Genomic DNA, 144,179 nt, shown 5'->3' with positions numbered 1-144,179 from the left:
AAGCATCAAAGGGAACTGTGTATACGAAGGCTGGAGAAGCTGTGGCTTACCATGACCGCATGCAAGCTGAATTGTGATGCCCAGACCTGCGTCTGTGAGAACTGTAACACCAGAGCTGCAGGCACTCAATATTAAAGGTTTCCAAATGCGACCTTGTAGTGAAATCACATGTGCTATCTAAGGCGAATAGTGTTGTTCACTGTGAAAGAGTATAACCATTGTTCTGTAAAATGTATCTTTTAAAATCCTTCTCTCCCTATTTTCTCTCCCTCGTGCAGCTGCACATTTTTCAAGCCTCCCTACTCCATCCCGAAGGCTAGCTCAGATAAGGCGGAGGAAGAAGAGGACGCGAGATGAAATGTTCTCTGAAATCGTGGAAGTAACCCGCAATGAAAGAGCTCATCTGAAGGAGTGGAAGGACATGGTAGCAAAGTACAGGAAAGATACCAGTGAACGTGAGCACAGGAGAGACGTTCGAGATGAGAGGTGGCTGCAGGAAGATCAGAAGTGTAGGCCGGAAGATCAGTGGTGGAAGGATGCAACGCTGGAGCTGCTGCATGATCAAACTGATATCCTCCGACGTCTGGTGGATCTTCAGGAAGAGCAGCGGGGTCACAGAGTGCCGCTGCAGCCCATGTTTAATCACCCTCAGTACTCACCATGTTCCATATCTTCCACACCCAGACTTATAAGAACACATGGGGGAAGGCTTTCTGCACCCACCCACTCCACCCCCGTGCACAGTCCAACCAAAAGGCTGTCATTACATTGAAATGTCCTTAATGGCCTTTTCCTTCCCTCCTATCCTCCTCCCCAACCACACCCGGGATACCTTGTTAATTCTCTTCCTCTTTTTATAATTACATGCTTTTTAAACAATAGTGACTTTATTTCCTTAAGTAAGCTGCAATCGAAGGGGGAGGGCGGGTTGCTTAAAGGGAAGGAGTCAAATAACGGGGGGAGGTTCATGAAGGGGAAACAAACAAGGCAGTCACACCGTACCCTGGCCCGTGATGAAACTCGTTTTCAAGGCTTCTTTGATGCGCACTGCTTCCTGGTGAGCTCTTCTAATCGCCCTGGTGTCTGGCTGCGCGAAATCAGCGGCCAGGTGATTTGCCTCAGCCTCCCACCCCGCCATAAAATTCTCCCCTTTACTTTCACAGAGATTGTGGAGCACACAGCAAGCAGCAATAACAAAGGGGACATTGGTTTGGCTGAGGTCTGAGCGAGTCCGTAATGTGCGCCAGCGAGCCTTTAAATGGCCAAATGCACATTCTACCACCATCCTGCACTTGCTCAGCCTGTAGTTGAACAGCTCCTGACCACTGTCCAGGCGGCCTGTGTATGGCTTCATTAGCCATGGCATCAAGGGGTAGGCTGGGTCACCCAGGATAACGACAGGCATTTCAACATCCCCAACTGTTATTTTCTGGTCCGGGAAGTAAGTCCCTTGCTGCAGCCGTTTAAACAGAACAGTGGTTCTGAAGACGCGAGCGTCATGAACCCTTCCTGGCCATCCCACGTGGATGTTGGTGAAACGTCCCTTGTGATCCACCAGTGCTTGCAGCACCATTGAAAAGTACCCCTTGCGGTTTATGTACTGGGTGCCCTGGTGCTCTGGTGCCAAGGTAGGGATATGGGTTCCATCTATCGCCTCCCGCCCCCACAGTTAGGGAATCCCATTGCAGCAAAGCCATCCCTATGACCTGCAGGTTTCCCAGAGTCAGAACCTTTTGTAGCAGCAGCTTAATGATTGCTTTGGCTACTTGCAGCACAGCAGCCCCCACAATAGATTTTCCCACTCCAAATTGATTCCTGACTGACCGGTAGCTGTCTGGCATAGCAAGCTTCCAGAGGGCTATTGCCACTCGCTTCTCCACTGTGAGAACTGCTCTCCTCTTGGTATTATGGCGTTTCAGGGCAGGGGAAAGCAAGTCACAAAGTTCAAAGAAAGTGCTCTTACACATGCGAAAGTTTTGCAGCCACTGCGAATCGTCCCACACCTGCAAAACTATGCGGACCCACCTGTCTGTGCTTGTTTCCCGGGCCCAAAATCGGCGTTCAATGGGTAGAACCTCCCCCATTACCAGCAGGAGCTCCAAAGCGCAGGGGCCCGCGGTTAGGGGGAATTCAGTGTCCATGTCCTCATCACTCTCGTCACTGCGCTGCCGTAGCTGCCTCCTCCTCGCCTGCCTTTGCAGTTCATGGTTCACCATAGAGAGCACGAGAATGTGCGAGGTGTTTACAACGTCCACAATTGCGCTATTGATCTGATCAGGGTCCATGCTTGCTGTGCTATGGCGTTTGCTCAATTCACCCAGGAAAAAAGGGGCGAAATGGTTTTCTGCTGCTTTCAGGAAGGGAGGGATGAGGCTGTACCCAGAACCACACGCGACAATGATTTTTGACTCATCAGGCACTGGGATCTCAACCCAGAATTCCAAGGGGCAGGGGAGACTGCGGGAACTATGGGATAACTATGGAATAGCTACCCACAGTGCAACACTCCGGAAATCGACGCTAGCCTCGGACCATGGACGCACACCGCCGAATTAATGTGCCTGGTGTGGACGCATGCAATCGACTTTATAATATCTGTTTTATAAAACTGGTTTAAGATAATTCGAAATTATCCTGTAGTGTAGACGTACCCTCAGGGATTTCCATCAAGCTGCTCCGTTGCAAATGTAGCCACCCAAAGAAGTGAAGAATGGAAGTGAAAGAGCAAAGCTGGACCATCCACTGAGCTGCTGCAATCAAGTGAGCAGAGCCTGGGATAGAAGAGGGAAAGCTCGAAGGTGGCTGGTGGCTGTAGGGAGCCAGGGGAGGAGAAATAAATTGTTAATGAGGAATCCTACGGGCTTTGTCTTGTGTGGTGAAGGGTTTAAAATTGGTCTATTTACTAGCACATTACACTTTAAAATAGCTGGGTATGGCTGAAGGGCAGGTCTATAAAGGTAAGAGGTCACTCTAGGAGTGTCAAGTCTCAGATTCTGTCCCTACTGCCTGCTTCGACCAGCTGATCTCGACCCAACACATCCCTCAGGTGGGAGCAGGGGTGAGCTCTTTTTCTGGAGTAGCCGCCAGACTCGGGACAGGAGACATATGGCCAAGGAAGTAGAGAGGCCTGGGGGTCACTTGCAAAGTTATCTGTTAATGCAGCTCTTATGGCGAAGCACGGTAGGGTACAGTGCACTCAGGCACACCATTTCAAATGGTAGTGGTGGCGGGGAGGATAATTTAACCATGCTTCCAGGGGCTACTTTGGCACCTGAAAACTCTAGTGTTTTGGCAGGTAAGTTAGAAATTAGCTGGCAGGAGCCTGTATCTAATTCCTTTATTAAAGAAAGAAAATTCAATCAATATTGACCCACAGAGCTCTAATACTAACATGGTCTGACATCTTGTTGAAAAGCACTTGAGGGATACAGGTTACAATGTGAATGTATATTCTTACTTTGTTACTAACTCTGTAGGGAGACCCCTGGCCAGGACTCCTGGGTTCTATCCCAGCTCTAGGAGGGCACTGGGGTCTAGTGGGTTACAGTGGGGGGCAGATACAGCTCGGTTAGTTATAAGAACATCAGAATGGCCAGAGTGGTCAGATCAATGGTCCATATAGTCCAGTATCCTGTCTTCAAACAGTACCAATAAGTCCCTGTTTCCTGGCCTGGGAGTTGAGGCTGCATTAGGGGAGGGAGCTTCCCTCTGGGGTTTAAAGCTGGTACCTGCTTCTTCTGATCCCTCCTCACCAAAAGCATCTGGCACCTTCATTGCTGTGTCTCTGCCGCTGGGGATGGAGCCGCCCAAGCAGCAGGGCTGGTGCAAGGATATTTTGCGCACTCGGCAAAACTTCCACCGTGCACCCCTCACCCCGTAACATTGGTTGATTGAAGGGCAAATCCCACCGAGCCTTTATAAACCCCAGGGGCCAGCCTGCCTGGGGCCAGCCGTGCCCAAGGGCTGCTCCCCAGACCAGGTTCCACCCTCCCCACCCCCTGAACTCCCCTGGAGGGTGCACAGCCCCCCCAATGAGTTCTTCCCTCCCCACCCCACCCCGGCAGCCCCCACCCCGAGTCCACTCACTGGCTTTGCCTGGCTTGGGCCACTACAGCAGCTCAACAGGGAGAAGCCGCCTTCTGGAGGCACCGGAGAGCCAGAGCTTCCCGCTTGCTGGGGCAGCGAGACCCAGTCATGGAGGAGGCTGCGCGGCACAGGGGGCAGCAGCCCTGCAAAGCCGGCGGTGGCACCGCTAGCGGGGAGCAGCCGCACCCCTGCCCCTCCTGCCCAGGCTGCACCCCGGCACCATCCCTCCTAGGGTCTCCTGCAGCAGATGCATGCGGGCAGAGGCCCCCGTGCACCCCCCCCAGCTCCCGCCTCACCACACTCGGGCTCTGCTGTGCCTGGGAGTGTGAGCCGCCACCACCGCTGCCCCTCCTGGAGCAGGCTCAGGGCACCGCGCCCCGGTGGTGGCTCACATGTCTGGGAGCCGCAGAGCCCGAGTGCAGCAAGTGGGGAGCTGGAGGGTGCATTGGGGCCGGTGCCCACATGCATCTGCTCCAGCCTGCAGGAGCCCTGGGGGATGCGCCAGGATGCAGCCTGGGCAGGAGGGGCAGGGGGGCGTGGCTGTTCCCCGCTAATGATGCCGCCACCTTTGCAGCGCTCCTGCACCCCTGCTCCGTACCGGCTCCTCCATGGCTGAAGCTCACCGCCCAGCAAGCCGACGCTCTGGCTCTCTGGTGCCTCTGGAAGGCGGCTCCTCCCTGATGAGCCGGGGCACTGTTTTTGGCGCCCCCAGGGCCGTCCTTAGGATTTATGGGGTCCTATGCAATATTATTAAACTGGTGCCCCTATGCCCCACGGCAGCCCGAGCTTGCAGCCTGGCAGGAGGCTGGGGGGTGGAGGGACAAGGCAGAAAGAATAAGCAGACGCCCGGCCTGCCTCACGCTGGCAGAGTCACAGTTCCCCACAGAAACCCCTGTACGATCTCCCTCACGCAGAAGGTACCTAGTTAAAAGCACTACACTTGAGAATAAAAAAGGTCAGTCACAGGTTTTTTTGATATGCCCTGAAGTTTGTCAGACATTTATTTGCAAAAACTTTGTAGTAAGGTTGAGTCAGCTGTCTTGCTGAATACAACATTCAATATTACGGAATACATGATGCAGCTCTTCTCTGGTTTACATTTTCTTAATCATGTGCCAGTTCCTTTAATATTCCTGGGTGAAGATTATCTGGGCCCTCCGATTTTGTCCCATTAAGCTGTTCAAGTTTGGCTTCTACCTCAGATGTGGTAATATCCACCTCCATATCCTCATTCCCATTTGTCATCCTTCCATTCTCCCTAAGCTCCTCATTAGCCTTATTAAAGACTGAGGCAAAGTACTTATTTAGATATTGGGCCATGCCTAGGTTATCCTTAACCTCCTTTCCATCCTCAGTGTGTAGTGGTCCCACTTCTTCTTTCTTTGTTTTCTTCTTATTTATATGGCAATAGAACCTTTTACTATTGGTTTTAATTCCCTTTGCAAAGTCCAACTCTACATGGCTTTTAGCCTTTCTCACTTTATCCTTACATGTTCTGACCTCATGAAGGTAGTTTTCCTTGCTAATCCCACCCATCTTCCACTCCTTGTAGGCGTTCTGCTTTTTCTTAATCACCTCTCTGAGATGCTTGCTCATCCAGCTTGGTCTACAGCTCCTGCCTATGGTTTTTTCCTCTTTCTTGGGATGCAGGCTTCTGATAGTTTCTGCAGCTTTGACTTAAAGTAATTCCAGGCCTCCTCCGCCTTTAGATCCCCAAGTTCTTCAGTCCAATCCAGCTTCCCAACTAATTTCCTTAATTCTTTAAAGTTAGCCCTTGAGAAGTCAAAAACCCTAATCCCAGATCTATTTTTGTTTATCCTTCCATCTAGTTTGAACTGAATTAGCTCATGATCACTCGAACCAAGGTTGGTCATTTATTTCCTAGGATGAAGACATCTGTCTATTTCTGAACCACTTCAGTGTTTTAAGCATGTCAGTAACTTGGATAGAAAATAACAATGAACAGAAGTAATAGACCAGGAAGCTTTTCAAAGCAATTCTTTTCTTGCAATGTCTTATTGTCATTCACCAAGGATTATACAAAAAGGAAGAGCAATCAGAGCTACTTGGGAATGGTTTTCCTTACTGTTTGTCATCAGAACAATCTGATTTCTCAAAAACCAAAATGTATCATGCAAAAGGGTCAGTTTTGATTAATTTCTTGACTTGACTTTTTTTGAAAATGTTCAGAATGTTACATTTTGGCATTTTTTGAAATGAAAAGTTCTGATTCCTAAACAACTTTTCACTTCAAAATTTCAGCCAGAGATAGTTAAAAAAATTAAGGGTCAAAACTGAAATAAAACACTTTGAAATGATCAAAATGAAACATTTTGATTGACCCAAACTGATTTTTTTTTTCAAATTTTCAGTTCAGGAAATGTTTGAGATTTTGACTTCTCATCCTGAGTCAGGATGGGGACAAAATGTAAATACTGAAATACTTTTATGGAATGGGGAAAACATTTTGTTCTCACTTCCAATAACCGTGACCAGAGCGAGGGCCAGGAGTTCACCCCTTGCTCCTAGAAAGGAAGGCAGAAAAATAAACAGCAGAGGGGGTGGGGGGAAGATGACAGAAGTATTTTATTTATAGGCAAAGCACTTTGTTGGTGCTTCATAAATATTACAGAAGTTGGGTAGGTGAGGTTGTGGGGCCTGCAGTGTGCAGGAGGTCCGATTAGATGATCCTGATGGTTCCTTTTGGCCTTAAAGTCTATGAGTCTACACACATTGGGAATTGACAGTCAGCTTAGGACAGTGTACTGGCTGCGGTTGTTCCCTGACGTCAAGCTTTTCCAGATAGCACATTAGGAGATGGACAGAAGGGGAGAGTTCTGCTATTATCCTTAAGCTCTTGAGATGCCTCTAGCTGTACTCTGGTTGCAGGATCGAGGCCATAGATGACGAGGGCTCAGAGAGTTTTTATGGTCCTTGGTGCCTTCGAAGTATGTAGCTTTTGGTGCAGGGCTTAGTCATCTCCAGGGCAGAGTAATCTCAAAACTCTGGGTCCAGAGCATTTACTCCCACCAACACCCCTGGTGGAAGGAGCAAATGCCATGGATCTCCCGAGGCCCCACTGCCAGAACTTCCAAAGCCAGCAGCTACTCCACGGCTTTAAGGATGTAGAAGTGGTTCATTCTGATAGATTCAAAACACAACGTTTTGAATCTCCTCATTTTGCTTTGTTTAGTTTTGACTTTTATATTAAACCATTAATTTTAAGTTTGTAGTTAAGATTGATGATTTAATAGTGTGTATTGTTTTGACATTAACTAAACAAAACATTTTAATGGTTCCAAATTTTTTTAAAAATCTTGGAATTTTTTGTTTGTGGGAAATTTCAGCTTTTCAGTCCAATTTAGAACAAAACCTCATTTCAAAACGTTGGCATTTCCATTTCCTCCAGTTTCCCAGGAACAGCTGTAATTCCTGTTATTCAGTGGGTGTCTCTCCGGAGAGTGGATTCATTTGCCCACCCCACCCCCACCCAAGATGACCATCTGATTAACTCTCCTGGTGCAGCCTGGCGCAGAGCCACCCCAAATGGCTATGCTGCCTCCTCACCCCCGTTATCTCTGCCCTCCCCCAGATAATTGGCTCCAGGACAGAAGAGCCTAGGAGGTCGGTGACGGTATCAGTGGGTGGCATGGCAGGGTCAGTGTTTAATAGCCTTCTCCTGTCTCACCCGTGGTATCCTATGTTCAGAGCGTGGTTTAGTCACAGGGTAGAGAGTCTCCAAAGCATCCAGGCGTTGAACAGGGTGTAGTGCCGAGGTGCGTATGAAGCCTGTCCGCATGCAGAACAGCTCAAGCCACTCTGCCTCGTCCCTGTACCTCCCCGTGCACACTGACCGCAGCTGGGCGTGGGCCTGGTATGGCAGAAGCGGGGTCCCCTTGCACACACGCACACAACTGTGTAAGGACCTGTCCCAGCCTGACCCCAAACACGTGGGGTTGTTCAAATGCAGCAAAAGTTTTTGAAAAGGCCTCTGGGTTAAGGCTGTCATTGCTGCCATTGTGTGCTCGGGCCTGTGTAGTAGCGCCTCTGCCGGTAAACGTGCAACCTTACGGGTTACTACAAGGCTAGAAGGCTGCAGTGTGAGACGGCTGAGCTTTCTGTCCTTGTATTATCTAGGCTTTGTTCTTGTCCCTCCAGAATCCCCCTCTTGCTCCGCATAGCGTCCCCCTCCTGCCTCTGCATTTTCCCTCTCATCTTCTGCAACCCAGTCCATCCCCCCCATCCAGCCACTCCGCTCTGGCTCAGTCCAGGAGCTGGACTTCAAAACCGTCCTTTAGAGGGACTTCAGACACTCTAAAACAATTCCTTACATCTTTTAACCTTCCTCCCGACCACCCCGAGGACCATTCTCCCCAGCAAGGCCTACAAAGGGCCTGCAGACGGCCTTTCCTGGCCCAGCCGTGTTGCAGGTTCAATGAGCCAGGAAAAGTCTAGAGGAACTTTCCAGACAGCAGAACTTCAAAACTTGCAGTTTTTAATCAGCCTGTCCAGCAAATCTCTTCCTACAAAGTGTGTCACAGCAGCACCCAGTGGCACCCGACGCGATCAGGCCAGCTCTGTGCTAAGCGCCAGGCACACCCCTGGCAGTAACAGCCATTCCTTATACATTCATAGATTCATAGACTTTAGGACTGGAAGGGACCACGAGAGGTCATCGATTCCAGTCCCCTGCCCTCATGGCAGGACCAAATACTGTCTAGACCATCCCTGATAGACATTTATCTAACCTACTCTTAAATATCTCCAGAGATGTAGATTCCACAACCTCCCTAGGCAATTTATTCCAGTGTCTAACCACCCTGACAGTTAGGAACTTTTTCTTAATGTCCAACCTAAATCTCCCTTGCTGCAGTTTAAGCCCATTGCTTCTTGTTCTATCATTACAGGCTAAGGTGAACAAGTTTTCTCCCTCCTTTTGATGATATCTAAATATCTTTTAGATATCTGAATACTGCTATCATGTCCCCTCTCAGTCTTCTCTTTTCCAAACTAAACAAACCCAATTCTTTCAGCCTTCCTTCATAGGTCATCTTCTCAAGACCTTTAATCATTCTTGTTGCTCTTCTCTAGACCCTCTCCAGTTTCTCCACATCTTTCTTGAAAAGCGGTGCCCAGAACTGGACACAATACTCCAGTTGAGACCTAACTAGCGCAGAGTAGAGTGGAAGAATGACTTCCCGTGTCTTGCTCTCAACACACCTGTTAATGCATCCTAGAATCATGTTTGCTTTTTTTGCAACAGCATCACATTGTTGACTCATATTTAGCTTGTGGTCCACTATAACCCCTAGATCCCTTTCTGTCGTACTCCTTCCTAGACAGTCTCTTCCTATTCTGTATGTGTGAAACTGATTGTTTCTTCCTAAGTGGAGCACTTTGCATTTGTCTTTATTAAACTTCATCCGGTTTACCTCAGACCATTTCTCCAATTTGTCCAGATCATTTTGAATTATGACCCTGTCCTCCAAAGCAGTTGCAATCCCTCCCAGTTTGGTATCATCTGCAAACTTAATAAGCGTACTTTCTATGCCAAGATCTAAGTTGTTGATGAAGATATCGAACAGAGCCAGTCCTAAAACAGACCCCTGCGGAACCCCACTTGTTATACCTTTCCAGCAGGATTGGGAACCATTAATAACTACTCTCGGAGTACAGTTATCCAGCCAATTATGCACCCACCTTATAGTAGCCCCATCTAAATTGTATTTGCCTAGTTTATCGATAAGAATATAATGCAAGACTGTATCAAATGCCTTACTAAAGTCTCGGTATACCACAGCCACCCCTTCTCCCTTATCCACAAGACTCATTATCCTGTCAAAGAAAACTATCAGATTGGTTTGACACTATTCGTTCTTTACAAAGCCATGCTGGCTATTCCCTATCACCTTACCATCTTCCAAGTGTTTGCAGATGATTTCCTTAATTACTTGCTCTATTATCTTCCCTAGCACAGAAGTTAAACTAACTGGTCAGTAGTTTCCTGGGTTGTTTTTATTTTCTCTTTTTATAGATGGGCACTATTTTTGCCCTTTTCCAGTCTTCCAGAATCTCTCCTGTTTCCCATGATTTTCCAAAGATAATAGCTAGAGGCTCAGATACCTCCTCTATTAGCTCCTTAAATATTCTAGGATGCATTTCATCATGCCCTGGTGACTTGCAGGCATCTAACTTTTCTAAGTGATTTTTAACTTGTTCTTTTTTTATTTTATCTTCTAAGAAGAAGTTAAGAATTTGCAATATAAACACCCAAGAGACAGGGGTGGTGACTTTCTCGAGGTCACAGGCAGGGTTAGAACCCAGCTCTCCTGACTCCCCAGCCCACCTGAATTAGCTTGGGCCAATGCAATTACCTGGTGCTCTGTGATGGGGCAGCCTATAAACACCTCATGCTGTCAGCATTCTCAGGATGACAGGGCCCCACGTGCTTATGGTCTGTAGTAGCACAAAAGCCCATGTTCTAACTGCTGCGAGGACACACAAGTCGCATGTCACCAAGTGAGTCCCTGCAGAGCAAGAGAAATAAGCACATGGGCCAGATCCTCAGCAGCTGTGAATCAGCGGAGCCCCACTAATATCAAAGGATCTGCTCCAAGCCAAGAATGTGGCCCTTGGTTCCCGTCACCCCAGCAGGGCCCTTTTTGCGCTGCGTGGCTCAGGGTGCCTGCTATTGGTTTTTAGCTGTGGCTGTGAAAGGAACTGGATGGCAGTCCCCGGAGAATGGATTCCTGTGCTTCTCCATAGGCCTGGCACAATGGGAACCAGACAGGGGAAGAGGGTTGCACCCCATTCCCAGTGCCCTGAGTCACCCAATCCCTTCTCTGTATGGCTACCCCCTTCCCTCCTTCATTATTGTGCAAAAGACATTGTCATTTTAAAATAAACAAAGGCCACACCACCTGCTCACCACAGGCAATGACAAGGCAGTGCAACCCACTGGCAAGTGTATGTTACAGGTCGGGGCCTGAGCCACAGAGGATATGAGCGATCACAGCCTATAGCTTGGGAGCTTTAACTCCAGCTGGACCAGTCCATGGGTTTAGCTCTGGAAGTCCCTCCTTCTCCATCCCAAGCAGGTGACACGTGCTCAGGAGAATTAGTCCTCAGCCTCACGTTCTAAATACTTCCTGGCCTTTGCCTTCTAGACCCTGATATCGACCCTTCCTGGTACACGGGGCATGGGATCAGACCCGGGGGACGGTTTGGCCGGAGGAGATCTGTCGTTGAGAGCTCCCGGAAGTCGGGCTATGGACACAGGCAAGCTTGCTTCTCTCTAGAAGAAAGCAGTGAATCCATTCAAGATGAATGAAATGGCTAAGACAAAGAATGAATTTGAATGATGATAAGAAAAGGCCCTTCTCCTCTCTTCCTTCCACATCCCAGCCTCTCTTCTAGGCAAATGAAAATGTTTGGTCTCATTTCAATGTACAGTATCTTTGTGGCTATAAATGACAGAAACCAAAGAGCAGTTGATAACTCCAGTATTTTTGCAGACAATTTCTCTCTTGTCTGTTTTTTCTTTTTCTCTCCCCTGTTCCCCATTTGTCCCCCATCTCTGGCTTTTGCTCTCAATCTACAATGACTTGCACCAGAAAATTGCTGGGGGAAAGAAATACAAATTCCCATGTTAATTATCTTCCTAGAACATGGGCTCTTTTATACAAACCAAAATAATAATAAAAAAATTGAGAAATCGAGCCCAGCACGTGTCTGCTGTGACTTGAAACGAATCAGACTTGTCTCAACTCTCCTGGGCAGTAGGATCTTTAGAACCGAGTGGCATCATTTTCTCCTGAGATTGTCTCTCTTTTCCTGAACAATTTCTCTTCCACACAATAAAGGCTTTTGACATGATCACCGGGCAGAGGAGCCAGCTTTTTAGTCTGGATTCTGAATCCATCTGAAAACAGGTAGAATATAACTGGTCCTACTCCCCTGACTAATGTGTCATGCCAGCAGGAGTAATACACTGGCAAATCAAGAGGACCATTTCAACAGGCCCCACACCGCTGGCTATGCAGCAGTCCAGATGGCAGACATCTTGCCATAGCGCATCTGTGCAGTTCCAACCATATCCTAGGACAACAAACACTTCCTGCTCTGCTGAGACCTCAGCTGGCATCTCTAATTCCCAGCTCTGTTAGTCACTCACTGTGGGCCACCCATGCCACTCTGCATGAAATTTTCCTGTTAGTCAGGTCAGACCAGATGATCTAATGGTCTCTTCTGGCTTAAAAGTCTAGAAGATGCTGAATTAGGCTGACCAGACAGCAAGTGTGAACAATTGGGATGGGAGTGGGGGGTAATAGGAGCCTATATAAGAATAAGACCCCAAAATTGGGACTGTCCCTATAAAATCAGGACAGCTGGTCACCCTGTGCTGAATCCATGTAGGCCTTACTTCTCACTTCCACCAAACTGCCATGTACAATGTTCCTGCTATCCTTTTAAACAATGCGAGCCCGCTGCCGCGCATTGAGCTGGCTGGGCTGAGCTCCCTGCTGCTATCCTGCCATCTGCGGCCCACTGGCAGCCAGCCCTGAGTGCCATGCTGCACTATGTTACTTGAGAAACACTGCAAAGTAGGCCAGATCCGCTGCTGGTGAAAATCATCACAGCACCATTGGCTTCAATGGGGCTACAAGCGCCTCTGGAAGAGGGGGATAAAAGTTGCGCACCACATTGGCAGTGGGAACAGTACACAGCCGCTAGCACAGAATCAGAAATTAGGGTTGCCAGGTGTCCGGTTTATGACCGGAAAGTCCAGTTGAGAAGGAAACCTGGCGTGTTCAGTCAGATGTACCAACCGGACACTAAAAGCCTGGTTACTGCTGGCGGGGGGGGGTAGTGGCAGCCTGTTACCCAGCCCTGAAGTGGCGGGTCCTGTGGCAGCATGCACCAGCTTAGGCCACAGGCAGCCCCTTTGCAGAGCCTGGCTTGCAGGGCTGTGGCAGGAGATAGAGTGCGGGACCCCTGGCGAGAGGGGTAAGGGGCTCTCAGCAGGCACAGAACGTTCCCCGGGCGGGAAGGAACACGAGCTGCCCCGCCAGCCGGCGCTTACCCGGCTGCGCTCTCAGGCAGCTCTGGGGCAGAGAGGGCTCGAGCGGCTGAGGAAGGAGGCTGCTGGGCAGGCAGCACAGGAGGCAGGAGGCTGCTCTGTCCTATGCGTGAGCAACTTGGGTGCTGACAGCTGTGCACAGGCCTCTGCTTCTAATGACCATGGGGGAGAGCCCCACCGCGCAGCCTGCGGGGAAACAGAAGCCTAGGGAGAAAGCATAGCCCTGAGCTCCTGCAGCATGAACAGCCACTGCTGGGGAAACAGCAACTACTACATAATCAGGGCCCTCATTCTCCTTTCTCAACCCAGGGTAACTCAGGAGTCACTCCACTGAAACAGGTGGGGGAAAATCTCCACCTCCAAAAGTGACACACAGCCCTGCACACAGTGAGGCTGTTGGGCAGGAAGCAAATGGAACAACAGTGCAGGATCTGAGAAGGCTTCTGGAGTGTGTCAGTGCTGGGGTGAATGTGTCCCATGATCAATCAGATAGGAAAAGGGTTAATTTTCTGCAAAGGGAGCCAGGCCCCAGAGGCCCCGTTCAGCCTGCCAATTAGAGGCAGCCAGCTTCCAGCTGGGCTTAGCAGGGCAGATATTTAAGCAGGAAGAGGCAGCAGCCTAGGAGTTCCTAAGAGAAAAGCCTCTTAGACAAACCCCTAAATTCTCTGAGTGTCCTAGAGTCCAGCCAGTGATCTGCTCCTACTAGAGGGTGGCCTGTCTCCTGAGGACCCTTTCAGATAAGCCTCTACATTTCCTTTTGGTTTTGAGCTGCCTGGGATGTGGGTGATGGATTCTCTGCCTGACAGATCTATGCTGGAGGCAGGGCTGATTCACTTCCCAGAGCCAGATCACTGCATAGACAAACTATAGACCCAGGCCTAAGGCTTCAGCTCCTGGGGTCCCACTTCTGACCTTCCTGGCCGCAGGTGAGTGGATGGAAAATGTGAACTGAGACTGACCAGCATGGCGATGTCTGCCTGGGGTCCGGGCCGCCCTTGAAAGGCTTTTCCCCCATGGATTATTCCAGACTCTCCCCACCACCGCAGGGGACACAAGCTGTCCCAGTAAAAGTGCAGTTCTGCTGTGTATTGGCTCTCCAGGCTTGGTACAGGCACAGGTGTGCTATACAGGGGTCACACCCCCAAACCAGCCATGCTGGCAGAAGGCCGTAGTGTAGACCTGGCTTGAGCCAGCAGATGGCCAGAAACAACCACCCTGAGAGGTGTGAACTGCCCCATGCCTCTAAATGTGTCTTCACAACAAAACCCACTGCAAGGGGGGCTAATATGCTACCCAAGCAGGAGAGGAAGAGAGAAGTATGCTTTAGCCCACCATCAAAACAGATACACCCTGGCTCCTTGGGAAAATACACCAGGGGGATGGGGGTGCCTGACATGCCTGTGTGACACATCCAGGACCAAGCCTGCACACTGCTAGGAGCTGTTCTGGCATCAGCACAGGTGATGAGAGGTTCTTCTTTCTCCATGTGGTGCGAAGTGCACTTCTCTGTAGTACTGGAGTTCATGTCTGATGCTAATAGCAAGGTGGCCCCCTTTGCTGTATCTCAACAGAGGCCAGTGATGGCCTCTGAATTCCCTATAACCTGACATACAGAAACAAGCTGGGAAGGTTTCTGGACTCTCTGTCTAGATGAGACGCTCATATACAATTGACACCTTTGCAAAGCAAGGAAGCTCAAAACCAGCTACAAGATGCAGCACCTCAGTGTAGGAGTGTGGCCGTTTGTCAGTAGCTAATTGCAGTGCACCCACCACCATGCAAGCAAAGTTATTTGGTTCAGCCCCAGCTGAGTCAATGTGGCAGACTTCAGCCATAGAACTCTGTAACGGTTCCCCCGGGCTGAGTCTGTCTGGGGTGGGATGATGTATATAAGCAACAGCACGAGTTTAGCAGTGAGATCATGTGATGTGCTGTAAGCACATGTGCACAAGAGGATGACTTCACCCTCCTGAAATATCAGAGACTGGCTGGTGGCTGCTACAGCTGCAGTGAAATGAGCCCCTGCACTTCCCAAATGTGGTGTCATTGAACCAATTCACTGGGTCTTGAGCACTGGTTATAGCAAATGCCCTGTAGACCCTCAGCTGTGACCTGTTCCAAGGGTGTTTTCTCACTGCATGTGCAGTTCTCCTATCAACAGTACAGCTCACACTGGCTTTATCTTGCAACGTTGGCTTCAGTTAAAGTCCGTTTTCACAAGCTCATGATCCTGTGCCTTTTCAGATCAAGCTTTCCATGCTTGGTCTCTGCTGGAACTTAGGTAACAAATTCAGTAAACCTGAGCAAAGTCCCTTCAGCTGTTTTGTGCTCCTCAGACATAAGAGAATCCACTCCCCTCTCCCCCATTAAAACTACTGCCTCTCTTCAGAGGGACAATTCACAAGTATCACAGGGGTAGCCATGTTAGTCTGGATCTGTAAAAGTGGCAGACAGTCCTGTTGCACCTTATAGACTAATAGACGTATTGGAGCATCAGCTTTTTTGGGTGAATACACATGCCTCTGACGAAGTGGGTATTCACCCACGAAAGCTCATGCTCCAATATCTGTTAGTCTATAAGCTGCCACAGGAATCTTTGCTGAATTTGCAAGTATATGATCTTTGAATCTTGACATGACCTTTGCATTGAGGCATTTGTGATCAGTTCACAAATAAATGTGCTGAAATTAACAAGGTTAGATATGTTAGTAAACTGTTTACCTGACAAGCACAGGACAAAATTTGATTTTTTGCGTAGTCTACAACATAAAAACTTTGCTGGGCTGGGGTAGTAACCTGGCAAACCCTTCGTGTGTAGATGCAGCACCACTGTGCCAGCTGGAGTTTCTAGTGTGGACCTGGCCTAAGTCAGAAGGTCTGATTCTCCTATTTACACCAATGTAACTCCACTCACTTTAGTGTTGCAACTGTGTAAGGTTGAGGAGAATCAGGCTCTGGTTTATTTCTTGATTAAATCTCTACTACTGCAGTATTGCCAGTCTCAGGTACTCAATTGAGAAATCTGCCCCCATCTCCCTCCAAAAATTCATGAGACTTTTAAATAACATTCAGGGTCTCCTTATTTACAATCTGGTTCCTGGACCTTCAGGGTGTGCTTGTTTCATGTTCTCGGTTTTCTTCACAACCATGAGGGCCAGAAAGTGTTAGTTTTGGAGTTGTTGTTGGTTGTTTAAAGTTTCCCAAGTGATCATTTGACTCCAGCATCTGGGGCTTTAAGAAATGCCCCCAAAATCACAAGACTCGTGACAAAATCGTGAGTTCTTATGGCAATATTAAGCTTGAGCTGCATGTTCTGGCTATTCCATGTCTTGCATTTAATGATTGGGTGACCTTAATGTTAACAGCCTCTGTAAAAGTTTTATAGAATTTGCAAAAGTGAATGGAACTGGGAAGAGAGAGACTACTCCTCCTTTTTGCTGTTCTTATTTGTGAAGCAACTTTGCACTGTATTCTTGTATAACGATATCACTGAACAAACAAGCGAGAGGAGACTTGCAGTGCTTTTCAGGTTCCTGGCATTCGGCAATATCTCCTCTCAGACAGTTCTTCAATCGAACACTGACAATAATGAAAAATAAAAGCAATAATCACAGTCTTACACACCAGCTGCCCCCTAGAACCATGCTGCCTGCACACAATACATAGGGCCAGATTCCCTTCTCCCCTCTCCCCCAAATTAAGAACACACTTGATGTCTTAGGTCAGTCTGCCATTTCCTTTAGTTCATGCAACACTTCTTAGTGTGATTGCTTGGCTCTCGCAGATCCACGCGTGACTTCTTCTAGGGCTGAGGCTAAAGGGCTGGTTCCTTCTGTTGTTCCTGTTTCAAGAACTCGTGAGCTGTGAAGAAACTCAGAATAAGAAATTCTCAGTCCTTCTCTGCTGAGCTATTGTAACATTTTGTGCTACATACTCAGACCCTGCTCTGACTTTGTTAGGGCAACTTTCCATCTGCTAATGGAGCAGCTAGGGGTTCCCCTACTGTGCCCCCTCCCATCAGCAGTGGGCTGGGGTGTGGCCAGAGCACCCCCAATACCCAACCAGCAGAATGGTTCCTGGTAGCGAAACTTAGAGCAGCTCCAGGGCTGTTTCAATTTATGCCAAGGACTGACCCACAACAAGCAAGAGAGAGAGGAAAATAAGCCTTAGGAGCCACTTTCTCCTTCCCTCATGTGCTATTTGGCTAGGCCTGGGGATCCGTCCCTCTAAATTTATTAAGATTTAAAACATCTAAATATGAGCAACAGGGGATGGATCACTTGATGATTACCTGTTCTGTTCATTCCCTCTGGGTTGCCTGGCAGTGGCCACTGTCAGAAGACTGGAGGCTGGACTAGATGGGCCTTTGGTCTGACCCAGTATGTTCTTATTTATAATGTTGATTTAAGTTAAGTTTACATTTTAACTTTATTAACCTTCCAATTTTTTAATCTTGATACCCATATGTTTCTTGGCCTAGGACTCCTGCACTTACTACTTAACAAACTTCCATTCACAATTTTCCTCATGCTCCTTTGTTCTTTCTAGAAAATGGTCCCTCCCTCAGGACTCTCCCATACACCTCTTCATTCCCCGTCCTAGAACATCTACAGATTCCACTGCACCTGTATCATGGACATCCCCCTAAAAACATCTCAGGACAGCATATGCTGTATTGCAGCAAGTTGTCTCCAGGAAATCCCATTATCAAATAGAATGGTGGTGATGACGTGCAAATCACATCTCCATAAGCTTTAGTGAAACTCTTTAAAAAAGGAAGTAGAAGTAGGAGACCCTAACTTGAAACTGGCATAGGTCGGGTGCTAAGTGTCTCATGAATTGCCACTATCAAACTGCTAGCATTATTAAAGACCAAGATCATCTATGGGGTAGTAAATGCTTATTATTTGGTCATGATATGCTGTACGTGGAATCTGTTGCTGCAGTTGTATCCTATTATTCTAGAGCAGGGGTAGGCAACCTATGGCATGCGTGCCAAAGGCAGTATGCGAGCTGATTTTCAGTGGCACTCACACTGCGTGGGTTCTGGCCTGTCCGGGTAGAGCTGCATTTTAATTTAATTTTAAATGAAGCTTCTTAAAACATTTTAAAACCTTATTTACTTTGCATACAGCAATAGTTTAGTGATATATTATAGACTTATAGAAAGAGATCTTCTCTCTCCTCCGTGCAGACAAACCCACCCACCAACGTGCTCAGGCTTCGCTGTGTACCTCGGGTGCTTGCAAATCCAAAAGTGAGAGGCTCGCCCCAGTGAGCACGTTCTAGCAGGTGCACATAGTATTCTTGCTCTGGGCAAGAATTGAGTGGACAGTCCACCTTAACTACACCTTCACTTCACCTATTTAATATTGCATAAACCCTGTAATTCTCTCTGGGAATAACTACTGAGGGGAGGGCCAGGCCTGATAAGAAAAATCAGACAAAAGAACTTGGTTCAAGCATGGAGCTTCCATTCCAAGGACTGTGTCAGCTCCACGTGGGGCAACTAGTGCGGCCACCAACTCGTGTCACTGGTGTCCTGTCTCGAGGACTTGCTACAACACGTCACTGAAATGAGTCCCTGCTGAAATACAAACGCTTCAGGGCTTTCCAGCTGGATCACAAAGTGCTTGACAAGTATTAATGGACTCAGCCTCACAGCACCAGAGCAGCTGTGATGAGGACCCTGCCTCCAAAGCTCCCCCTCATGGCAGGAGGTGGCCCTACAGCACCCTACCCTGACTTGTCTCCTGGCTCTCCCAGTAACTGTCCACAGAATAAACTGTTTAAAACAAGATTCCCCTTCTGGGATCTAATTTGTTGGAGTCTTTATGCAGATTCCAATGTCTCTCCCGGCCTAAACCCTTCCCTCTTGGTCCAGTGACGCCATAGCACTCTTTCTAGGGTGTGTGCTGTGTTTCTCCCTGGTCCCAGCCAGGCCGGAAGCAAAGTCTTTCAAGAAACAGAACTCAAAACAGAACCTGCACAATAACAGCCCTTCCTCCCAGGCATCACTGCTGGGTGCAGTCTTCCAGCCTCCCTCCACAACCTGGTCACACCACTGCAGGCTTTGCTCCACTGGTGTCTCAGGAGCCATCCTACTCCTCTAGCTCAAACCTCTGCATCACCCAAAATCTCCCTTGTTTACCCCAGAAGTCTGATTGGTCATATGACCATCATTTTCCACACCTGGGGAGAGGGGAACTCACTATGCCATTGATGGGGCTGTGATCCATACCCAGAAAGCAACAGCAACCTTCTAGCACAGTGATGCCCAACCTTACAACACCTAAGTACAACCTTTTGTGGGCCAAACAGATTCTACATAGTTTAATAAGATTTAAAGTAGGGCTGTCCATTAATCCCAGGTAACTCATGCGATTAACTAAAAAAAACTGTGATTAAGAAAATTTGATTAAATCACACTGTTACATAATAGAATATCAATTGAAATGTATTAAATATTTTCTACATTTTCAAATGTATTGATTTGTTACAACACAAAATACAAAGTGTATATTGCTCACTTTATATTTTTTATTACAAATACTTATGCTGTTAAACAATAGATACCAATTGAAAATTATTAAATATTTTGGATGTTTTTCTACATTTTCATAAATATTGTATTCTGTGTCGTCATTGAAATCAAAGTGTATATTATTTTTATTACAAATATTTGCACTGTAAATGATAAACAAAAGCAATAGTATTTTTCAATTCACTTCATACAAATACTGTAATGCAATCTCTATTGTGAAAGTGCAACTTGCAAATGTAGATTTTTTTTTTTGTTACATAACTACACTCAAAAACAAAACATGTTTCCATGCTGATGATGCTCATTAAAAAAATAAGCAGTAACTAAATTTGTGACTGAACTCTTTGGGGAGAATTTCTGTTTTATCCGCATTCAGGAGTGAGAGACAGAAGCGAGAGTCAGGAGACCAGGCCCCAGCTCCTCGAAGATGCCGAGTGCCTGCCGCTTTCATTGAAGGGATATCTCTGTTTTAGGTTTGATGCCACAGGCATGAAAAATCCCACAGCGTCTCCTTAGCAATGGACAAAGCTGTTTGCTCATTGTGGCATCTCCAAGTAGAAAAAGGTCCTAGAAAGACCCTTTCCTGGAAAACCACGACCCAGGGATAGGATGGTACAGCAAGATTCACTCCCTCTTCTACTCGAGCCCTGTGTTCTGCTGAGAACTGTTGGGATTTGACACAAAGGACTCGAGTTTCACCCACTTGTCTCAGAAATGATTCACAATGCTGGCATCGTAGGCAAGGGTGCGCTGTATGGGGTGCAGGGTTTGCTCGCTTTTGAGACGCTGAAGTAGACAAGGTGGGCATGGCCTTTGGAAAAAGGTGCGTGTTCAGGGCTGGTCAGTATATTCTCCTTCAGAAAGAGCAAGGTCTTTTTCACTCACATCTTTTCCACCCCAGTCATACAGAGAGACCCGGTAGATGCTGATGCCAGTCCAGGGTCCTTGCTCCTGGGGGAATTTGAAGAATGTGTGAGTTGTGCGGTGCTGCTGTGATATGAGTGTGCTATTAATGTCTCACTGACACTACACGTGTATTGGGATCTGTAAGCACTGGGAAATGGACTTTCATTGTGGGCACCCATTTATGTCTTGCCTGTGAATCGCTTGATGTGCGTTACGCGTACGGAGATGAAACCTGTTGACGCTGCTGTGCTGCTTGAATGCAGCCACACGCTGCGTTTCTAGCAGCACGTGCCCGAGTGAACACTCCACTCCAGAGCCGGCAGGGTGGAACTAACCGTGTGCAAGAAGCACTAGTAAACAGGATTCCGAGTAGCAGCTCTTGAGTACCTCCACACACCCATCACGGGGGCACTTCTCTGAGCCATTTCCGGGATATAATCTCTCCTGAAATTCTGGACCGTAGTCCCATTCCTAACTCCCATTCCCTATTGAGACATGCTTCTGTGGATACCCTTGGCCATGCCTACTCAAGCCCCCAAGAACTGTCAAAGCTGATCTGATTATCAGTCAGAAAACCCATCTGCTGCAGTTGGCTCTTCAGGCACCAGAGTGGAGGGTGATATGAAAGCTTTTAGGTTAACGCTGCCCCTTTCCTATGCAGAATTCCTACTCTCTCTGAAACTGCCCCTACTGGTTGCTAGTGTAACAAATCTTCCTCTCCGCCTCAGTGAGTCCCGCCATTCCATTTAGCAGCAGGCTGGGGTATTCCTCTTTTCCCTCAGGATTTTCCCCACACCCCTGCGTTTATTGTCTACACCCTCTCGGCCTCCCTGGTGGGAGGGTGGGGGGATGAGGAAAGGGGAGGGGAGCCTCTCAGTCTCCGGTAGCCCCTCTGGGTGGCAACAGACCAGACACACAGTTCAGTCTCTCCCCTCTGGCAGGGTCTTTTCCCTCAGACCTCTGGGGCCCAGAAGGGCTGTCCACTCTGTTGAGCAGGGATCTCCCATCCTTCACCTCTAAGTGTGTGGCTTCTCTCCTAATGCTTGCCAGCGTCTGTGCTGCCCAGCTCTCCAGTAGCTCACCTTCCTCCCTCAGCTCCTGTTGCATGCCCCTATCTGGCTGGATAGAGGCGTGCAAATTCAGTCAGGTCCTTGGTTGGCCCCAAGTGTCCTAATTAACCTAGAGTAACCCCTGTTCAGCTACCAAGGGAAAAGGGACCTCCTTATCCTGGGGCTAATATCCCTGCCTTCCAGGGAAGCATCTGTACACACTTGTGCTCCACATCCTTTATTTCCTCACCCTTGTGTCCTGCCCCATTACGAAGTGGCAGGACCTATTACCACCTCTTGAGGGTGAGGCACCCTGGTGGGCCAGCCTACATTCCACCCTAGTCCCACAGCCCGTCGGGGTATTAGTTGGTGGCTCCCCCACAAAGCCGTGAGCACAGGCATGTACTTGGCGCGGTTCAGCCCCATCCCTGACACCTGCACCTTTTGCGGCACACGGGAGATCCTGGCACGTGTACCTGGAGTGTGCCAGATTACAGCCCCTATTCTGGCCCCTCCTGGACATCCTTTCATGTTTCTGGCTGCACTTTTCTTCTCACCTTTTCCTATAGTCGCACCCTATCCGTGGCCCCACACAGTCGTGGGACCTCCTTGTCAACCTCCGCCTGGCGATGACCAAAGGGGCCATCTACAATACCAGTGAGAGAAGTTTGGCTGAGGGGGTTTCCTGCAACTGTGGGCCCTATTTCTGATTCTGCTTTCACTCACGTATCCAGAGTGGCGTCCGCTGGCTCCGCTTGCCACCTTCGAGGAGCAGTGGGCGCAGTCCGGGGTTCTCTGCTCTGTGTCCTCTTCAGGCTCCCTTTGACCTTCACACCTGTCCCTGTTATATTTTTGGTTGTCCCCTGTAATACTCTGAATTCCTGGACCTTGTGGATTCTCCCCACAGGCTGTGGGAGGGTCCTTTAGCAGTGGGCCGGCTTGCATCCGCCTACTTCCCGGGACCCAATATGAGCACTCTCCTGTAGCCATCTGGCCTGACCCTGTCACACTAGTTATGTGGGCAATTCACATGCTTCTGATGGCAGAAGAGGGGATAACTTTCCTGCCTGCAGTAATTTATTGTTGGTCCATCTTTTTCTTTCCAAAATGTTTATTCCAAGGGGCTATCCAGTTCCAGTCAGTCCTTTGCCTCATTACTGAGATGGGCACCAAGAAAGCCAAGTCGTGGCAGTCAGAGTGGCTTCAGGTTTGTGGACTCTGATCCGCTAGAATCATACTGAGAGATTTAATGTAAGGCACCGAAGAGCTGCCATAAGGTGACTTCTAGCAAGCATGAACCTGGCCTGGATGAGAACAACAAACTTGATGAGAACCGCTGGGTATCCCATCTCAGCTTCCTGGCCCATCCCTGCTGGTTATTTGTACGTTAGCTGTTCAAGACAGAATTAGCGAGCGGCAGTGGAGATTCCTGAGCAAACTGAGCTGGGCAGGCCATTTGGTGAACTTCCCCCCTGCACCATCCTGGAAGAGAGTGTGCTGCTCTTGCCTGATCCTGTGGCTGAGCTGTAGACTTTCTACGGAAACCAAGCAGTCAGGGACCTTACTACTCTTATAAGAAGATGGCTCTGCTTTGCCGGGCTCTGCCAGAGGTGCACTGTTTTCTGCCAGCACATCTTGGGAAGACTTGCCTTCTCTCTGAAATTGGCTGCTGGGTTCTTAATCCCTCAGTGATCTCTCAGCACCTGACTTTGGCTGCAGCCCAACTGTTGCAGCTCAGAGCTCTGCAATAGAAATAGTGGTGTAAATAGTCTCTCTGTCCCTTTGGACTGGAAGTTGCCAAGATCTGCTTTCTGCTCTAGGAAACTCTTGCTTGCCACTAGCAGCCAGAGGTCTCTGCTATACAGGACATGGGGATTAAATATGAGTTGCTAAAGAGAATCTCTGTCCTGTTAAGATATTTTTATTTGCATCCCCGACAAATTTCCTTACATGTAGTCAGAAAGGCAGGAAGGTTAAGCATACAGCAAATGCATTCCATGGCCAATAAATCAAAGATTTAAGAGAGCCTTCCTAAGAAACCTGGCAAAATGAAAGCTGACCATGACTTAAGACAGTGAGGAGATGCTATAAAGGTCACACACACTCATGCAATGATTGTTCCTGCAGCAAGATTGACTTGAAAGCATTCTGGAGGAATTCTGTTTATGGTCAGTTAGCTCAGCTGAATGCTCCAGACGTTCAGCAGACGCCCGTAGAAATATGCCCTCCTAGAAGATCACAATGAACTAGAGGTAAGACAAACACCATGAGTAGTGTATCAGATGTTTGGCCTGATGGGTACATGCCAGAATGACAAACGGAGGAGCTAGTTTGTGTCTCTTCCCCCAGTACTCTTTGTGGTTCTTAATTCCCAGCACTCCATACTTGTGTTCTTCTGCATGTGTGTACATGAGGCACGTGATCCTGGCATTTGGCTTCCCTTAGACCCCCTGGCTCCCTAGTCACAGCTGCTCCTGAGTCTGGCAGGGTGCAACACATAACACACCATCACACTGTATCAATGGCTGGAGGAAGGGCAACATGCGCCCACCCTCTCCCTGCCATGTCTCTGCCACCTTCTCCTGCTGCATCCTTGACTCCGAGGGGCCTTCACAGAGTCTTGGAGAGGAGGGTTGGGGGTCAGCAATGACTACGCTGGCACCATCCTCCATGCTGGAGTGAGGAAGTCCATCCTTTGTTCTTCTCATACATAGATATGGGGAGTGAAAGGAGAGGGGACAGTCTTATCTCACTGAAGCTACACAGCACGAAGGCAGCATCGGAGTGTAACATATTCATCACAAGGGATGGGAAGGCTGTAACGTAGCAGGAAAAGCTACCAAGAGAAGACAGCAGCTCTACATATGCCTTTTTGTATCCTCCTCCCTCATTGCAGCCTTGCATCTTCATCACTTCATCCTTTATGGTCCACCAAAGGACGCTCTCGACCTGGCCCCTTCACGCTCAACAAATCTGTTCCTTGTGCATATCCGGAGTCATAGCTGTTGACTGGATTGACATAGCTTAAATCTCTATTGCTTTTTACTCTTGTTAGCATTTGAAAAATGAACACAGCTATAGGAGAGGGGGTTGGATTATTTGGGGCTATGCATGATCAATGGACTTGCCAGCTAAGGGCTTGTCTCCACTTACTGGGGGACCGATGCGTGGCGATCAATCCACAGGGGGTCAATTTAGCGAGTCTAATGAAGACCCACTAAATGGACTGCCGATCGCTCTCCAGTCGACTCTAGTACTCCACCGGAATGAGAAGCATAAGGTAAGTCGATGAGAGAGTTTCTCCCATCAACCCAGCATGGTGTAGACACTGCAAAAAGTTGACCTACTGTATGTCAATTCCAGCTACATTATTAAGGTAGCTGGCGTTAGTCCCGTAGTGTAGACCAGCCCTAAGACTCTAAACCTACACTGAGAAACATGAGGGCAGACCCCCACGGCTTAGTCTATATTGCACAGTTTTGCTGGCATAACTATGCGAGCTAGGAGTGTGGCGGGGGTGGGAAATCACACATCCCAACTGACATAGCTAGGCCAGCAAAAGCATCAATCCACTGACATAGCTTATGTCATTTGAAGAGGGGGTTTAACTGTGCTGGCAAAAGAGCCCCTTGTGTCAGTATAGCCCGTGTCTCTTCTGGGACTTTTCAGGCATAGCTCTACTGGTATACCTACGCCAGCAAAACCTTTGTAGTGTAGACAAGTCCTTAGAGTCAGTGAGGCTCAAGGTGGACAGACACGCCTGACCACACAGAGTTGTTTGCAGGATCTAAGTCGCAATCGGCAAATCTGTATCAAATACGGAGCCCTCAAATGCCAGTTTTGCAGTGTCTCTTTTCAAAGTATAATGGCACTTGAACACGTAATAGATGTGTTTCTATTTCAGTAAATGGTTTCTTGCTAACTGGACTCACTGGATAGTAACAAAACAAGCAGCTCCTTGGAACCGCAGCTCAGTCTCTCTGGCATTTCTCAGTAATGCACCTCTCTTGTGAATGCTTTGAACCAGCAATCAATTAAAAGCAAACTGCATTTTAATGTATAACAAAGTAGGTTAACTTTAAGTACATTTTTTTCTCCAAATTCACAACATACAAGGAAATCATGAAGCGTAAAATAATCAAAGTGTACCCCCAACATTATACATGAATATACATAATATATAGAGATCAAGTCATAAGTAACAGAGCTAGGTGCTTGGATGCACTGAAGTCTCTTCTCTGAATCCTGATCAACAGTACAGTCTCCTTCTGACTGCACATGTGTGCTGCAATAGGATGATGAACAGAGCTTTTGTCTTCATTGCAACTCCTACAGAATTTAGGTTTCTATTCTTCTCTTAGGTTTGCGCCACACAGTTTTTGTAGCAGTATAATTATGTCAGCTAGGGGGCTGATTTTTATACGAATGAATTACACCAGCCCAAGCCCTGCTATTGATGGAGATATACGTGTGCTCAGTAGGGGCACTGGATTACTTTAACTAGACTGGCATAGTTGGTGGTACAACTATTATGTATAGACAAAGCCATGAGGTGTACAAGGAGGGAAGGGTTTTAAAAAGTGCTTAGTATGAAACTATGTTAATGCAAACTAGCACGGCTGGCTCCAGCGTTTTTGCCACCCCAAGCGGAGCAAAAAAAAAACAAAAAAGCCGCGATTGGCACTTCGGTGGCAGCTCTACTTCTTCATTCTTTGGCGGTAATTCAGCGGCAGGTCCTTCCCTCTGAAAGGGAACTGAGGGACTTGTCGCCGAAGAGCCAGATGTGCCGCCCCTTTCCATTGGCCACCCCAAGCACCTGCTTGCTGCGCTGGTGCCTGGAGCCGGCCCTGAAAACTAGGTATCTTTTAGTTGGCACCAGCAGGGTCTACGTGGGGCAGTTAGAGGGCAAGACTTTACAGCACTCTACAAAGCACACCCCTGTAGTCCAGACTGCCCTCACTCCTCTCCTGTTGGCTTCAACAGGAGCAGAGTTGGGCCAACGCTGAGTGCTTTGGCAAAGTCAACGTCATTCCTATTAGTAGTAAAGGGAGGAAGGCACACACCGCGGGGAGGGAGTCAGACCCTGGACACAGCTTTGACCTGCCAAGGGGAGGGTGAATTTAGGAACTATAAGTAAACTCAAAGTTGCTTTTTCAGCTGAAAACTTGCACTTGGTGCTGTCTACTATTCTGATGCAGATTATAGGCACCTTCTTTATTATAACGGAGAACAGCATCGTTTTTTTAAAACTCTGCTTAGTTTTTATGGTTCACAATAGCTTTCATTTTATTTGAAAACCCCTTTGGCCCTGTAGGCCTTTGAAATCAAACTAAATTACTGATGCCTATTTCTTTTTAGTTTTGGCTTTATTAAGGGCTCAAAGTTGTCATTGTGTTGAGTGGGAATTAAGGACACTTGATACCTGAAAGATCAGGCTTTAAATTATTCATCCAAATAACAGACATTCTATACTATTAACCAAGCCTTCTTGATAACTGTTTATAATGAGGGTAGAAACACTTAAAATTATTATACTAAAGAAAGCAGGAGTATTGTGTGGGGCTGATGTAGACTTTGCATTACTAGCACTTTTTTCCCTATGAAACATTTTCAACTTTTTGATGTAAAAATCAGCTCCCCAAATATTTCCATTTAGAAATGCCACAGTGGTGTCTCCTGGGAACTGTAGTTTGGGTACCTTGTGTTCCCATTCTCTACAGGCCTGGCTCCCTGGTTGGACTACATTACCCAGGCAATAAAGTCTGGCTGGGGGGCACGGCCCACAGAGGAGAATGGGGACATGAGTCACCCAAACTGCAACTCCCATAAGGTACTGCTGAATAAAATATTTCAATTTTTGGCCAAAATCAGAACAATTTTCATTTGTTTAGCACCTGGCTAGTTAATGAAAAATCAAAAATGTCCATGGAAAGCAGACACTTTCAATGTAAAACTGCATTTTGTCAAAACCCCAATTTTCCATCAAAAACAGTTTGACAGAAAATTTGGGACCAGCCCCAAAGTACACAAAACTTCCAAATATTTTTTTCCACTTAACTGACAGTAGTTGGGTCATTGTGGCTCCATTTCAATACAGAGGACTTGACTGAGCAAAGCACTTAAGTGCCTTTCTAAAGAGAGATGGAGCTAAGTACATGCTGAAGTTAATTAGGTGCTTCAGTCGTACTGAGGTCAGTCAAACACATGCTTAACTTTAGCATGTGGGTAATTTGTTTGGTGAACTGGGGCCAGAAAAAGGACAACAGATGGGGCACAGATAACTTTGCTTGGGGGCAGAACCCTAGTGGAGGCACTAATGTATTAAGTTTTGTGAAAGTCCAGAAATTTGATATAATGGATAATCAATGACATGACAAAAATATAGATAAACTGTTGAACTAGGATACATCTGGCTTTAAGATCCCATATTTCATAACTAGAAAAGGGTAAGGGGGGAACTAACAAAAAGCTCCCTTGGCGGGTCATTGAAAAAAAGTTTGGATTGGGTAAACTCTTCCTGAGCTGAGTGATCAAAAAGACACGCACTCAATCCCTGATTGTGGATTGCTCTGTATGAGCCTTCTGGGTCACCTGGTTGAGTTCCATTGGAATTCCAGAGGAATAAGTTACAAATGCACACACAGTATTCAATATGGTATTTTCTCTGCATGCCCAAATAGGGGCTAAGGCGATACGCTCAAGTATCCTGTAGGCAGATAGGGAGAGACAAATAAAATGCAGATTAATATACAAACAAGATTGTTGCCAGGCAATGGCACATTCCCACATTGATAATTATCCCTTGCCACATCAAAGCATTACACATTATATATTTATATCAAATGACTAGACAGGGCGTTGAAGCAGCCACATGGAGCAATGGCTCTAAGACAACTATATTCCAATCAGGTTCAGAGATTTGGCATCACCCAGCCACTGTATAGAACATCACACACCAGTAAATACCACACTGGGCCAAATCCTTCTCCCATTTACTTTTCAGTGGGCTTGCGTGGGGGAAACAAGGAGAATCTGGCCCAGTGTCCTTATATATGAGCTGAGCCAAATTCTGGGCTGAACTACATCTTGTGCAACTCAACCAAAGTCATTGCCATTGCATACAATGCAATATAACATAACATGCAGCGTACCCTATCTATTGACTCTCATAGCTTTTGATAAACAAGTCAGCATAGAACATAGAGAAGTTACCATAAGCCTTGGCTACATTTATGTAGGGAAAACAACTGTGTGGCCAATACATGTAAAGCAGCGGTTCTCAAATTGTGGGTCGTGACCCCATTTTAATGGGGTCACCAGGGCTGGCTTAGACTTGCTGGGGCCCAGAGCTGAAGCCTGAGCCCCACTGCCTGGGGTCGAAGAAGCTTGAGGGCTTCGGCCCTGGGCAGCAGGGCTCAGGTTACAGGTCCCCTGCCTGGGGCTGAAGTCCTTGGGCTTTGGCTTTGACCCCCCCCCACACCACTACCTGGAGCATTGGGGCTCGGGCTTTGGCCCCCACACCCAGGGCAGTGGGTGGCCTCAGGCTTTGGTCCCCATTCCTGGGGATCTATAGTAATTTTTGTTGTCAGAAGAGGGTCATGATGCTATGAAGTTTGAGAACCTCTGAAAAGTAAAATAAGTCAGTACAAGGCTTATCATCTTTGTTAGCACTGATAACCTTGGGTTGATTTCAGTCATTTGGTCATGTACAATCATTCGAGGGGTAGATGCTGTTTGGATTTAGAAGTGCCCCCATTCCATATCCAGATCGTATCACACACAGCTTCCCAATGGACAAGAGCACATGCACAAATAATGCTTGCAAAGACGGCAACCATATCTTCGCCCCTTGAATTTGAACTCTTGGCCTTAGTGTTCAGGCAGGAGATCAGACAGCAGCCTTATGGAATTTCTATTGCAGCATCTCAGGCATTTTTCTTACATCTGTGTCCTTTGTCTTGGTAATTACTTGACCTGGAAAACTCATTGGAAACTCCAAGTACTTATTCCCAGTTTTTTAAAGCTTATTGTGGCTCAGTTACTTTAGTGCCTAATCCGGTTATTGGTGCTTAATTCTCCTTGACTCTGCTCAGAAGATCAAGCAGAAGACAACTGGTTGAGAGGGGTATAATTTCTTCAATAGAAAATGCATGAGCGTTTAAGTTCATCTCTGTGGAATCCATAGTAGAGTGTCTCAGGAATGCATGTGTGTTCACTAAGAAAAAGCCACCAGCAGCAACAATTATAATAATACCGAAATAGTCACACATCAGTAGGGGAAAAAAAAGTCTTGCCGATCCAAGGCCATGAAATCAGTCCACAGCTGGGAGCAGGGTCTTTTCCTTCTCTATTGCTACATTCCCTCTCAGTACTTGGGGAAACACACACCGTCTTTAGCAATTGTAGAAGTAAATTCCATGGAGGCATTCTCTTCATCTTGGTGACACTGCTGAGCAGAAAAAGAAGAGATGAGTTAGAATCGCAATCAGGCAAGGAAAAAAGGAGGAAAGTGTCAGCATGTCAGCAAAGCAATGAAAGGGGAGGATTAATATATTCCAAGGCCAGAAGGATCATTATGATCATCTAGTCTGACCTCCTGTATAGCACAGGCCAGAGACCTTCCCCAAAATAATTCCTAGAGCAGAACTTTTAGAAAAACATCCAATCTCAATTTAAAAATGGTCAGCAATGGAGGATCCAACCACGACCTACAGTAAATTGTTCCAGTGGTCAATTACTCTGTTAACAATTTACACCTTATTTCCAGTCTGAATTTGTTTTAGCTTTAACTTCCAGACATTGGACTGTGTTACACCTTTCTCTCCTAGACTGAAGAGCGCATCGTCAAATATTTGTTCCTCATGTAGGTACTTACAGACTGTGATCAAGTCTCCCCTTAACCTTTTCTTTGTTCTGCTAAATAGATTGAGCTCCTTGAGTCTATCACTATAAGGTATGGTTTCTAATCCTCTAAAATCAATCATTCTTGTGCCTCTTCTCTAAACCCTCTCTAATTTACCAACATCTTTCTTGAATTGTGAGTGCCAGAACTGGACACAGTATTCAGCAGCAATTGCACCAGTTCCAAATATAGAGGTAAAATAACCTCTCTACTCCTACTCAAAATTTCCCCTTTTGTTCACCCCAGGATCACATTAGCTCCATTGGCTACAGCATCACACTGAGAGCTCATGTTCAGCTGTTTATCTACCACAGCTCTAAATCTTTTTCAGAGTCACTGGTTCCCAGGATAGGATCCCCCATCCTGCAAGCATGGCCTACATTCTTTGTCTGTAGAAGATAACCCTGAAGCTGGATGTGGAGACTGCTCACAGCTGGCTGCAGAGCTGAGAAACTATATTTATCATCTTCGATTGGAAATACATATTAGAATACTAATCCTCTGGACTTGAAGTTGCGTCTGCCACAATCCAGGTGAATGCTCTAACAACTAGGCTATTCTCTAGTGGGTCTCTCTTAATTGCTCCTGTTGGAGCTGTCCTATTTTGTATAGATCATAAAATATTCCTGGGCCTGCAGAAAGATAGACTCAGCCTTGTGGTGAAGGCACTCAGTGGGACTGTAGGTGACCCAAGTTCAAGTCCCTGATCTAAGACTTGAACCTGGAATTCACACATCACAGGTGAGTCCTTCACTTTGATCAGAAATTTAATCCTGGGCCTGAGAAACCTTCCCATCAAAACTGATGAGTCATTTCCATGACAAATTTCAGTTTTGATGAATCAGCATTTTCTGATGAGGAATGGGGTGGTATTATTGAAAAAATCCCAACCAACTTTATTTCAGGTGTTTAGTTTGAGACACCGGAAATGGCTGTGATTTTTAGGAAGTACTGAGCACCCATCTTGTGAAAGATGCCCCTTAAGGGGTCTCAGGTTAGGTGCCCACAAAAATTAGGCATCTAACATCACTAGCCACTTCTCAAAATTTGGCTTGTAGGTCAGAAATAGTTTGTACTGTTGGTTCAAGGATCATTATTATAACAGACTTTTTAAATAGTGCTTTGAACACTGACTGTATAAGGGGTTGTGAAGAAGAATATGCTGAAATGGCATTGTTAAGATAAAAAGTGGTCTTGTTTAACATTTTAAAGCCATTTTTATAGAACAATGGCCTTCAAGAAATACTGACATCCCAGATATCTTCCTTCCTCAATGGGCTGGAAGCTTTTGGCTCTCAGTTGCAAGTTTCAAAATGAATCTGCACATATTCAAAATCCATCTGCATTGTGTCTGTATAACTACAATAACTACAAAACCAAACCTTATATAATGTTCATATGTCTTAGCTTGTCACTTAACATGCACAGCTTGGTTGTTCTTGTGTCCGTCCAGTTTTCATACCTTAACATATGCCCCCCTCCCTCACCTTGAACTGAATATTGTAAGTGAAGAGCTGCTGCTGACTCTTCATCTGCCTATCTGTTAATGACACGGGAGGAAAATTTGGTTCCAACTGATAGAAAGGTCCTCTCAAACCAGCTTCTGTGGGAGGAGTCACCAAGGAACCCAGAATGGGTTCCTTAGGCCTTTGGTAGTTACACAGTTTTGGATTGCTCTCAGCATGACAGGGCATGGTATTTTGTTGCTGGGGAAAGGATGTCATGTGAGTGGCTTTAGGAAACACAACATCATTTTCAAAGGATAAGCCACTGTTTTCATATTCCCATGAAGCTAATGTAACATCACTAGATAACGTGCTACATGATGAGGACTTCAATGAGCTTTCACGAATATTGTCCATTTGCTGGTTTCCCACCCGGGAGCGAATGTGACACCAGCTACTTGGCTCCAAGGAGCTGGCCAGTGGAAGTCCATTGTGTTGCACTTGAGTTGGCCTGCAATGAGCTTGAGGATATATCCTTGCTTGCATCAGCTGCTGTTGCTGTGTTGACAACTGTTTGTTCTGAAGCATCTGCTGCTGCTCTTTATTGTACAAATGTGGCATTAAGTGAGGTCCATGTGAAGAGGTATGCTGGGGAAAGGAATGGCTTCTAGACAGGTGGCCAGCTTCTAATGTACTAGTTTTTTGCTCAACAGAATCAGATATTTCATTCTGTAGAGCTTGCACTGGAGACACCTGCATTATGCTGAACTCTTGCATGCCCTGATCATTGTTAAAAGCAGGCTGTGAGGAGGAAATCCATGGATTTGTTACTTGTGATCCAAAAAGATTCTGTTGGTTATTTGCCAATAGAGTTGGTGACTCTGTCTCCATTGATTTGATTCCCAGCTGATTTGGAGTGGCAGATTTCCAAACATCTAACAAGCGACCTCCTGGAGAATTATTCTGATTGAAACTGATGACTGGATTCATTGAAACCAATGGGTCTGGCTGCTGACTCTCTTGTGAATTCATTTTTAATGGAGCTGGATGATTTGAGTCAATCAGAGTTGAGCCCTGATGTATCTGATTATTAGGAATAACATTCCCCCAGGAAACTGGAGCAGGAGCCTTTGGCTGAAATACCTGTGCAGGATTTGTTAGATTAATCCCTGTAGTTCGCTGGTTATTGAAACCCAAGGAACTTAGTATATTCCCACTTAGCAAATTTGCTTGATCAAAACATGCTTGCTTTTCTGGTTTAGAAGTGATATCCTGGGACATATTGGTGACTAAAGGACCCTGAAGATCATGGTCTAGTGAATTTTGATGTGAAGTATACATTGGATTTTGGAATCCAGATGGTGCAGAGGCTGCTGAATTAGCCTCCCAGAAATGGTGACAATTCACCAGAGGCTTGCTTTGCTGATTGCATTTCCTATTATTGACCAGCTGGTTTTGAAGTCTGTTTAGCTGAGTGCTTTGTGGAATTTGTTCCAGAGGAATTTGTTGAATAAGGGCCTGAGATGAAGCCATCACATCATACTGTGGAAACCCCAGATTCTTTCCATTATCGTTTTTAAACAATATCTCCTCCACACAGGAAGTCACCTCGTCATTTGGCCTCTCCAGGAAACCCTGGGCCACTGGCTCCTTGGTGTCCATGTTGCACAAGATCTCCTCCCATTGCTTTAATTCCAGGTCATCCATTTCCAGGCTCTGCAGAGTCTTAGAGATGTCACCATCCACATTGCTCTTTTCAAAGAGTGTTTCAAAGATGACTAGGAGTGAGTCACTCTCTTTGACAGCTCTCTTATTTCCATCATCCAGCCATGGCTCTTCCGGTACATCGACAATATCTGCCAGGGAGAACTGTGGCACGTTATCAGCATGGGAGATGTATATGGATTCGTCTTGGTTCATCATGGCCCCTAGGAGCGAGTTGGGATCTACTGAGTCCTGCTTCAGGGGGGTCTCTCTCTTTGCCTTTGAAACCTTCTTGGTGTGCAAGTAGTCCAGGAACCCTGGCAGACTGTTTTCATACAGGACTGCTTCACCCGTGGCAAATTGAAAAGGCAGTTGCAGGCTCCGCTTGCACAAATGCTCCTCTCCTTCTTCATTCCTGCAGGTATATGAATGGGACATTAAGAAGAGGGTGACAGGACAATGAAATACATAGGGCTGGGCAAAAAACAGCTGCTAGAAAGTGAGATGAGAGCAAACAAGTTGGCATCGGTTTGAGTGTTTTATCTACTTTAAACCCTACAATGCGGGGGGGGGGGGGGGGGTGCTTTGTTTTCTGGCTTGCTCTGAAATGGGAAATACTCCTAACTCAGATAAATGGAGCCAGAGGTTGTGCCGAGTGTCAGTGTGGCTTAGGTAGCTCTGTTGAAAGGCTATTTTTCATAGGTTTTATAAATGTTAAGACCAGAAGGGACCATTATGATCATCTAGTCTGACCTGCAGAACACTGGGCAGTGTATCAGCCTATGATCTAGAGACCCGCCCCAGATCTGAACACCCCTAAACTTTGGGGAAGCTTGGATGCCATCTTTGAGGCTTGGGACCAGGTACAATTTCAACACAGTTGCATTTCAGCATGGCAGGTGATTTTGTCCATGCCCTGAGGAAATGAAGGCTGCAAGGTGAAATCCTGACTTGAGCGAACTCAGTAACAGTTTTGTCATTGACTTCAATGGGGCCGGGATTTCACCCTTGCCATCTGGAGGGACACTTACGACAGGGCCCGCAGCCTGGAAATGATGCAGTCCGGTTGGCCTCCTTTATACACCAGTCTCGCATTTGCTTGGACCCAGATCCAGCCTGCTTTCTTCGTCAGCAGCCTGAAAACGGTCATTCCGCTCTCTCCGGTTTTCATAACTAGGGCAAACAGAAGAAGGTAGCAGCCTAAGCTCAGCAAAATGCACCAAGAAATAGCTCTCAGCCTGCTCTTGTCTATTACACCCAGAAAAACGTTACCAACTGAGATCTGCAGAACCATTTCACGGACCAACTCACAAACCATGTAGGCAAACCTTTTACAGTGACACTGCATAGCTACGCCCTGGCCTTACTTGGCAAAGTGTATAATGTTAAAGGAAATCCTTACTGGCCCTGAGTTCATTGCCTGGGATCAGCACTGGGCTATAAAACCTCAGTAGGACATAAAACCTCATGTTTCAGGGTTTAAACCAAACTATAACTACTAGGGAAGAGAACGAGACCTTTCTGGGGCAGATTACCACACACAGCTGCCTATTAGAAGCTCAGAAGCATCTGGTGCCGGCCAAGACACTGGGCTACACGTACTTCGGGGGTGATCCAGTCTGGCTATTCCTATGTTCCAATGAATTTTCTCAGTGGCTTTGGGACGTTTGAGTCTTGGTGGTGTGACATGTTTGTCCATTAGCTTTTCACATCTGGAGGGCTGCAGTCAAATCAAACCTGGATCACAAATGAGTGATTTCAGAAGGTTCGGTCAGATTCCTAGTGGATATCTGTCCACATCACAGAAACACAGCACAGCTTAACAAAATGAGCAATTTCTGGATAGGACAAGGTTAGGACTAAACTAAAATGGGCTGCTGCAAGTCAGAATTCAGAGCTTGTCTACATGTGGAAATTTCCCAGCATAACTCTACCAGTATAATTATACCACTCTAGTTATGCTAGTACAGCTACCTGGCTTAGCTCATACTCAGAGGCATTCTTTGGGAAGTTAAACTTGTACAGGAGGATGTTACTTATTGCAAGGGGAGGTTCTTCGAGATGTGCGGTCCCTATCTGGATTCCACACGTGGGCATGCATTTGTGTTATGTGCCTGGGTCTGGAATTTTTTCTAAGTAGTGTCTGTTGACCTGCACGTGTGCAGTACCTTCCCTTGTGCTTCCAAATGAGGGCATAAGGGGTGGTGCAGGTCGACACCTCTCCAGTTCCTCCTCTTACCACAATGCAAGTGAGTCTGCAGCAGAGGGGAAGGAAGGTGGGTAGTGGTATACAGATAGGGACTACACATCTTGAAGAACCTCAAGTTACAGTAAGTAACCTTTTCTCCATCGTCTTCTTTTTCAAGGGCGGGTCCCTACGTGTATTCTACAGGTGGGTGTCGTGCAAGCAGCAATCAGTGGGTGCGAGGAAGCTGCTAGCAGAGCTGTTTGTAACAGCCATTCCTACTGCTGCATCCCTAGTACCACTTGAATCAGGGCATCGTGAGCCATAAACCTGTGGACCAAGCACTGAATTGTGGCTTTGCAAATGTCCTGCAATGGGACATCTGATAAGAATGCCATGGAGGCTGCTTGTGTTTGCCTGGAGTGAGCTGTAACACCTCTAGGAGGGGAAGGTTTGCTATCGTACAGTATTCAATACTCATCCTGAGACCCACTTGGAAATTCTCTGTGAGGCTACAGCTTGGCCCCTTGACCTTTTCACTATGGCGACAAAGAGCCTCAGATTTTCTGATGGGTTTGGTTCTCTGCAGGTAGAACATTGGGTTGCATCTGACGTCGAGGGAGTGCAGTTTCCTGTCCCCAGGAGAAGCATGAGGTTTTGGAAAAAATACAGGTAAGTGAATTGATTGGTTGATATGGAATTTGGAAACAATTCTGTGGAGGAATTTGGGGTGTAGCTGGAGGGAGACTCTCTCTTTACAGAATACTGTGCAGCAGTGATTTCCCCTACATCCACCCTTGAATTTCCCCAACCCCCCTCCATCCAGTTTTGTGAACTAGTTACATGCCAGGTTAGTGACTATTCGGAAATGTGAATTGGAATTGAAACATTACTACACACTTGAAAAGCATATACAGTGTATGATAAAATACACGTATCTGAAAAAGTATAATAGATTTGAAAAGTATGAACATAGACTAGCTTTCTTATACAACTGTGTTTTTTATGACAATGTCAGTGTATTCATTTGGTGATGTTGGCCAACCTAATAATTTCAAATGATGATTTGTAAACCAAGTCTAAATGAGCTTTCTCACTGACAGCTAGTGATGAGCTGAAGCTGGGGCTGGGGGGAAAGGCTTCAGGACCAGACTGTATTTACATGCACACCTAATCTACCTAGGTATCCAGCAAACAGCTGTGTTGCCCAAGTGATAGATTTTGGCTGGGATTGGGTTACAAATTACTTGAATGCCGGTGGGAGGAGGAATGAAATGTTGTTGTTCTTATTGTATGAGTAAAGGGCAGTAGAACTATACTTAGCCTGTGCTGATTGAGGGCCTCAAGAGAGAGGGTGGGAACCTGTCCCTCTCCACTGTTTAAAGACAGAGCTGATTAGGCTCCATACATAGTCTTTTGTTCTGTTAAGTGACCACTGCAGCTGAACTCACTGATAATCAGGTCTAAGTGCTCAGTCCTGCTGTGGGGACAGTGTTTCTGTGGAAGAGACAGCCCAGACTGCACTAGCAGCGAGGTTCCCCCACTGAGAGCTCAGCTGAAATCACTGAGAGCTGGTGGGACCTCAAGAGACCAACTCGCAGAGGTCACGGTGGCAGGTGGCAGCAGAAGGTGACTGCGCAGGGTATTGTCAACAGAGTGGTGGAGTGAATGGTGCCACAACAAACAGCAGTGGCCAGAGCGAACAGTGAGCAGCTGGAGGAACAAGAAGGTGCCTTCTTGCCCCCCACCTGAGAGGTGTACTCACGTGAAAGCACCTCTGAACTCTGAGTCTCCACTGACCAAGAACAACACCGGTGAGTGGAGTGCGGTGGAGGGAAAAGTGAAGGGCACATTAAATAAACATCTGTTTGTTGGACTATATTTTAGTGACTTTGCTCCAGAATGCTAGATTTGTGACTGGGAATGGAAATTTGTTATGTATTTTGGTGTAACTTGCATTATCCTCATGTTAACTTTGCATTATCCTAACAAAACATTTACTTTATTCATCTCTTTTATATGTTGCAGGTCAAAGTGAAAATGAAAAGACAAAAAACAATACAACAATTTTTCCACTTAAAGGCCTCAAAAACTAACCAAGGTGAAGAGCACTGCTCAAGTTGGTCCACAGTCCTGGATCATCTAGACTTAAGGAACTAAACTCAGCAAAAGCAGGAGGGATAGCTCAGTGGTTTGAGCGCTGGCCTCCTAAACCCAGGGTTGTGAGTTCAATCCTTAAGGTGGGCCATTTGGGGATGGGTCCTGCTTTGAGCAGGGGGTTGGACTAGATGATCTCCTGAGGTCCCTTCCAACCCTAATAATCTATGATTCTATGTATCTCCGGGGAGCTCCTTCCTGCTTAGATAGAAAAGCTTTCTTTTTCTGAATGCTGCCCCAGAGGGGCGTTTTCTTCTTTCACTCATGACTGCTGTTCTGTGCCAGCTATTGTGGCTCTCAACACTTGATTGAAGGGGACAAATAAGCAGGCTGGTAGCAGGGCCTGAGTGAGGGAAGATATCAGCGTCTTAGGGGTCTAACTGGCTCCTGCTACTTCAGCTGACTGCCTGTTCTCCTCAAGTGGGTTCACAGAAGCAGCAGGAAACAGGAAGCTCCCTGAGAAGCTGGTGTGAATCAATCCAGGCTCCTGGGGGTGCTAGAGAGGTACATAAGAGGTGCCGCCTCCTCTCTCTCCCTGCAGCTCCTGCTGCTTTCTGTTATTCCCTCTCACCTTTTCTCCTGCCTGCCTGTTATGTCTCTTGTGCCCTTCTTCCTCCAGCACAGCACTCCACCAGCTCTGTGCATCTAGAGCAGGGAGAATACATATGCACCGGCACCAGATGAAATTTTCTACACTCTGGGTCCTTGTGGTGTCCACCCCGGCCCCCCACAGTCTGGCACCTGAGGCGGCCACCTCAGTTTGCCTCATGGTAAGGCCAGCCCTGACAACAACCTTCAGAAGATCTATTACGATAAGAAGCGTGTGGAAGCCATCCAGGAAACTGAAAACACGACTATGATAGGCACCTGTGCTCTTCAGCCCTGATTTTTTTCAGGAATTCATACTATACACAGATGCCTCGAATGTCGATCTCGTGCCATCTTCTCACAAGACTTTGAAGGAGAAAAACACCTGGTCCTACTCCCTAGGGAAAAGTCGTACTCAATTATTGACAAGGAAGTGTTAACTTACCAGTGGGCAGTAGACACGCTCAGGTATTACTTGTTGTGTAGCCCCTTTTTCCTGATCACTGATTACGTGCCCCTACGCTGGATACAGACAACAGGGGACATGAACCCTCCTATGACGAGATGGTAGCCTGCACTACAACACTATAGCTTCCAAGTACAACACTAGGTGGGAAAGGACCCCAGTTTCTTTTCACAGGAGATCGGGGATGGAGACAACCCAACCCCAAATGGCCTTCTCATCTTGAGGGGTGAGGTATGTGAAGGGACACACCATCACTCTGATATGAAGGAAACTAATGAGTTCTTATGGGCCGGTTCCATGGTAACAAGATGCACCTTCAAGACTTGTTCAGCCTAAAGGAGGAGGAGCTTAAAAAGGGGAATTTACCATAGGAAGGGACAGTGATCAGGAATAAGGCTGCTCCACCCAGAGACTGCTGGTCCTAGCCAAGGAGGAAACAGCCACAAGACACACCACTCCCAAAGCCTCCCTGACTGACAGCAAAGAAATGTGCCCCAGGAAGAGTGGTAGAAGCCAAACTCCATGAAGGAGCAATAGAAGCAATAGACTCTAGGAGATTAACCCATTGGAGCTGAATATCCAGGGTCTGTCTGAGAGACTGGCCCTCTTTCCAGGCAGATCCTCCTCTTTTTCAAGGGGAAGGGAAGAGGAGGAGCCAACCCTCTGCCCATGTGTGGTTGCCTCAGAGAACTCCCCCAAGTGCCTCCAACTGGGGGAGAAAAGAAGGTAAACAACATACAGTGGGACCGGGGTAGGGCTACCTCACAGGAGAGTACTAAACAATGCCTCTCAGCTCACTGCAGGGTGGGGGCACACAATGCTGGAGTAGGCCAAACTGTTCTAGCTGGTCCCAGGATGGCCTCGTTTATTGGAAGGGATGGTCCCTGTGGCTGCAAGATTTGCAAGAGATGGTGTTGGGGGCCCTAGGCCTCCTCCAGTGGAATTTGCAAGTCATCGACCACCCTTTGGAATAGATCTTGAAGAGAGGGTGGCAACTGGATGACCGCGTTGTCCAGTCATGAGGAGGTTCCAGTCAGAACTGGCGGCACCGGCACTGCTTCTTCCTCCTCATACACCGATGGAACTGGCTGACGAGAAGTGGAAGAATGGTAGGACCCTTGCGAAAGTTCTGGGCATCTGCTATAAGGATCCCAGGGGCCCCAGTACAGCCAGAAGGAGGGATTTATCAGTTGTGGTGATACCCAAGGGTAATGACCAGGTGTCCCTGGGCAGAGGGAGTGTTGTAGTCAAGAGGCTCGGGGTTCTGTGGCTGTCTGTCTGGGCTCCTGCACCTTTCTGGAGATATCGGTGGAGCTACTGCCTCTGACTCCTCCAAGTCTGAAGAGGTTCCATCAGAAATGGTGGTGCTGTTGCTATTGAGACGCTCCTGTCCAATGAATCGGGATGGGGTCTCTCCTGTGACAGCAGCAACAGTTTGGCCTCCCGGCTAAGAACTTCCCTGAGAACTGCAGGGCCCGATAGAAGTGGAGACTGTGGGTGGGGGAGAAAGACATCCTCTGGTGTCAGAAAATTCTCCTTATGCCAGAGTCTGCAGAGTTCCCACTAAGGCACCAGAGGGACCTGCTTTATCCATCAGAGCTGGCCACTCTCTGAATTGCCGAGGTAGTACCAATGGTACGTCCAGACCTGCCCTCATGGATGGGATTGGTCTGTCTTTCTGACCTGGTACTGCACTCACTGTTGGGACTGATGGATCCTTTTTCTTCTTTGCCTTATCCTCCAGCACAGAGGGCTTTGGCGCCAGTTCCATGGGATCTGTACATGACGTCTCACCTGACCAGGCATGGCTTGGGGAGCAAACATGTTCCTTGAGCGCAGTCCACTCCTGGGATCTGCCCTTATGCACATAAGTGTGTTTCTTACTCACATGGGGAGCCCTGTGTCCTGAGTCCTTGGGCTTTGGTGCCAGCAGCTCCGCTCCGTGGCTCATGCTTGGAGGGGCATTGCTGGTCAGCTGAGGCCAAAGTACAGGGAGGTCCCTCTGGCCCGGATCAAAGCAGGGCCTCAAAGCCTCTTCCATTAGGTGCTTCTTCAGCCTGAGTCCTTCCTTGGGCCTCTCTGGTTCTGGGCAGGAAGGACACTTCTCAAACCTATGCACCTCACCCAGACAGTAGAGTCACCGTTGACCATCGCTGACAGAAAAAGAGCAGAGGCAGGAGATGCAGTTCTTTAAGCCCAGGAACCTGGGCATAGTCCCCAAGACAAAGACAGTCCCCGACTGGGGGGAGGGGTTTACTAAATTGTTCTAAACTATATGACGTACAACTAAGATTTCTAAACTACAGGATAATTATTTGCAGCCAATATGTACCATAACTCTTCTTGAGAGTTCAAGAGCGAAGGAAGACAGGATTCTGACTCAGGCCATGTGGCCGTAAGAGGGAACTGGAGAGGTATCCACTCACACTGCCCCCTATACCTTTGATTGGGGAGCACAAGGGAAGATACAGTTCATGTGCAGGTCATTGGACACTGCCTGGAAAAACTTCCGGACTCATTTGCATGGCGTGCACCCACATGTGGAATACGCAAAGGGACCAGCATACAAAGAATTATAATTATGCTGGTAAAATAATAATTAAAATAATATATGGAGATATAGCTATCTCATGGAACTGAAAGGTCATTGAGTCCAGACCCCTGCCTTGGCTAGCAGGACCAAGTACTATTTTGCCCCAGATCCCTAAGTGGCCCCCTCAAGGATTGAATTTACAACCCTGGGTTTAGCAAGCCAATGCTCAAACCACTGAGCTATCCCTCCCCTCTAGTAATCTCCCTTGAGTAGACCATCCCTGCATAAAATAGGACAATACAATCATGTTCACTGAGTTGGGATCTTTGATCTTATAGCTTGGCCCCAAACTCACTTTTCACATGCTTCTCTGCACAGTGCATCATGTCTGCTGCATGGATAAACTGGTACCCAGAGCCTCTCATGCAGAGCTCAGTTTCTGTGTATCCCAGCACAACTTTACCTCTGTAAAATAAAACAAACAAAACAGGAAATGCAGTTCACGGAACTTTTAGGACCAAGGATGAATGCAGAACACAGCTATGTGGGTCCATTAGCTAGGGCTTATCAGATAACTGCACAGGTTGGGTTAACAGGGAAAGCTCTGGTGGGCTTAGCCCACCCATAGTTATCTCTCCAGCTGAGTGAAGAGGCATTTTCCATTCTGTGAAAAATTCTGAGATTTTGAAAATGTTTCAGTCCTCACCAGGATAAAACAAACCAAAGAAAAATCAACTCAAATTTTTTTGTAGAATGACTACTCCAGCTGGTGTGCACAGGTATTGCAGAATGACCACCCCCTTGTATTCTTCCCTTTCCCTCCCTGGGTATTCTACTGTTAATTGAATTAGCGCATTAGCACTGATCCCCTCACTTGGTAAGGCAACTCCCATCTTTTCATGTACTGTGTATATATATCTACTACTGTATTTTCCATTCCATGTATCTGATGAAGTGGGTTTTAGCCCATGAAAACTTATGCCCAAATAAATTTGTTAGTCTCTAAGGTGCCACAAGGACTCCTCGTTGTTTTTGCCCCAGCTGGGAAACTAGGCAACCCGCCTACCCAAGGAGCCAGCCTGCTGAGCTGTCCAAGTCCTCAGGGGAGCTGCTCCGAATAGGAAACCAGCCTCCTAAGTCCTCGGGAAGCCTGGGAGTTGGGGCCTGTCCAGCCAGCTACCCAAGACTGGGGATCCTGGAAGCCTGGGCTGTCAAGGAACTGCCTGCATATAAGCTTGGGTTTCTAGCCTCTCAGCTCCCATTCAGCCCAGCGGACTGATTGCCGAAGAGCAGGACATCTGAGCTGGAATGAACTAGGTTTTGGATCGAACCCTGGCTGCGTTCCACTGTAATTTTGTCAAGTTCCTGTAGAATGTTTTGATTTCAGCAAATTAACATTTTCCAGCAGAAAAATGTTCCAGCCAAAAAATTCCATCCAACTCTGCTCACTTCACGGAAGAACAGTTAGGAAGAGTCATCTTCAGTACGTTCTCCCTGCACCTTTGCCTTTAGACCAATGGTGCGCAAACTTTCCCAGTTGTGCCCCCTTGCCAGTAATGGAATCTGCCTGTGCTCCCTCCCCCCTCATTACTTCACAGTCAAGGCTCCCTCAGCAAAGGGAGCTTGGGCTGAAGGCGGAGACTGGGGCGGAACTGGGGTAGGGGAGGAGCTGGTCTGGGATGGAGAAGGAATGACAGCTGAGCCAGGATTGGGAGTTGTGCAGGAGCTGAAGTGGAGCTCGGGTTAAGGGTGGAAAGGAACTGTGGGCGGATCTGGCTTGGAGGCGGAGCTGGGCCTGGAGCCATGATGCTCCCTCCGCATCCCCTATGGGGGCTGACCCAGGGCTGGAGACAGAGCAGGACTGGGAGTTGGGGTAGGGGGAGGAGCGGGGCTGGGAGTGGAGTTGGTCTGGGAGCAGAGCAGGGACAGAAGCATGGCGCTCCTTTCCTGCTACCTGTAGAGGCTGGCCCACCACATACCCACCCCTGAATGTTCCTCCCTAGGAGGCACTCCCCAGAGTTTGGGGACCACTGCTTTAAAGGTGTTTCTGGATGTTCTCCAAGCTGAGAATTTGTAGCAAGATGCCATCTACATGGAAGGACAAGGTAGAAGAGCAATAATAATTGTAAAGTAAAAGTAATGCCCTGAAATAACCATGAGTGGGTTTTCAAAGGAGCCTGAGTTAGCTGCCCATTTCAGTGGAAGCTGGGCACTGTAACAGGGTGGCCAGCCCCTTTAACAGTCAGAGGCCTGGAGCTGGCCAGGACCATACCATTAGCCCTGCCTTCCACAGCTGGGATGGGGCGTGGAGTTTCATTAGTAGAACCAGCAGGGTTTGGGGGAGCTGATTGTTCGATAAGGAGCAGCAGGAAGCAGGGGATCCCATGTCTGCATGCTTGCTTAGCTTGCTCACTCAGGGAAGGAAAGAGCAAGAGTGAGGCTGGAGGGAGAGATTTCAGCAGACGCCTGCCAAGGCAGGGAATGGCTGCTGAGTGTGAATAGGCTCCAGCAGGAAACCCAGAGGAGGCAGGTGGGAACTGAGAGACTACAGTGGGAAATGGCAAAGACTACAGAGGCTGCTGAGCATGAGCAGGCTCTGGGAGGGGACCCTGAGTCTTTAAAGGAAAGACTTGAGGCGGGAAAGTCTGGAGGGAAAGATTAGGAGTGGGAACATGGGGAAGATCTGAGAACTCTGCTTTGAGAGTCTAGGGAGAACTGCAGAACTGAAGAAGAATTTTGCTGATAGTTTAAGTTATAGGCCCAGAACTGAAGAAAAGGGAAACCGAGGCAGGGACGCTGCAGAGTGACCGCAGGCCATGAGAAAGCTCTTAGGAGGCAGCTGGCCCATGGACAGGCACCTAACTTCTTTATGTTGCTGTGATAATCCCAGCCTATGCCAATAGCTGGAAATATGTTTTGAGACACAGTGGATTTTAACCCGATGATGTCCCTCTGAATGTAATTATGTTTACTGCAGGTTATTTGTAATGCAATGGACAAACTTTGCATAGGAGACTTTCTTTTCTCTATTCACTTAATCCGGCATTTGGCCAGGGTTACAATCTAATGTTTTCTCTGTTTCCACAACAGCAGTACTAGCATCTCTTGTTTTGCATTTCACATCCGCTATAGCATGATGTTTGCCTATATCCTCAGCAAACTTAACGAGAGCTGTGAGCATGTGGCATCTTGGCCCTGACTCTGTGCCATACCTTGAATCACAGGCCACGGGGGTAAAATCCAGCTTGTGTTTTGTTTGGAAGATGAAGGTCTTCATTCGAAGCTCCAGGATAGAAAACGGTTGGAGCGGAGTTGCGATGGCAAACAGAGCCAGCTGGGGAGGCCTGAGGGTCCCATCTTCTGTTCTCTTTTGCTGCCCATGGAGAAATTTCAAACGGCCATGGAAATTCAAGGCCTTTGGGGAAGCAGGAAGAAGTGGAGATGACAAAGATATACATTAGTGATATGGGTCATTCATATCAAAATCTCTCCATTCAACTCCCCACCACTGTAGTATCCAGGTACCACACAGACATTACTGAATATATCCCCCATGATCTGGGAAAAATTATCCCTGTTTCACAGAAAACACACTGCCATTATCCCTATTGGGCACATGAGAAACAGAGGCACAGTGAGATTTGCCCCAGGGCACACAGAGAGTTGAACATGGTTCTTCTGAGTTCTAGGGCAGGGCCTTGGCCACCAGGCCATCCTTCCTCTCTACTGTCTCATCTCAAAATCCCAACTGTCCAGAGGAAGCTTAAGCCTGGCAAAGCTCTGTGGACTCCCCACAGTGTGGCATGAATGGGGAAATATCCCAATACTCCCCATCAACTCCCATCATCTCTGGTCAGGTTTGCACCATCCCACAGCAGAAACTAGTACCTACTCGAGAAGCCAGGCTCAGAGTCTGTTCCCAGGGGTGTGACTTTCATGAGGCAAGTGCAGCAGGGGAGAAAGACCTAGATCCTCAAAGGCATTTAAGCACCTAGCTCCCATTGAGAGGTAGGTGCCTAACTCTCTGGGGATTCGAGCCCAAATGCCTTGCTGGCTGGATTACCAGGAATCCCGAGGAGCTGTCCAACAAGCAACGGAAGCGACAGATGAAGCTTCTTTCTAAGGAGGAGGAATTCTCAGGTGGCAGGTGCTGGGGGTTATCCATGGTGGTGCTGCTGCTGTCTACATGAGGCATGGCTGGGAAACCAAACCAAAACAAAAGAGAATGTATTCGTCTTGTTTGAAACCACTTCAGAACATTCCTGTTATGCTGAGTCCTTAATGTCCACCAGGCACTGGCTCCTCCATTCCTTGATCTTTCTGACTGGTCTGGCTCTCCACTGCTCATCAAAACACATTCGATGCTCCCACTAAGAATAAGTTTTCTTCAGAATAGCATCCTGCTCAAAACAGCCACAAATTGCATTGCCAGCTCCCCTCCCACTCCCGCCTTTGGACAGGGTTCCCAGTGGGATTGCAGGTGCCATTGTGCCTTACAACCCTTTGTTTGCTTTAGCACTTCAGGCTTGTCAGTCTCCATGGGGCTCTTCCTGTAGAGCTCATTGAGGCAGCAGTAGTCATGGTTCTCACTGCACAGTCTTGTATTCCCTCAGCCCTGGTCACTTACCGTCTGTGCCTTGATCCGGTTCCTTGTATGGAGGCAGGTTTAGGGACCAATGCAGCTGGCACTGGAACATGGCTCGATCGTCCACGTGGATCAGCTCAAACACACTCTGGTAGATGATGTCTGACTGAAAAGAAATCAAAGGGAATATGCCATTGAACGCCCACTCAGCTGAGAGACACATGGAGCAAGAACTGAAAGGCACAACTAATTCATCGCAGCAGCACTGCTCTGCAGCCCCTATCCCCTGTCTGTGGCTCAACACCTACGCATGGTCTGGCTCTCTCAGCACTGCCAGACTGACGAAGTGTAGCAGGCCGACCCTTTGACAACTGCCATGGAGACAAGTGCACAGCAAAGCGGTTAAATCAGCCGCATGTTCGAGTCTTTCAGACTAGCTGGAGAATGGAGGCTCTGAAAGTGGGGCTATCATCTTACGACTTGTATTACTGTGGCATTCAAAGCCAGAGGCCATCTGGCTGGGAAGCATGCCCACCAGAAAGGCGAAAACAGCTTCCTGGACCTCATACAAGGGACACGTGGACTGAATCAATCCATCAGCCTATGCAAAATATAAAACGACTTTCAAACCAGTGTGCTTGAGGATTTCCTCTCATGCTTCCTGGAAATCAAACAGATTCTTTCATTTAATGTACCTCTCTCCTTCTCCCACTGCTTAGGCCATGGTGGAGGGCATTCATGAAGTTCAGTTTGGGTGACTTTTAAGGTTACTTTTTAATTCAGCATCAAAGAATTAACAGTTTCAGCTGAAAGCCAACTGTTAGCAACAGAAAAATAGAAATAAACATTACAAACACTACTTGATTTCCCTGCTGGCACAGTGTTCAATGTTTGGTCCATAGTCTCTTCCTAGGCCACCCGCTGTGCACGACCAGTGCACAGCAATCTTTAAAACTACCTATAAGCCTAGGCCACCAAATGCCTTTTCAGGTTGCGCCTCTCCCGGGGTCAGGAGTGTTAAGATCCAGGATTCTGTTCCAAACTCTTTGCTACGTCAAGCGTTCCATATGCACAGGCTAACGGAGCAGCATGCCCCAACTGGTTTGGATTTGTTCCCTCCATCAAAAGGCAAGACAGATAAGTTTAAAAATTTTAAAATGACCCGTATGCTGCTTGTACAGTGAGGGGCTGTGCTGAATGTTCACAGCCAAATGAGAACGTACAAGAGGGAACAGTTTGAAATTGCAGGGGGGGGGGTTCAAAACTCTCATAAGGCCCGTCCTGGACCATCCGTTCACCAACACTGCTCCCATTTGACAGATGTAGGGCCAGGAGCCTTCCTCAAATTCTGGCTACACAATTGATCTTCTTGTGTGTCTTCTTGGGCTGAGGATAGAGGGGACAAAAATGATCTCCTATGCCTTCCCCTTTTAGGGGATAACTGGCTGGCCTGTACCTCCTAACCCCTCGGTCTTCAGGGGCTGGCAAAGAGATGCTTGTCCCTTCCCACCCACCAATTCATGGGAAGGCTCTTTGGGCAAAGAGGGCACTAGCTGGAGTACAGGGAATGCCCCGCTCTTTCTATTAACAACCCTGCACTGAGCCTCACCGTGGTCTGAGGTCATTTCAGAGTTGCCCAGTGTGGGGCTAGGAAAGGGACGCAGCTAGAGAAACTCAACTCTGGTTCAGCAAACATAACTCAAAGAGATGGCAGAATCCCCATGCTGCAGGAAGACATAGCTCCACCGCCCCGGGAATACGGGAAGTGCTTTGGAGTTGGTGCTGGATACGAAGAGGCTGTAATTCTGCAGCATGTGGCATTGCTCCGCATTACCGAGTAACAGCAGTGACTTCCCTGCAGCAGGTTCTGTAGCTGCCTGTCACTGCCAGGATGGGCTCCTGTTCTCAGACCAGCCACTTCGCACTGCAGCTGTATCCTGTACACTGCACCCAGACAGGAGACTAAAACGAACGATGCTCTCATGTTTTTAGAAAAGGGCACTGCCACGTCCTTGAAAGTTGTGCAATGTTTTTTTTATTCTTGGTGATTAACAGCAGCCCACTGGAAGCTTTGATAAAAAAAATAAAATCCTTTTCTTGCTACATGTGCTATTGCCAGGAGGTAAGGTTTGATTTTCTCTGGCAAGGCCTTCTTCAAAATGTTTACTCTTTGGGATAAACTCTGCACTGTGGCGATGGCTTCACAACATTTTGATGCTGTCACATTCCATCATGGGCCATTTTAGACTAGCTGTTAACAGGATCTTATGCTAAATCTGAATTTGTCCCCAACAATAAGAGGATATCCCATAAGATATGGGCTTGCTGCAGACATTTCTGGGAGTTATGCAGGAGGTCAGACTAGGTCAGGGGTTCTCAAACTGGGGGTCGGGACCCCTCAAGGGGTCGCGAGGTTATAACATGGGGGGTCGCGAGCCATCAGCCTCCACTCCAAACCCCGCTTTGTATCCAGCATTTACAATGGTGTTAAATATATTAAAAAGTGTTTTTAATTTCTAAGGGGGGGTCACATTCAAAACTTTGCTATGTGAAAAGGGTCACCAGGAAACAAGTTTGAGAGCCACTGGACTAGGTGATCATTCTAGCCTTAAAACTGTGCTGACCATCACATCTTAGCTACCTATATAGTCACATTACTGTAGTACCTGAGCACCTCACAATATTTACCAGGCTCCATGTACGCAGTGCATCCGGTGTTTTGATTTGCTGGCTTGTATTTAAAGACCCTTCGGACGTCTTACAAAATGTGGGACAAATTAATTAAAACTAAGATGACCTCACTTTCCCCCCTGGTTGTATAGGAACTCAAATTAAAAATTATTTAAACTTGCTACTATGTCTTTAGCATTCAAAGCATGATACTATGTCAAACTTCGAAACAAACAGAATGGGAAGAAACTGGATTTAACGTAAACAGAACCTAACCATGCTAAATATTAGCGACAAGAGATGGGGCAGAGAAGAAGTAGAAGTGTGCCATTCTTCAACCCCTGAAGTGCTACATACGGATATCGGATAGCTATTTTTGACATAAATGCAAATCAAGGAAGGAAACGCTTTGGAGAACAAAATGAAGTGAGGTAGGTTGTTAATATACTGCATCTAGTGCTAAGAATAGTCAATAAAATCACAGTTGATTGTTTGGTTCTGTGGAGGGGACTGTGTTCAGAGCTGGCAACATTTTTTGCAATTACTTTTTCCAGAGAAAAATGCAGATACGGCAACATGGAAACATTCTGTGAATTCATGTCGATTTCAATTAATTACTGAAAAAAATGGATTATTTTGTTTCAACATTTTCTAAACAAAAGGTTTCAACTTTTGGATTCAAAAGTTCCTTAAATTTTCATTAAAAAAACCATGATAAAAATGTTGTAAATGGTTGGAATCCAAACAAAACATTTTTATTTTGTCGAATGAAATGTTTCATTTTCACCAACAACAATATTTTTTTAATTGATTTCCTGAAAAATTTGAAAAATGTTGACCCAAAACAATTGTTTTTTGTGATTGTACGTATGTGGATGAGAGAGAGAGAGAATCACTAACAAACAAACATTTGTCTAACTCTTTTTATGTTGGGAAACGTAATAGGCACTAAGATGGGAGCTGACATTTCAGCTCTGGGCATTTCACAAACTACAGAAAAAAAGAAAAAACAACTGGAGTTGTTGCCTTTTTCCAGATGAGATGAAGCAGAAGGTTTATTTCAGAAACCAACACAGGGAAAAAATATGTTACCTTTGGATAGTGCTTTTATAACCATACTGTGCCAGGAAATAAAATCTCTTTCACAAGAAGGAATTGTGTAAAGAGAAGATACTTGTATACTCCATACAATTTCTAACTTTAAGGCTTCCTTGTACACCCTTATTTCTGTCCTTTGGTGCATGTGTGTTACAACACCATCTTTAATGACGTAAGCATGTTGTTTTTCTCAAATAATGCCCTGAGGGAAATCCTGGCCCATTGAAGTCAATGGGAGTTTTGTTACGGACTTCAATGAGCCAGGATTTCACTCTGTAAGTAAAAAGGTAACAAAGCTGCATTTGGATTTGAAATGCTGCCTTCCTTAAGTGCAATTCTGGAGATGGCTGAGTTCACCATGAAGCCTATTAGCTGGGCTACAAACACACCAGCAAATGTTCATTATTAACATAAGGTCTTTACTTAACAGACCTGCTTTGCTAGTGCCCTACATCTGGCCTAGATCATTTCCACCAGTGCAAAGCATGCACACTCACTTTGCACAGGAAAATGATGAATCTGGCACAATGTGCAGCAAGTGAAGTGCAGTTTAATGCTATAATTACATACTTGGAAACTCTATAGCAGTGATACTCAGACCGCAGGGGTTCCAGAGCGATCATTACCCAAAAGAGCCACAGTAGTATGAAATCATCATTTTATTTACTATAGTACAATATATTCCTAAGAAGGAAATATTTAGTCCCGATTTTTGGGTCTTTTTCTTATATAGTCTCCTATTATCCCCCACTCCCGTCCTGATTATTCACAATTGCTGTCTGGTCACCCACACACACACACATACGTTTTAGGGCTGCCAAGCAATTAAAGAAAGTAATCATGATTAATCACACTGTTAAACAATAATAGAATATAATTTATTTAAATATTTTTGGATGTTTTTCTACATCTTCAAATATGTTGATTTCTGTTACAACACAGAATACAAAGTGTTACAGTGGTCACTTCCTATTTATTATTGATAAGTATTTGCACTGTAAAAAAAACAAAAGAAATAGTATATTTCAATTCACCTCATACAAGTACTGTAATGCAATATCTTTATCATGAAAGTGGAACTTACAAATGTAGAATTATGTACAAAACCCCCTGTATTCAAAAATAAAACAATGTAAAATTTTAGAGCCTGTTCAGCCAATCACTCAGAGAATTTTGTTTACATTTGCAGGAGATAATGCTGCCAGCTTCTTGTTTACAATATCACTTGAAAGTGAGAACAGGTGTTCTCATGGCACTGTTATAGTAGGCGTTGCAAGATATTTAAGTGCCAGATGTGCTAAAGATTCATATGGCCCCTAATGCTTCAACCATCATTCCAGGGGACATGCGTTCGTGCTGATGACTAGTAGTGCTCAATAACAAATGCAAACCAATGTGAATCAACACATTCATTTTCATTATCTGAGTCAGATACCATCAGCAGAAGGTTGATTTTCCTTTTTGGTAGTTCAGGTTCAGGTTCTGTAATTTCTGCATCAGTTTCTGCATCAGTGTTGCTCTTTTAAGACTTCTGACAGCATGCTCCTCACCTCATCCCTCTCAGATTTTGGAAGGCACTTCAGATTCTTAAACTCGGGATCAAGTGCTGTAGCTATCTTTAGAAATCTCACATTGGTATCATCTTTGCATTTTGTGAAATCTGCAGTGAAAGTGTTCTTAAAATGAACATGTGCTGGGTCATCATCCGAGACTGCTATAATATGAACTATATGGCAGAATGCTGGTAAAATAGAGCAGGGGACATATAACTACCCCCCCCCCCCGAGGAATTCAGACACAAATTTAATTAACACATTTTTTTAACGAGTGTCATCAGCATGGAAGCACGTCCTCTGGAATAGTGGCCAAAGCATGAAGGGGCATACGAATGTTTAGCATATCTAGCACATAAATATCTTGCAATGTCGGCTACAAAAGTGCCATGCAAATGCCTGTTCTCAATTTCTGGTGACACTGTAAATAAGAAGAGGGCAGCATTATCTCCCATAAATGTAAACAAACTTGTTTGTCTGAGCGATTGGCTGAACAAGAAGTAGGACTGACTGGACTTGTAGGCTCTGAAGTTTTACTTTGTTTTGTGTTTGAGTGCAGTTATGTAACAAAAAAAATTTACATTTGTAAGTTGCACTTTCACAATAAAGAGATTGCACTACTTTACTTGTATGAGGTGAATTGAAAAATACTATTTCGTTTGTTTGTAATTTTTACAGTGCAAATATTTGTAATAAAAATAATATACACTTTGATTTCAATTACAACACAGAATACAATATATATGAAAATGTAAAACAACATCCAGAATATTTAATAAATTTCAATTGGTATTCTATTGTTTAACAGTGCAATTAAAACTGCAATTAATCACGATTAATTTTTGTAATTGTGATTAATTTTCATGAGTTAATCATGTGAGCTAACTGCGATTAATCAACAGCCCTAATATATATATATATATACACATGTGTGTGTGTCTATAATTATTCTCACAACAGAATGACTGACCAAGTATTATCATTTTAGCAAATGTAATTGGTTAATAACACCCTGATTGGTTATTAATTGAACCACACAGTGTTTTAATATTATGTGCTGCAAAGAGCTGCAGGAGATGCATTAAAGAGCCACTTGCAGCTAGCAAGCCTCAGTCTGAGTATCACTGGTCTCTCGTTATATCTGCATCAAACTATACACACACCAGGGGCCAGAGTGAAGGCTGTAGGTATAGTTGTTGTTAAAATTATTGCAGAGGGGCATGGTTCTGCTGAGCACCCTTTACTCAGTAAGTTAACTGGGGGTGCAGAAGGTTCTCAGCTCCTTACAGAATTGGGCCCTATTCTTTTTTTGTATCACTACTTTATTAAAGGTGCAGTAGTTTCAGAAAATGCTTCCCAGGTTCCTTTCAATCATTCTGATTCAGGACACCTGAGGCTGTCAAATCTCACAATCCAGGTTACTTTTTAGGGGAAATCTTCTCAGGCTGTTTGTTTTGCAAACCAGCTAGTCTCTCTAGAACCACAAAAAGTCAACTATATTTCCACCTCGAGTGACCTGGCTTCAAATCCCAGCTTCAGTCACAATGAAAATGAGTGTGGTAACCTCCTGCTCCTCCTACTGACTTTACTCATCAGAAGCCCAGGACTAATGCTGCTTAAAATGAAGGGTACGTCTACACTAGAAATGTAAGTCAACCTATATTAGGTCATCTTACAGCCACTGCAGTAATTACTGTGGTGGTGCACGTCCACACCAGGTGTTCTTCTACTGACCTAAGAAGGGCAGTGTGGGGTGCTGAGAACCCAGTCTGTCCCCCTCTCCTCTCCCCTTTGGGTTTGGGTCCAAAGCCACCAAGGCGTCTCCCCTCCCTATTCCCTTCCAAGAGCCGGGGGAAACTGCCTGGGGCTTCTTGCCCCAGGGAGCGAGGTCCAGCTGCCCCGGCTTCTCCTCCTCCTCCGGGAGCTGGGCAGCCTTGTCAACTTCATGGCTCACCAAGAGGAGGGAGGAAGGTTGTAGTGTAGACACTGACATAATTAGGTCGGCATAAGCTGCCTTAGGTCGACCGAACTGTGTGGTGTAGACCAGCCCTGATATACATTGACAGAGGTGGGGATGGGAGAGTGGGCAGCAGAAGTGTGAGAACAGAGGTCAGTATAGAGGAGCACTGGCAGAATTGCTCTTAGGAACATTGCCCGGAAAATGCTTGTACTCTGTCTTGTGCAACCCAGTGCAATTGGTACCCTGTCTTTTGTGAGCACTGAATTAAACTCACATATTTAACAAACACACATCCCTCCACCATATGTTATAACATATGCTAATAAGCTTGATTTAAGTCCCAGACAGAAAGATACAGGTATGTGCTGTCTGCCAAGACAGTGCATGCACACAGCTGTCTGCATGTGCTAACATTATATTAAGGACAGTGGCTGTTTGTTTTCATTATCCCAGGATAATACAATTGATTTCATAACATAGAGGTTTATGATCTTCCAAGAGAAGAACCAGCATCTCAGCTAGTAATGGACATTAGCAACTGATCACATTTAAACCACACCATCCTTTTCTTAAATCAGGAAAAAAATGCTACTCACTTGATGAAATCCCAGGTAGTCCTGAACTGTAGGTGAGACATAGAAAACATAACCCTCTGCTGTGACTGCAATGACAAATCCATTGAGTGCCTGAAAGAAAGAAGAGATCCAGTCCTATAGAGTGACAACAATCTTTTCTGTGCATGCGCATAGGTTCATGACATGGAGAAAAACACCACTGGACTAGGTGTGAACTTGTTATCTGGGATCCTAGAAATCCCTTTGCCGCAGAAAAAGATGGAATTTGCATTTTTAGACAGAATTGTTAGTTTTTACATTTTATGAAAAAATAAAAACATATACAGTAGAACCCGGATTATCCGAGCCTCCATTATCCATCTCCCTGTATTAACTGAACCACCGGCCACCCGGGGCTGATAGCCATGGGACAAAACAGATTGAGGGGCATGATGGGGGATTGTAAAGAAAGGTGGGTCTTTGGGCTCTGATTCAGCAAAGCACTAACTTAGGTGTTGTTGACTTCAATGGGTTTTAAGCACAGGCTTAAGAGCTCTGCTGAATCAGTGCCTATTTTAGAGATTGTTCACTGCAATCCAGTTGCCAATTTACTTGACAAATGCACCTTTTTTGGATCATTCCTGAACTAATGATTTACCACTGTCAGAGACCATGATGGGAGGCGGTCAGGCCTAGAGCTTGGAGCCAGGGGTCAAAGCCAGAATCAGGAGGCTAGAGCGGGGCTGGAGTGAGGCCGGAATGAGAGCTAGGACGGAGCAGGGCTTGCAAAGGTTGTTGCCACTGTTAAGCAAGGAATAGTTCCAAGCCCTAGAGCGATGTTGAGCAGACTAAGCTGCTGTGAGGCTTATATACCTGCCCTGAGAGTTACCAAGCCAGTTCCTGGCTTGTAGATTGGCTGGAGCCTAGCACAGCATGACTCATCAGTGCATGTGTCTTAATCAGGCTCTAGTTCAGGGATGACTCATCATTTTACAGTCACAGCTAGTGCTCTGAGTACTCCATCCGCATTGGGTAGCTGGTCAGATAGGTTGTTGTTAGGTTACTGTTTCTGCACACTCACCCAGGTAATCCCCACCCCACAAATCACCAGGCAAACACTGCCACCATCAATACTTGTGGAAATAGAACTGTGCTCTATCTGCACGTGACTGTGTGCCTGAATAATACAGGGTCTGAGTCTGCTACCACTCTTCACTGAAGAGCCTAGCTTTTTAGCTCCAGCTCAAGCAAATCAGACATATAGCTCCAGAGGCCCCTGATTTAATCCCTGCTGCTATCCAAGATGGTGGCGATCTCCAAATGTGTGCATATTGGCATTTGTACATAAATAAACATTAATAAAGCTTTGCACTGGCCACTGTGGCTTAACATAAGGACTGAGGGAGCAGGGAAGGTGAGTGCTTGGTACCTCTGAGGCTTAAATAACCACATAGGAGCCAGTATTCCCTGCCCTGTGCCCTCTTGCCTCTGAGGCCTCCAATCTATGTGGGATCCTACCCTTACACCTGTGGGGCCTGCAGTTGCTTTCTCTCTCTTATTAGAAATGTGCAAATTCTTTGATAAAACTTCAAGAAGGTAATAGCATGCTTCCCATCTGTCTCATACATGGGAGCACAGTTCGTTCACATCTGATTTCACCCTGGTTCCAGCCAAATGGGGCTAATGTTCTCAATGTCCTTCAACATATCCTAACATGACACTCACTCAGCTGAGAATTGCTCTAGCAAAGAGACTGCACTTTTATCTACCTCTCCATGGGCAGATGATAAAGCTTCTAACATGGACCTAATCTGTATAAATACTCACTGCTTATGTTAATTGTATTCATATCACCTTGAGCTCTGTACTCAGCAATTAAATACAAGGCATATACTAAAAAGGAAAAAATTAAATTGATAGCTCCTCAATGGCAAAGCAAAAATCCCCCACATTAGATGAATGGACCCAAAAATATGGAAGATAGTGTTTATGGTAAAATAATATTCATGCATCGAGTACACCCATCAAAATAGACAGAGATACTGAGATATTTGGTTGCCATTTATACAATGCTCAGATATATTGCAAACTCATCTGTGAAAACTCCCCACCAATTGCACTGGATTGTCTTTTTGCAAAATTGATTACTATAATAAATCTGCTGTGGTTTGTTAACAAGCAAAGAGTGAATTGTTTTGCAGTTTACGAAAATTCCTAGAAACAAAGGGTGAAATCCTGGTTCTAATGAAATCAATGCCAAATCTCTCATTGACTTCAACAAAACCAGAATTTTGCCCCCCCATAGTGATTGAAAGATGTCAGTCTTCTAATGTGATATTGCCATGTCCTGTAGAGACACTGAGCAATGTCATTGCATTGTGCCTCTCTTCCACAGAAAGTGATATGTTCATTTTTGTCATTGTTAATATTGCATCCACAGAACCTGCATGGCAATGATCTGTAAAATGGCTCATACTTCCTAAATAGACGGCTACTAAAAATATCAAGTCTTGGTCACCAGCACCCTGCATTCTTCTCAAATCCTTCAGTTCTAACTCCGGTAAAGTCCCAGTGAAGCCAGCAGGAGTTGTGTGCGAATGTAGGAATTGCTCTGCTTCTTATTGTAATATATTTTACCCAAGTAACATACAGGCCACCTGCAACTTGAATAGAGAAAAATCTTTCACCCTTGGTTTGTAATCTCCAACAGGAGCAGCACGCAGAATACTCTATGTCCAGGGAAAGAATGCAGGATTCCTGGTTGGTCTAAAGAAAATAGCTTCCTTATTTGTATGGAAAGAAAAGAGGAAGAAAAATCCATAATACCCTAAGAGAAAATTGTTTCTTGTAAATTGTGATCAATTAATGACTGCTTTGTTTTGGTGTTAAAAAAATGCCAACGCATACAAGGAAAAAATGACGGCTTCAAGTCACACAAAAGGATTGCTTTCCCAGTAAACAACGTGCATTTAGCTTCTTGATGTTATTAAACGTTTGCACTTGCAAGGGTGCTAAGAAAAATCAGACTCTTTCAGTCAACTGGATTCAATATTGGCTTCAATTGAACAACTCATGGTACTGACTGTTTGGAGTGCTGTCTTCAGTCCGTCCTGCTACTGGTTCTGTTTGCGCACTCTCCACAGTGAATCACCAGTCAGATTTTCCAGGTTACAGAAACTTTTCATGGGAGCTAGTTTTAATCTTAAATCGTTTGATCTGTGTTCCAAAGGACTTTTGCTCTCAGAGTTGCTATATTAAAAGGCCGATACTATGTGAGTTTGATCCTATGCCTATTGAAGTGAACTGTAAAGCTCCCATTGATTAGAATGCAGCAGGACCAGCTCTTAGAAGCATTTCTCCCTACACCACAGTCTTTTTTAATGTAGATGCACTAATCTATATCTTGTTGGCTCCTGTTACAAGTCAAGAACTTGTGTGATGAGATGTGATCTTTCAGTCCAGATATACTGAACAAGGCTCTCAGTAGAATACAAATGGGACCGTTTATTTCAAGAACCTCCAGTAACAGGTAAGCAATCTCCCATTCTGTGGCCTGCAATGTGCAGGAAGTCAGACTAGATGATCATGATGGTTCCTTCTGGCCTTAAAATCTATCTATCTATCACCAGTGATAGCAGTGGCATCATTTGCTATAGGATAAGGGAGGACAGTTGGCATCCCCACACTTTTCATAGGTCTATATGATCTATTATGTCTTCCACTTTTTGTCTCCCTATCCCCCTGCCCAGTGCCCCAGCTTTCAGGATATAATGTTAAGCAGAATGTTCTACGTGCTGACAACTTCTACTGCCCCCAGGAATTTTTCTGAAATGAGGCCCCTGATGATAATCAGCTGTTTATTAATTATTATTCATATTATCATTGCCCCAAGATGATCCTTGCCCCAACGAGCTTACAATCTAAGTAAATTCAGACTGTAATGCATACTGTGTAATAACATTTAAATTACTGCCATAGCTAAGGTATAATGTTAGAAAGCTTATTTCATGATCAGGGCAAACAATGATGGCTAATGGTTTTCAGACTGATAACACTGAACGAGTTAGCATAAGCAAGAGATACTGAATTCTTCCTGGGGTTCATATGCAGTGCAGCAAGTGGCTTTTCAAAGTACTTACTAGAAGAACTGGATTCCAAATGCCCCCAGACAGGCGTAGAAACTGGTCACAGAAAGTGAAATAGAAAATCAAAGCACAGATTTAAGAAATGAAAGATTACAGGAGAGTCAGGGAAATTAACAGAGGGGCAAAAACTGAGAAAATCATCCCAAGGGTTAGGTTTGAATATGAAAGCAGAAAGCACTGCAGGAGCAAGACTGAAGGTACTGAGCGACTTAGATTTTAAATTCCTCCAGCATCAGCACTCACAGCCTCACACTGCCTGGCCCAGCTCTGGGACTCCTTCCCCTGCTGCGCATGCTGATGCCGAAGCAACTCAGCTAAGGGGTGCTGGAACGGGTGGGGGGCCAAGGGGTCATGGCCCCATCGCTTTTTCCTGTTTTAAGGATGAGCAACAAGTGGAGGACAGCAGATGGAGAGGAGTGAGAGGCTGGCCTTGGGGGAAGAGGCAGAGTGGGAGTGGGGCCTTGGGGTAGAGGGCAAATGGGACCATGATCCAGAGGCTGGATGCCCCCTACTTCTAAGAAGCTTCCAGTGGTGGCACTCCAAAGGCGGCAGGCTGTCATGCCTCCAAAGGGCGGTGACCTGCGCTGCAACCTGCATTTCTTGCCCCCGCATGGCTAGCCTTTTTTGGGGGGGGAGGGGGCTTAGCTTCCCCAAGCCTCTCATATGCACCGCCCACGTTCGCGAACCAGAACTGACAGGGGCAGATTGGAGCTACGAGTAGCACAGTGGCTGTTCCAGAGAATCTTGACTAGAACTTGTGGCGGGAGGGGAATGGGAGGAAAAGTGTAGCAGAGGTCTTCTGTCCAGGGGAGGAGGAGCCTGTTGCCTCACAAGTCCTCCCCTATTGCTCTGCTTGAACAATAGGGGGCAGGTTCCAGTTCTGATGAGTGGCAAAGAGGTCCCACCAAGGGGCACCCCAGTTCTCGAAGAGATACCGTAGCATGATGGCATCATGCAGCTCTCACTTGTGATTGAAGTAGAGAGTCCTGCTGAGTGCATCGGCCAGGGAATTCAAGGTGCCTGGGAGATACATGATTTGAAGCATTATATGGTTTTTATGCACCAGTTCCAAAGGCAAAGAGACTCAAAGCAGAGGGAGGGTGACTTGGTGCCACCCTGCTGGTTGATGTACACTACTGCCATGTTGTCGGAGAGCAGTTGAACATGGAAGGACTGAATGAGTGGGGGAAAGGCTTGAGAGAGAGACAGTGGCGGACCATGGTGTGGGATCTGTGACGCAGGTCCACGATGACAGACGTCAGTGTTGCAAAGTAGTCTACTGGAAGGAAAGCTCTCGCCACGATGGAGTCAGAACATGCGCCGATAAAATGCATCATCTGTGTAGCTTTCAATACTGATTTTTCCTCATTGATGCAAATACCTGAAAATACCAGTAGGATCGCAGAGGTTACTTTCTGGCACGATAGTACCAGGATGAGCCAGTTGTTAAGGTACTGGTACACAAATGGCCAAGGCAGCACATTTGGGCTGTTACCACAGTGAAAACCTTTTTGAACACTTGTGGAGCTGTCAATATACCAGACGGAAGGACCCAAAACTGGTAGTGTTGTTGTCCTACCTGAAAATGGAGAAACTTGCAGTGGGCTGGGTGAACATTGTGATAGAACCAGGCCAGTTGGGAACAGCAGAGTAGTAGAAGGGAGATATACTGGCCACTGGAGAAGCAGTTTTGTGCTCCTTGAGTGACCAGAGCAGGGGCTGCTCCAGGCTAATGAAAACACCTGACTCCAATTAACCTGCTAAGAGTCAGGTGAGGCTGTTAAGCACCTGACTCTAATTAAGGCCTCTCTGATGCTATAAAAGGGCTCACTCCAGTCAGGCCAGGGGGAGCCAGAGGAGAGGAAGTGTGTGTGAGGAACTGGGAGCAAGAGGCGTGCAAGAAGCTGAGAGTGAGCAGGCATCCTGCTGGAGGACTGAGAAGTACAAGCGATATCAGACATCAAGAGGAAGGTCCTGTGGTGAGGACAAAGAAGGTGTTGGGAGGAGGCCATGGGGAAGTAGCCCAGGGAGTTGTAGCGGTCACGCATCTGTACCAGGAGGCACTCTAGACAGCTGCAGTCCACACGGCCCTGGGCTGGAACCTGAAGTAGAGGGCGGGCCCAGGTTCCCCCCAAACCTCCAACTCCTGATCAAACACAGGAGGAAATGATCTGGACTGTGGCTTCTACCAGAGGGGAAGGTCTCTGGGCTGTTTCCCGACCCACAGGGTGAATCTGTGAGGTGAGCAAATCCGCCAATAAGCGCAGGACCCACCAAGGTAGATGCAGAACTTTGTCACAACATCTACATGGAAGTAAGTGTCCTTCACATTGAAAGGTGCAAATCAGGCTCCCTGGGGGAAGGAGGGAATAATCGATGCCAGTGTTACCATACACAATTTGGACTTTCTGGTAAAGATGTGCAGGACCTGAAGATCTAGAATGGGTAGCACTCTCCGCCCTCCTTTGGGATGAGCAAGTACAGTGAGTAGAAGACTCTTCTCTTGTACTGAGGTGGGACAGGCTCTATGCCCCCCTTGAAAAGCAGAGTGTCCACTTCTCGTAGGAGAAGGTATTCATGGGATGGGTCCCCTGGGGAAGTCCAGGGCAGAGTGCTGATGAGGTGAGAACGAGAGAAAATCTATGGAGTATCTGTGGTGGATGATCTCCAGTACCCAACTCTCCACGTGCCCCAGTTATGGACGAATAGGGCAAGATGGCTCCCAAAGGCGATATGGGACGCCGGGGGTGGCATGGGGGAAGGTTCATAGGTCTCAACCTGCATGTCAAAACAGAGGTTTTGGCTGCTGCTAGGAAAGAGTCAAAGAAGTGATTGTGGTGAAGGTGGGCAGGTACAGCTACTGTGAACGATGCTGCGTACATGGTACCTCCTGCTGGCATTGGTGGTAGGCCAGGTAAGGAGAGCGTTCACATGGATGGAATGCTGGTCTCTGCTGCCTGCGTCTTGGGGCCAGGGTGTACATATGAAGGGATCATAGAGTAGCCCGGGAGTCCTTCAGCAAATGAAGGGATTTGTCCATCTTCTTGTGGAACAACTTGTGCTCATTAAAGGGGAGGTTCTTGATTGTATTTTGGACCTGTCTGGGGAAGCCGGACAATTGTAGCCACGAGTCCCAGTGCATTATGATCAGGAGGGCTAGAGAGCAAGAAGACATATCAGCTGAATCTCCACCAGCCTGGAGGCCCACCCTGGCCACCATTTGTCCCTCATCTATCAGCGCCTGAAATTGCTGCTGTTGGTCCGGTGGCAGGTTGTCCTTGAACTCTGCTAGCCTACTGTTGTTATTAAAGTCATGCTTAGCTAGCAGAGCCTGGTAGTTTGCAATCCAGAACTGTAGTCTCACTGAGGAATACACTTTTTTGCCTCGCAGGTCCATCCTCTGTGCCACCCTATCTGGAGGAGTAGACTTCTGTGGGTGCTGGCATGCCTGCTCTGCTGCCATGTGGACAACGAGAGAGCTGGGGAGTGGGTGTGTGAAGAGAAAATCTGCTCCTTTAACAGTCATGAAATACCTCCTCTTCACCCTCTTCAGTGTGGGGGCACAGGAGGCAGGAGTGTGCCATGCTCCCTGCATCAGTTGAAGAATTGATAGAGCCACCAAGGTGGGTTCCTGAGGTTGGAGAAAGTCCAGGAGCTGCTGTTGTGGATTCTTGACCTCTTCCAACGGAAACCTCAAGTCTGCTGCTGCCCTCTGAAGCAAGTCCTGGTACTGGTGATGGTCTTCGAGCAGAGAGCGTGGGAGAGGAATGAGTGCTTCAGCTGGCAATGATGTATGTCCCTTCCCCATAGGCCAATGGAGCCCTTGGGCAAATGGGGGACCATCAATAAGATGCCTGTAATGGTGCCTGGTGTCCATGGTAGGAATCACAAAGTGCCCAGAATGGCCAAAAAGAAGGATCCCTAGGATGTGGTTGGCCCTGCAGGCAGCAATACTAGGCCTCTGCTGCTGGCTCAAATGCTGGGGTATAAGGCAGCCTGGCCCACGAGTCCAGAAAATGAGGACTCCGAAGATGGTTCCGGCAATGGGGGGACCATTGGTACCAGAGAGCTGTCATGCAGCAATGGGACAAGGCTTCTTTGGCAGTCGCAGCAGAGGTTCGTCCTCCAGAGTGGGGATGACACTGGTGGGGGGGGGTTCAGAGAGGTGTGGAGGCTGCGGATATGGAAGGATCAGCTCCTCCATCAGTAAGAAAGGCTCAGAATCCCTGGTGTGTGTCTGGAAATAACAGAGGGCCCACATGGTGTCTGTGGGGTCGGCCCATCTGGGGGAGCAGAAGCACCGGCGAGATGGGTGGTGCACATGCTGATTGGTGTTCTGGACTTGTGGGTACCAGGGCAGTCATCGGTACTGTTGGATTCTGTTTGTGCCTGGCCTTACCCTCCACACGGGGAGGCTTGGGCGCTGTTCTGGTTGCATGCAAGATCTCCCCAGCCTGACCTGGATGAAGAGGAAATGCTGCACATAGGAGCAGTCCATGATGTGAGAGTGTTTTTTACTCTCATGTTGGGACTTGTCCTTTGTCTTCAGTCCCGATGGATCCAGGGCATGTAAGGCCCTTGGAGGGGTGCTCAGCACTAGTGACAGTTGCAATAAGACAAGGTATTAATTTTGGCTGACAAAAACCACCCCTGGGAGGGTCACCGAAAGCAAACAAAGCAAGAGGAGCTGGAGGAAGGCTATGAGCAGCTGTGTGGAAGCAGGGATCTGCCCTAAGTCGATCTCCTTTATAACATCTTGCTGCTTGTTTTCATTCCCAAGACTCTATCACAAAGGAATCCTGGAGGTGGGTTATTTGGTTTAGACACACAAAGCTAGGGGGGAAATGGCCAGCTCTCAAATGGCAACAGTGAGAAGCCAAATTGGTTTTGGCAGAGACATGGCACCATTACTCCCCACTGCGCATTTCCCCCCCAACGGCCAACAATGACATCAGCTGGCAGAAGACATTGAACTTCAGTGATGTCTAGTAAGGATGTCGCCGTGAAGATGAGCCTTGGTGCATTGCAGAACGAAGTTCTAGAGCTACCCAGGGAGTCTGCATCACGGGCGCCAGGACATCAGGGGCCAAGGGACCATGCCCCTCCCACTTTTTGAAAGAGGACAGGCCTGGCCCACCCACTTTTCACATGCGCCGCCCCCTACCCCTCACCTTCCCAAATTTCAATTGGTATTCTATTGTTTAACAATGTGATTAATCGTGTTTATTTTTTTTAATCACAGTTAATTTTTTGAGTTAATCCCACGAGTTAACTTCGATTAATTAACAGCTCCAGTGATTATCCATCAGATATATATAGTAGCCTCTGTCATCCAAGACTAATTAAGGGTATGTCTTCACTGCAAAGTTAATTCGGGTGATTGGCACCCAGGTTGGCCTGGGCCAGGTGGGAGTAGCCATGGTTCAAAGTTACACTGGCATTCCTGCATCCTTCCTGGTGCTGCACTTCCTTGTGTGTGTCACTAAGGCTTCCGTGGGGTCTTTGGGCTGCAGTAACTGAGCTGCTCTGGGATTCTTTCCCAGTGAATTGTGGGAGAGCTTGTCTGTCCATCTGGGGACACAGGAGGAATTGTGGGAAAGGCACTGGAGGACAACCAGCACGGAGCGACTTACCCTGCATCCTCACTAGCCAAGTGGGTGGGTTATCAGCCCATATGCAAGCTGCCCCCAACCTCTAGCCCACAGGCCAGCAAGCTTGGGTGTAAAGCACCACCCCACTTGGGTGAGAGGGCTTTGTGTGTGGACAGGATGGGGGCCAGGAGCAACAGCTGGGTAAGAGGTCAAGTTAACCCTGCAGCGAAGACAGACCCAAAAATCTCACAGCACTCAGGAACAACACTCACATTAGACTCATTTCAGAGGCAGATTACAGGAGGCACAGGGATGTCCAAGCACATACAACTAAGCAGTAATGCAGGATTCAAAGTAGTGACTTTGCCACAGCACGTTCATCCATTGCACAGCATCAACTGAAGTGCAGGATATTCCTTAGTTTAAAAGTGCTCTTTTCACTCTGTGAGGGTAGAGAGCTAGGATATAATATGGTACCTGGAGCAGCATGTCCCCTTCGGAGAACGTTTCCCCGTTGATCTGCAGATTCATCTGTCCATTCCCTCCAAGCATCCCGGGCTGATCTGCCAGGTGGCCGCCGTGGTTCGGCACAGTGGCTGTGAGGAAGAGGGTGAGAGAGGACAGTGATATCAGCCCACCGTGAAGGCATTGCCACTCTTTCCCTTCTTTCTCACATCTGGGGGGCCTCACTCTCTTTCAGCTGCCTCATGCTGCCTGCTTCAGGTGCTTCCAAACTGGCAGAGCTGAAACATGAAACCTGGAGCTGAAAGGAGAGCTGGTGCAGAGAGGCTGTGTGCTCCATCTGCCTCAGGGGCTGCACAGATAGCTAGCAATCCCCTGTCCCCTGCCCCCTCCCTGCTCCTTCTCATGTTCAAGCACCTTTCACCCCCTGAGCTCAGGCCAGGAGCTGAAGCAGAAGAGCTAAAACACAACAAGACAAATGGGAATTAGACACTGAACTCTTATTGACTTTAATTGGACCTCACAGAGTTTCCAGAAGGCTCCTGAGAGAGGGGCAGTAGGACAGCTGTTTCAGCCTGGTTTCCTATGGAGTTACCGTAGTGTTTCTAACGGGGTTTTAGTCCACTCCAGGTCAGAGACTGTAGGGACCTTTAGACACCAGGTTTGTGGAGAAAGGCCTAGCTGGGATGGGCTCACTGGGCGTGAGAAGAATGTTGACAGGATGGGCGAGGAAGCTTGAACCACGGCACCACCTTCAAAGGCAGTTAGGTCATGTCTTTTGCAGTATGTTATTATTGGAGAGGGTAGAATAAAGTAGACTGGTCACTAGAGACTCCATAAGCTGTGACAGACACCAGGAAGATGATTGTGGATGACCATTTGTATTGTGCTAATGCCAAGTGGCTCTTGCCCCAAAGAGCTTCCAATTTAAATATCAGATGAGAGAAAACAGGTGGATTCAATGCAAGCTAGCAATGAGATGATTAGGAACAACATGGTAAGCCATGGCCATAGCATACCAGCTGCCTAGCTCTCAAGTGTTCTGTAGCTATCACAGTGCTGTTGTGCTAAGTGTCTCCAAAGGAAGTTTGTTCTTTTTTTTAAAGCACAAGACTAGGAGCTAGGACACCTGGGTTCAATTCTCAGCTCTGCCACAGACTTCCCATGTGGTCATGGGCAAACCATGTAATTCTTCTGTGCCTTAGCGTTCTCACCTGTAAAATGGGTACAGTATTTACCTAGCTAACAGGGTTGGATGTGTGGCTGAATTAACCGATGTGTGCAAAGCACCCTGGGAGCCATTGTGGCCTGCAATGACAACATTGGTATTGCAACTGCTGCTGAGTACATCAGAGGAGTCAAAGCACAAGTGTGGAACTCATCTCTGATACACACAGAGCTCCCATAGGACCAAAGGCTGGATCAACGGAAACAGCAGGCTGGTAAGTGACATGGTCTCTTGGAGTGGATATTCTTGTCTATCTAATGGGGGAAAATTGCATCTAAAATTAACTGTGGCTTATAAGTACAAGTGATACGTACCAATACCTGCAGCTCTACAAGTGTCTTTCATTCCAATGTGCTTTACAAGCTGTGCTGGGATTACTTTACCTGCTACTGAAGCAACAAGAGTAATTTTTCATACCTACCATATACAGAATAGTAACCCATTCTGGAGTGGAACATGTCAGCTCTTTAATGTACGGGTGTTGTGCACTATTACAGTTTGGGCTGGAAAGGGAAGAGTATCCTATTCAGTGTGCGTTTGAGAGATCAGGAGTGCGGTGGGACAGAATTTTAAGTTTGTTGAATGTAGGTGCCAGAATTGGAACCTGAGCAAAGCAATCTTTCGAACGGTGACAATAGACCTTTAATGACCACCAGCGAGATATACCCTTGGGCAGGACCGGCTCTAGCAATATCACCTCCCCAAGCATGGTGGCACGCCGAGGGGGGTGCTCTGCCGCTCGCGGTCCCGCGGCTCCAGTGGACCTCCCGCAGGCGTGCTTGCAGATGCCCCACCAGAGCCGCGGGACCAGCGGACCCTCCGCAGGCACAACTGCGGGAGGTCCACCGGAGCTGCCTGCCGCCCTCCTGGCAACCGGCAGAGCGCCTCCCGCAGCATGCCACCCCAAGCACGCGCTTGGCGCGCGGTGGCCTGGAGCGAGCCCTGCCCTTGGGATTTGCTTTTAGATCCCACCTAATGCATGGTGCCTCTGTAACCCCCACACCTCCTGGGTGTGGTGCTCTGGCCCCTCTAGTGGCACTGACACTATTTAAAGATTAAAGAGTCTGTTCTAGCCTTAGCTATCAGCCATGTGGCTTTTAGCTCATGCAGTAAAGGCTCATGCACTAAGCTTCAAAGGTTCTAAATTCAATCCCACCCACCGCCAACTGGGGTCTATCGGTGTTACACCTCCACCAAGCAGAGTACCATTTACTAGAACCACTGGTGCCGTTCCTTTGCTTTCCTCACAAGTTTCTCAGTCTCCACCTTTGGTAATGAGAGTGAGAGCTCAGTAGGAAGCCCTATTTCCCCAAGACCAACAAGCACATTCCATTGGTTGCACCTTCCTAGGCCCCTCACTCTTTCTCTACTGGTGCCTGACATTTCTGTTTTCCTTGCTTCATCCATCTCCACCACCAGGCATTGGCAGGCTTGCTTGCTGCGCTAGGAAATGCCAGGGTCCCTGGGAGCTGGCATCCCTGGTTCCTTTGTTTGCAGTTGCACTTCCACTGCAAAGACAGGATCTTTGATCTCCCATTATTTTGTGGGAAGTTCCCACCTTTGAGCATTGCTAGCTGGCATCTCTGTGGCTGGCTGTATTGCGCAATTAAATGTTACCACCCAACAAAGGTACTTTTGTGGCTTGGGGGAGGATTCAGATCATTGTTCATTTCTTTCACCCATCATTGCTAATTCTCATTAATTACAGGCGCCCAAGGTAGATTGTGGTGAACTTCGTGATTTCTCTGTGAGCTCCTTTCACATGGGAAGAGATAAAAAACAGTAGTTTCAAGTTCCCACAGATCGGCATGTTGACTGCATTAACTGAACTTCATATCACACTGAAACTCACCCTAGTTTGGGTCAATCACAGCTCCAGCATGAACTGCTTTTCAAACATGGGCAAGAATCTTAACCAGAGGCCAGACATTGCCCAATGACTCTTTATTGAATACAATGGAAAAGAAAGGCAAGAGAGGCTGGCCTACTGCATTGTGGGTCCAATTCTTAGCATCCACCAAGGCCAAAACTGCCTTGGACATAAGTTGGAGCAAGAGCCTCACAGTGCAATGTGCTGTAGACCTGCCTTGTCTTAGCCTGCCTATCTCCTGCACTGGAGTTTGTGAGGTGGCAGTGTAAGGCTGCTTATGGTAGTCCTACGGGGCACCCAGGCCAGAGAAATTCTCCTCCAGACCCTCACAGCATCTCCATGGTCCTTAGATACCGTGCGTGGATCTGAATCTCTCACTATGTTTAAATACCTTGGTGGAGCTCTGGTTAGGTACGGAGCATAAGAACAGGAGAAAGAGATCTTTACTGTCTGGTTCACCCCACTCACCCCAGCTTAGCAACAGCTTCTGTAAGTCTCACTGTTAGCTCCAGGTGCGAAGAGCAGCTACGGACAATGGGAACCTGCTCATGTGATGAAAACACAATGAAGACCCTCCCTGACTTCACAGGGAGTTTTGCCTGCATAAGGTGCCCTAATTCAGCACTCAAAGGGTATATGAGAAGAGGCACAAGTTATCTACTCCCCCACCCCCTGCAAGCAATCCTGCCCCAGGGAAGCCTTTGCTGAGTCAGATTGTGGGGAGGAATTTCTTAGGTGGGGAGGGGGGCTCTAGTTTGCTTTGCTGTTTGAAGTTGAATCTCTCCAGGGCATCTCACAGTGGATGCCTCTGCCTATGTCCGCTCCAAGCATAAATACACCCATTGTTCAAGAAAGGAAGCCTTTGTCCTGAAGGTATCACATTAGCGTTGATGGGGGCTGGCTGCTGCTGGGCATTGCCAATGCATTGTAGAACCTCTCGCCTTTGGTCAGTAGTCAAACTCCAACCCAACTCAGCAGGGATCATACATTGTTCCCACCTAATAAGTGGTCACCATGGGGCTCAGCTCCAGGTGTTACAAACTAATCACTACACATGGTGGACTAAGCAGAGGCACCAACAATTGCATTGGTCTTGGGCACTGAGCTACTGCTCTGAATCCTAGAGAAAATACCTCCCCCAGATCAGCACTGTGCAAAGTAATGCACATTGGAAAACATAATCCCAACAATACGTATAAAATGATGGGGTCTAAATCAGCTGTTACCACTAAAGAAAGAGATCTTGGAATCATTATGGATAGTTCTCTGAAAACTTCCACTCAGTGTGCAGTGACAGTCAAAAAAGCAAACAAAATGTTGGGAATCATTAAGAAAGGGATAGACAAAAAGACAGAAAACATCATATTGCCTCTATATAAATCCCTAGTACGCCCACATCTTGAATACTGCGTGCAGATGTGGTTGCCTCATCTCAAAAAAAGATATATTGGAATTGAGAAAGGTACAGAAAAAAGAGCAACACAAATTATTAGGGGTATGTAAATGCTTCCATATGAGGAGAAATTAATAAGACTGGGGTTTTCAGCTTAGAAAAGAGACATCTAAGGGGGGATATGATACAGGTCTATAAAATCATGACAGCTGTGGAGAAAGTATATAAGGAAGTGTTATTTACTCCTCATAACTCAAAAACAAGGGGACACTACATGAAATTAATAGGCAGCAGGTTTAAAACAAACAAAAGGAAGTATTTCTTTACACAACGCAGAATCAACCTATGGAACTCTTGGCCAGAGGATGTTGTGAAGGCCTAGACTATAACAACAGGGTTAAAAGAGAACTAGATAAGTCCATCAATGGTAATTAGCCAGGCTTGGCAGAGATGCAAAATGATGCTCTGAAGTGACCCTAGCCTCTGTTTGCCAAAAGCTGGGAATGAGTGACAGGGGATGGATCACTTGATGATTCCCTGTTCTGTTCACTCCCTCTGACGCATCACTGTCGGAATACAGGTTACTGAGCTAGAGAGATCTTTGGTCTGACCCAATATATCTGTTCTAATGTTATTATGACAAGGTGTCCTGGCAGGCCAATGTGTGGGGGAAGCCTGCCATCCTGCTGCCTTGTAGATAAACAGAGAACTTCACTCATCAGGGCTCTGAAGCCAGTGTCTTTCACCAATGCTAAATCCACACCACAAGGTTTCATGCAAATCACTAACAATTATGCAAATTGTCTCATGGACTAATTTGCATAGAATGACACGCATGTTGCTGTGCAGAACCTGGCAGCCATGTCCTTGCTCATCTCCAAACTAGGAGGGTGCAGCTGCCTGGGTTAATAAAAGGCAGCACATTCTGAGTGTATTGCATAGAATTAGCTTTGATATCTGCCACAGAAACAAAAGTGCCGTTCCTGACCGCTCTCTTGCTAAGCATACTAGGCAGCTGGATTAGAAGGTAACAGTATATTTTTGCAGCAGGTGTCAATAGATTACAGGGCACGTAACTAAGACAAAAGATGGACATCAAAGTTTAATACAAAACCGAACTAGAAAAGAAATGATGATCTCGGGGTGGGAGCACAAAAAAAAGATGACAAGTCAGAGCATTTTCAAACCAGATCACTGCAATTCCACTGCTGCCCAGATTGCCCCTAAGAATACAGTAGGCGGAGGAACAGAAGGCCCAGCATTTCCTTTGGATTTCTTCACTGACACTTTAATACCCACTAAAACTCAGAGATTACAGGTGCCTGCAATTCTGGGTCCTTTGCTACAGAAGAGGAAGAGACATGTGTGCTTGGCAGAAGAAAGAAGGCTGGAGAAGCTCTGGTGGCCCTGAGAATGCTACCTGAGAAGAGAGCAGCAGATTTGATTTGTTTCCGATCCCGCTTGCTTTAAAAGCAATGGATCTTCTCAGTAAACTGAGTTTTTCCCCAGTTTTTGAGCACTCTCTCAGCACAACACTGAGGAACCAACTTCTTCCCTTCCCTGACTTTCCTCTAGCTGTAGTCACAAGAAAAGGTCATAGTAGTTTTGAGGGGCTGGAGGGGAGGCCCTTAAGATCACATGATTATTTATATGACCATAGTCCCTCGGAACCCCAATCAAAGATCAAAGCCTCAGCGTGCTATGTGCTGTACAGACAAATTCACACCTACGTGTCCAAGATGCTGCAGTAGACGGGTGGAGAGGGGGTGGTTCGTTAGGATGAGGTTAAAAGAGCAGAGCTGAGCAGAATAGCAGAAGTCATTGCTTATCACATGCCTAACCAATGCCAGACTGGAGTGACTTGGAAGCAAATGTGACTTCCCGCTGCCTTCCCCTGAGCTGTTGTGGTTGCTTTGTCCCCTAGAACTGACAGGGCACTCCAGCTACACCCCTGCCCATGCTGGGGAGTGTGAAGGAACAGGAGAGGGAAGTCACCACAAGTCTCTGAAGATCTGGCAAGGGCTCTTCTTTTCAGGGCCTGTCTTGAGATCCCTGGAGGTTTGGAGAAACCCCCCCACACACACACACACATCCCAGTGCTTTCTCCCAGCTTGTCATTCCTTTCCAGATTGGCCATCTGAGGGGAGCCACCGGCTGGTGAAACTGACAGCAGGCTGGTTGAGTGTATGTGGGCCTCCAGACCCATCCTTCACAAGGGCCATCACATGTCGTCACTTTACCCTGAGGTCTCCCACTGACTTCCCCAAAAGCTGAGCCAACCCTCCCCAGAGGTGAAACTGGCCGGAGTCAGAAGCTGGCTCTGTCCTGTGGTAGATCTGGGAAAGGTGGGCTTACAAACAGCACAGCCATGGAGAGGGAAAGCAGGCGATTAAATACAGGCAGCAAGGCTGGCCGATGCAGTAAAGGAGAAAAGACAGGAAGGGGAGATAGGGCAGAAGAAGGCCAGGAGGGTGAGAGGGAGGAGTCAGCATGTCTCTGTTACTTGTTCCTGACCAAAACCACTGTCCCAAGGCCCTTTCCACCTCCCTACCATAGGAGGCCTAGTTTTTCCCCTTTGAAAAATCTGGTTGCCCATGCACAGCCTGTCTTGCATACACAAGCCATAGCATCTGAGTCACTGCAAACCCTCAGAGGTCAGATGTTCACCAACCAGACCTGCCTCTAAGTCAGTACATCCTACGCTCGTGGAAGAAGTGACCCTCAGAAGAAACGTAACAGTGAGACTGGCCAATATGGGCCCCCCAAGCTCAGGATTCTTTGTCACGTGCATTTGGCTTGGCTTTCTTATTCCGTGCCACGCTATCATTCAGCATATGGCTGTGATGAGCAAGGATCAAACAGCAGCACAGAGCTGTTAAGGAATTAGTGCTGGATAGTGAAAGAAAATAAGAGACCTAAGTCTCTCCAAGTGGAATTTGCAGGAAGTTCATCAGTGCCACAAAACCCTGCTGATGAGAAGAAATTCCCAAGGGCCTGCTACTTTGGGAACTCCCAGATGCTTCCCACAAGTTGAAATAACGAGAGTCCCTTACAGAGCTGCACTGTTCTCATTCACTGACTGTCTGGTTAACAACTTGGGGGCTTTATGTTGTACCTAGCCAACTGGAGACTGCCTCTTAGGGTTACTAGCATTGCCTTTGCTAGTAGAAGCCAAATCTCCATGGTGGTTATGGCGCTGTCACCTTTAATAACTGACCTAGTTAGAAGGAGAAATCAGCAGCTCAAGTTTCAGGGTAATCCATTTCACATTTAAGTACCCCAGCTCCTATGTAGCAGTCAGAGAATCCTTTGATTGATTGACAAGCACAGCTCCAGCAAATCCAGGCTCCAAGTCTCAGGAAAGGCTTAGCTCTTAATTCCCAGATCAAGAGTTTCTTCAGTTCCCCTTTACAGTCTTGGCCTGTCTGTGTTTTGAATCTTGCAGTTCCAAAATTCCTCATATGCCAGGACCAAGGAGACCTACTGTCCTGCCCTCCTTCTCAGCCCCAGCCCCACTCAGGCTGATGTTTTACTCCTACGAATGCAAACGAAGATTGGGCTGGGTCATGTCTGCTGTGAGTCTGAAGGAGTTCTCCCACCATTGATCTAACTCCAGTGCAGTTCCATGGGTATTAGCAACAGCACAAGCATTAGTTAGACTGGCCACCAGTGATTTTACTACCTGTTGGTCTAGACCTTCTCTGAGCAGGATCAGGTGACATGATAGTAACAATGCAGGTGGCTGATCTACACTCACATGGCCAACATTGCCAGGCCAATGGTGAGAGAATTCCTGACAGCCTCTGCGAGTCTCACTGGCAGCTCAGGGTGGATTTTCACAAGCTGTCAGCATTGGCCTAACTCTGCTCCCACTGAGGTCAATGGGAGCAAACTCAAGTCAAGGCTGAGTGCTTCTGAAAACCTCATTCCATCTTCTTCAGGTCTTTTTTCTGAGCATTTACTCTGATCCCCAACTGCACCCAAAACACTTCCCAACTCATTTGTGTTGCACAGACATTGAAATGGACAGATAAAGTAAATGGGCAACTCGGAGAATTCCAAATGATCATCTCCTGCATCTCTAATGAGAATCAAATAAATTGATCCTTGGTGGATTGTGTGGTTGGGATTGAGCTTTAAAGCCTGACCTGGTTTGGGTCTTAGTTACTGGACCTGAGAGACCTCCTTACTCCTTGTGTTCTGTTGTAGAGGCTCTCACTCTAGGGGAATGTCTGTCTAAGAGCTAGGAGAATGGCAACAGCCATGGAGGGTTCCTCAGTCTAGAACTTGCTGCCCTAGGAGCCTGACAGAACTACGTTTGTTCATTTTCACATTTCAAAGGGTATCATTTTCTTCAGGCTTATGCGCAGGGCCCTACCAAATTCATAGCCATGAAAAATGCATTCTGGACCGTGAAATCTAGTCTTCTGTGTGCTTTGACCCTATACTATACAGATTTCATGAGGGAGATTAAATTGGGCGGCTTTATCCAAAAGGGAGTTGCAGGGGGTCATGGTATTGCCACCCTTACTTCTGCACTGCTTTCAGAGCTGGGCGGGCAGAGAGCGGTGGCTGTTGGCTGGGCGCCCAGCTCTGAAGGCAGCACCCCACCAGCAGCACTGCAGAAGTAAGGATGGCACTACTATTCCATGCCATCCTTCTGCACTGCTGCTGGCAGCGGTTCTGTCTTCAGAGCTGGGCTCCCGGCCAGCAGCCACCATTACCCAGCTGCCCAGCTCTGAAGGCAGAGCTGCCGCCAGTAGCAACACAGAAGTAAGGGTAGCAGTACCACAGCCCCCCTTGCGACCCTCCTCCCAACTCCTTTTGGATCAGGACCCCTTAAAATTACAACTCTGAAATTTCAAACTTAAATAGCTGAAATCATGAAATTTATGATTTTTTAAATCCTGTGACTGAAATTGACCAAAATGGGCCATGAATTTGGTAGGGCCCTACTTACACCTGATGGCTTAGGAGGGGTATTTTGATACTTATTTTACTATGAATAATATTTTTATTTACTATAATCAACTTTATATATTTTTCTGCCCAAGTGCCAAGTGCTGGTGAAGAAAGCCCTTTAAATAAATGTAAATAGGATGCTGAATGCAAAATGTACATCATTTATCACCGACACAGTGACCACTAGTGCCCTGGCGAGGATCGTCTTTGAATGGAGTTCCCCACAGCAACTCTGCTAAACTCCTATCCTGTGCCCACCTTGGGGCCTCATGCCCCCGTGATAAGAAAACCCTGTTTACACAAGGTGGCTGAACTTGCTTTGGGCTGGTCAGGACACAGAGGACTGGCACTGAAACCACATTTCCTATGGATGCAGGGCTCTGTGTAAAGCTACCTCGGCATGGACACTGAATTCCTGTCAGAATGGCCTGCCCTTGGACATCTGGGATCAAAGGTTAACTGTGAAGACATGCACAATTCAGCTCCCTGAGCCATGTGCTGCTGGTAACTGAAACAGAGCAGTGTGCCCAAAGGTGGCAGCCAAAATAAGGCTTATGAACAAGAGAGTCCTTGTGCTCCAAACAGGTCAGAGCAATGACTCTGCACGCGCACTTTCAGGCAAGTCAGGACACCTGATAATCACAGGAGCTGCAGCCCCAGGCAGAACATCTGCCCCACTTTCCATTAGCACAAAGACCTCCAGCACAATGGCTGCTTTTGAAGAGTTATGTCCCAAGCAGCTGTTTTGGACCAAAGAATGTTTGTTGCGAGGATTATTTCTTCACTTAGGAATGGCCAATCACAGGCTGCACATGAAAGAACGCGCTAGGATTTATAAAAGGTTCTGCCAATTTACCTCAGGGCAGGATGGAACAATACACCCACTGCATTCTGTACAATGCAAATTAGATTTAAAGCAGCTCCCAGGGGAGGAAAAAAAATGAATTTGTCCTCCTCAAAGTTGCTCTGTTCAAAGGCCTCACGGAAAGGCAGCAGAGTGAATGGCATCAACATCCAAACAATCCAGGCTCAGCTTTCCTCAGGAACCCACACTTTGAATGGATCTGGGGAGTTCTGGCATTCATCTCTGCCTTCCCTCATTTCCCTGTTTGGCATCCTGCCTCCTCCAGTCCCCTGGTACAAGGATTTAGCCTCACAGCCCCTGGATCTACAGACATGAGGCAGCCGATTGAAAACCAACTCCTGCCAATCGTTAGCATGTTTCCATGCTGGGCTGTGAAAGAAGTAAATCTTTACAGTTTCGTATTGCCTTACTCCACATATCTTCTTAGTATAGATAAGTGAATCTCTTATCATGTAGGGTTGCCAACTTCGTACTAGTTAAAAGACGAACACTCCAGCAGGAGTGCCAGAACCTCCCCCAGCTTGCCTCTTCCCCCCAAGACCCTGCCCCTGCCCCACTCCTGCCCCACCTCTTTCCCCAAGGCCCTGCCCCCCATTCACTCCTCTTCCCCTCTCCTCCTGTCACTCACTTCTTGTCCCCTTGCTGTCCCCTACCCGGGTTGGGAGGGACTCACTTGCAGAGCTGGGGCTGGGAGCTGCAGCTGCCTGACACAGGTAGGAGGCAACCCCAGCTGAGTAGAGGATGGTTCAGGTGATGATCCGGCTCCTCCCCGCCTCCCCCACCCACAGTAACCGGACTTTGAGTATCCAGTCAGTAGATCTGACCGGACACTCTCAGGTCCACTTTTCAACCGGGCATCTGGTCACCCTTAATATATACCCAAGACTATGGCAAAAGAACATGAAAGGTCTAACTGAAACTCGCACAGCCAGGAAATTCCTATTTGCCCACCTAGGGCAAGAGGCCTTTTCCTGGGGATAGAGTCATAGATTGTAGGGCCAGAAGTGGGCCATTATAACCATCTAGTCTGACCCCACTGATCTTACCACACATCAGTTTTCATCTGACGTTTTCCTTTCAAATGTGCACCTTGATGGCTTTCCATCTCCAGCTGCCACAGCCATCATATATGCTACTCAGGGAGATACCAGAAGATAACATGGATGGAACCCGGGCCCTGCTGAAGTCCATGGGAATTTTGCCATCAACTTTAATAGGGCCAGGATTTCATCCCCTCTGTTTATGCAGAATGCAGAATTCAGAGCCGGAAGTTGAATAAAGCCATTTCCCCTTTTGAACTGGCAGCTCACTGGCTGGTCACCAAAAGCAAATCTGAGCTAGCAGCAACCAGGTCAGAGTGGTCCCTGCCTGTGGCATTCAACTTCGCTCTGGCAGGTAATTTGAGCCACAGTTTGGCTTTCGTCCATTTCATTCTCAGAGGGGCGCAGCAGAGCTGGCTTTTGAGAAGTTTCACAGTCAGCATTTCAGAATCTGCCCTTTGCTGCCCCTGGGGAGAGACTCTGGGGAAGGGTTAATGGGGAGGACAACTGGTAAACAGCAAGGGGAAGGGAAAGAGCAGAGACTGATTTAAACTGTCCTCAGGGGCATCTCCCATGTTAATACACTGAGACGGGACTGTTAGTGTTGATGACGGGTACGGGCAACACCAGCAGTCCCGGCAGACTGCAGCACTCAGTGATCTGGAAAAGGAACAATGGAGTAAGGCACCTTCTGTTACTGCTCACCTGGAAGAGCTGCCTGCAAATAGACCACTCAGATAGAATCGTAGAAGATTAAGGTTGGAAGAGACCTCAGGAGGACATCTAGTCCAGCCCCCTGCTCAAAGTAGAACCAACCCCAACTAAGGAACTCATGCTGGTCCTACAGCACAACCTGTTTGTAGGGCTGGATGAGCCACTTTGGCTAAGGTGAAAGAACAGATCCACAGAGGAACTGATCCCTACCATTGCCTGAAGCTGGAATCCAAATCTCCACTAAGGTACAAAAGTCTGGGCAGCATCTATTTCCAGTCGGCCTTAAGTTTCCTGTTCCTGACATGGACCAGAAGTGCTGGAAAGCTGCAAGCAAAACATTTTCCCACACTGTCTTTCTGCTCTGACCAGAAGCAGGAAGAGTTTCCAGCTTAGTGCTGAGGATCAGTCGAAGGAACACAGAAGCATCAGAACATTTGGATCCAAACCTTGAAAGATCTGGTTACCACCATCAGTATCTCAATGAATCATTGAGCTATCCTGTCAATGATCTCATGAGGAATCTGTTCACCCTGGAAATATTGTTTCCAGCAGAAATCAAGTATCAAGGCAACTGGTCAGATACCGCCATAGTGCGTCATTGTGCCAATTTTTTTTTGCATATAGCCACAATCTCGAAAGATGGACCAGGTTCACAAACCTCCTGTTGAACTTGGGCTCTATTTCAGGCAAACTCAGTCCATCTCCTGGGGGTTTCAAACTGAAACCACTAACAAAACCCGAGGGTGTCCTGCTATTTTGCATGGCTTAATCCCCACCCTGATAAAATCACATTGGGGCTCTGCCTCACTTTGGTGAAAGCAACATTCAAATCAAAACACAGCAGGGAGGTTTGCCAGGCCCACCCCCTGGTGAGTGGAAGCCCAGAAGCTGTGCACGGATTGCATACATTTTCATTCAGAGATTCTCGCTGTGCCGTGCATCCTCTTTGAGTCACAAAATAAAGAGAGACAAAGATGAGGTGTCTGTGGGACTGTATTTGTATTCTGCTAGGAACAGCTTCTTCTTGGGTGAAACATTCTCACCTTCAGAATATGGTCATTGCTCTAAATGTTCATATGGAACCCCATATAATTTGTGGGAGCATGACTTCCCTGGGGATGACAAGAGAGTTAAGTTTAATAAAACGTATCCTAAAAGATTACAAAAACACTATTGAGCAAAGGTGGGTTTCTTCTCTTCTGCATGTTTCAGATGGACAAACATTTCAGAATGTAGCTGAAATGAGCAATAGATTTCATCATTTCTTGGCATGAGGGAATTATCTGCAGAAGCCAACTCCTCCTGGTTTGCTCTGCTCGACACGGTAAGGTTACAAGAATGAGAAAATGGGACCTAAGCATCCAAATCCCTTCCATGGCTTTGAAGATCTCAGCCTGTGTCTGTACAGCACTTAGCACAACAGGATCGTGGTCCAGGACTGTAAGCTTGGAGGCGCTACAGTTCTACAAATAACAAACAGTAATGTAACAACACATGCCTTCAGCAGGGCACCATTCTCGCCTGATCTCATTTTGCTCCTATTTTAAAACTAGAAACTGCAATTGAAAATCAAAGAGCGAATGGTGCAGTAAAAATGCTCCTTTTATTAGCCTGACCTTTGCTTGAGAGCTCTTGCTATCTGGATGAGATCCATATGCTCCTCTGCTTTGCTAGAGCTTTCATTGTACAGGGTCACGAGAAGCTGCCATTTACTGTTTTACTCTAAGAGTTACCATCAGAAAGCTCCAAAACACCAGCTGCTTAGGCACGTCCATAATAATTTTCATGAATACTGCTAGATACCAGAATGGAAAGTAGCTGAGCCAGGACATCGAATATAGGAAAACACCGGCCACTCAGCATTCTGGGAGTTAAAAGAAAAGATTGGAATTATTATTATACTACAAAGTCTCATGGAGCACTTTTCATCATCAGATCTCCAAGCACTTTACAGTAGAGGACAGTATTATCTCCATTTAAGAGCTGGGGAAACTGAGGCACAGAGCAGTGAAGTGACTTACCCAAGGGCAACCAGCAGGCCAGGGACAGAGATGAAACTAGAACCCAGATCTCCTCACTCTCAATCCAGTGGATTATCCTGTAGGCTACACTTGCAGTAAGGGGAGCCCTTTGACCTTAAATAGTCCCCGTGATATTAATCCTCCCTTCTCCCATACTGCATATTACTGATGCCAGAACTGGCAGACCTGTAGCTGTTCTAGTTCCTTGACTCACATATCAGATATTAACAATAATTTTCAGAAGAACTAGCTAGTTTATTACATCTGTGACCTAAGACACATATTAATTAGGGGTGAGATAATAAGAATCTTCCTAAACCTGCACTCAAGCCTAAACCAAAAACAGTTTGTGGTTAAAAAAAAAGAGAGTTTGGTTCAATTGCTCCTTATTAAAATTTTGATTAAAACATACAGCCACATTTTGCAATTATACCTACCTCTGAGCGGCTAGGTTCCAGCCTACACTGCATAATGAAATCCCCAAATACTACTAGAAAGTCTGTTCCCAGGAGTCTGCAATGCAATTTAGGTGATACAAACACAATGCGGGGGGCTCTATCCTGGGAAATAGCATCTTTGAAAAAGATTTGAGGGAATCTTTTTCAGGGAGAGTAAAGAGATTATTTGACCTCTACATACGGCACTGGTACAACCACTGCTGGAACACTGGGTCCAGTTCTGGTATCCACAATTTAAGAAGGATGTTGATAAATTGGAGAGGGGTTCTTATGAATACTTAAAGGATTAGAAAACGTACCATATAGTGATAGATTCAAAGAGCTCAATTGATTTAGCTTAACAAAGAGAAGGTTAAGGAGTCACTTGATTACAATCTATAAGTACCTATATGGGGGAAAATATTTAATAATGGGCTCTTCAGTCTAGCAGAGAAAGGTATAACAGGATCCAATACCTGGAAGTTGCAGCTAGATTCGGACTGGAAATAAGGCGTACATTTTTAACACTGAAAGTAATTAACCATTTGAACAATTTACCAAGAGTCATGGTGGATTCTCCATCACTGACAATTTTAAAATCAGGATTGGATGTTTTTCTCAAGGATCTGGCCTAGGAATTATTTAGGGGAAGTTCTATGACCACAATGGTCCCTTCTGGCCTTGGACTCTATAAATTTTGCAGATTCAAGAAGTTGCGGCATTTGAGGATCTTATTCAACTGCAGACCAAAAATTTCAACCCTTGAAGTTTGCCCATATTACATTTTAATACAAATTCCATTTCCAACAGTGACAGAGTACCAAGCAGATCTGGGCAATCACAAGAAATTTTTCCATAATTGGTCACCCTCTTCTGGAAGGTATCACCAGATGGCAACAGTTACACAAACTTCTACGGGCTCTTCCTTTCTTTGTGTGTGAACAGCATAGAAAAAACATATATTGTTAGTTTCAGTGGGGAAGCTGTTGAAAAGAGCCTCGCTCTAATTAGAGTCAATTCTTGGGGCAGAGTTCCTCCATGAGAACCCAGGCATTTGGTGTTCAGGCAGAGATTCCTGAAACAGGGGACTGCCTGCATGAGGTTTAGGACCATCTCTGTTCCAGGAATGACATACATAGTGTAAACAAACAAGTTACAATAAAAATATACTAGACTTCATATCACTGATTTCTCCTCTGCAATGGGAACAGACGTACAGGGAAATCATGCCTCATCAATCTATTAGAATTCTTTGAGGGGGGTCAAAACATGCAGACAACGGTGACCCGGTGGATATAGTGTACTTGGACTTTCATAAAGCCTTTGACAAGGACCTTCACCAAAGGCTCTTAAGCAAAGTGAGCAGTCATGGGATAAGATGGAAGGTCCTCTCATGGATCAATAAATAGTTAAAAAGACAGGAAAGAAAGGGTAGGAATAAATGGTCAGTTTTCACAATGGATAGAGGTAAATAGCTGTGTCCTCCAGGAATCTGTATCGGGACCTGTGCTGTTCAACATATTCACAAATGATCTGGAAAAAAAGTGTAACCATTGAGGTGGCAAAATTTGCAGACGGTACAAAATTATTCAAGATTGAAGTTTGCTTTGCATTTAACTAAGAGTTACACAGCGATCTCAAAAACTGGGTGTCTGGGCAACAAAATGGCAGATGAAATTCGCTGTTGATAAATGCAAAGTAATGCACATTGGAAACACAATCCCAACTATACACATAAAATGAAGGGATCTGAATTAGCATTACCACTCAAGAAAGATCTTGGGGTCATTCTGGATATTATTCTGAAAACATCCACTCAATGTACAGCAGCAGTTAAAAAAGCTAACAGAATTTTAGAAATCATTAGGAAAGGGATAGATAATAAGAAACAAAATATCATAATGCTGGTATATAAATCTATGGTACGCCCACACCTTGAATACACAGCTTCCATCTGAGTAGAGATTAAAAAGACCGAGAATTTCCAGCTTGGAAAAGAGACAACTAAGAGGGGATGTGATAAAAGCTCTATAAAATCATGAATGATGTGGAGAAAGTTAATAAGTTAATAAGGAAGTGTTATTTACCCCTTCACATAACACAAAAACCTAATGAAATTACTAGGCAGCAGATTTAAAACAAACAAAAGGAAGTATTTCTTCACACAATGCACAGTCAACCTGCAGAACTCGTTGCCAGGGGATGTTGTGAAGGTCAAAACTGTAATGGGGTTAAAAAAAGAATTAGATATGTTCATAGAGGCTAGGTCCATCAATGGCTATTAGTCAAAATGGTCAGGGATGCAACCCCATGCTCTGGGTGTCCCTAGCCTCTGATTGTCAGTAGCTGGGAATGGATAATGGGAATGGATCATTCCACGATTGCCTGTTCTTTTCATTCCCTCCAGAGCATCTGGCACTGGCCACTGTTGGCAGACAAGACACTGGGCTAGATGGACCATTAGTCTGATCCAGCATGACCATTCTTAAGACATCGCTCTCATTTGCCAGAGGGATGACCATTCAAACTAACCTCTCGAAACCAGTTCTGTGGTATGTCTGACCCTGTCCAGGAAGATTTGTTTGTTTAGACAAGTGGGTTTGTTACTTGTCCTAATACATATTCACAGGAAAACTCAGAGTGGAAGTGACTTGTTCTAGCCATACTCCTGTTTACAGCAATTTCAGTCATCCAGTCAGGGAAGAGAAACAATACCATGTGACCAACATAACCAATCACACATGAACATTCAAACAGTTGCAGCTCACAAATAATTCCTAGGCTGAAATATTTGAATGAGATGATGGAAGAATTTTACCTAGTTCTTCCATGGATTTTGTCCATGTAGCAAAAAAATCAGGAAAGCCAAGGCAAAGACTGAGTTACAATTGGCTAGGAAAGTTAGAGACAACAAGAAGGGGTTCTTCAAATACGTCAGACAAAAAAGAAAGATCAGGGAAGGTGTCGGTTCGCTGCTCAGTGGAGAAGCTGTGCTTGTAACAGAAGATGACAGAAGGACAGAGCTGCTCAATGCCTACTTTGCTTCAGTCTTCACACAGAAAATAACATGTGACCAGATGACTAGCGAAGTTATCAAAGACAATCAAGGGGAAAGGCTGCAGATCAGGATGAGTAAATAATATGTCAGAAATCTTCTGACCAATTTGAATGAATTCAAATCAGCGGGGCCTGATGCTGTTCATCCCAGGGTACTGAAGGAATTAGCTGAAGAAATCTCAGAGCCACTGGCAATAATATAAAACACCAGCTTGCTTTCCTTCTTTGATAGGGTAACTGGTTTGGTGGATAGGGGGAGTACAGTGGACATAATATACCTGGACTTTTGCCGCCAGTCCTACAAGACATTCAGATAGGTAAGCTGGAGAAATGTGGGCTTGGCAGAACTACCATTAAGTAGATACATAATTGGTTAAACAACCACAAAGAATAACTGTGAATGGAATGATGTCAGATTGGAGGGAGGTCTCAAATGGGGTTCCACAGGGATATGTTCTGAGCCTGGTGTTGTGTAACATCTTTATTAATTATCTGGATGCAGGAATGCAGAGAGTACTGATCAAATCTGCAGGTGACACAAAGCTGGGAGGGGGCTGTAAGCACTTTGGAGGATAGAGCTAAAATTCAGAGGGATCTTGATAAACTGGAGAACTGGGCCATAGAACTGAGCCATAGACTGGAGAACTGGGCCATAGAAATTCAGCAAAGACAAATGTAAGGTGCTACTCTTAGGGAAGAAAAACCTTAAGAAGCAGCAGAATGGGTGATAACGGGCTTGGTAGCAGCTCTGCTGAGAAGGATCTGGGAGTTGTGGTGGATCACAATCTCCACATGAGTCAGCAATGTGATGTTGTGGTGAAAAAAGGAAATGCAATTTGGGTTTTATTAACAGAGGCATAACATGCAAGTCAAGGGAGATAGACTCATAGACTCATAGGTCAGAAGGGACCAATATGATCTTCTAGTCTGACCTCCTGCATAAGGCAGGCCACAGAACCCTACCCATCCACTTTTATACAACCCCTAATCCAGGACTGAGTTATTGAAATCCTCAAAACTGGTTTGAAGACCTCAAACTGCAGAGAATCCACCAGCAAGTGACCCATGCCCCACGCTGCAGAGGAAGGCGAAAAAACTCCAGGGCTCCTGCCAATCCGCCCTGGAGGAAAATTCCTTCCCGACCCCAAATATGGCGATCAGCTAAACCCTGAGCATGTGGGCAAGACTCACCAGCCAGCACCCAAGAAGGAATTCTCTGCAGTAACTCAGTTCCCATCCCATCCAACATCTCCCCGCAGACCATTGAGCAGACTTATCTGGTGATAATCCAAGATCAATTGCCCAAATTAAACTATCCTATCATAACATCCCCTCCATATACTTATCAAGCTTAGTCTTGAAGCCAGATAAGTCTTTTGCCCCCCCTACTTCCCTCGGAAGGCTGTTCCAAAACTTCACTCCCCTAATGGTTAGAAACCTTCGTCTAATTTCAAGTCTAAACTTCCTAATATCCAGTTTGTACTATCCAGATGATAGTACCGCTCTGCTTGGTGCTGGTTAGGCCTCAGCTGGAGAACTGTGTCCAATTTAGGTCACCGCTACATAGAAAGGATGTAGAGAAACTGGACAAAAACGAGAGATGAATGACAAAGATGATCAAAGGGATGGAACACAAGCCATGTGGGCAAAGGCTGAAGGAACTGGATATGTTTAGTTTGGAAAAGAGGAGAGATGGGGCAGGGGGATATGATAGCAGTCTTCAAGTACTTGAAAGGCTGCCAAAAAAAAGATGGAGAAAAGCTGTTCTCTTGCCACAGAGGGCAGGCCAAGAGATGATGGGTTCAAACTACAGCATAGCAGATTTAGATTAAATCTCAGAAAAACTTCCTACCTGTGAGAACAGCAGGACACTGGAACTGCCTAGGGAAGTTGTGAAAGCTCCTTCACTGGATAGTTTCAAGAGGAGGCTGGAGCCATCTGTCTCAGATGGTTTAGACACAATAAATCCTGCATCTTGGCAGGGGGGTAGACTAGATGACCCTTGTGGTTCCTTCTAACTCCATGATTCTATAATGAACAAATCCATAAAATCTCTTGCCATCTCCCATGGCTCTATGCACATACCTAACATGGATAATAGTGTGCAACCCTCCAGGTCCTTGCATGTAAAAATCCATGAAAATATGAGCAATGGTCCTGCATTCCCTGTTGGGACCCCTCAGTGGAAAGAGCAGAACTACTGAAGAACCGATTGTTGTGTTTTACCATCGAGGGAGAAGGGCCCGTTGGACCTGAAGGGCCAGTGCAGTGCACCATGGCTCTCTTCCTGGGCTTAGTCTGCAATCAAGCAGATTCAAAGGGTTTAATCTTTTAGCCATTTACAATTGAAAGACAGACTTCCCAAATATGCACAGGTGGAGACCAGCGACACCAAAATAAGGCCAGAGATGTAATCCTGCTTGCTGTTCTTTGTAGAAAATGACATTGGATTGCAGCTGAAAAGGTTTAAATGCCATCTGCATGAAGCATAGTGGGGGAAAAACAACACGGAGTCCAGTGACACCTTAAAGACCAACAGATTTATTTGGGCATAAGCTTTCGTGGGTAAAAAACCCACTTCTTACCCACGGAAGCTTATGTACAAAAAATCTGTTAGTCTCTAAGGTGCCACCGGACTCCTCGTTGTTTTTGTGGATACAGACTAACACGGCCACCCCCTGAGACCTGGAGGAAAAATGAATTGCTGGGGCTAGAGTCAAGGAGTGATTTCATTTCTGAGCTCTCCCTTTAGCTTTATGTGAAGACATAGCCTGCAGCAGTGCAGGTGCAAGATTGACAAGCAATGCAGTGTGCATCGCAGTGAGGAGCTAGAGATATAGGCCAGGGGAGGGTTGCATCTGGAACACTTCATTGGCCAGTTTTGATGACTAATTGCCGATGTTATGATTAAATAGGAGGGCACTATTTTCTCTTCTCTGCATAGTATATCCTGAATTTTCTTCTTCGCCTACTCACTGCCGGGGGTCAATTTCATGCTAGGCTGTTAGACCTAGAGACTGGCAGTTTGGGGTTATGGAGATGCAACTGCATAAACAGCAGCACCATCTCCCCCAGGACTGAAAGGGTTACAGCTCATAAGCCCCTGTGATGTTGTATTGCGTGCTGAACAAGTCTGAGGTTAGGAAAAAGCAGCACTCTGTTCAAAGACACTGCAGCTCCTCCAGGGAGGGTAATCCAGGAGAAGGGAGAACAGCCCCCTGAGGGGTTGGGCCGTTCTGAACATCATTCTTTCACTTCCTTGTTTGGGGTTTGTTTTCTTCCTGAAAGCCTACGTCTCATTCCTTTGTTATTGTAGGGTTCCTCTTGGCAGATGGGCATGACCATTGAAGCTGTTTTGAGAGCATTGATATAGAGAGATGTATAGAAAAACTGATGTGAAAAAATAAGCAGCAGCACAAATTTGGGACCTAGCAATTAACCTTTAAATAATACTGAGACAGATTCTGCCATCCTCATTCCCAGGGAGTAGCACCTTACCATGTGAGCAAGGCCACTGATTTGAGTTATGGTGGCAGAATTGGTCCCATTCAATGTCTGCTACGCACTTGGAATGGGGCGAGAAGCAAGCTAAGCAGCTTGTCTGGTCTCTGACTTGTACCTTTAAGTTTCTTAGGAGATTTGGATGCCTGATTAATTTAAATGGAGATGGGGCATCCAAATCCCTTTGGAGGTCTCAGCATTAGAACATCCATTCCTGACAGTTTCCAAGCTTATATAACAATACATGCAAGTCTTCGGAGGATCAAGTCCCTACCAACCCACTGAGCTAGCAGACTGAAGCTGGGAGGTTTCTGTTCAGTTTCACTGCCTTGGGCATAAACAGGGAAGCGTCTTGTGGATTCTAGAGCTAGGAAAACTGGAATTCCCTCCTGAAGCCTCAGATGTGAGATAAAATCTCCGGGAGAATGCCAAGCACTAACATTATAATAATAGCAGCTTTATTTGTAAAGGACCCGCTCCCTCGCTAAAAGCCTGGGGGTTCTGAACAACAGTCAAAGAAAGCATCCCAACCTCAGCAAAATTACAGACAAGGTCAGTAGACAGAAAACATCTATTAATTCATCTCTCTATTTCTGTCACTCTAGCCAAAGAAAATGGTAGTAGACCAAAAGTTTAACGTATCCCTCCAGAGGCTCTCCAAAGTCACCTCCTTCCCAGCCTTCCATCACTCTCATCTCCGTATTGTGGGAAGCATCTGAAGGGTAGCAAACGTGGGCAGACACAGAAAGAGCAGGCAAGGCACGAAGATCCAGGATGCTAACAGGGACACAGCTAGCATCCCTTTCTCTCTTGTATCAGCGCGGGCTCTGCTGCCCGCTCTGACGGCAGTTCCTCCTGGGGAGAGGCCATCCAGGGCTTTATAGAAGGTCAAAAGGATCACTTTAAAGCAGAGGCGGCAAACTTTTTGGCCTGAGGGCCACATTGGGCTTCATAAATTGTATGGAGGGCTGGGTAGGGGCCTGGCCCCCACCTCCTATCTGCCCCACCCCCCAGGGACTCCTGCCCCATCCAACCCCTCATTTCCTGATGGTCCCTTTGGGACCCCTGCCTCATCCACACACACCCTCTCCCTGTCCCCTGACTGCCTCAGGACCCTCACCACCCCATCCAACCTGCCCTCTCCTTCCTGACTGCCTCCCCAGAACCCCTGCCCCCATTCAACACCCTGTTCCCCCCCGACCCCATCCACACCCCCGCCCCCTGACCACCACCCTGAACTCCCCTGCCCTCTATCCAACCCCGCTGCTCCCTGCCCCCTTACCGCGCTGCCTGGTGCACTGGTGGCTGGCGGTGCTACAGATGCACCGCCCAGCTGGAACTGGGCCACGCCGCCACCACCACGCAGCACAGAGACTGGGTCAGGCTGGCTCTGCAGCTGCGCTGCCCCAGGAGCTCATAGCCCCCCTGTCCAGAGCACTACACCAGCGGTGGAGCGAGCGAGCTGCTGAGGCTGCGGGGGAGGAGGGACAGCAAGGGAGGGGCTGGGGATGAGTCTCCCGGCCAGGAGCTCGGGGGCCGGGCAGGAGGGTCCCACAGCCGGATGTGGCCCACGGGCAGTAGTTTGCCCATCCCTGTTTTAAAGTCAACCTGGAAATCAACAGGCAGATCGCAGAGCCCAGGTTTAACGTGCCTGCATGGATGGATGCGCCACTTAACAAGCACGTTGGTGAATTCTGCAACATCCAGATGGCTTTAAGATGTGGCTCAATGTCAGGGCCAGTGCAAGGATGTTTCGTGCCCTAGGCGAAACTTTGCCCTTGCGCCTCCCCCCGCCCTGAGGCGCCCCCCTTGCGGCAGCTCCCCATCCCCCACCTTCAGGCACCCCCCCACCCCAGCTCACCCCTGCTCCGTGCACGAGCACCCCGAGCATGCCATCGCTGCTTCACTTCTCCCGCCTCCCAGGCTTGCGGTGCCTAAGCTGATTGGTGCCGCAAGCCTGGGAGGCGGAAGAAGTGAAGCAGCTCACCCCTGCCCCACCTCCTCCCTGAGCACGCCGGGACTGCATCACTTCTGCCGCCTGCCAGGCTCGTGACACCAATCAGCTTAGACACCGCAAGCCTGGGAGGTGGGAGAAGTGAAGCAGCCACGGCGTGCTCGCGGAGGAGGCAGGGCAGGGGTGAGCTGGGGCAGAGAGTTCCCCTGCGTGCCGCCCCACCCTTACTTGCTGCAAGCGACCCTCCCCGCACTCCCCTGCCCCAGCTCCCTCTGCCTAAATGCTGCTGGCAACTGGGGCGGCCAAAGATCTGGCCGCTGCGGTTGCTGCCGAAGAAAATGGCGCCCTCCCCAAATCCCAGCGCCCTAGGCGACCGCCTAAGTCGCCTAAATGGTTTCACCGGCCCTGCCCAATGTGGAGCATGCTTCCGATGGTCTAATCTCAAGGTGACAAAGCCATGGTGTGGTAACAGTGGCACCGTTTGCATGCAAAAGTGATGGTGCCTACCATCTGGCTGCCATCCGGGGAGCAACGTGCTTACCCAACAGGGTCCGGTCCATGACTGGGGCTCCTAGGTGCCACAGTTATATAAATCAGAAATAACAATAACAAAAGCCAATCTGGCTGTGGCTACTGGTAGCAGCTGGGAGTCTAACCAGATAATGTTAATGACGCTGACCCACACATGGTGGATCTGCACCTTCTGATGAAATGGGCAGAGATTATTGGAGCCATATCCTCCAGTTGCTCCCCTACATCTTATCTGGAATGAATCTAAACCCACTAGCCCTCATCCCTGGCCCAATCTCTTCCTCCCACACACATAGCAATCTTAGAGATTCCCTTCTTAAAAGAAACCCACCATACTGTTAGCAACCAGTGACAATGTTGACAGGAGGAAACCACTCTGGGCTACTGCTGGTGTCGAAAGTCAGCACTGCCCTTTGACAGTCTGCAAGGACTGGAACAGTGATCTCTATGGTGGACCAGGTCAACCCGTGCTAAGAATTAGGGTTGCCACCATTTCAGAATCCTGACACTTGGCAAACCCAGTGCATAGATCTACCAGCATTTGAGTCAGGGTGAGGAAACTGAAGTATAAATTAGACCAGAGTAGGTACAGGAAAATTCCTTCCTGAATAGTTGTTCGCATTTCAGTTCAAGTGGCCCTTTCACTTTGTGTCCCATAAACATACCAGTGCTAGAGCTTTTTGCAGAGTTAAAATTTCTGAAGACATGAAATGACTGCTTCTTAGAGCAGTTTGTCCTGGAACTCACAAGGGGGAGGCTATTCTTGATTTAGTCTGAAGTGGAGCACAGGATCTGGTCCAAGAGGTGAACCACTCAGTAACAGCAACCATAACATAATTAAATTTAGCATCCTTGTAAGAACAGTGAGGTGGTAAAATTTGCAGGCAACACAAAATGACTCAATATAGCTAAGTCCAAAGCTGACTATGAGGAGTTACAAATGAATATCACAAAATTGGGTGACTGGACAACAAAATGGCCGGTGAATTTCAACGCTCAGTGCAAAGTAATGCATGTTGGAAAAAATAATCCCAACTATTATCTGCTTTAGCTACTTTTCCCTCCATCCCCATTTCATAAAAGCTCAGCAGAACTCAAACAGAACTTATCAGAGCACACCCTGAAGAGAGATAAAGAAGAGGGCAAATTGCCATTGGAGTCTCAGAATGGAGGCACTCCAAAGTTGTGGGTGCATGTGTGTGAGAACAAATTAGCTGGATACTTTTTCCAATAGCCCCTAAAAGGTCAGGTTCATATACTCTGTTTTCAGCCACTTCCTCCTCCCCCAACTGCTGAAGTCTGTGGCTACTACACAAGACTCATTAGTTCTTGCCAGCACTGAAGTGTCCCCATGGGCATCCACCCTAGAGTGCAACACACATCTCTCTCTCCTCCCTCCCATTCAGACAATGCCAGAGGATTTGCAAGGGCACAGAGACACAGGAGTTAATTGTTGCAAAGTTTTGCTAACTTAAAAGTATCACCTCTGTAGCTTCTAGGCATGAACTATCATCCGGACCAAATAAAGAAAGCTGCTTGCCCAAAGCCTAAGCTGCCAAGATGATGGGGCAAATTTCCAGATATATAAACCTATTTGTTACAGGATTCACTCACCATTAGCAGCACCTCCCCATGGCCGCATCTGGGTATTAGCTCCACTCAGGTGTGATGACCTCTTCCTCACACCGTGGCCTCTCTCTCTCCAGGCCTTGGGGTGCACCTTCTTTGTGACTCAGCTCTCCAGCCAGCCACTATACTCCTTCCCTTCTGAGGTAACTCTCTGGACCAGCTGTCCAACTGGCATCTCCCAAACTCCTGTTTCACTTCTCAGTTCCTGACAGGGGAACCCAGGCCCACCCTCTACACCGGGTTCCAGTCCAAGGACCCTATAACAAGCATAAGAACATAAGAACGGCCGTCCTGGGTCAGACCAATGGTCCATCTAGTCCAGTATCCTGTCTTCCGACAGTGGCCAATGCAGGTGCCCCAGAGGGAGTGAATAGAACAGGTGATCATCAAGTAATCCATCCCCTGTTACCCATTCCCAGCTTCTGGCAAACAGAGGGTAGGGACACCATCCCCGCCCATCCTGGCTAACAGCTGTTGATGGACCTATCCTCAGTAAATTTACCTAGTTCTTTTTTGGACCCTGTTACAGTCTTGGCCTTCACAACATCCTCTGGCAAAGAGTTCCACAGGTTGACTGTACATTGTGTGAAAAAATACTTCCTTTTGTTTGTTTTAAACCTTGCTGCCTATTAATTTCATTTGGTGACCCCTAGTTCTTGTGTTGAGAAGGAGGAAATATTTTTATTTACTTTCTCTACAACAGTAATGATTTTATAGACCTCTATCATATCCCTCCCTTAGTTGTCTCTTTTCCAATTTGAAAGGTCCCAGTCTTACTAATCTCTCCTCATATGACAGCCGTTCCATACCCCTAATTATTTTTGTTGTCCTTTTCTGAACCTTTTCCAATTCCAATAATCTTTTTGAGATGGGGTGACCACATCTGCACACACCATTCAAGATGTGGGCATTCCAGGGATTTATATAGAGGCAATATGATATTTTCTGTCTTATTATCTATCCCTTTCTTAATGATTCCCAACATTCTGTTTGCTTTTTTGACTGTCACTGCACATTGAGAGGATATTTTCAGAGAACTATCCACAGTGACTCCAAGATCTCTTTCTTGAGTGGTGACAGCTAATTTAGACCCCATCATTGTATATGTATAGTTAGGATTATGTTTTCCAGTGTGTATTACTTTGCATTTATCAACATTGAATTTCATTTGCCATTTTGTTGCCCAGTCACCCAGTTTTGTGAGATCCTTTTGTAGCACTTCGCAGTCTGCCTGGGACTTAACTATCTTGAGTAGTTTTGTATCATCTGCAAATTTTGCCATCTCACTGTTTATCCCTTTTTCCAGGTCATGTATATATATGTTGAATAGGACTGGGCCCAGTACAGACCCCTGAGAGACACCACTATTTACCTCTCTCCATTCTGAAAACTGACCATTTATTCCTACCCTTTGTTTCCTATCTTTTAACCTGTTACCAATCTACAAGAGGACTGTCCCTCTTATCCCGTGACTGCTTACTTTGCTTAAGGTGAGGGACCTTGTCAAAGGATTTCTGAAACTCTAAGTGTACTATATACACTGGATTCCCCTTGTTCATGTGCTTGTTGATCCCCTCAAAGAATTCTAGTAGATTGGTGAGGTCTGATTTCCCTTTACAAAAGCCATATTGACTTTTCCCCAACAAATTATGTTCATGTATGTGTCTAACAATTTTGTTCTTTACTATAGTTTCAACCAGTTTGCCTGATACTGAACCCAGCTATCTATGTTTCTAATGATCGAATCCCCCATAACTATTATCTGTCTCTTCCCAATACCTGGAGTTCCCCCCACCCCGGAGAGGCATCCTCAGTGTGGGAGGATACCACACCATCCTCTGGAAGGAGGGTCCCAACTATGGGATCGTTTCCCTCTGCTCCAGTTGGGGAAATGGCATAACAAGATCTGATGGCTGGAAGCTGAAACTAGACAAATTAAAGCATGAAATAAGGCACAATTATTTTTTTAAACAGAGGATAATTAACCATTGGTGCAACTTATCTTGGGATGGGATGGATTCCCTGTCACTTGGAGTCTTTAAATCAAGACTGGATGTCTTTCTAAAATGACAGGCTGAACCATCAAGCCAGCATCATAGACTAAGTCCTCCCACTCTGCAGTGCTGGCAGATTTCCCTGTGGTACCAGCAATGGGGAGCTGCCAATTCCAGGACAACTCTTAACCACATCTGCCTGCAGCCATCACTCAAGGGCTTGGGATGGTAATGAAGATAGCAAAGGAAAGCCAAGTTCAGGTTATTGAAATAGGACACAGTCAAGTTATGGATTTAAGTTGCTGTAAAAGGTCACCTTTATGGAAGTATCTCTTGGACTTTCCTTGGAAAAGTTTTGATGGCATGTGTCGTAAACAGATAGTTAAGGGTTAATGTCTCTTTTACCTGTAAAGAGTTAAACAGGGAACCAAAAACACCTAACCAGAGGACCAATCAGAAAACAAGATACTTTCAAATCTCGGTGGAGGGAAGCCTTTGTTTGTGTTTTTTGGGTTTTGTTTTGTTCTCGCTGGGTCCTGAAAGGGACTAGACGTGCAACCAGGTTTCTTGCCAATCTCCCTGCTACAGTCTCTTATATATTCAGAATAGTGAGTATTAAGTAGGAAAGGCGGGTATAGTCTTTTGATTGTTTTCTGTATTTGCAAATGTGTATTTTGCTGGAAGTATTTTAAATTGTATTTTTGCTGGGGGGAGGCTTCTTTCTAGTGTCTATAAGCTGAAAGACCCTGTAACTTTTACCATCTAAATTACAGAGACAACTTCTAATTTTTTTCTTTCTTTTTATTAAAAGTTTTGCTTTTTAAGACCTGTTTGATTTTTTTCCCTTGTTGAGGATCAAGGGAATTGAGTCTGTACTTAACAGGGAAGGAGATGGGAGGGGAGAAGGGTGGAATCCCTTTGTTTTAGATTCACGGAGCTTGAATCTGTCTCTCTCTTGAGGATGGCCCAGGGAGGGAACGCCTGGGAAGGAGAGAGAAGGGGGAAAAAACCTGATTTCTCTGTGTTGTGATTCAAGGAGTTTGAATCACGGTGATCTCCTAGTGTACCCAGGGCAGGAAAGATCTGGGAGGAAGAAAGGAGAAGGGAAGGGGAATGGTTTATTCCCCTTTGTTGTAAGACTCAAGGAAGTTGGGTCTTGGGGTCCCCAAGGAAGATTTTTGGGGGGACCAGAGTGCCCCAAAACACTATATATTTTTGAGTGTTGGCAGTGTATCAGATGTAAGCTGGTAATTAAGCTTAGACGAATTCATGCTGATACCCCAATTTTTTGGACTCTAAGGTTCAGATTGGGGAAATATACCATGACAGCACGTCTGTTAAAGACACTTACAATCCATTGCCTTGTGTCTCTTCTAAAGCTGCGAGAAACGAGCATTTTAATTTGAATAAAGGTTTTCCCAGATCAACAATGAGCAATTTTTTTTTAAAAAAGGGAAGCTACCCTGGGAGGAAACCAGAGATTCAGAACCAACTTTCAGGATGAAAATCAGCTTTGCCCCTAATCAGCTTGACCAGGTTCCTGTAAGTTAGGTGAACATGGATTTTCCAGTTCCCGTGACTCTGGCCCCCAAATCAGACAATGCTCCAGACCTGCCCATTGCTCTCAAACAGCCATGCTGTATTCCAGGCGAGTGGTAGCATGCACCACATTTCAGTCTCTCCTCCGGCAAAGGAACCGATCTCCAGAGCACATAGAGGGCAAGTCAGGATTCTAGTGCGCCCTAGTTCAGTGACAAGCTCACCTCAATGCTCCCATTTTAAAGAAATAAGATGCATCCCAGGCTGACATGTTGCACTCAAGTTCTCTGCACAGACCGGGGTTTTTAAATCACACTTAATGACAATCAATTGAACCATTTAAAAGCTCTAGGTGTGTTAATAAACTGTGAATTTAACAGTTACAGAGGCATTGTTCAGCCTGTAAAACTAATATATTTATTAGTTATGAGATGCCGCTCTTCAGACCATCCAACTGCTTCTGGTGTATTAACAAAAATATGGAGAGCCAAGAAATTAGTGGCCAGATCCTCATCTGCTGTAAAGCTGAGTAGCTCCTTTGGCTTCAGTGGAGCTACATGAGCTGATGAACAGTGCTGAAAGGTAGTTACTTTGTACTGTGCAGGTATTACTTTCTAACGACGACTTTTACTATGCATATGACACATCCTACACAGCTTTTCCAGAATACAAGGGGAAGAGACAGACTCGAATCACTGCAAATAGGTCCATAATGTTTGGTCAGATTTCATTTTGAAAGGCTGCTTTCCAATCCACGACAATGACCAAAACTCTGGTACCCAGTTTCTATGCTAGGATCTCAGGATTTTAGTTAGCCTAGACATGCACATCCTGGAATCCAAGATTCTCTGATAACTGAGAATGAAATGTTCAGGGAGGGATGTAACATGATTGCTCTAGTACAACCACAAGATATGGAATTGATGCAAGAACTACTGGGTGACATTTGCTGGATCGTGCAGTGCAGGAGGTCAGATGAGACAGCCATAATGGTCTCTTCTAACCTTAAAATCAATGAACAGCAAGGCCACCTTTAGTAACCTCTCTGCAGGACAAACTACTGTGGCGACATTTCCAAATGTTGTGCACTCCCTATCCTCTGCCCAGGATGAAAACTCAAATGCAAACCCACCACTGCCAGCAACACAGTCCCACTGGATCAAGGCAGCTGAGGCAGGTGATTTTGGTCTTTCCTTTCAGGCAAGTTTAAAAGCGACTCTATTTCTTCCCCCTGGGCCTGCTCAGGCCCCAGAACATTACTGAAGAATCTAGTACACTGGTGGCATTGTGCAAATAGTAGTAATAACCCTGTATCATCTTGCATATTTTGAGGGGGAGAGATAGCTCAGTGGTTTGAGCATTGACTTCCTAAACAAAAGGTTGTGAGTTCAATCCTTGAGGGGGCCATTTAGGAATTTGGGGCAAAAATCTGTCTGGGGATTGGTCCTGCTTGGAGCAGGTGGTTGGACTAGATGACCTCCTGAGGTCCCTTCCACCCCTAATATTCTATGAACTGAATTAATGGGGGCTATATAGAATCCATTCAACACTGCAGATTGCTTGGATATTATGTTCTCGGGGCTTTTCACAGCCATACATTAGGGAACAAGCAACCTAATGGTGTGTGCTAACAGGTTCCAAAGCCACAACCTTACTGCCTAGAGCCAAGTGTGCAGTTCTCAGGACATCCAGGACTGAGAGTCACTTTGTTATCCCCCGCCACTAGTGAGAGGGAGTTGTGCCTGCGATAGCTAGATGTCAGCTCCCTGACACTGCCAGACTTTCAGTCACTCAAGCCCTCCCATCTAGGCTGTGCCAGCCCTATCTTTTGCCTTGCAGGTTAACAGGAGGTGCCCCCAAGTCCCCTAGTTCCTTTGACGCATTCCCCTGTGACATCCAGCTCCTGACACTGGCTACTCACAGAAATCCCAGGTCCTCTGCCTGAAAGAGCAGTTACCACAGTTTAGTAGCTTTACCTTAAACCAGTGACTCTCAACCTTTCCAGACCACTGCGGCCCTTTCAGGAGTCTGATTTGCCTTGCATATCCCCAAGTTTCACCTCACTTAAAAACTACTTTTTACAAAAATCAGACAAACAAACAAAAGTGACACAGCACGCTAGTACTGAAAAAATGCTTAATTTTCTCTCACTAGTACTGAAAAAATGCCTAACTTTCTCTCATTTTTACCATATTATTATAAAATAAATTAATCGGCCTATAAATATTGCACTTACATTTCCGTGTATAGTATATAGAGCAGTATAAACAAGTCATTGTCTGTATGAATTTTTAGTCTGTACTGACTTCACTAGTGCTTTTTACGAAGCCTGTTGTAAACCTAGGCAAACCTCTAGGTGAGTTGCTGTACCCCTTGGAAGACTCTGCATAGCCCGAGGTACTCATACCCCGGTTCAGAACGACTGCCTTAAACCACTGCTCCTGTGTACTACACAGCACTGGTGAGTCCCTATAATAAACCAAGAGAAGCTCATTTAAGAAAGAACAGAGGTTCCACTAGAAATTATAGAGAGAAACAGAAACAAATGCTTATAACACAAAACCAAATCATAAAACGTCAGCTAGGGCATACACACATTAATGCGAGTTAGTTACCTTTCCTAGCTAATAACGTAGGTTTCCCCCCAAAGTTCAGCTCGTTCAGAGCTGGCCGAGATCATCAGGAACCGCAGGAGCCAATCCCTCATGAAACACCCATGGCCAATGAGAGGTCTCCTCTGTGAATGGATTTGAGAGTTTTTCCCCAATCGTGTGATACAAAAGACTGATTCAGTGTCTTTCCTCATAGACAGAACCATCCCCTGGCTGTTCTATTTTTTCTATTTACCTCCATGTGGTTTCCATGTCTATAATCTGTTTTTTGATGGTTTTTCATTGACTTTTCTGTGTGGTTGCAATGGTGGACAATTGATTATGTAAGTGACTAGCCAGGGAACGGTGACAAGGCCCTTCCACTTGAAGGAGGCATCACTAAGACATATTATTCCCTGCTGACTAACTTTCACTCCAAGACCACCAGGCATACTTTCCAATATAGTTGTAACTTTCAGCAGAGACCTCACTTGCTACCGTTACCAAGAAAGTGGTATATTAAGTGTAGTGAGTTTGTCAGATCTGAGACAGGAGTTGCTTTTAAAGAACTGTGAACACCAAACCCATTGGCATTACAGGATCTCTGGGTCACATGCTCCCAGCTCAGTGCACAATAAACACACAGGAAACACATCACGCCAGATTCTAAAGTCAATTACGTTAATGTAAATCCAGAATAAAATGACACATATACTAAAGTTTTTGCAGGGATTGTCCTGTGTTTTTCTATAAGCATGACAGGTCACTTGAGAGTAAATAAGGGATGTCGTTCCCCAGCCCACTCTTCAGTTTGGAAAAGGTATTTTTAAAAATATTTACTTTTTACAATGGGTACCGTTAAAACAATCCTTTAGATTTTTACTGTGAAGCAAGATATTACTGGTTTCCTTATACTAAGAGTCCTGATCCAGCTCCCATTGACATCAATTGATGTTAGTGCAAGTTGGATCAGAGCCATAATGAGAGATCTGTCAGAAATTGTGACAGGGATGGTCATGCCTAGTGCTCAGAGCCAGAATCAGGAGTCTAGAGCAATGTTGGAGTGAGGCTGGAGCAAGAGCAAGTCTGGAGCAGGCTAAGGCTTGGGGAGTTTGTTGCCACTGTGAGGCAGGAATGAGTCCTAAGCCCTGGAGTGATGTTGAGCACAGTGAACTGCTGTTCCTCATGTGGCTTATATACCTGGTCTGCCAGTCACATGACCTATTCTGGCTTATGGATTGGCTGGAGCCTAGCACAGGAGTGGCCCATCACCTTACAGTATCCACCTCTGGTCTTGTGTCTTTTACTGAGAGTTTAAGCTCTTTGGGGCAGAGACCTTCTTTTTGTTGTGTGTTTGTACAGTGTTATGTTCACAGTACACACAAGAGAAGTTTGATAAAAATGTAAAATACTGGAAGGTGCAAGGTAGACACCAAGAACCCCAAAACAGAGAGAGACAAAGCAGGCTGCTCCCTAAGGCAGGGAGGCATAACTTGGCCCACCTTGTTCCAGGTTGACTCTTTCAGACTGACTCTGATTGCATGCTTCCTTGCAGAGCCTCCTAGCCTGCAACCTGGACCAGGCAACTCCCCGTTCTTAAAGTGATAGGTTGCAATTCCAACACAGTCCTCAGTATACCACACAGAGCACAATGAAGTCCTGGTCCATGATAGGAGTTCCTAGGTGCTACCAGAATACAAACAACTAATAAACAGCAACTATAACAGTCACTAGTGTTTAATATTTCTGCCATGTAAATTACATGGCTCGGGCTCACTGCACCTCTGAGGCAACAGAAGGAAATGAGACTGAGTTTATTAACGCTGCCCAAACCACAAATGAACCCAGCCCTGCTCTGCACAGAGATAATGCAACAAAAGGAGCCTTTGAGAAGGTCTTTGCCTTTGGGGCAGGCACCTGAGAGATCCTATCACCAAAGCACATTTGTTTCCAGGAAACACACAGGCAATGCAGGAGAATTATTATTGCAATTCAAAACCCATGGAGTTACAGCAGATCAGAGCAAAACAATTCCAGTTCTATCAACACGGGAAATCCCCGGAACGATTTAACAGAGCATGTTCCCCATGGTTTAATATGAAGCAGGGACTATTCACATTCAATACAGTGGAGAGGGAAGACTCAGACTAAGCCAAGAGAGCTAGAGGAATGTCATTACTGGCAAGATCTCAATCTGAGCCCATCAGGGCATTCCTCTGACACATAGCACTGCACACCAGAACCAGCTACAGGAAGCAGCCTCTCTGGACACAGGCATTGATCCCATGGGCCTGCTTTTTGTTGTTTTTACACACACACAAACCAACACTTCTGCTTAGATTGGGGCAGTGAGGGAAGAATATAGATATTAGATAGCTAGATATTAAAAGAATTGCTTGTTCATTACACTAGATATGAGGCACCTGTGCTATTATATGGCATAGTCTGTGAAAAAACAGCCAGGTGTATCGTTTTGCTGGTGTCCAGCATACGCTGGTGAGTGGATTTCATTAACTGAATAGTCATTAGTGTTCTGACTCCCGTTAAGTTTTCATAACTTCACCACTTCTGATCCAATAATGACGTAATTAAAAATACTTTACTACTTAGTATAAATTCTCATCTTTCAGCTCAAGATCTGGGGCATTCATGCCAGACACAAAATCATTCCGTCACAGGAAGTCTGTGCTCAGAGAGGCACAGGAGGATGGTCCAGGGTGCAGGATTGCATGGTCTAGTAGGGTTACTACCTGTACGGGTTCTACCCAGACAGTCCAGCTTTTGACTTCTGTGTTAGGGCGCCATTTAGGGTTGCCAGGTGCCTGGTTTTCAACCAGACAGTCTTTTTGAGCAGAGTTGGGGTGGGGCCTTGGAGGAAGAGGCGGAGCAAGAGGTGAAGCCTCGAGGGAAGAGACGGGGCAGGAGCGGGGCTTTGGGGGGAAGAAGAGGGGCAGGGCTTCTGGGATCCGGTTACCAACAATTAGAAAGGTGGCAACCCTGTGGTCTAGATCAGTGGTTCTAAACCTGGGGGCCATATGCGGCTCAGTTAGCACATAGCTGAGGCCCAGCTGTGTGCTAAAGGGTGGTGAGATCTGGGTCAGGGCTGCTGCCTGGTACCACACAACAGAATCCAGGGTCGGGGCTGCAGCGCAGCCCCCACAGCAGGGTCCAGGGTCGGGGCCACCTTATGTCTTGTTCATATTACTGTGAAAATGCCCCTACCCAATAGCTCTAGGTGCTTCTACAGCACTAAAAGAATCACATCATCGATAAATTAAACAAATCAACCCTAGTCCAAATCAACCTAATACCGTAAAACAAAACCAGCTGTTCAGCCAGAGCAATGGAATACAGAAATACTCAAGCCTATCTCCAAACCCCTCTTTCAATAATGTTCCCCCATCACTATTTTCCAGGGTGTTAAGAATCTCTACAGTAGGAAAGGAGCTAAAAATGGCTTATTAATTTTTATATATATACTTACTTCCCTCTAGACCATTTCCAGCACACGAACACTCACCCCATCAGCACAGTGATGGCCCTTTGAAAGCTATCACAGTGTGATCTGGTTTTTCTTCCTTTCCCTTCAAATCAGCTCCCTGAGGAATTTTTCAAAAAGTAAAAATGCATTTTTCTATTCCACGATTCCATCTCCTCATCTCCTGAAATTAAGAGCAACCCTAAGAGTTCCTTGGCAAACACTTCAAAAAAACGTCTGGGAACTACGTGGGATAAGGAACACAGCTCAGCAATGAGACATTTCTTCAGCTCTTGCTGGTTAGCAAACAGCACGCTTTCAAACCCAGGGCAAAGAGGAGAGCAAGCTCTGTAAGCATCACAGACACACAGTTATGCTTAGTTCACAACTGGATTTGTCTCTGTTGTGACCTTTACAAAGAATGGCTTTGAAGTTTGAGAGGCTTCAAAGGGGCTGCAGTTGGTATTTGAGTTCCAGACAGAATGTGTCGAGAAGTTTAAATTATTATTCACATTCTGAAGAACTCACCAGTTGTTCAGTGTCCTGAGCCTCTGTTGCCAGAAGCTGGGAGTGGACAACAGGGGATGGATCACTTGAAGATCACCTGGTCTGTTCATTCCCTCTGGTGCACCTGGCATTGGCCACTGTTAAAAGACAGGATCCTGGGCTAGATGGACCTTTGGTCTGACTCAGTGTGGCCATTCTGATGTTCTCTCTCCTTTGCTTTTTATTTAAATATACGTGTCAGCTTTTCAGATTGAAACCATTCCACTGCGGGAAGGCTGTGATAGCACAGGCTGATGCTGTTGCATAGCTCTTGGCAGAGCCCGTTTCCTGTCCTTTCAGGCGGTTGGTGCCATTTAGTCTAGTACTCTCCTTTCTATGGCCCTGGCGGGAAAGGTAGTGGATGGTGGTGCTAACACAGCTGGGATGCTCAGGGCTGGGTTACTACACATGTGCTACAGATGGCGCAGGGCCTCTTCTCTCCCAGCTGCCAGGCATGGCAGCGAACTAAGCACTCCCTCAGAGGAGAGTGCACTGATCTTCTCTCCCATCTGCCATGCTTTGATGGTCATGGAGACAGTGAACAATGCGGACACTGAAAGCACCCTCCACCTCAGAGCCCACGGAAACGAAGGAGGCGGTGCGCACAACACAGCTATTGTTTCACGCTCTTTGCAAACACAGCCTGACACCTCGGCCTTTGTTACACTTACTTTAAGTTCTAAAGATGCGTCCATGGATTCTCTGCAACCATAACAGCTACAGATTGGCTCAGCTGTTCTCAAACTGTGGGCCGGGATCCCAAAGTGGGTCCCAACCTCGTTTTAATGGGGTTGCCAGGGCTTGCATAAGATGGGCCTGGGGCCGAAGGCTTCAGCCCTGGGTGGCAGGGTTCAGCTTACAGACCCCCCACCCGGGGCTGAAGAGTGCAATGAAGTTTGAGAACCCTTGGTTCATTGTGGCTTTAGGAAAGCAGAGATGCTGGAGAACAACTGAGAGGTCTGCATGCACATCTTCGGCCTTTCCTTCACCCCGGCTTTGGGAAACAATGATCTACGCCAGGTCCCAACAGACAGGGTTCCTAACAGCTTTGCTCTTCCGTTAACATGTGCAAGCATCCCAAGTCCTGAAAAACTGGGGTATTTCAGCCTTCCCTTGAATTCAACCTAAAAAATCATGCTTCCAACTCCAAAGCTGAGCACCTCTTTCACACCGGCTGAACAGTCTTCACCACAACATTAACTGCAGCCCTCAGATCTGCTCACACCCAGAGTAGTCACTGCCCAAAGACTTAACTGAGAACCCCCACTTGCCCGATCCCCACAGCCTCCCAAACCCATCAGTCAAACACCAATAGCTTTGCAGATAGCCCAGAAAAATGTATGAACTTCCTCCGTTTCCAGCGAGTTGTAAGGCACGGAGTGAAAACTGAAACAACAACAAAAGGCCTAGGAAGGTGTAGTTGTTCTTTATCTTCCTTTCCCCTCCACCCCTCTTCTTGTAGGACGCTGGATAGCAGCAAAGGGCTCACATTCCATTCTCATATGCCAAAGGTTAACCCATCATTCAAGTAATGCACAGATTCAACAATGAAACTGCACAATGAGAACACATGAATATGCCCCAGTAGGATACTTCTCACAGCACAAGTGTTGCCGTACACCAACAGTAAGCTCTTCTCGGCCCCAGATGCCAAACAAGACCATATCCACATAACAGAGGAGAAGCCCAGTTTCCTTTTCTAGCCGTTGTTTGACTCCCCCACAGTCAACAACTGCTAGAGGGAATATGGGTTTGGGTCAAATGTAATCTATTTGCTAACCACGCATACAGAAATAATAATGGGCGTTACTGAAGCTGTAACAGCAAGCAGAAGAATCAAAACATATGTATTAAAAATAGGCTTGGGTATAGGTTTTCAGTACTTGTATTAAACATTAAAGGGTTTAGAATGAGGCTCTGTAGAAGTTGGCAGTTTGCATAAGCTAACGTAAGTAATATGTGCTTCACCTAAGGATATAAAATTTAGCAATATGTATCTTGTGGTAGTTTGGCTATGCATTCTGTGATAAATAGCTAAACCAAAACCAAATTTATGGCAGCATCTTGGAGTACTTTTGCAATAAGGTAAACATGGAGCTAACAGTTGTAACATAATGAAACTATAGACTTTAATTGTTGCAAGAGGCTTCTGTCAGTGGTCGGAAGTCTAACGATGGTTACTGGAATACCACGCACGGGCAAGGGCCAAAACCTTATCAAATATGGTCACAGACATATGTGGGTGGATAGAAAAAGGTGTATAATAGATGTGGTTATACATCCTATTACTGGGATGCTGGGGGATAACATGGGACACCCGAGTAGGCAGTCTGGAGAAAGCTGCAGGAGATGAGTCATGAGAGGACAGATTTTAAAATCAAGTCCTTATCCCAGCTGTGAACTTGCCATGTGGTACAGCCCTGGCATGTTTGACTAATTGAGGTTTCTTCAATTCCTAATGCTTTGACACAAGACCAAGTAGCTGTTTTTTTGTAATTGAAAGATGGGGACTTGGCAGCAGATAAAATGGAAGAACCAGGAGGCGTCCTCCATCCACATTCATGCCATGTGGTCTTTAAAGAACAGACATAGAAAACAACACACCCCCTGGAAAAAGTAGCATCCTCTGGCCTCAGGCACCAGGTGGTACAGCAGGTTGTTTGGCATTTTCTGTTTGTTTCTCCCTAAACCCTCACTTTGCCCTTGGCTAAGCCAGTGTTTCGGCAATCTGCAACCATTCCTTGATAGGCGTTATCGCTTCCAGTCAACTTTTCCATTGTGTGGCGCTCAGTGGTTTCAGTGTCAGAGAGGATGTTCCCAGATGTTGCTTCAAAATTTGCCATCAATGAGTTGATGCAGAGAAAAATACATAGATGCTTTGAATTACATTAAGAAGAACATTTTTAAGAAGTGCATGTCATACCAGCTCCTGAAGTAACATAAATGTCAATACATTCTAGAAAAGGGATCTCTGACAGTCACCATTGCAGGGACATTTTCACTAGGTTCTGTTGTTGTTACAAAACTCACCATTAAAGTCATTTGTTCCGTATGGCTGATGTCAGACATGCAGTCCAGAATAACAGAATAATATCTTGCTAGCTTCAAATCTACCACAATCTTCTGTTTGACTTTTGTTGACAGTAACTGTATGATCTCATTTTGAATTGTTTTTCCAAGGCAGTGGTGTGTGTACTTTTCTTGGGTAGTGACTCTTCTTAGATGCTCCTGGAGTACAGCATCAAACTCAGCCATCAGCTCCACAATTTTAAGGATATTTCCTTTGTTTGGCACAAACAGCTGATCTGAAGTGCCATGCAGTGCTTGCTGCCCAAAACCTAGCGTTCTCACAATGGCAATGAGCCTTTTCAGAACATTTTGCCAGTAAAGAGACTCGGATATAATCTTCTCTTGATGCTGATCATCTATGGTAGTCTTTAATCTTTGTCTCATCTCAAGCGCTTTCCACCTATGGAATGCTCTCTGGTGATTTGCTGCCTTCTCATGGCATGCCAGATTTCTAGCCAAATTTTTCCAGTCCTTTGTTCCAGTAGAACCCAATGTGGCTGGAACATTAGACTGGAAGAGTTTGCAACAAAAACAGTATCCAGTATTCTGGGGTTTTGAGTACATAAGCCATGGCCACTTTGTCACCATTGGGGATTTCACACCAGTAATGTAATGCTCTTCTAATATCCCTTGTGTTTGGCTATTCAACCTCAGCAGATAGCTGCTCTGCCTCCCCAGAAATTTTCCCCCTTTGTTTCACAGATACTATGTAGGACACAGTAAGCAACTATAACCATTTCAATATTTTTCTCACTGAGATTCAATCTTGTGAGTAAACAACACCGGCAACATTTCTAATAATCAAAATCACATTCAGCTGTCATTCTGCACCTGCTGAGCTAGTAGCTGACTCTTTCCTTGCTGCTGTCCAGCTGGCTGATGTAGATCTTCATGAGCCAGGGGACTAAGACATAGACTGGGTCTCCCAGGATCACTACTGACATTTCAACGTCGCACCTTGTAATCCACCACTCAAGAAATTCCTTGCTTGTAGCTTTCTGAACAATCCTGTGTTCTTAAAGATGCAAGTGTCATGCATCTTCCCTGACCACCCAATACTGATATCAGTGAAGAATCTTTGGAGACCCAACAATACTTGCATAACCATAGAAAGGTAGCCAATTTTGTTGATGTACTCTGTGGTAAGGTGGCCTGGTGCCAAAATAGGGATATGCATGCCTTCCCTTGCTCCACTGCAGTTCGAGAAACCCACGGCTGCAAATCGATCCAGTGTGCGCTGCATGTTGCTGACAGTCACACTTCTGTGTAGCAGGAGGCAGTTAATCACCCCCATGCTTGCATAACAATGGCCCCACATAGTGGATTTTCCAACCAAAATGATTTCCCACTGCCCAGCAGCCATCTGATGTTACAAGTTTCCACAGCACGATTGCCATCCGCTTCTCCACTGTTAGGGTAACTCTCATTGTGGTGTCCCTATGCTGGAAGGCTGGGGCAAGCTTGGCACACAGAGCCAGGAACGTGGCCCTGCTCATCCAAAAGTTCTGAAGCCACCGCCTGTCATCCCAAGCCTGCATTACAGTGTGATCCCCCCAGTCAGTGTTCATTTCTCAGGCCCCGCAGAAGCTCTCCACCACTGGCAGCTGCTCCATGCAAAATCTCAGTCCAAATAATCGAAGTTTGGCAACGTTATTAGCAACTAAAATCAGAGGCTTTTAATGGTAAGCATTGGGCAACTTATAACACAAACACACACATTTTAGAGCACGTGCATTATGTAATATATGTATACACATATCTATTAGGGTGACCAGATGTCCCGATTTTATAGGGATGGTCCCAATTTTTGGGTCTTTTTCTTATATAGGCTTTTATTACCACCACCACCCCCCACCCATTGTCCCGATTTTTCTCACTTGCTGTCTGGTCACCCTATGAAATATATATATTTAATATCAAGTTTAAATATATTTCAACATTCTAAGGCTTTTCTTTCATAACCCTGAAGCTCCTTGTTTCTTTCGGTTATTCGGATAACAAGTTTTTCTGCTTTTCGATTAATGAGGGGAGAGAGAAGGAATGTTTAAATGCTCATAGCAAAGAAAGTTTGTTACAACAAAATGCATTGAGTCGTGCAGTCTAACTGCACATTTTTGGTTTAAAAACAATCCCACACTACAAAACAAACTCTAGAGGGCAGGGTCTTTGTTGCACCATTTGGATTTAAAAACCAGAAAGCCCCTCTCCTCCTAAAGTTCTCTGCTGCATTCCCTGGGGGTAGACACAGATGCCTGTTTATGAATCAGTTACAGTCCCAGCTGCCAGAAAGATGACAATCCAGATCACACATATCGGAAAAACAAAAAGGAAACAAGAACTAGCTGCTTCTCTGTTGCTGACGCACTGAGGGCAAAGTCTTGTATTTAGTTGCCTTCGGAGATTTAACCCCTGAAATGCGCGAGCCCAGTGAGAAGGGTTGGCTTTTCATGTCTCTCTTTAGCTCAGGGTCTGTACACTGTGCATTGAGGAATTCAATGCTTATGCTGCAAGGGAGGTGGGGGATTGAGAGGGGGACTTAAGAAAACACACACATGCACACGGTAGGTAAACATCCTTCTCCCAGCCCTGCCCTAAAGCTCTGATTAGCATGGAGGTGAATGAACTCTGACTCACAAGCAATGTGCGTTTTACCACATGCATTTCTAGACATGATTATTGAAAACATGCCAAGAACCTAGTTGGCTGGTGAAAGCGGTCAACGGGAAGGAAAGCTACTAGAGCACCTGGGTGTTAGGCACCAAAATACCTTTAAAAAACGTGGTTCCTAGTGCATACTCCCTTTCGTTTTCATGCAGCATTACATAGAGCTGGTCAGGAAGTTTTCAACAAAATGTGATTTCACGGAAAAATGCCAAGTCCAAAACCAAAACTGTTCCTGGAAAAGGGCTGGTTTCAACAAGCTTCCTGAGCCCAATAATAATCATTAATAATAATAATAATTTTGAAATGTCACAATTTGACATTTTCAAAATGTCAAATTTCAGCTCAAACTGATTCTAAAACAGGATGAAGACAAGAATCAAAAAAATTCAATTTACCCGAACCAATATTTTTTTGTTTGTCAGTTCATAAAAGTTTTCAAGATGGAATTCCAAATTGGGATGGGAAGAATTTTAAGAGCCCTGAAAATTCTCACGGGAAAAGTAAAACCATTTCCTGCCCAGCCCTTGAATTAAGGAAGAAATGAGAATGATGTAAACACTCAGTTGTAATGCCAGCACCCAGGGATGGTGAAAACCTCCCCAGCTTCTGGGCTTGTTTTGATCATTGTGACTTAGATGCTGCTGAAATTGAAACACAGGTTGGAGGCATAACCGGCACTCCTTCACTGCTGGCCCCCTGCACTTCCCCAGCCTGTGCTCTGCAGTGCAGAGTGCTAGTCCTGCCAGTATGGGGTTAGTTTTATGATGGTACAGAGATTCCAGGTCTCATGTGAAATGAGTTTGGAAGGACTGGATTACAGGTCTCCAGCAGTATCTTCCCGCTCTAATCAGTAGAGTGCTTAAGCACATGTTTACATCTAGGTGTGGAAGGATTCAATTTTTTTTATCAGTAGATGTCTTTAAACATTGATTTTAATATACACATAAACCAACAAAAAAGTGTCCATCAATATTCACTGACATTTTCAGATAGGCAAAGTAAGAAAAATGATGTGTGAGAACTTCTTAGAATCATAGCATATCAGGGTTGGAAGGGACCTCAGGAGGTCATCTAGTCCAACCCCCTGCTCAAAGCAGGACCAATCCCCAAATTTTTACCCCAGTTTCCCAAATGGCCCCCTTAAGGATGGAACTCACAAACCTGGGTTTAGCAGGCCAATGTTCAGTGTGATGTTGACAATGTGTGTATCAATGGTTATAAAGCTTTAACTTTAAACATTGATATTATCTGTCAAAATTATACAAAAGTAAAAACTGAATTCTGCCACACCTACTTCCGGCTCATTGACTTCAATGCAGCTGAAGCATGCACTTAACTGCTTTGCTGAATAGGGATAGCCTTCAGTACGTGCACAAAGTTAAACAGGAGGAATACACCTTCCAGTAGGAAATCTTGTGCAGGACGACTTAGAGAAATGCAACACATAAAAGCCATGACCATCATGTCTGTTGCAGACCTCTTCATGGGATCTCATCCTTATGCCTTCTACAATTTCTCTAGGATGAAAAAATAGTTAAAATAAATGCTACAAAACACACCCCCTAACAGGACAGATTTAGTGGTCAGGACTGCCAGTCCACAGTCTGAAATACTGCAAGGCTGACAATCTCAGAGGGCTCTCCATCCCCGTCTCCTATTCACTGCATGTGTACCATATATATAGTGATACTGCTATCACAGCTGGGACATGATCAGTCAGGCCCAGTGATCAGAACTGGAACTGGCAGCCAGGAGGCAGGCCAGGTCAGGATACCAAATCAGAGTCCGAGACAGACCAGAGAGAAAAACAAGAGTCAGGTGTCAGGAGGCAATCAGGGCCAGGTTACCAGGAAATCAAAGTCAGGTAGCACAGGAGACTCAGCCCTAGGCAGGGTTAACCCAATTGCATAGACAACTTTCTGTTCTGCTGCTTGGTTTAAATAGATGCAGGGAACCACTCAGACCCCGCCCCCCCCCAGAGTTCCACCAATCAGATCCTAGAACTGGAGTCCTTTGTTAGAGTTGAGCTTTTGAGTTCTGATGACAGTTAACAGGGCACTGAGTGGTGGGATGGAACATACTGGACCATGGTTTGAGGCCCCAGACAATTACAAAAAACACTGTATAAACATTTATAATAGACAGTAAAATTAATTTATGCATCATAATCCATTCCAAATACAATCAGCCAAAGTGTAGTTGTGTGTGTGTGTCTTCTAAGCAAAATATGCATGGAAATAAATATCTGGATCAATTGATAATCCCAACTACAAACTGATGTAGACACCATGAAATGGACATTCACACAATTCATACTCAAAACAGAGTCAGGATACCTTTTGGAAAACACCATAGAGACCCACAGAAAATGCTAACCTTTCGATGTGCAATGTTGTTGTAGCCATGTTGGTCTTGGGATATTAGAGAGATGAGGTGGGTGAAGTAATATCTTTTACTGGACCAACTTCTGTTGGTGAGAAAAACAAGTTTTTGAGCTTACACAGAGCTCTTCTTCAGGTCTGGGAAAGGGACTTGGAGTGTCACAGCTAAATACAATGTGGAACAGATTGTATTGCATAAGTAATTAACACACAGTCCTCAACCATAACGACTGCATTAATGAGGCCAACTAAAAACTTTCCAATGTCACCTACTATAAAGAACTCAAAGAAGACGCCACACCACAACTTACCCAGGAATTTAAGGATATCATCAAATCCTTCCCCAAACAACTCCAAGAGAAACTCTACAAACTCATCCCTCCAAGAACCTACATGCAAGATACACACATAAGGAAACCCAGGCAGACCCATCATATCTGACCACTGTACTCTTACTGAGAAAACACTGGAACGGGTAGAAACCATCCTCAAACCACACAAAGGGCCAGCTTCCTGCAGGACACAACCAGCTTCCTCCACAAACTTCACAACATTTTCAACCTCCCTCAGAACACTATCTTTTCCTCCATGGATGTGACCTCCCACTACACCAACATCCCCCACAATGATGGCGTAATATACTTGCCTCAAATACTTATCAGACAATGGACAACCCTCAGATATCCATTTTACATTCAACAACAATCACTTTGTCCAAACCATGGGAAACAGCCAGGGGTACTGGGATGGCTCCCCAAAAAACCAACTTCTTCATGGGCCATCTTGAAGAAGAATTTCTGGCCAAATGCATCATGAAACCAGTGATAACCTGAGATACAACAATAATATTTTTGTCCTCTGGTCAGATGACTTCAGCTCCCTTATAGAGTTCCACCACAACTTCAACAGCCATGACCCATCTATCAAACTCTCTCTAGAACACTCTCACACCAGCAACGATTTCCTGGACACCACAATCAGCTTCCACACTGGAACCTTACAGATAACTACACACAAGAAACCCACAGATCACCACACCTACCTTTATAGATCCATCAACCACCCCAAACACACCAAGAAATCTGTTATCTACAGCCAGGCACTCAGATAGACTCTCTCCTCAAACTATATTTTGTATAAGATACACAAGCTAATGCACTCAAAACTGCGTTCACCAAACAAGGACACTCCACTAGAGAAGTAGATCTTATCATGCAATGGGCCACACAAATACCCAGAGATAATCTGTTTCAATATAGAAATAAAATCCCCTCCAATCACACACCCCTAGTTGTCATCTATCACCCCACACTGAAACCCAAAAACAGGGTAGCCTCAAACAGTTACAACCCATACTCGACAGGGATCCCATCCTGAAAGAAATCTTTCCTGAACCCCTCTTCAGGCCTTCAAACCACCCCCAAACTCTCCAAGTGCAAAGCTCCTCACAGACTAGGACACCCCAACTCCCTTGGGGGGGGGGGAAGGCAGAGAGGGAGGGATAGCTCAGTGGTTTGAGCATTAGCCTGCTAAACCCAGAGTTATGAGCTCAATCCTTGAGGGGGTCACTTAGGGATCTGGGGCAAAAATCAGTACTTGGTCCTGCTAGTGAAGGCAGGGAGCTGGACTCAACAACCTTTCAAGGTCCCTTCCAGTTTTAGGAGATAGATATACAATTATATCTCCAATATTTTTAGGTTGGATATTAAGAAAAACTTTTTCACTCAGAGAGTGGTAAAGCACTGGAATGGGTTACCGAGCGAGGTGGTGGAATCTCCTTCCTTAGAGGTTTTCAAGGTCAGGCTTGACAAAGCCCTGGCTGGGATGATTTAGTTGGGAATTGATCCTGCTTTGAGCAGGGGGTTGGACTAGATGACCTCCTGAGGTCCCTTCCAACCCTGATATTCTATATTCTATGATTCTATGAACTCAAAGCAGCTCCAGACCCTGCCAAAACAACAGATGCAAAACATGCAAGCATAGTTCCACTGCTACAATGATCACCACCTGACACAATACTCCTTTTAAGATCCATGGGTCCTATGCACGCCTATCATATGTTGCGAACCTCATCCCGTGCACTAAATGCCCCAATGGTCACTATCGCTACACTCTCAAATGAACTTAACATAGGAAAATGATAAAAGACAAAAACACCCCATCACCTGTGGGTGAACATTTTTCACAAAGCAATTGCTCTATGTCTGACATATCAGTCTTCATCCTCAAAGGAGACCTGCACAACACTTTCAAAAGACGAGCATGGGAGCTTGAATTCATAACTTTGCTAGACACTACTGGATTTATGGTTTATTACAACAATCTGTAACCCACTAACAGCCCCCAACCCCATTTGCCTCCCCCGACAGTTCTCTTCTCACCTCCTTGCCCCATGACTGGAGGGGTGTTAATGGGTCACTTCACCTTGATTGGTTTCAGAGTAGCAGCCGTGTTAGTCTGTATCCGCAAAAAGAACAGGAGTCCTTGTGGCATCTTAGAGACTAACACATTTATTTGAGCATAAGTTTTTGTGGCCTACAACCCAGTTCATCGGATGCATAGAATGGAACGTATAGTGAGGAGATACATATACATACAGAGAACATGAAAAGGTGGGAGTTGCCCAACCAACTCTAAGAGGCTAATTAATTAAGAGAAAAAACTTTTATAGTGATCCCATTATAGACAGTTTGACAAGAGGTATGAGAATACTTAATATGGGGAAATAGATTCAATGTGTATAATGTCTCCCATCTTTTCATGTTCTCTGTATGTGTATATATATCTCCTCACTATATGTTCCACTCTATGCATCTGATGAAGCGGGCTGTAGCCCACAAAAACTTATGCTCAAATAAATTTGTTAGTCTCTAAGGTGCCACAAGTACTCCTGTTCTTTTCACCTGGAATGGTCCCTTGAAATATGTGTTAACTACTTAAGATAATCTGTTCCACCTTGTATTTAACTCTTACTTTCCCAGACCTGAAGAAAGCTCTGTGTGGCTCGAAAGCTTCCTTCTCACACCAACAGAATCTGGTCCAATAACACCTCAGCCATCTTTTTATAGGCTTTTTGAGGCTTGCAGTAGACTTGAATAAGAAATCACATCGTGGGTGTAGAATCCTACAGGAAGATGCAAAACTGGTCTAGAAAATGAAGATCTTTCTCTGTTAAATACTGTAAGTTTTTGTGGTAGTTTCTACCCTGTTTGATTCATTTAGAGCTGGTTTTAAAAAAGGAATGACAGACAGGAGGAAATTGAGACACTCCCCCCCCCACACACACACAAAACTTTCCCTTTTTTGAAACGTAAAATTCAAAAAGAGTTTTGACCAGTTCTATAATTGGATGGAAAATAGTCAGGGAAAAGGGAGAATTCATGAAATTTGCCAAAAAATATCCCCTTTCCCTCCAAAACTTTCACATTAAAACAAATGTCAATTTGCTCTGGTTTTATCCCAGTTAAGTTCTGTAGGACTTTTTCATATGGAGTATAGTCTTTGGCCCTACAAAATAGTCAAGATCATGCATGTTTGATGTGGTCTTGAGAAAAGAAATGAAGAAGGGGAAAATTAGAAAACAGAGGAAAAGAAGGCTGAGAAAGAGAAAAAGGGAAAAAAATAATCCATTTCTAGTAATATTTGATTTCACAGCCACTGTCATATTCACTGGCATGAGGATTCAAACATTGACTCCAAAAATCTGAAGACAAACATGACTCTCAGCCCAAGATGGGCTCAGCCATTCAAATAATTTTATAGTTACTTGAACACTGAGAGTTATTTTTTTAACCTGTGCAGCCACCTGTACCACAGATATCTAACTCCAGAGTCAGAATCCTAGTCACAGCCAGGAAAAGGACAAGACATGGATCTCCTTGGTCAACACTTAATTACAGCACTGTACCTTGGTTCCTATCTATACCACTTTAACCCTTCTGCTGCTAATGACTCTACCAGGGACATTCCACAGCCACACTGTACCTGCCTTGTGTTACTAAACCAAGAAACATAGGATTTACCATGTCAAATCAGAGCAATGATCCATATAATCTAGTACAGGGCTCTCAAACACACGGCCTGCAGGTGGCATGCGGCCCACAGAGTGATTTCCTGCAGCCCGCCATAGGCACCGACTCCACCGGCAGCCAAGCTCCCCTCTCCCTCTGACCCCCTTTCTCCCACCCCGAAGTGTGCCATGTTCCTGCTCCTCTGCCTACCGCCCAGTGCTTCCCGCTCCAAACAGCTGTTTGGCGGCACTTAGGACTTTCCAGGAGGGAGGGTGGAGGAGTGGGGATGCGGTGCGCTCAGGTGAGGAGGTGGAGAAGAGGCAGGGCCAGGGTGGGGATTTGGGGAAAGGGTTGGAATGGGGGCGGGGAAGGAGTGGAAAGGGGCGGGGCCTCATGGACTAGACAAAAGTCTTGAGGTATGAAGTTCAGCATGTCTGATTCTTTGCTGTGAGTAGTTGGGAAGAATGTTTGTTAAAAGTGGCAACGTATTTTGAATGAATAGTTACTTTAAAAAGTTCCTGCCATTACAGCTATGTTGATAGACTGTTAGTGTAGATCATCATCAGTGTTACTGACTACATAAGGAATAGTTACAGGTGTTTATATTTTATTAACCCCCCCCTTCGCATTATAGTTTAAAATAAGTTAATACATTGACTTTTAATAGCATAGTGTATTACTCTTCATTTTTTTTCCATTGTTGACTATACTTTTGTAACGTTGTATGATGCCCTCAGGTCAATGTACTTAGGGTTACCAGATAGCAACTGTGAAAAAATGGGACAGGGGGTATGGGGTAATAGGTGCCTATATAAGAAAAAGTCCCAGTTTCTATTAAGAAGGCAACTCCTGTTCAAGACTGGTGGAAGAGAAACTGGAGGAGGACTGCCAGGTGATAGAACAGTTGGGAGGTTTTCAAGAAGTAAGAGAAATTTATTCAAGCCAATAGAACATTATAGCATGGTCCTCTGGGAAAGGGAGCTCTCTGCCTTTCATCTCTCCGGCAGTTCACTTTGTTTTTGAGATGATAGCTTGAGATTACTCAATTGAAAAATCATAGAATATCTGTGTTGGAAGGGACCTTAGAAGGTCATCTAGTCCAACCCCCTGCTCAAAGCAGGACTCATGCACAACTAAATCTCCAAATTGCCCCCTCAAGGACTAAGCTCACAACCTTAGGTTCAGCAGACCAATGCTCAAACCACAGAGCTATCCCTCCCCCACTTCAGCAAAGCAATCCGTGTCTAATTAGGACCTGCAGATATTGGGGCGGTTCCCAGTAGCAGACCATTCCCAAGGCCTCGTGCTTTGCCCACAAGCTACAATTACATTTTTAAAGCATGTGTTGTGTGGGAGGAAAAGACTGTGTGGCAGTGTAGGTTAGGCTGCATGTGTTACCAGGAGAGGATTACAAAGACAGAGACTTCAGGCTAGGATTGTCAAAGGAAAGGTAGACATGTGGGTGTCCAAATCCTAGCGGCCATCAAGTGGCTAAATCTCTCAGGCTCCACAGCTAGTACCAGCCTTCCAGCGATAGTTTGGCCCCAAATCACAGAGAACAGCCTATGGGTGGTGCCTCCTTGCTCCATGCCAGAGCGATGCAGATGGAGACAGAAGTTCAGGTGAGCCGAGGAGACCCTGGGGGAAAGGCTCCTTTTTACAGGCGCCTGTCAAGGGGGTGCCTCAGCTCTCTCTGATGCAATGCGATGTCTCCACAGGGTCCTATCACTGGTATTCAGGCTCAGGTCTCCCAGCTGGCAACAAAGTTCTACCTCCCAGTCCTCACCTCGCCATGCCCTCCCGGACCCCGGGAACCTGCCCATTGCCTGTAAGGAGGGCTGCACCATAACTGAAATTAAAAGGGATTTTTCTGGTTACTCTACAATTAACGTATTCACATTGGGATGGGCAGGTGGGTGAGCTTTCACCCCAATGTGGTCAGGAGGTCACTGCACAAAATTGTATCATCCCCTTCCATATTTCATTCCCTAAAACCCCTTCCAGTTTGAATCTGAATTAAGCTGCTGCTGAATTTCCAGGAGGGCTGGCTGCAAGATTGCCTGGAAGCCCAAGGGGCCTTGCTCCCAGCCACTGCGTGTTGGGCCCAGTGCTGCGGTTTACAGCCCCCACACAAAGGAAGCTGGGGAAGTGACGGAGAGACTGACTGCAGGAAAGCAGACAGGCCGCAACGGCTAAGACAGAGGGGTCTATGGGGGAGGGACTGGGACTGCGAGTGAGACTCTGCTGGGAGGCCAGGACCTGACTCTCCCGCATCTCTTGATCAGGAGGAACAACTGGACTCTAAAGGTCTGGCTGCACTGCAGTTACAAACCCACAGCTGGCCCGTGCCAGCTGGCTCAGGCTTGAGGGGCTCTTTAATTGCAGTGTAGACATTCGGGCTCATGCTGGAGCACTGGCTCTATGACCCTGCAAGATAGGAGAGTCTCAGAGCCTGGGCTGCAGCCCAAGGCCAAATGTCTACACTGCAATTAAACAGCCCCTTAGCCCGAGTCCCAGTCAGCTGACACAGGCAGGCCGTGGGTGTCTAACTGCAGTGTAGACATACCTTCAAATGAGATGGAACCTCCCCCCAGCTGAGGCTCTGAACTTCTGCAAGTAGAGGGCTGGGGCCACACCATAAACTGAAGGGAAAATAGCCAGGAAAGACAGGAAATTGCCCAAAGGAAGTTAATCTGGAGCAGTGGCCAGAAGGGACTGAGCCGCCTCTCACCTCTCAGCCCTGCGCCAGGACCTGGTGGAGAAGGAGGCTCAGATCCCTCTATCCTTCCCTCCTTTCTTGACCTACTGAGAGGTCGTAGAGGACTCTGGGGACAGGGGAGTGATTTGGTCACTAAGGCCTGCTTGGGCAGCCCAGAAGAGTGGTCCCAAGACTCAAAGAGAGTGTTTGACCATGGCCTGACTACTAGACTTTCTGGCCATCTACAGGTCCCTATTAGGACACGTGCTCTCCCTTTGTATCCACCTGCACCATGTCCTGGCACAGTTGCCACCATTTTCCCATCCGCTGGCTCTCTCTTATTTCTCTTTTCCCTTCTGTTCCTTTTTGTACCTTCTTGTCTTTCTTCTGGGCATCTCTCCCACCCCTTTAACTCCTTTATTTCCCCTACACCCATTCTTTTCCTGCCTCTTCTCTCTCTCCCTCCCTCACTTCTGCCTCCTGTCAACTTAACAGGAGCTACAAGGGTGCATCTGAAGCCAGAGTATGCCTGCATCCCATACTCCAGTACTGTAACACACGAGGTAGAATGGAACTATGGAGAAAACCCACAAACGTGTGTGATTATTTGTAAATAGAGCAACGCATGGACACATTTCCCTCTCAAACACTGGTTGAAAAGTAAACTACATAGGAGCATGGAAGCATTGTCTCTGGAAGTGGTCCGCATCCTGCAAGAAGAGAGTGGCAAGCTGGTATGTGCAGAATAGTGAGCAAATAGCCAGATTAAGGAAGGGGTTGGCAAATGCTACATTGTAGATCTGTATGCTTGGAAGGATTCAGTTTTTAGTGGTAAATATCAATTTCATCAGACACACACAAATCAACAAATATTTCCATCAGGACTAATCAATAGTTACAGATAGGTCAAGTGAGAAAAATCCTGACTGAGAACTCAGGGTTGGGTTTAAGGGTATTTAATTGGCATATTTTGACATGTGATGCTGACAATGTGTCTATAACTATTATAAAGCTTTAACTTTTTGAATCTCAATATCTACTGTCATTAGAAACTGTCTGACCCTTCAATTGCCTCCCACGGCATAACTTCACACAGCTGGGAAATTTTACATTGATAAAAACGGAACCAAAAGGTTTAAAAATAATCAATACCAACCATCAAAATTATATATAAAAATCCAATTCTGACAAGCCTGTAGATATTTTACAGTATGGCACACATCATGAGAGAGCCTGCTATAGATACCCCTCCTCCCATTCTATCTAGGGTAGTGGTCCTCAAACTGTGGGGTTCCCTCCCATGGGGGGCACACAGGAACATCCAGGGGAGTGCGGCAGGGCCTGGGCCAGCCCCCATGAGTGGGTGAGGAGAGGCACCACCCTGCCCCACTCTGCCCCCAGTGCCCCAGGACCAGAATTGGGGAAAAGCCTGGATCCCTACAGCTTGAGCAAAACCCTTCTACCTAAGGAATGTGTGTAATTATGTGGATAAATTAATGATAGAAAGGTAAGGGAGGTATCATTTGATTTGTAAAAATCTACAGACTCAGAATGTTCAAGGGTGTCACCCTCTGTGACATGGCGGGGGGGGGGGGGAAGGGGCGGGCTCCTTGACCTGCTCCCAGCTCCCGGTCCAGCTGGTGGAAATTTTGATAATACAGTGTTGTTGGAAATGGGTCAAGTCGGGTATCATTCAAAAGGCCTTTCTTCCACAAACATGGTGGTACCAAACATGACAAACCTAGAACAATTTTGCAGCTATACATTGGAGAAAATGCTTAAAAATCAACTTTTTAAATTATATTCTTAACACAGGCCATGTCAAACATGCCTCTCTCATGAAGTTAAGTACTTGACTGACAGTACTCTCTTATCAATTAATGCTCAGTACATTTTTTATATGAAGATATACCTATCTCATAGAGCTGGATGGGACTGTGAAAGATTGAGGCCAGTCCCCTGCCTTCACAGCAGGATCAAGTCCTGTCCCTGACAGATTTGTGCCCCCAGATTCTTAAGTGGCCCCCTCAAGGATTGAACTCAAAACCCTGGGTTTCGCAAGCCAATGCTCAAACCACTGAGGTATCCCTCCCCCTGGTACATGGTACCTGATTAATTTTTTTATTATTACAGATTACTGGAATTGTAAGGCGTGCTTCAAGTTGATTTGCTGTCATCAGCAAAAAAAGGCAGCAATTCAGTGGTATTGATTATCAGCTTGGTTTATTATGCTGAAGAATTGTAATGAGGCACTGATTAAGATATCAGCATCCAATCAGAAATTGCTGGAATCCACCATAGTTACATAACTTAATTAGACGTCTTAGCTGAAAAACAGACAAATATGTCTGAAGACATTTCTCAAAGGGTTCAGGACTTGCAAGACCAGTTCTCCATATCCAGTGTGCGTTCCACTCTCACTGACCTATTGCGCATGATGGGAGGGCTTCAGTATCACAGAACGGAGCAAGCAATTCAATGAGAATTGACGGCAAAGACAACTTTGGGATGGTGCGGTGATACATGAAGATCCTTGAGTCTTTGCTGCTCTTTATCTGTCAGGACTACTGACTGAAATGTGCACCTGGCAGCATTGGAAGACTTAGTGAAATGCATTTCTGCTTTAGATTTAATGAACTGTTTGCTATGATTGCCTGGTATCTCGCTGAAATAAGTTGTGTAGAGAAGCCTGACCCTGCCATACAGGAGGAGTTTTGACAAGGAAACCGGGTTCTTAAAAGGTTACCATTTCCCTTCTGTGCATTTGATTCAGATGAAGCCCTAGAACAAAAAAACAGAGCAGGGGGAATGTTGTGGACTTGATAGGCATAACACAACATCCAAATGCTCTTTTCCTGACAACCCCAGAACTCCATCGAATTCTGAATGAAACATTAAGTGTGTCTGGGAGGACTTCCCGAGAAGTAATCATGTACCATCTAGACTCATTAAATGCCAAGAAGGGGCAATTTTAAAGCTACAGGATGAGTATGCTCACACTGGGAATCTGTTTGCATATGACAGACCAGAGTGCACCAATGTCTTGTTGAAAGTGTGTTCAAATCATAGAATCCTAGAACCATAGGGTTAGAAGGGACCACAAAGATCATCTAGTCTAGCCCCCTTCCAAGATGCAGGATATGTTGTGTCTAAACCATCTAGGACAGATGACTGTCCAGCCTCCTTTTGAAAACCTCCAGGGAAGGAGCTTCCATGGCCTCCTTAGGCACTCTGTTCCATTGTCCTGCTGTTCTCACAGTTAGGAAGTTTTTTTCTGAGATTTAATCTAAATCTGCCATGCTGTAGTTTGAACCCATTGTCTTTTTTCCTGCCCTCTGTGCCAAGAGAGCAACTTTTCTCCATCTTTTTTATGGCAGCCTTTCAAGTATTTGAAGACCGTTATCACATCCCCCCTTAATCTTCTCTTTTCCAAACTAAATATACCCAGTTCCTTCAGCCTTTGCCATATGGCTTGTATTCCATCCTCTTGATCATCTTTGTCACACTTCTGGATTCTTTCCAGTATCTCTACATCCTTTCTGCACAGTGGTGACCAAAACTGGACACAGTTCTCCAGCTGAGGCCAAATCAGCACCGAGCAGAGCGGTACTATCACCTCCCGTGACTTGCATGCTATGCCTGTTAATGCGACCTAAAATTGCATTTGCTTTTTTTGCAACAGCATCACATTGCTGACTCATGTGGAGGCTGTGATCCACCACAGTTCCCAGATCCTTCTCAGAAATGCTGCTGCCAAGCTACTTATCCCCCATTCTGTATTTGTGCATTTGGTTTTTCTTCCCTAAGCATAGCATCTTACATTTGTCTTTGTTGAATTTCATTGTGTTGTCTATAGTCCAGTTCTCCAATTTATCAAGCTCCCTCTGAATTTTAGCTCTGTCTTCCACAGTGCTTGCCACCCCTCAACCTCAAATCTTTATGTCATCTGCTGATTGATCAGTTGGCTCTGTCCTCCTACATCCAGGTCATTCATATAGATGTTACGCAACACCAGATCCAGAACAGATCCATGTAGAACCTCACTTGAGACCTTCCTCCAATCTGACATCATTCCATTCATAGCTAGTCTTTGTTTGCGATTGTTTAACCAGTTATGTATCCACTTAATGGCATTTTTCCCCTTTCTAAAGATGGGCACTATATTAGCCCTCCTCCAGTCGTCCGAGACTGCTGCTGTCATCCATAAGTTTGCAAATATTATTCCAGTGGCTCCAAGATTTCTTCAGCTAACTCCATCAGTACCCTGGGATGAACAGCATTAGGTCCCGCTGATTTGAATTCATTCAAATTGGTCAGAAGATCTCTGACATGTTCTTTATTTATCCCAATCTGCATTCCCCTTTCTTGTCTATGGTAACATCATTAGTAATCCAGTCACATGCTATTTTTTGTGAGAAGACTGAAGCAAAGTAGTCCTTGGGCATCTCTGCCTTCCTATTATCTTCCATTACCAGTTCACCTTCTCCATTGAGCAGTGGGACCCACACCATTCCTGATCTTTCTTTTTTGTCTGACGTATTTGAAGAACCCCTTCTTGTTGTCTCTAACATTCCTTGTCAGCTGTAACTCTTTCTTTGCCTTGGCTTTCCTGATTTTGTCCCTATATGCTCATGCTATTCCCATGTATACTTCTTTGGTGACATGCCCTTCCTTTCATTTCCTGTAAGTAACCCTTTTGGGTTTTAGGTAGCTAGAAAGCTCCTCATGCAGCCACAAGGTATGGCTGAGGTACAAGCTCTTGACAAACCAGAAACACCTGCAGAGATTTGGATGAACACCTCATTATGAGGCTACAGAGAAAATACTGGACCTTTGACAAAGTCGACCTCAAGTCTGAAATGTATGCAAAGGAATAAATTAAAAATCTGACCAGAAAAAAAGAGATGTCATGTCCAATAGAAAATCATTGACTCCACAAACATCTCTAACATCAAAATGAAGAAGCTACTGTCTCATGCTTGCCCGAAGGACAAGTGAACCACATAGCTTGCAGGACAAATGCTCCAGTATGTGAAGAATTGCTTAAGGAATGTTGTCATCACATGGCATAATGAAGCTGCTGCCTCACACTGTTCAGGGGAGTTTCTTCTGTAACTTTCAAGAGGAGGCTGACACTAAACCTTGCATGTCATCAGTGCCACCGAGAGGTGCTAATAAACTCTGGATTTTTGTTCTAGTGCTCTCAGTAAGACTCTACCTGAGACCTCGCCAAGATTTCTGTTTTTCTGCCTTCTGCTAGAAACTAAATCTCTGTATCACTCGGACCATTAAAAACCCCCACTCTGCCAGGTTTGCACATCCTTTCAGGATGTGACACTGCTGGGGGTGGTGGCTGGAAAGACCAAATTATCTTACTAAAAGGCATTTAATTCAGCCTCTGATGAGTTGCTCCTCATTCTGAAGGTGCTCAGAATGGCTGAGCCAGTTGCAGATGAGGTTATAATTGCACTGGAGGCATCCATGTGCCAAGTTTACCATTTGAAGACCAACATTATGACACTTGCAGAGCTACGCTGGTGGATGTTTTCCAAGAAGTAGACAAATGGAGATAAATTGCTACTGATGAGGGCTGCATTTATATCTCCCATCAAGAAGATAAATTATCAAGCAATGGAATGAGTCTGAGATGACTGAGTGCATCCTCCTGCCAGGCATGGAGGATGGACTGATCAGACCAGTTATGTGTGCTCCCAAATCAGTCCTTTGACTAATCAAATGCTGGTGTGCAAAGATCAGATGCTCACCACCCTGCAAATATTTGGCCAGTAGCCTGCTTGGTAAGGAGATGTGTGTGCACAGCACGGGCAAGGATCAGTGTGATAACATGTCTAGCAGCAGTGCCTTAGACTGAGATGACACAGATGATGACTTTGACGAATAAACATTTTCAGTTGTACATGTCAGGGCCAACTTCTCTCTGATTCCCGAAGATCAATGCCTTTTTTTTAATGTAAGTAACGCATCCCTGCAGTAAAGTATAACTAAAAACTGTTGATTTTTAAACAGTTTCTCTAATATGTATCTACATAATTGCTCTAGGTTTGTCATGTTTGGTACCACTGTGTTTGGGGGTGAAAGGGCTTTCAAAGGATACCCAACTCAACCCATGTCCGACAACACTATTATCAAAATTTCCACCACCCACAGCACCTGGAGGTGGGAGGCAGGGCAGCGAGCTCTCCCTGCCATGGTGCAGAGGGTGACACCACTGAAATGATGATTCTGTAGATTTTTAGGAATCAAATCACCACCACCACCCCGTGCACACACACTTACCTTTCTGTCACTAACTGGCCCACGGAGTGACATTTTATCACACTATGCTCCCAAGTACATATCACCCACACATCCAGCACACAGGGGGACAGAACTCACCCTGCCCAGGAGGCTACATATGTGCTCTGAGTGCTGGGCTTCCTGCTACAACCTGGACCAAGAGGTTTTAAAAAGATTTGAGAAAACGAACATTAAAAAACTCCCAAATGTCAGATCCCCTCAAATGACTACACTGTATGAACAGAGACAGCAGGCTGAGCACCCCCAAAGGAAATCCCACCAAGAGCAACAAAAATGGAGGGAAAACAAATCTTATCTTGCTCCTCCTAGAAGCGACTCATCTGCTACATGCGGTCTCATGAGGGTGCGTCAGCATCACTAATCTACTCACTTTAAGTGCCACACGTGGAGGCCATCTACACAAGAGATGCAGAAATGGCCATATAATCGGATATGCTATAAATACAGCCCACACATAGCAAGAAAGGCTTCTCGTCATGTGAATTTGTGAAATGTTAGGTGGAGCAAAATGGACCCAGCTCTCCTGACAGGTGCTCCAGTATTTTAATTATGCTCAGTGTTGACATGATGTAGACAACTAGGAGGAAAGCCATCCCATCTCATTGCTACTGTTTTGGAAACAGAGGCATGGTGCATTCCCTCAGCATGGAAGAGAGGCTGCCAGCTGTATCTTCAGGACAGAGAGCTGTTGAAGGCCTTCCATAACTGCAGAGAAGGTTGGCTCCGTGGGAAACAATGTTGATCTTTCCATACCTGTTTGCTTTAGGTGGTGTTAGGAGAACGCTCTAGAGAAGAGATGTGTGTCTGTTCACCTGTAAGCAGGTAACATACCGTCTTCACTGGTTTTGTAGAAGCAACAGACATTGTAGTGTACAGCAAATGGCTCCTTATGGACAGCTCTTCACATGCCGCTCTTCATGGGTGACCCCCTGATCTTTTACCAGAAGCACAATTCCCGAACGTCAACAGTAGCAAGGGTTTGGTCTCAAAGGCAGACAAACAAAGGCAATTACATCCAGTGTCAGCTCAGCCAATGGGGGGCATGCAGGAATATTGCAAAATCTGTTGGCAGGTCAGGTACAGGAACTTCAGGCCAATGAGAGCAGGAGACCCAAAGCATGGCTGCAGGTGCAGGGATTTAATACCACTCCTGATACAAAGGCTTTAGTTGTCTGATTTTGGCCTGCCTCCCAAAATGATACTTAACTGTCACATACTGGTCAGGTGACTAATTACTTTTGCCAGGTACTGTCACTTCTGCCAAGACCACCCTTTCATACCCGTCCATTCCATTTGGCAGCACCACATCTGTAGCACTGGAAGCCAGTGAAGCCATGGTCCAGAATTATATTTCAGATCTTTATATACAAAGAGTTTTTAGACATATCACCCAAGAAAGGGAAAACTAAAGGAGAGTTCTGATCTCATTCCTTCCACTAATAGCTATATGCACTGAGTCAAAGGTCACGGAGATCAATTTGAAATTGCTCTTATGGTTATGATAGTAACTATGACAGAGGGTCAGCACCTGTTTTCCCAGTGACCACCCCATCTCCCAGAGAGTCCATCTTAAAATTGAGGCTTTTGCATTGAAGATCCGCAGTGAGTCTTCCCACCACTTGAAGACACAATACCTCATTCTTTTATTAGCACGTGCATCCTACTGGAGACAACGTTGCAAAACATTTACCAAATGTACAGCATCAAGGAGACTGGGGAGGAACGTTGTATACTCTCTGCCCTGTGCATGTACCGTCTTCGCTCCTTTAAATGCAAACAGCTTCCACTACCTCATTCAGACAAATATGGAACACCAAAAAAGCCATATCTGCATTCCCCTAGCCACCAAACCAGTTACACTGTCAAAGAAGGAAGTCAAGCTGGTTTGGCGTGGTTTCTTCTTGTAAATCCGTGACCAGCAGGATCTACTTAGAAAGGAGACGGGTTGCCTTGCCTTTGCGCAAATTCTCGTGGCCCTCCTCTCCAACAGAACAGCCTTTTGTGTCTCTGCTCTCAGCTGCAAAAGCCTCTCTTACCTAAGTTACTGCTCTGCAATGCTGAAATAGCTGCTTGCACAACCAGTTTGTCAGACTAACCCAGCTGGCAGCCATTCAGCATTTCTTAGCACCACGGCTTGATTCTTGGTACTGAAGTTCTTGTATTACTGGCAGAGAGCAAAGCGGAATGATTCACACGTGAGGAACTGCCTTCTCTGTGGGATTCATCAGATGAGCTGAAGACGCTTCACTTCTGTTTGTGTGCTTGTTTCTGCTAATATGGCTGATGCATAGGCCGAGATAATTTGGCAGTGCCCAGTACATCTCATTATATCAGTGTGGAGTGCTGATGTTGAAAAAGCAATGCATTTCTCTGGCATGATCTGTGGTGGATCAGACCCCACCAGTACGGCAGGGAAGGTCTTGTGGTTAAGGCACTGGACTAGGACTTAGAAGGCTTGAGTTCAGTTCCCCAGACTTGTAGGACCTTGGGTAAATCACAGGGCTTGTCTACACAGAACACTCTGGAAGACTGGGTTTTTTAAAAAATCTCTTCTAAAGTGGATTAGTGGAAATGCCTGCGGGGGTGCTCTTATTCAGAATAAAGCGTTCTGAATTTGATTTAGTTTAATGCACTTTGAAGTGAATTAAAATGAATTAGACTAAACTGAGGAAAGATCACTTTAATTCCAAATAAGGGCATCCACACATGGTTCAATGCAGTTTAACAAATCTCTTAAATTCATACCTTTAGTTAATTCAGATTAACATTCCTGAATGTCCCAGGAATATAAGCCCTCCAGCTCCCTTGTGCTTCTGTTTCCCCATCTCTAAAGTGGAGACAGCAGCCCCCTCCCTTCCAGGCATTCTGTGAAGGATAAACTCACTTATGATTGTGCTGTGTTCAGATACTATGGTCACAGAGGCAGCTAAGTAGGACAGTGATATTTCCATAGGATTGTTTCTTTGCCTGTTTTACCCATTTTTACCTTCAAAAACCCAAGAGGAGCAGCAAAGACTTAACATCAAGAGGCAAATCAAATCTGACATTATCAGTGGCTGCATGCTGACATTCTGAACACAGAGGGGATTCAGATTCCAGATTTCCCAGAACTGAGTTTCACTCCCTAGCGAGATACAGGTCCCCACCACTGTAGCTCCCAGCCCCCCAACAAATTCTGAGTGGGTGAGATAAAGTCCAAGATTAACTATGGTTCAGAGAGTCTTTAATAGGTAAAAATTGTGTGTTTGTGACAAGGACAGGGTGTCTTTAAAGGATCCCTTCTCCTTCCTACTGCATACGACTGCTCTCTGCCTAAACGAACATGCTGTACACAAACACACCCATGTTGTATCAGCAATAGTATATGCCGGATAACATCACACGTAACTCATCTGGATTCAAACATGCCCCAGAATCTTTTCTGGAAGATCTGGAAGTGCTAGTCTTGGAAGTTAGGCTGGGCTAAAAAGACACGAGGCATAATAAAGTGTCACTGGCTTTCCACTGTGTCTGAAAACCTGCCATTTGCCTTCATCGGGAAAGCACACTGACCTAGAGGCCTGGACTAGGAGGCAACCAAAGGGCTCTGCTCAGTAGTGAGTGACCTTGTCAGGAAACAGGGGGCCCGGCCTAGTTTTCAGAGGCGTGCTTGGCTTTCTCCAGTGAAGCAAAACGTGTAAATCCTGGGCTGTGAAACTCACTGACAGTATCTCAGGGTGAAAGGGGACTAAATAATAGTGCTCCTGAGAAAACAAGAGAACCACTCACCCCAGCCCAAATTGCAACATCCACCCGCCCACAGCTAAAAGGATTCAGCTACCATTCAGAAGATTAAGGAGAAGGCTTAGCCCTGTCTATGGGAGGGGAAGTAGATGTACCACCACAGAAAGGAATTTTCCTTCCCTGCTACTCTGAAGGGTGGGGAGAGAAGAGGTAAATAGGAACCATCCCTCTCAACTTCCAAGCCTACCAATACATGAAAAAATGAGCCACATGCACAACACCCGTGTTCTGTTGCATGTCACACCATCATGTACAGACTCTACTGTTTCTCAACAATAAAAGCTTCTGGGTAAGGTGGCACATTTCTTTTTCACAGGTCAGGGAAGAACCAGTAACACCCAAAGGACTGAAAAAAAAATTCAGTCATGAATCCTCCCAAATGAAAATAGCAGCATATTTCCCACCCATCTGGAATCTAGGTTAAGACAAAAGTTCTAAGATGTAGCATCACCGACATCTATAGAAGTGCAAGGTGTTATCGCATCAGGCCTATTTGCCCTGCTCATGTTCACCATCAGCTCTGCTGAGCTGGCTTTTTAAAACCAAAATCTGAAACATATCCGCTTTCTCCAAGTGAACACTGAATTTTCTTTGTCACACATGGAACTGCCCCCTTCTAAGGCCTGATTACTCCCTTCCAGGATTTCTTTTTTCCTATCCACTATTATCCCATACAAATTATTCAGTCACACAGTGCAGTGCTTTAACAAACAAAGCCAACCTGGCATGCAGACAGCAGTTCCATGACTCCACAAAAATGAGAAACATTCACTCAAAGAGCCTCAAGGCCTCATCTCTTCAGTAATGATTCCCTCTCAAACTCACATGAGCAGTTGCCCACTGCCTCCCCTTATCTCTAGTCTATACATAGGGCATCTGATTTTCAATTGTAACTAACACCAACAAAACACTGTGACACACATTCACACGAAAAATAATTGTTTATGTAACATATACCGGGCAAACCCCGGACCTAGTTACTTGTATGTAAGGGCTTATCTACACAAAGCAGTAATGCTGACTATGGACTATGATTTCTAAAGCACATCACTGTGTTGTGCTTTCACAGGTCTCTGTAGACCAGAGGTTCTCAAACTGGGGGCTGTAACCCCAGAATTCCCTAGCTATGCTCTGTCTCCCTAAGTAAATTTACTGAGGCAATGCAAGACTTATGAGCAATGCTCCCCACACACTTTGAGGTGTGCACTAGGGGAGCGACTACAAAGTCAATAGAATAAAAAAGAAACCCCTCATGGCGGTGAGTCTCAGAGCCTGGTTCTACACACTCGGACTCACAGGGGTTCCACTATGGCACTAAAAATAACCATTGTAGACGTATTCATGGATTCAGCATAGATGTATCCCACAGTATTCTTGCCAGCAAGTTAAATAAGTATGGGCTGGATGCATGGACTATAAGGTGGATAGAAAGCTGGCTAGATCATCGGGCTCAACAGGTAGTGATCAATTGCTCCATGTCTAATTGGCAGCCGGTATCAAGCGGAATGCCCCAAGAGTTCATCCTGGGGCCAGTTTTGTTCAATATCTTCATTAATGCTCTGGAGGATGCACCCTCAGCAAGTTCACAGATGACACTAAACTGGGAGGACTGGTAGATACACTGAGGGTAGGGATAGGATACGTAGGGTAGATATGCTGAGGGCAGGGATAGGATAGTGAGGGTAGGGTAAATACATTGAGGGCAGGGATAGGTAGGGTAGGGTAGATACGCTGAGGGCAAAGATAGGATACAGAGGGACCTAGACATTCTTGGAGCCCACGTTTGTTCAATTTTGTTCCTTAATTTCAAATATGAATTGGAAAAGTATGTATTTAGAGTGAAACTTCCCTTGCCCACCCACACAATGAGAGTTCCTGTTGGATTCTCCAAACTTTGAAGCGTTTAAAACAAAATTGGAAGTCTTTCAAAAGATGTGTTCTAGCTCAACTGCAAGTTACAGGCTTGATGCAGGATTTCTTCGGTGAAATTCTACGGCCTTTGTTAAGTAATCGTCCCACTAGGTCTTAAAACCTGTGAGTCTGTGTGTGACATCATGATTCCTTTGTTGACAACAGGTCATGTCATAAACACACAATTAGAAGTCCATTGCAGAATCCAAGGAGGGCAGAAGCCGGCTGGAGGTGTCAGTCTTACTGAAGAAACATACTGGGCCTCTTCAGTGGCAAGACAAAAAGAAAGTCCCAGGCAGAGCAATTGGAGCTTCCACAGTGAAAGAATCTTGCAAGAGAAGTCCCAGAACTGGATCAAAGAATCTGAGCTGGACAGTTCCCAGCCTAGTGGAAAGGTTATTGCAATAATTGTCTCTGTAAGAGGATGGGGGATAAAGGATTACATAGGTGAAAATGAAGAGGTGGGAAACAGAAGAACTTCTGTAATGGGGAAACAGTAGCTCAAAGCAGTGGTTAGACAGATATTTAAATAGAATAAAAAGTTAGCCAAAACTTTTAGGGAGTGTTATAAAACCCTAGGGCTGTGAGCTTGTGTAAGAACAGACCAGCTGCACAATAATGCTGGAAAGGGTGTGTGTATGTGTGTGTGTGTGTGTGTAAATTGTATGAAGATTTTTTATTTTTTAAAATTTGAAACGTTTTGACCAGCTCTGCAAAAGTTTTGTCTACATTTTTCCCCTCTTCATTTTTTTCAGTTTCATAATGTCCAGATTTGAAATTGTCAAAGCTTCAGACTAGAAAAATTTCAACCGCCTCTACCAAACAACAGATCAGTCACTGGTTGGGTCTCTGGCCTGTGCTGTGCAGGAGGTCAGGACATAATAGGCCTGTCCTAAGGCGCTGCACAAACAGAATGAAAAAGACCCCCTTGTGCACATCAGATTCTTTGTGGCAGATCCTCATTTAGTGTAAATTGGCAAAGTGCCACTGTTGTCCCTGTGTCTTGTTGTCCAGTAGGGAACAATTTCTACTTGCCATGGGACACCTCTCCAAGTCAAATGCGAGAGGAAAAAGAAATTCAGAAATACGATGTAGCTGTTGTCCAAATAGTTCAATTTAAACTTCACCTATAGAGTAAAGGAACCTAGATGCAGCCCCTAACCTGCACAGTGAATGCAGCCAGCCTGTCAAGGGGACAAATAATGACTTTTTTCATTAGGGTTGCCAAGACATCATATTTTCAGGTTTTAGAGTGGTAGCAGTGTTAGTCTGTATCAGCAAAAACAGAGTCCTCCTTGTGGCACCATAGAGACTAACACATTTATTTCGGCATAAGCTTTCGTGTAGGATTCTAGGTCACCGCAGAAATATGAAAGGTTATGCCCAAATAAATGTGTTAGTCTCTAAGGTGCCACAAGGACTCCACATTGTTTTAACATATTTTCAGTGTACCACAAGGAGAGCATTTGCCAGGACAACAGCCTGTTGCTAAGTAATTATCTGTAGGTTACAGTATTGTGCAGATTAGGTTTAACTGCCATCTTCTGATCTCTATTCAATAGGTGATTACTCTATTTGGAAACGTGTTTACTGGGATCCAGGCAGGTTTCCTAACTGACATAGGGATGCGGATAGTACTTGTCATCTTCTGCTACCAAACACAAACAAAAATAAAAAAGGTAGAAAAATATCTAACTGGTGGGCAGATTAATGGGGAATAGCAGGTATACAGTCCACTGACCTACAGAGAATTTCAACCTCTCTCCTCAATACTGTACGTATGCACAGCTCAGTTTGCACTTTGGAGGGCCTGCAGCCCTTAGGGGGAGTTACAATGCAGATGACCCACAAAAGATATAATGAGTGTACGGTATCTGGGTTGCAACAGGACTGTCTAAACACTCCCTGCTCAGAGTTTCCTCTGGCTTCCTGGATAATGTAAGAGACCCTTCTACCTCTCCTCTGGGTACAAAAGCAAAGGGAAGCTGGGTGATCTGTCCCAATGCCCAAAGGCTCTTTAGAAAAATCAATCATTAGCACGAGCATCTTCAAGACTGCATGGCACATACCAAAAGCTAGGCCATACTCCTGCAATAGCTTTGCAATGAGATGCAAAATTCATACTGAAGACTGGTGGCACCTTCCTCGCTAATAAGATGGAGGACTAAACGAATGAATTAGAGCTATACCCAGTGGGTTGCAGTTTCCTCACTACGGCATATGGGGACAATGTGGATTTAATTTAGACTAAAGCATGTACACTGAGGAGGAATATAAGCCTTCCGCGCAAATGCTCATGTCAAAAATAACCTGGACTTCATCAACATTGTTGCTTTATGCTTTTAAACAGATGGCATGTCTCACCCCAAAGGAGGCTGCATTTCAGCAGCAGAGGAAGCAATCCCACCTATACACACCCACAGTGTGGGTTATGTATCAGCTTGTGAAGCACCAGAGAATTCTATCAACTGAACTATGTTCTATACTGGAGACCCTTGGGCCTGTCTACACTGGGCAGGGGGAGGAATCGATCCAAGATACGAAACTTCAGCTACGAGAATAGCGTAGCTGAAGTCGATGTATCTTAGATCGACTTAGATTGACTTACTTCAAGTCCTCACAGCACGGGATCGACGGCCGCCGCTCCCCCCTCGACTCTGCTTCCACCACTCGCCCTGCTGGAGTTCCAGAGTCAACAGGGAGCGCGTTCGGGGATCGATGTATTCCGTCTAGACGAGATGCAATACATCGATCCACAATAGATCCATCACTACCCGCCAATCCGGCGGGTAGTGTAGACATACCCTTTGACAGCAGGCATGCTAGGGGAAGAGCAGTAGTATTAGAAGTGTGTAAATCATCAGCAATGCCACCCATGGGATAAAATACTGAGAAGCCCACTGAGTAGAGAATCCATTAATTTATGACACGTTTTATTCCTTCTTTTCTGTGCCATCGAGGAGAGGAGTAATTTGCCAGCACGGGAAGTCTGCTGCTTGAATGGCATTATGGAGGACAGCTGGAGAGGCAAACACAAGTAGATTGGTTTGCCAAATAAATCAGTTTAAAGTCTTTTCCTGCACAAATGCATTGGGCTAGCTGGGTATCCTGTGTCATATTAAATATCATAAAACATGCTTATTGGAAAAACAAATCCTTTGGTTTTCTTGAATCCATCTATCATAGCTGCTCCTGGCAGAGGTTTTCTAAGGCTGTAGCAACACACAGCTTCAGAGACCACAAAGGGATGGGGGAAGAAAACGGAGTGAAGAAGATACTGAATTGAACAAGCGTTTTAGAGGAAGCTTGTATCAGCAGATCGGCATCCGCACCCAACTCACCCAGTCCCAATGGCCTTTCCTGTTTTGCAACCTCCTTCCTGTTGAGGGAAAGGATGATTGGAGGGGAATGCACTGGACTGAGGCACAAATTCCGTGGTCCGGTCCCAACTCTGTCACAGACACCTGGTGTGACTTTGGACACTTACTCTCTCTGCGCTTCAGTGCCCCATATGTAAAATGAGGATAAAGCTCCCTTTTCCCCCCCACCCTTTACCTGCCTTCTCTACTAGACTGTAAACTCTCCTTTACCATGTGTTTATACAGCACTCTTCACCATCAGGCCCTGATCTGGATTGGGATCTCTAGCAGCTACTGCAGTCATACTAATACAGGCTGTCCTTGGACTTATGACACAATTGATTGCTGAGAACCGCGTCATAAGTTGAAAACATTGTAACTTGAATCCCATAGGAAAACTATGGGATGGAGCGTCGTAAAGTCAGAACGGGACGTCAATTTACAAATAAGAGATCCAGATGATCTACTGTCCAATGCAAGAGCTGCAACAGCACTAAACCCTCCACTTCTAGGCTGGGTGAAACCTCGCTGCACATGGCAAGTGCACTCACACATACTACATCAGCTTATTCTCTTTAACTGGCTGAACACTGCAACTGATGAGAATTTGATTCTCCCAGACGGGCACTTCAGAGAAAGAGACACGTGTCATTTTACTCCTCTCTTCCCAGACGCCTAAGGAAAGATCAGCAGTATGCAAGCTACATGGACTTGTGAGCATATGCAACTGTATCAAATCAGCACCAACAACAGATTCAGAGCTACTTGTCAGTGAGTCACTTAGCCCAGGCTCTGGGATTTCAAGACGGACAGAGCCATCACTGAGGTCAGGGCTGAGACGGAATCCAAAACTTATCAGTGGCACATTTTAAACCAGTGAGATGTTTGTTATATGATTAAAATATGGCTATGTAGATCATTGTTGCTACCACTATTAGGCAACTGCTACAAAACTTATACAAACTATGTCATGTAGGGCGTGAATGGAAAAGTTAGGGTTTACTGAATACAAATAAGATAATCACATTTCTGTATCTGGAGTTATGAATATTGACTACGTATCTGCATTTCAAATGTGTTTGCTCCTGGGTAACACCCACAAGGTATTTACATCCAGTCTAGCTAGCACATTATGTTGGGAATGTTTATGCTGATGGCCTATCAACAAACACAATAGGCCATGGAAGAAGCCTATCCCCAGCTAATGAACTTTCCAGATGGATGTTCTAGCTAGAATTTGGGTAATAGCCCCTGCCATGACACATGGAAGCATGCAAGGGCATGTGACCAGATCATGTGGTACTAAACTCCACCTTGTGCCTGTACTTTTCCACAAACTACATTGAGGGCTTTTTTGGGACAATGACGTTTCCCTCCACATGGCAGAAGCTATAAAAGGTCCTGGAAACATCTCCATTTTGCCTCTTTCCTGCTCAAACTTCTGGATTATGGGTTCATACTAATGGAAGCATTCTAACCAAGGGACGGAGGTCCTTCCAATGATTTGGAAGCAACTCGGCATTTAACAAGCCAGCAGTTTATTCCATCACTGTTCCAAAGCTGATCCAAGAACTGTATGTATTTGATTCCTTTAACCAATTTTAACTCTCACCTTTCCTTCTTTCTTTTTATAAATACACCTTTAGATTTTAGATACTAAGGGATTGGCAACAGTGTGATTTCTGGGTAAGGTCTGAGTTATGTATTGACCTGGGTGTGTGGCTGGTCCTTTGGGATCAGAAGAACCCTTTGGTTAGATGAAATTGGCTTTAAATAACCACTCATTTTCAAGTCTAGTGTCTGGGTGTTGAATCCAGGACTGGGATCCCTAAGGAGGCTGCATTTCTGTCTTCTTGTTTGCCAGTGTGGTGAGACACAAGTTTACTTTTGTTGCTGGTTCGGTCCATCTTAGGGAAGAATAACCACCAGTTTTGGGCTGGTCAGCAGCTTGTCCTGAATTTGGTATTCTCAGTTGTGACCCACTGAGGCATGGTGACAACAAGGAATGAGAAGGATCAGATTTTTCATACCACAGTTTTGTTTTTCTCTCTACCACTCCAGAAAAATAAAGGGAAAGTCTCAGCAGCCTTTATTTTGCTTGTATAAAGTGAATAACTTGCATACTTGAGCATGAGAGCTTAAGAGGCATCCATTCAACAGAAACTGTCCTGTTTTTACATTTAAGCGCAACTTAAAAAATACTAATTAAATTTTGCCTTCAACTCTATTATTCACAATTCCCTTTCTACAGTTATATTTCTTTGCTTACCAATCATGTCATTTTCCATTTGGCAAGGTCTGACTTATTCTAACCACTCCCATACCAAACACGTTAGAAATTAACTGAACTGCAAGGGCATAGTTTGGGGGCAGGGGGCATTGCCCCCTGAAACTGCAAGCCTCGGGCAGGTGTAGAATTTGCCCCTCCCCCCACATGCAGCCCCATTGACGTGACTGGAGCTGTCCTCCTCTCCTCAAATATAGAAGTCAAATTACACCTAGAGCAATGGTCTTCTTTTTGTTGGTTTAACTTTTATTTACATAACACTTTGCCCTATTGATCTCTCATATTGTTGACCTCCAGCATAAATCCCGAACATCAGAAAAGCTCTAAAAACACCAGTGCATTAGTTCTGCTGCTGAAGAAGCCAAAGAGGGGGCAGAAGAAATTAGTGTGTCTCCAGAGTCCCCGGTATAGATAGTGTCTATTCTTTAATAAAAGATTTTGAAGAGTGGTGGATTACAATAAAAACAAATTCTCCAGAACCTGCACAATTTTCCACAATCAGGGTGTTTACAGTTCGAAAATAAATTTATTAGGCTTCAAATCTGACTTAAAGCCTTTGCTGTGACACAATTGTTGGAGAAATATTTCCAAAATGAGATTTTTTTCCCCTCTCAGATCTTTCAGTGTCACTTTTCTGCCACAGTTGAGTTTTCCCCTTGTACATATCAGAAAAGGGCTAAGAGTATGTCCATCTTGAATCAGACACTTGCAAAGGCTCTGGTACAGCAAGCAGCTTGCTAAAATTGTTACGGTTTTCTTTTTGGGGGGTGGGGAATGATGAATGTCTGCAGACACCACCAAATTCTTTGCCACTGCTGAGACAAGGTGGCCTTCATCTCTAAGTAGGGTTGCCAGGCGTCCGGTTTCTGACTGGAATGCCCGGTTGAAAAGCGACCCAGGCAGCTCCTAACCGGGCTGTTAAAAGTCTGGACAGTGGCGCAGCAGGGCAGGCACCCCCGGGAAGCCGCCAGCATATCCCTCTGGCTCCTAGGCACTGGGGCAGCCACGGGAGCTCTACGTACTGCCCCCATGCCAAGCTCCGGCTCCACAGCTCCTGTTGGCCGGGAACTGCGGCCAATGGGAGCTGTGGGGACAGTGCCTAGAAGCAGGGACAGCGCATGGAGCTACATGGCTGTCCCTGCGCCTAGGACCCAGAGGACATTTCACCACTTCTGGGAGCCGCCTGAGGTAAGCATGGCCTGGAGCCCATACCCCAAATCTCCTCCCGCACCCCAACCTATTGCCCCAGCACTGAGCCCCCTCCTGCACCCAAACTGCCCCCCAGAACCTGCACCCCACATCCCTTCCCACATCCTAACTCCCTACCCCAGCCCTGAGCCCCTTCCTGTATCCCAAACCCTTCATCCCTGGCTTCACTCCAGAGCCTGCGCCCCCAGCCAGAGGCCTTCCCCTCCCTCCACAGTACCCCAACCCTCTGCCCTAGCCCCATGAAAATGAGTGATTGAGTGAGGGTGGGAGAGAGCAAGCAACAGAGGGAGGGAGGATGGTGGGAGCATGGGGTGGGGTCTCGTAGAAGGGGTGGGGCCTCAGGGCAGAGGCAGGGCATGGGCATTCGGTTTTCGGCAAATAGAAAGTTGGCAACCCTATATCTAAGATAAGACAGGACAGGCTTGCAGAAGACAGTAACCTGTCATGGGGTGAAGAGCAAAGGGAGATGCCCAAGCCAATGCCAACAGAGGTGATGGTTGTATAGTTGGTGGCAAAGGCTCAGAGTGGGGCTTCTTCCAAGTACAGCCTGAGCAGAAAATTAAACTATTAAAATTAACTGCAGTAGGCTATGAACTCCTCATACCCTGTAGTTAGATGGGAACTCCCAGGAGACCTGCACATCCATGAGAAAGCCAAGAAGATGCTGCATTTCCGATGGGAGCCCCTGGATAAGGCTTGCCAGAGCTACCACTCTTCTAACAACGGAGGGCTGAATGGAACCATGGGTGCTGGTCCTTAGTCAGCCAGGCATAAAGCCCTTCTAATCTTCTGCCCTCGCTCTGCCAGCTCCCACTGGAGGATCCCAAAGTGCTTTCTCAGCACAAAACCATTAAGGCACAATGGCCTTGTGAGCTCTTCAGAAGCTGTAAGCCACATTTTACCGGAAAAATAAAGGCAGAGACCTCAAGGCCAAAGTCTTCATAAAAGCCTCTGTCTTGAGGCACCTAAGGTTTTCGGAGGGGTTGAGAATTCACTACTCCATAAGCGGTGACGAAACCACAGGTGCGCAGCCGTCAAACATGGAGGCCCCCCAAATGAGTGCATCCTGGCCACACAGTGGGTCAGTGGCAGCAGAAGCAGGACTAGAGCTCAGCTCTCTCCCAACTTCAAGTCCATGACCCCTCCCTGCAAGCATGACCACCCCTGGCATGTCCTGAGCACCTCTCTGAACCCACAAACTGGCCCTGCTGTTCTCAGGTCTGAGCCACAGCCAGATCAAAAATCCTGCTAATGCAACGTTACGGCAGAACACATAGGGATGCACAGCACAGTGCCCCAGTGCAGTGGGGGCACAGATACAGCGTCTCTCTGCAACAACACAGTCTCTCCACCCAGAGGAAGACCAAAAATAGTCAGTGACTCCGTTCTCCCCTCCCAGCCTCTCTTCAAAGCAAAACACTTCCCAGGATGCCACATCAAAGGCTGATCTGACTGTACAGCAGGCCAGATCAATGATCTCTTCGCTATGAAATAAATCGTGTTGAGGGAGGGAGCACAGAACAAGTCCCACCCTTACAGAGCTCAAATGCAGAGATTTTCTGCAGCCTGATGCAACAGAAATATTTAAAACTTACATGATTGTACTGAATAAAATATTTCAATTGACAATATCTTCTTGTTATAGCTAAGTACCTACAGTGCGCCCATCACCATATGTGAGTGCTGTCCAGAGCTGTCTATCAAACACAGACACGCACACAACTGTACTTTTCCCTCCTACCCCGCTCCAGGAGTTTGGAAAACTAAGCAGAAGCATCAAGATTCACATTTCATTTTGTACCCAATGAAAAGTACTAGAGCTTCCACAATGTGGTAACAGTTCCAAAGATACAGAATACACCCACCCATGACCTACATCTTTCTTTCAGTTCTCCTTGTGTAAGTCTGCACGTTTCTGTGATGCGGAAACAGGATGTAGTTTGTCTTGAACCAGCCCCTTTACAATACCATGGTATTTCAGCCACGCCCAGGCCAACCAAAACGAACCCCAGGACCAGAGCTAGATGAAAAAAAATCTTTTATTATTTCCCTTACAGGAAATTTTGACTCTTCATTGAAAACCCAAAACTGAAACATTGTTTGACTTGTAGCTGAATATTTATTTTTGGGGGTGGGGGAAGGGGAGAGAATTCTCCAGTTAAAAATCAGAAAATTGAGGATAGCAGCCATTTTCTGTGACAATTTTCAGTTAGTTAGAAACACAATTTTCCACAGAGAGAGAGAGAGAGAGAGAGGTGGAAAATTGTGTGTGTATGTGTGTGTGTGTGTGTATATTTTTTAATGGGAAATTTTTGACCAGCCCGACCTAGGATGTGCTCAGTGGGATCACAAACCACCTTGCAGATTCTACATTGAAAATGGACACCAGGACAACTCTCTCAAATTCCCAGACAGAAAAAGTGATTTGTTTTTTTAGAGTGTCCTACATTTGCTAAATACTGCCCTATCTCAAGTATCAGAGGAGTAGCCGTGTTAGTCTGGATCTGTAAAAGCAGCAAAGAATCCTGTGGCACCTTATAGACTAACAGACATTTTGGAGCATGAGCTTTCGTGGGTGATACATCTGATGAAGTGGGTATTCACCCACGAAGGCTCATGCTCCAAAACGTCTGTTAGTCTATAAGGTGCCACAGGATTCTTTGTTGCTTTTACCCTATCTCAATCCCTCTGTCCACTGGGTAGAACTACTAAGGCTTACACATGGAGATAAGTATCATTCAACTAAAATTAGGATAAAACTTATCACAATAGGGATTTTCCAAATCATTCAGCATTGATCTAACTGCTCCCCTTGACAGCAGTAGGAGTTTTACCTTTGACATCAGTGGGGAGCAGAGATAGGCCAACACTGTGCATTTTTGAAACCCTCTCTTTAATATTTAGCATATTAAAGATTTCAAGACAGAGGAAGGTTATGGCTGAAAGTTTTTTTTCTTGCTCCCCTAAAACTGAGACCACAGCTGAGACATCAAGATTACCTGAGGAGCCTGCATAGGATTAGATGCTATACCACATGCATTCTTGCTCTATTAGTCAAGCAAATAGCAAGAACAGAATGTTGGTCTAGGACTGCCTGGCTGAGATTCTCATCTTTCTCAAAAGCACAGGGATCCTCCACTAGCGTTCTCCATGATACCTTCCCTGCAACTCCAGGCATCAGGCAATGGTGAGTCTGGGTGCTTTCCATTTTATGTTTCTAAGCACTTGGCCACCTACAAGTATCTCCTCTTTCCCCATTGCATCCTCTGTATTTCCCAGGAGCAGAAGCAAACAGACAGGGGAGGAAGGGGTGAGATTTCTATCCTCATTCCTAGAAGCACTGCACCTGGAAAGTGAGTTTTCTGGAGCCAACCCTATGATGAATATCTAGATGGAGCAGATTCTCAAAACCAGACAGTCTCACAAACCTGTGTACAGGCCCGTTCCCCAAAGTGCTTAGTAATATTGATCCCCAAGGTCTTCTCCAACACAGGGCCAACAGGCTTCATCAAGAAGGAATGTTCCTACCTGGGCAGCACCTCCTCCCACAAACTATTGTCACAAGCACTGACTAAGTCACAGAACAGCGTCCATTATAACGGGCCTCTGACTCCTCCTCTTCCCAGAAGTCTTTGCTCAGAGTTTGACAAGTAAGCCTGCCTTCCCCCACTCAGGGTGGGGATGCTTGCCTGCTCTGCCTCAACCTTCCAAGTCCATCCTCTAGGCAAGGACAAATCTCCCAAGGTCCGTTTCCTCCGACCACTAAAGCTTAATAGTAATGAGTTAAAAGCACAGCCCTGAGCCACTCTGCTCTCCTGGCCTTAATGAACAAACAGGGAGCATCAGTCCAGCTTCCTAGGAAGCATGGTCTGTCCTGCCCTAAGACTGCTCCCGCCTCCCCAGTGGCAGCTCATTCTGGCACATATTGCATTCAGGACTATGAGGCCGTCTGGGTCTGAAGAAGATAAAATGCTGCCTAGCAGATCTCTGAACATCCCTGAATGCCATCAAGCCAGGAAGCCCTCCCAGTCCCAACACAGGAGTCTCGTTGAGTTGCTGACGCTTACCCATGAGGTAGCTCTTCACTTTCAGGTATCCTACAATCAGCCGGAGGACGGAAAGCTTATCGAGCCTGGCCTGGACATCCTCAGGGAAGGGCAGCAAGCTCGTCAGTTTGTTCAGTTCCTGATTGAGGCGGTCCCGGTGCCGCTTGGAGGGGTTTGACAGTACGCCCTCAGGAGGTGGTGGCTTCGGGCTAACAGAGGGAAAGAAAAATGCAAATAAGAAGGAATTATCAACATAAACCTGGCACAAGTCACATCCCCCTCTGCTAGGCCCTTCCCAAACTCCGTCTGTGCACCACTGTAATCTTAATCATCAAATAGTCGCTTGCATGTTCTTTATCCACTTGTTTAAGAGAACCCCAAGAAAACTGCATCTAGTAAGAGAAAGGCAGCATTAGCCAGCGGCTATAACTTTAGCCAGTGGCTTGACCCAAGAGCCCTACCTGAGTTCTATTCCTGGCTCTGCCACTGAGCTGTTCTGAGACCCTGTGTAAGTTACTTAAAAAAAACAACAAGAAAACTGGCAGGTTGTTTTCAATGGTGGGTTACAGGCCTGCAGCCACGTGTCATTAAAAAGGTCTAGGGGGGCACCAGCATGGGTGGTGAAGGGACCAATCTCCCAAAGACAGGCTTCAGGAAGACTCCCCGTTCAAGATTACATGGTCATCACCTGCTCACTACAGTCACTAAGAGCAAGCAGAATGACCAGAGGCACTTGTGTTTGAACTCCACTTGAGCTCTGCTCATATCAAAGCTCACTCGGCGATTGTTAGTAGCACTAGAAGGAAATCCTGCACTCTGGAGCTGGAGAGCTGCGCTTAGAAAATAACACCCTTTCCTTAATACTCTTCCACTTCTTTCGCAGGAAGCGATGGGGGAGATCCATAAACATACATACAAGGCTACTCAGCACTTGATATTGCATTATGTGATCCAGCTATCCATGCTCAATAGCAGCTCTCACCTCAAGACATCCACGCTGAAGCAGCACTTGTGCAGCAAGGTGCTACTCAGTATGAGTAGAAGTATTATGGTTAAAGTACTGCCCAGTGTTTTCAGCTCACACGATGTGATTTTTAAGCCAGACAGCAATGATACAAGAGGCTCTCCTCAGAAATAATGATAACTGAGTTTGCTGAGGCTTTTGGTGAGTTGCCAGTCAGGTGTAAGGGTGGAGGATCTCTTGTAGCATCTAGATGAACATTGAGAGTGCTCTGTGGAGGAATCTATGGTACCTACTCACCAACAAGGCAGGGAAGTGTCAGAAAGAGGGAGCTAAATTTAGGTTACTAGGAAGAAGGCTTAAATTAAACAGCCCATACAATAGCTTCCTCTTAAATGCTCCTGGCTCAACACACAAGGAACTCTCAAGGTCTCCATGGATGAGAAGATGTTGTAAAGAGGCACAGGTTGTTCATTCGGACACTGGGGAAATCATAGGGAAAGGGATAGTCTGTACAGAATAGCTGGGGTTCCACCTTAACCAGACTACTTACCCATAACGTAAATAATGTATACCAGGGAAATTCCCAGCTGCTCAGATCTGAAGCTTTACAACCTTGCCCTTATGTCTCACCTTGACCTGACCAGACCACCCGTCCACTCCTGGTGGTGGAAGGACAGTTCAGTCCTTCGTCACTTCCCTGCTTTTCCTCTTTGCTGAGGCTGCCATGGCAGTGGTATCTGTGAAGCGCATACATATCCACTGTGAAGCTGGAGCAAGACCAGCTCCTGTCCAAAAGGCAGCTGTCACCTAGTGACTGTCAGTTACTGCCAGCCTGTGCTGGTTTCACACAGCAACCTGAGGGACCATATCCTAGCTCATTACCCATCCTATCACCCATCCTATCACCTGTTGGATCTGGTTCCTCCAGCGAGCTCACACACAGTAACACAGATTCAAAGCAGTATTTAATCCAGCTGTAATGCAAAGGATAACTATTTCTCCTCAAGGGAGCCTCCTCCAGACGTTCACCACACTCACACATCATACAGCTGACATTCCTGTCAACTGCTATTTCTTTCAAACCAACAACGAATTGTCTCTAAAACCAATCTGGTTTGTCAGTGCCCAGGTCCATGAGCAGTGCTTTTCATCAGGGCTAAGTAGGCATAATATGCAACCATTGTGATCTGACAATGTTTGCCATCTGCTCAGCACTAGTGCAAAGGACTGCAAAGTGCTGGCGAACAGAGATTCAAGCCCTCGTGGTGCCCTATGTTCTAAAAACTTGGCCTAGTGGATAAAGCGCTGGCCTGGAATTCAGGTGTCCCAGCTCTGCTCCTGGCCTGCTGGGTGACCTTAGGCTAGTTGTTTGGCCCACCTCTCTGTGCCTCAGTTTCCCAGATGCAAAATAATGATACTGACCTCCTTTGTAAAGTGCTTTGAGATCTACAGATGAAAAGCACTTTATAAGGGCTGGGTATTATTTCAAATTGCCTCGTTTAACTCAAAGTTGTGTAACATAACTTCTTTCTGGAAGAAATGAAATCCTAATTCCTACCAGAAAATGCTGACCATATAGACAGTTCACAATACCAAGTTACGCTAACATGCTCCGCAATCCACTCCTGCCTCTCCCCACGCACGCTGGCCTTAACATTGCATAAAAGCACTGTCATGTGACACTGGTAAAAAAACCACTGAAAGACACTTTCTTTACACATTGAACAAGGGTCTGTGTTAAAATCAGGAAGTCAGTATCATCCTTAAAGCTACTCTGCCCCTGCTTTACTGTAGCACCTCTCTTAGAACCTTCCCTAGCCCTGCCAGCCTGGCTTTTTACTCTAGATTTAAAGAGAACAGTGCAATTATGCTCATAAGCACTTCCAGCTCCCAGCATGAGAAATGAAGAAGTCCCTTCACATCCAAACTAGACAACCTACTTCTCCCATTTTAAGGTGGTTCAGTGGAGTTCCTAGAGCAAGTTCTTCTACACTAGAACTTGAGATTTTTCTTCTGCAGGGCTAATACATTAAAAATTGGTCTGTCTAGGTCCTGTGTCCCAATCAAGCCCATGAGACCCCCTACTATCCCATTTCACTCTCTTTAATTCTCCATTCATAGGACCCAAACACACACAAACTGCAATCCTTCCTGCCAACAACTGCACAGGAGTACCCAGCAACACTGCTCCTTCATTGGCCAAAGGAGTTACTGTTGAGTAATAGGAGGCACCCCACTTGGTGCTACAACAAATATTTTCCCACTAGGGGGTGCTATCGGACGATTATCAACTAGCATCATAAATTGAACCCCATGCATCGGAAGGCAGAGCATAGCAACTAAATGGGTCAGCTCTGTGAGTTGGTTTACTTGCTGGAGCCATGACAAGACACAGCTATATCATGTGTGTATGTTTTACAGTGCGAAACTCAGCAAACAAACGCTGGGCTGCGGCCCAAAGCAAGTTTCTCCCACGGGAATTTATGATGGAACTGTCAACAAACTTAGCACCAGCAACATAAACAGGAGGGGTGTTGCTGGAAATAAAACTGTTTTCTAACAGGGCAAAGACAACTGGATTTGTTATACACTATCACACTGCACCATTCTACTTACATTTGCTACAGTATTTCTCTACACCGGTGCTTCTCAAACTGGGGGTTGTCACCCCTCAGGGGGTTACGAGGTTATTGCATGGGGGGTCACGAGCTGTCAGCGTCCATCCAAATCCTGCTTTACCTCCAGCATTTATGATAGTGTTAAACATTTTTAAAGTGTTTTTAATTTATAAGGGGGGGAGTGTCTCACTCATTGTGTGAAAGGGGTCACCAATACAAATGTTTGAAAACCACTGGTCTACACTCAGCATGGGAAACACTGCAGGAAGCCTAACCATTGCAATGCAACTGGTGAACCTGCAACTGCAAAAGTGCCTGTGCTGTAAATTAATAACTTCAGTTAGGGTTTTCTGTTTGGGGCAGCAATGTATATTGCATAGTTAAACAAAGAAGTGAGAGGTATGGTAAGTAGATACATACTTGTGGCTTTGTCTTGCATATATGGGATGCCTATTAATAGCATTTCATATATTAATTATATTTACAAATGGCATTTAACCTATTCTCCACTCCTCAACAATTTGAATGAATTGATATTGGACCAAACAGCCCTGCTTGAACAGACATAATTTCCCTTCCTACTGCACTTTGCCCCACCTATGCTGATCTGTCTTCCAGTCCTGGCACATTCTGAGGAGCGACTGCCAAGTACCCTGAATGCTCTGGGTCTGGGATATGGTCACGTGTAGAGTTAGTTGCAAAACTTTTGACTGAATAGTTTTCCATCAGAAAATGTGTCAATTTCAATGAATTTTTTGATGGGAAAAAGTCAAAATGAATCATTCTGATAATGTCAAATTGTTTCATTTCAACTTTATTGTTTCAAGGCATTTCATTACTCCTTTTATATTATATTAAACTTATTTTTAATCTGATATGTATATAAAACATTTATATGATAATGTTTCAACACTAACCCAGTAGACATTTTGAAGTGGTAAGTGCTTTGGAAATCTCAAGGAGACAGCAGGGGAAGCCTGACTCCCCATTTCCCCAAAACTTGTGCAATCATTTACACCCATGCAAAGCGAGTGTGAAGCACTCATCTTTCTGATCTGAAAGCCTTAGTGACTGCACAGGCGCAAAGCCGTGGCGAATCCGAGTCGTCATCTTTTGCCCTGACTTGGCACTCCAGCAAGGGCAAAGGTTTCTCCCTCTCTCACTGCAGCTCCAGAGGAAGGAATCCTCTTTCCTCTAGGGCACTGGGAAGAAAAAGCTGATTCGTTTAATTAGTGTGTCTCCACTACGCCGATGTACTTGTAGGACATCCTAAGAACCCGGCCCAGAGCCTGAATTGTCATCCTTAGATTACTTAGCGCAAATATCCCAAATTCCACAAACCACTGCCCTTTTCATTTCCTGGAGATTTCCCTCAAGTTCTCACAGCCCCAAAGGAATTTATAACTTTAAAAGACCTGGGAAGGATTTTGACTAGAACTTCCAAACCAGGAAACAACACCCTTGTGCTCCCTGGGAATGGGTTTTTTTTTTTTTAAGAGTCAGCTTGTCTTTGGAGCCGAGCTGCTAAGTGAGCCCGGGGAAGCACATATCTTCTGCGTGAACTTGTGTGGGAGTCTTTGGAGCATTTCGGATTTCAGGGTCAAACAGCGCAGTCCAGATGGGATGTAAGTGGCATCAGAGAATCCACGAGCTGTTTCAGCAGCCCCATCCCAGAGACCCAGGCCTCTCTCTGAATGTGTTTTACAACCAGTTCTGGAGCAAATACTTTAGAGGTAGGTGAGCCAAAGGAGGAGGAAAGGGAGAGCAGAGAACCAAGCCTTGTGAGGTCTATCCAGGGGGCAGGGGGGAAAGGAACCCCAGGACGCTGACTAGCACCAGTGAGAAGGACTGGAGCCAGGGGGCAACCTGCCTGAACAGTGGGGCGAGCAGGAGCCAGGGGCAGAGGAAACACCTGCCCTTTGATTGAAGCAAACCGAGGCAGCGGCAGCCCCTACCCAGCGGAGCCCAGCCAGCCCTGCAAAGCCCCGATTTACACAGGCTCCTCTGTCACAACTACCTTTTCTGCGCCGGCTTCTTCCTCCTTCTCACGGCATAAACGCCTCCCGTGTGCAGCATGGCGAGCCTGGGACACAAGCCGCCGCCGGGGAAAGTTCCCTCTGCTCTTCCCGGCACGCAGTGGGGCGGCGGGGAGGAACCCACCGAGCCCGGCCCGCCCCGCGACAGAAAGCCCCGACGCTGCTGCGAGCCTGCCCCCTCCCGCGGCCGGTCCCGGCAGCCCCACGCCACGCGCCCCGTCCCGTCCCGACCCAGCTGGGACTGGGACAAAGTTGACGCAGCTGGGCGGGTACAAGCCTGCAGGGCGGGGCCGCGAGCCACCCCACTCCGCTCCCCGGGCAACACCCCACGCAGGAATCGCAGCCACGCGGGGAGATCGGAAGGTTGGCACCGAGTCCCTGGCAGGGGGGTGGGGTTGGGGTGGGGCGTTGCCTCCCACTGCCCCCCCTTTCCTGCTGCCCACTTAGGTCCCGCATGGCCCTCGCCCCCTGCTGCCAGCTCCGCGGGGGTGCAGGAGGGGGTTCTGGGTTTGGGGGTGCTCAACGGGAGTGCGGAGCCGGTGCTCGGGGCGGAGAAAGCGCACAGAGCCCCGTGGCCCCCCTGCCCAGAAGCTGGACCCTCCGCTGGCCGCTGTCAGGGCGCAGCGCGGTGTCGGAACAGGCAGGCACTACCCTCCCTTAGCTGGGCAGCACCGCCGATGGCTTTTAACATCCCACTGGGGTGCTGACCAGAGCAAAGCGACCCAGTGCCTTACCTGCCGCAACCCGGCCAGAACTGGGTTACAACTCCCGGTTTGAAAAACACTGTTCTAAGATCATCTTCCTGAGCGGAGAGCTGCTTCTTAGCATAGGAGCAGAGGGCCCCAGGTGGCCCCTGACCAGGATTCATCACCAAATGTGGTCCTGGTTGGATCAGTAGCTTCCCTGGCCTAGGTCAGGTACTGACATCCAAATGGCCATACTGGGTCAGACTAAAGGTCTGTCTAGCCCATCAACCTGTCTTCCGACAGTGGCCAATGCCAGGTGCCCCAGAGGGAGTGAACAGAACAGGGAATCATCAAGTGATCCATCCCCTGTCGCCCATTCCCAGCTTCTGGCAAACAGAGGCTCTGGACACCATCCCTGCCCATCCTGGCTAATAGCCATTGATGGACCTATCCTCTATGAATTTATCTAGTTCTTTTTTGAATCCTACATGACCGCTGATCCATGCCCTGCAGCGGAGAGCGCATTTA

General features: G+C 46.1%; 1 protein-coding gene across 3 annotated transcripts; it reads right to left on the bottom strand.

Annotated features, from left to right (window-relative positions):
* Nucleotides 1–25,761: 25,761 nt before the first annotated feature.
* On the bottom strand, nucleotides 25,762–143,038 carry LOC127058919 (aryl hydrocarbon receptor-like). Of its 3 annotated transcripts, none has more exons than XM_050969391.1 (11): nucleotides 142,947–143,038; nucleotides 137,369–137,556; nucleotides 64,278–64,396; nucleotides 54,107–54,196; nucleotides 46,272–46,395; nucleotides 45,708–45,841; nucleotides 44,857–45,059; nucleotides 42,000–42,109; nucleotides 34,747–34,888; nucleotides 32,054–34,130; nucleotides 25,762–30,113 (listed from the first exon to the last, which is right to left on the bottom strand). In XM_050969391.1, exons 1-11 carry the CDS (start codon nucleotides 143,003–143,005, stop codon nucleotides 30,030–30,032), a joined length of 3,330 nt encoding a protein of 1,109 aa, XP_050825348.1. In that variant the 5' UTR covers nucleotides 143,006–143,038; the 3' UTR covers nucleotides 25,762–30,029. The 3 variants fall into 3 exon arrangements, with proteins under 3 accessions (XP_050825348.1, XP_050825349.1, XP_050825350.1); XM_050969392.1 differs by having other exon boundaries at nucleotides 25,762–30,110; XM_050969393.1 differs by lacking the exons at nucleotides 137,369–137,556; nucleotides 142,947–143,038 and adding an exon at nucleotides 99,073–99,126.
* Nucleotides 143,039–144,179: the final 1,141 nt, after the last annotated feature.

Source organism: Gopherus flavomarginatus, chromosome 10, assembly GCF_025201925.1.
Source record: "Gopherus flavomarginatus isolate rGopFla2 chromosome 10, rGopFla2.mat.asm, whole genome shotgun sequence".
NCBI classification, from domain to species: domain Eukaryota; kingdom Metazoa; phylum Chordata; order Testudines; family Testudinidae; genus Gopherus; species Gopherus flavomarginatus.
The sequence above is the reverse complement of the archived record's forward strand: the minus strand, read 5'-3'. Positions and strand labels throughout refer to the sequence as shown.

Coding starts and splice junctions, on each gene's coding strand:
- LOC127058919 (XM_050969391.1), bottom strand. CDS start 143,005: ATGCTGCACACGGGAGGCGTTTATGCCGTGAGAAGGAGGAAGAAGCCG. Junction 137,557..142,946: donor AAGAAGCCGGCGCAGAAAAG/GTAGTTGTGACA, acceptor TCCCTCTGTTAG/CCCGAAGCCACCACCTCCTG. Junction 42,110..44,856: donor CCCGTGGCCTGTGATTCAAG/GTATGGCACAGA, acceptor TTTATTTTACAG/AGGTAAAGTTGTGCTGGGAT.